This window comes from Trachypithecus francoisi, unplaced genomic scaffold, assembly GCF_009764315.1.
Source record: "Trachypithecus francoisi isolate TF-2019V2 unplaced genomic scaffold, Tfra_2.0 Lachesis_group13, whole genome shotgun sequence".
Taxonomy (NCBI): Eukaryota; Metazoa; Chordata; class Mammalia; order Primates; family Cercopithecidae; genus Trachypithecus; species Trachypithecus francoisi.
This window is the reverse complement of record NW_022681458.1, coordinates 55,070,877-55,215,055: the sequence shown is the minus strand read 5'-3', so window position 1 is coordinate 55,215,055 and position 144,179 is coordinate 55,070,877. Positions and strand designations below refer to the sequence as shown.

General features: G+C 36.7%; 1 protein-coding gene across 3 annotated transcripts; it reads left to right on the top strand.

Annotated features, from left to right (window-relative positions):
* Positions 1–38,369: 38,369 nt before the first annotated feature.
* Positions 38,370–135,039, top strand: ITGAV (integrin subunit alpha V). Of its 3 annotated transcripts, none has more exons than XM_033230930.1 (30): positions 38,370–39,872; positions 51,397–51,527; positions 71,522–71,613; positions 76,353–76,467; positions 81,981–82,039; positions 84,834–84,879; positions 87,928–88,053; positions 88,913–88,957; positions 90,406–90,449; positions 90,538–90,594; positions 92,976–93,028; positions 93,768–93,970; positions 99,100–99,291; positions 102,050–102,095; positions 104,229–104,336; positions 106,933–106,991; positions 108,518–108,672; positions 111,292–111,429; positions 118,266–118,333; positions 118,995–119,142; positions 119,617–119,709; positions 121,176–121,255; positions 121,626–121,706; positions 122,147–122,252; positions 123,213–123,371; positions 124,136–124,249; positions 129,744–129,857; positions 129,960–130,067; positions 130,975–131,097; positions 131,368–135,039. In XM_033230930.1, exons 1-30 carry the CDS (start codon positions 39,688–39,690, stop codon positions 131,461–131,463), a joined length of 3,144 nt encoding a protein of 1,047 aa, XP_033086821.1. In that variant the 5' UTR covers positions 38,370–39,687; the 3' UTR covers positions 131,464–135,039. The 3 variants fall into 3 exon arrangements, with proteins under 3 accessions (XP_033086821.1, XP_033086820.1, XP_033086822.1); XM_033230929.1 differs by having other exon boundaries at positions 81,978–82,039; XM_033230931.1 differs by lacking the exons at positions 38,370–39,872; positions 51,397–51,527; positions 81,981–82,039 and having other exon boundaries at positions 71,523–71,613.
* Positions 135,040–144,179: the final 9,140 nt, after the last annotated feature.

Here is a 144,179-nt window from a genome sequence, read left to right as displayed (position 1 = left end):
ACAGATCCACTGACCACACAGCCCAGTTCCTTTTCCCAAACCCATCAATCAAATAAGTTGCCCCTCTTCCAGAAGAGAAGTGAGTGACAGGGAAGAGAGACCTGAGGTATTGATCCAGCTGAATTATCTCCATATAGAAACATGAGGATTGGCCTTGATGAAGATGGTGAAAGCTGAAAGAAGAGCCTATCTTCAGCTAACAGCTGGCCAGATTTATGGAACAAGGAATAGATAAGAAGGGATTTAATCTAGAGATATACATTAATGTAATAATGATGAGAGTGATGGTGCAACATAATTTTACAGTGAGTTAGGGCATCTTTCTAAGCCTTTTCATTGTATTAACTCAATTATCACCCCTATAATGACGGAGCATGTACTATATTATTATATCTTCACTTTACAGCAAAATAAACTTCGATAAAGAGTTAAAATTTATCCAAGTTCACACAGCTAGTAAGTGTGAATTCAAAAACAGTCTTCCCCTGGAGACACTGTAAGCTGAAAAATATTAATGATTCTTTTCAAATGTCTGTGCTGTGTAAACCTCCCCAGCCCACACACCACTTACCTGCCCCCAGCAATTTCAATAACTCAAGGTTTCTCTTTGTCATAAATAGGTTATTATTGCTTTGAAAGTTTTCAAATGAAGAATGTCTGTTATTGTGTGGTCAAACCTTAGACAGTTGCATCATTAATGAAAACCCCAGATTGCTTTCCAGAATCTAGATAGCCTTCTGAAAGTAACAAATAGTATCCTCCGGTTCTATTTTCATTGACTGTTTTCCATCATAAAATGTGTATTTATTTTATGTGATAAAATTATCTTGTCTACAGATGGCCTCTCTCATTCACCAACCCATGTAGTATTGGTTTTATTTTCTAAAAAGTTCAATTTACTACTAAGACACTTTGCTTAGCTAAGAAAACATGGTAGAGACTGTGTGGAATGAAGGTATTAACACAGGAATTTAGAAAATCCCTTGATGATTACATTCAGGCCTGGAAGACTGAAATGATTGTCTCTTAGGACACACTGAATCAGCACTAATCAAAAGCGATGTGTTATGAAAAGAAATAGGTACATGAGATAGTTATCGAGGGTGGTTGCTAAGTACGTTAGCTTCCACCAGTACAAAGCTCCAGAAATCCACCCTCACGCATGTCTAACACCAGATAATAAATGCCCCCAGCACTGGTGCACGTCGAGGGTATGTGATTACATGCACTTTAGAAATCCCAGAGTACCCTGACTAGGGTAGGGTAGAGTAGGGGAAGCAGGATAAGGTGGGGAGAGAAACACACACAGACATTTTTATAGTGCCACAGTCATTCAGTTGCATTTTGATAGCTACTTTAATGAAAAGTTTAAATTATCTTTGGAATTTGGATAAAATCTGGGTAGAATCCAGTATGCCTTGCTACACTTTAAGAGCCTCTCCTCAGCTACAGCCAGGGCCTTGGACACCGCATAAGAAGTCAGGAATTTCACTTAGCTGCTCAGGGAATGTCTCTTTGTCTGTCCCCAACCCTTCATCCCTGGTTCCATTCACTTTATTTTGGCAAACGCAGTGTCATTATTATTCACGAGTATTTACTGAACAAGTGACCTACATAAAATAATTATAGTTTCTACCTTCATTAAAGCTGCAGTATTAAAAAAAAGGATAATACATTTTTCTTTATAGCACTTATATAGTACTTAGTGCACAGTAATTGTTATATAGATATTAGTAACAATAATAATAATAATGTTTCCTATTTTACTTGCCCAGAATTAACCTCTTTGCTTATTTCTCTTAAACTCATGCCTTGGCTGAACTCTGGTTTTTGCCCCTTGGCACTTTCTTGTATCCCCCATGTTTTTCAGATAGCTGGCCAATTTTTATCATTCTGTCTTTCTGTGTTCTCTCTCCCTGTCACACACACACACACACACACACACACACACACCCCTGTCTTTAGGATCAGAGGTCAGGTTCAGTGCCTCAGATTTAAATAGATACTTCTCAATATTTAAATTGGTGAGTTCACAAGATGAATAAAAGACTTAAATGTAACCCCTAACACTGTAGAAACCCTAGAAGACAACCTAGGCAATACCATTTTGGACGTAGGTCCTGGCACAGATTTCATGACAAAGACACCGAAAGCAATTAAAACAAGAGCAAAACTTGACAAATGGAATCTAATTAAACTTAAAAGCTTCTGCGCAGCAAAAGAAACTACCAATAGAGTAAGCAGACAATCTACAGAGTGGGAGAAAATGTGTGCAAACTATGCATCTGACAGTCTAATATCAAGCATCTATAAGAAACTTAAAATTTACAGGCAAAAAATAAACAACCCCATTAAAAAGTGGGCAAAGGCCATAAACAGACATTTCTCAAAAGAAGACATACATGCAACCAACAAGCATATGAAAAAAAGAAGCTCAACCTCACTGATCACTAGAGAAATGCAAATCAAAACCACAATGAGGTACCATCTCACAACAGGGGAAAGGCTTTTATTTAAAAGTTAAAAAATAACAGATCCTGGCAAAGTTTTGGAGAAAAGGGAACACTTATACACTGCCAGTGGGAGTATAAATTAGTTCAATCATTGTGGAAGACTGTGGCGATTCCTCAAATACCTAAAGACAGAAATGCCCTTTGACCCAGCAATCCCATTACTAGGTATACACGCAAAGGTACACAAAGATACATGCATGTGAATGTTCATTGCAACACTATGCACAATAGCCAAGACATAGAACCAACCTAAATGCCCACCAATGAGAGATTGGATAAGGAAAATGTGGTACATATACACCATGGAATCCTATGCAGCCACAAAAAAGAATGAGATCATGTCTTTTGCAGGAACATAGATGGAACTGGAGGCCATTATCCTCAGCAAAATAATGGAGGAACAGAAACCTAAATACTGCATGTTGTCACTTACAAGTGGGAACTAAATGATTAGAACACATGGACACAAGGAGGGAAACAGCAGACACTGCTGGGGGTTGCTCCTTGAAAGAAGGAGAGTATCAGAAAAAAAAAATAACTATCGGGTACTGGGCTTAGTACCTGGGTGACAATCTGTACAGCAAACCCCATAACACAAGTTTACCTATAACAAACCTACATGTACACCCCTGAACTTAAAAGTTTAAATTTAGTGGAATTTTGTTTTTGTAACACAGATTAATTTCATAAAGATTAGGTAGTGATCTATCACCACAGAATGTTTTAGGTTTGTAGAATTATGCTATTGATTAGAACTATTCATTTTTGCATAATTTTTAAAGGTAGATAAATCATCACTAGCATAATTGATAGAATTTTTTCCCTTACATATGATTTTATTCCTATGTTCAAAGATTTTATTTACAAGCTAATATAAAACATTTAAACTTAAAAAATAAAAACTGGAAGTAAAAAACATTTTCCTGTTCTGGAAACATTGTCTGTGTTCAAAAGTATAATACCATAGGCCTATCTGTTAAAAACACACTGGTAAACAGTCAAACTTAATTACTTGAAATTTTGTTTCCATGTAAAATGTAAGTGTTGAATGAGCAATTGCTCTGTTGAGGGATTATATACATGTTTCCAGTCAGCAGGATGTTGTTCAAACTATATTTCTAAAGAATATGAGTTATGATGATTTCACACTTGCCAAAAAGAATTATAATTCCTGTTTGAAAGCTACTGGAAGCTCAAATGTTTCTGACTGTGTCAGATCTGACTGGAAACAGAGCCCCTAAGTGAATGAATCATTGAACAAAATCACTTATTCATACTGACATTTCATGAGGAACCCAGCTAGACCCTTGCCTTACAGCAGATTGCAGTATAATGAGCAGCTAGGACAAATGCATATGTAAAGATGAACGCTAAAAATCAGCCTGGGTTATATACCAAATAAATAGCACAGCCCAGTACTGCTGAGATATCTAAACTGGAATGTGGAACAATTACTAGCACCCTTTTACCCATAAGGTAATTTCACACCTAATGGCAAAGCAAGGATATGTTTTCTCAAGATTCCCACTATGTAATGTAGCAGCATTTCAGTGATGCCTGCAACACATGGCAAGATAAAATAATGAGAAGTGCAGTAAACTTATCCAATATCTGTACAACTTATGCTTGGGAATTAACTCCCTATACACTCTCAGTCTATGCAGATAATTTCCTAAGCAGCTAATTCCACTTCTAGCTCTGAAGCATGTTATGTGATACAGATGTGGCCAGAGTATCATTTTATATGGTGCTCATTACTAACTCACAAGCAGGTCCATCATAGTAATGAGACTGTCACACTGTGTTAGAGACATCAAGGTAGCAGACTCCTTTCCTGCTGTACTCGAACCAGAAAGGTTATGAAGGTGAGGCTTTTGCAGCTCTCTCATCACCACAAGGTGTCTTAGAATGAAGCCTTAGCATATCTCACACAGATCGTAATATGGAGATTAAACTTGAGTCAAGAGATAGAAGCCAAGCCCTTCCTGCTTCTGCATTTTTCAGTTGTGTAAGCCAAGAAATTTCTTTCTTAAGGTTGTTTGTATTTGAGGGGTTTTTGTTTTTGTGATTTGTTTTTGTCTCACATAACTTGTAAGTGTGATAAATTTTATCTTAGGCAAACAGAGGCCAACTCAGGAGCTCAGCATTAAGGAATTTCCCTTTCTCTCCAATCATTGAGTCAATGCTCTCTCTTCTCAAGAACCCATGAGTCAGGTGCCTGCAGCCTCACTGGCAAAAAAGATCAGTGTGCCTGCCTTAATGGAACTTACACTGTTAAAGTATATATTATACAAAGAAGTGTTAATTTACAATTGAGATAAGTGTTTCAAAAGAGAGACGGATGGTCCTATCTACAAGGACCTGAGACAGGAGAAATAGCCCAGTGAGGGAGGCCAGGGCAGCTTTCCTTTAAGGGTAGACCTGAAGGAGTGTAGACATTTCCTAGATGAGGAGGGGCCCTGTGAGAGAAGAGGATACAGCAAAGTTGAGATTCTAGAGGACAGTGTGGCTGTGACACAGGCATCGAGGTTTGTAGGATCATGTAGGACCTCAAAAACTATGTTTAGGATTTCAACATTTTAAGAATGAAATGGAATTAATTTGATTTCTGTTTTAAAGAAATAGGTCTCATTTATGTCCCTGTTTCTGATCTTACTGTAACACCTCCGAAGCAAAGCATATGTTTCTTTCAACAAAGATTATCCAGTTCTTCATTCTATAATATATTGGATATAATATATATATCATATAATATTCTATAATATGATATATTCTACATCTGACAATATATTGATATAATATATATTATATTATGTGTGTGTGTGTGTGTGTGTGTGTGTGTGTGTGTGTGTGTATCTCCTGCAAGATAATTTAACAGAAAGAAAGAAAGAAAAGGGTGGGGGAGAGGGAGGGAGACAGAAAGAGAGGAAGGAAGGAGGGAGGGAGGCAGTGGGAGAGAGGGAAGGAGGGAGAAAGGGAGGGAAGAAGGAATGGAGGAAGGGAGGGAGGGAGGGAGGGAGGATGGAAGGAAGGAAGGAAGGAAGGGGAAAAGAAAGAAGGAAGGAGAAAAGATATATGTTTCGAGAAGAGTTGTTTACATCTTCAGTCCCCACATTTGTCTCCATCCAGACACTTCCCTACATTATTTCCTTTCTCATTCTCAACTTCTCAACTCCTTCATGTCCTCTACCTTGAACACCCATACTCCCCCACAACCAACCCACACATACTGCCTAAGTCTTCCCTTCCTTACCCTGTTGTGCTCTGAGTCATTCCTCAACTCTAGGTCCCAATGGAAACATATATATCTTTGTCTTACTCCTCAGGCCTTATTTGATTTTATAATCATTATAGTTATGATCACACTGTATAGATGTGACAAAAACTGCCAGCTGCCTAGCTAATGTCCACTGGTTCCTTCTTTCTAAGTATTATAATCCTGATTTTATTTGATTTATTAAGGTGAATCCTCTCAAACCCTTCTGCCACCTTCTCAACTAAGATTGTGGAACATTCTATTTCTTTTTTGTTATTTCTACAATGTTCACAGCATCTTCATCAGGAGTAGATTCCATCTCAAGAAACCATTTTCTTTCCTCATTCATAAGAAGCAACTCCTCATCCATTCAAGTTTTATCATGAGCTTGCAGTATTTCAGTCATATCTTTATGCCTCACTTCAAATTTCTTCTATTTTTACCACATCTGCAGTTACTTCCTCTACTGAAGTCTTGAACCCCTCAAAGTCATACATGAAGGCTGGAATCAACTTCTTCCAAAATGCTGTTAATGTTGATATCTTGCTCTCCTCCCATGAATCATGAAGGTTGTTAATGGCATCTAGAATGGTGACTCCTTTCCAGAAGGTTTTCAATTTACTTTACCCAGATCCATTAGAGGAATCACTACTTACGGCAGCTATAGCCTTACAAAATGTATTTCTTAAATAATAAGACTTGAAAGTAAAAATTACTCCTTGATCCATGGATTACAGAATGTATATTGTATCAACAGGCATAAAAATAACATTCATCTTCTTGTACATCTCCATCAGAGCCCTTGGGTGACTGCCTTGTCAATGAGCAGTAATCTTTTGAAAGATACCTTCCTTTCTGAGCAGTATGTGTTAACAGTAGGCTTTAAATATTCGGTAAACCATGCTGTAAACAGATGTGCTGTCATCCAGGCTTTGTCCTTCCATTTATAGAGCACAGGCAGAGTAGATTTAACATAATTTTTAAGGGCCCTGGGATTTTTGAAATGGTAAATGAGCATTAGCTTCAACTTGAAGTCACTACACAATCACACCTACAAGACAGTCAGTCAGTTCTTTGAATCCAGTAATTAATTTCTTCTTTTTAGATAATAGCTATAATAATAATAAGTCCTAGATATCATCTTCTTCCAATATAAGACTGTTTCTTCTGTATGGAAAATCTGTTGTTTAGTGTGGCCACCTTCCTCAATGATCTTAGCCAGATCTTCTGGAGAACTTGCCGCAGCTTCTACATCAGCACTTGCTGTTTCACCTTGCACTTTATGTTATGGAGATGGCTTCTTTCCTTAAACCTCATGAAGCAGCCTGTGCTAGCTTCAAATTTTCTTCTGCAGTTTCCTCACTTCTCTCAGCCTTCATATAATTGAAGAGAGTTAGTACCTTCTTCTGTATTAGACTTGGCTTAAGGAAATATTATGGCTGTTTGGTCTTCCATCCAGACGACAAAAACTTTCTCAATATCAGCAATAAGGCTGTTTCACTTTATCATTTATGTGTTCACTGGAGTGGCACTTCTTATTTTTTCCGATAACGTTTCCTTTGCATTTACAACTTGGCTAACTATTCAGCAAAAGTCCTAGTTTTCGACCTATCTCAGCTTTTGATATGCCTCCCTCACTAAGTTTAATCATGTCTACCTTTTGATTTAAAGTGAAAGACATGGGAATCTACCTGTCACTTGAACACTTAAAGGCCACTGTAGGGTTATTAATTGGCCTGATTTCAATATTGTTGTGTCTCAGGAAATAGGGAGGCCCTAGTGGAGGGAGAGAGGTGGGGGAATGGCCAGTTGGTGGAGTAGTCAGAACACACACAGTGTTATATGGTCAGGGTTCTTAGTCCCTCTAAACATTTATGATAGTACCATCAAAGATCACTTATATGGGCAGGGTTCTTAGTGCCTCTAAACAATTACGATAGTAGCATCAAAGATCACTGATCACAGATCATCATAACTGATATAATAACAATGGAAATGTTTGAAATACTGCAAGAATATTGTGAAATGAACACATGCTGTTGGAAAAGTAGCACTGATAGACTTGCTTGATGCAGGGTTGCCACAAACCTTCAATTTGTAAAAAATGCAATATACGTGAAGTACAATAAATGAAGCCCAGTAAGATGAGATATGCCTACACAATATCAGATATTCTCCCTAAGAATTTGTGTGGTATGTTTTATTTACTTGGATAAATTTTGCTTGGGTGTCTTAGGTACCTGAAGTTTCTGGACTTCCAGGTATCTAACTCTAGGCTTCATCCTTTGCAGGGAGCTTTCACTGTTGCCATATTTTGGAAGTCCACATCCCACTTTTCCTACTTGTTCAAAACTACTTCTCAGGGGCTATCTCCATTTCACACTCTACTTTGCCTTGTTTCCAGATGAAATTCCTGAAGTATTTGAGCAGCGTGTCCTATTAGGCCATCATTTATATTCCATACTTTGAAAGCTTCTTCCCCTACTCACTAAGTATGACTCAACTTTGATTCTGGGCTTTGGATAACTGGCCTTCAGTAGACAAGTTTATAATATCCAAATTCAGCTTCTGATATCTGTTCCTTTATTCTGGAAACTAAAAACTGGCCCTAATTAATAATGAATCTTGCTAGCTTTTTACTAACTCTCCTCCATCTCTTAGTGATTAGTTTTGCTTATTCTCAATTTGTCACCTTTACAAGGTGAGGCATATGGGTAGATCTTAACCCTCCAGGTCTCTCCAGTTTGCTAAGAGCCAACCATGACAAGCAGAATTGCTGTTACATCTAGTAGAGAGATCATTGCCAAGTTAATTTGGTGAGTGGGAGCAGACTCAACAAATTGTTGATCTAATAAAATATTAACAGCTGTGTCAGAGATTAGTTCCAAGAGAACCCTAACAATACCAGTGATAGCATCCACACAATGAAGGCTGACATTTATTATGCAGTTAATGATGTACTTGACATGTCCCTAAGCATTTAAATCTGTATCTTATTTAACCTTACCACCAAAACTATGTGTGGTACATGCCATCATATTCTGTATTTCATATATGCAGAGATAAGAAAATGGTTCTGGGGGCGTGGTGGCCTAAACTAATAAAGAACCCTTCCTACCATTACTTAGAACTGTTAAACAAAATAAAATAAATTATACTGTAAATACCAAGGTGAGCTTGCAAAAAATAATGGAAAACTTCCAGGTACTAAGAAGAAATAGGCATTAACATTTAGGGATTTGGACTTTAAAACTCAAAAGAAACAAGAGACAAGTTAAAGATTTGAAAGTGAGACCTCTCTATAAACCAAGTCTCACAAAGGCCCTCACTATCAGTGAAAGGAGAACTAGAAAAAGTCTGTGTAGGGAGAAGGGAGTAAGGAAACATCTCTGCCTGGACAATTGGGTTGTGGAGCAGTGATGATGAGGGATGCCTGGTAGAAACAAATGAAAGAGCATTCTGAAGAGCACTTCTATAAATAAGGCAACAGGAAGTTCTTATAAGAGAAGCAAAACCCTGATGAATTCTAAGACACACAAGGAAATGATGTGTCTTAAGCCAGAGCCAGCAGATACTGTAACTGGGGGAAATTAGTACATCCAAGAACGTAGAAAACAGAATAATATGAAATAAGTTATGAAATAAATATTTTGAAAATAAGTAAACACATGAAAGAAGGAAGAGAAACATATGGAACATAATCACAATGAAAAAAGAGCAGGTGGATTTTAAAAAGGACCAGATAGAATAACTGAAAAGGAAAACTATAGTCACTGAAAGGTTGAGTAACTTGCTTGAAGTCATTCAACCAGAAGGTCACACAACTAGAGCTCAAAACTCAGCTTCATCAGTCACATGCTGTATATTCTGAATATCAAGACACACAATCTTCCTATTGATCAAAATCTAGCCTGGGGGTAGTGGCTCACGCCTGTAATCCCAGCACTTTGGGAGGCTGAGGTGGGAGACTGCTTGAGCCCAGGATTTCAAGACCAGTCTAGGCAACATGGTTCTCATCTCTACAAAACTTTTAAAAAACTAACCAGGCTTGGTGGCACATATCTGTGGTCCCAGCTACTCCAGAGGCTGAGGTGGGAGGAATGCTTGAGCCAGGAGGTTGAAGCTGCAGTGAGCTGTATTTGTACCACTGCATTCCAGCCTGGGCAACAGAGTGAGACTCGGTCTCAAAAAATAAAAATAAATAAATAAGTAATAAAATAAAACCTGAACTAATGAATTCCATAGGAAAACGTCACCCTTTTGATGTGGTGAAGTCTCTTTGGAGTGAGCATATTACTAAAAATCACATGTTGAGGTAAAATAAAACAAAATCCTTACTTTTCTATGGGAAATTAACAAGTTATAACCAAAAAAGTGTTGAAATTGGTAAAGTCAACAGAAAGTTTTTTTGCAAATTATTAATTGAACAGATCCATCAGTGGCTGTGACAATGAATGGCACACGTCTTGCTTTTCAATTGAACTTCTGATCTATTTGTCATTTGTTGTGTATGGTTATTTGCATGACTGGAGTAGGAGTCTGGGTTGGAGATGGATCATTGAGACATGCAGGTGATGTTTAAGAAGAGAACTGCAGGTATTTACTACTTTAAAAAATGGGGATCCTGGGCTGGGCGTGATGGCTCACACCTGTAATCCTAGCACTTTGGGAGGCCAAGGCAGGCAGATCACCTGAGGTCAGGAGCTCGAGACCAGCCTGACCAACATGGTGAAACCTCGTCTCTACTAAAAATACAAAATTAGCTGGGCGTGGTGGCGCATGCCTGTAATCCCAGCTACTCGGGAGGCTGAGGCAGGAGAATCACTTGAACCCGGGAGGTGGAGGTTGCAGTGAGCTGAGATCACGCCACTGCACTCCAGCCTGGGCAACAAGAGCAAAACTCGATCTCAAAAATAAATAAATAATAAATAAATAAATAAATAAATAAATAAATAAAATGGGGATCCTGCTCCAGTTAGCTCTTTTCTTTTCCTCCCTAAGTATTCTACTAATTTTGACAAACAAGCTATTTACACATGATTATTGCAAACTGAACAATGATGGAGAATGAGAAAGCATTTGGTCAGGTTTATTGCTGTATAGTATTGTCAATAACCACATCACAGAAACACCATTACTTTGGGCCAAATTCATGTCATGGAGCTAGATTTTTAATTTCAAATTTATTTTGAGGTTTGCTGTATTAGACATTTAATAAGTTTATCATTTTCAAATAATATAGTTTCCAGTGCAAGGACCTACAAAGGCTGCTATTAATGACAAATTTGTTGTTTTGCCCTTCTCACAGATGAGCATCATTTCACAGGTACTTATCTCTTCGTCCACAGAATCTCCATGTATTTAATGCCTCATGTTGTTCTTTCCACACTTTTCTTTATGTCCCCTTATGGGTCTTCCATAATGTATTCAAAATGTTACTGAACACAGAAGAATAAAATATGGGAATTACATGATTGATGCCAGGCAGTAAGATGTGATCAAATAAGTGTGGTGTATCTCTAAGTGTTTCCTGACTACAGGGCCGATTGTGTCTCCTCTCCTCCAAATATGATACAGCATTCAAAGAGGTCATTATTAAAACTGAATTATCTCAGTGCTGTGTATGGAAACTTAGATTTTGAAAAAAGATAGCTGAATTGTGACATGTGCAGACTAAAGAGCCCTAGGGCCTTGAATAAACATCAGTTGTAGCCAGGCAATAGTTACCACAGCCCTTGGGCGAGATCCAGTACTGTGCTGGCTTCAGGTATGACCCAGCACACACATAGCAGTGATGGCTACAGGAATGATTGTGTTACCCCTCCCCCGGCTCCAGGAAGTTCAGCCCAGAGAGACTGTTCTTTTAGGGGAAAGTAAGGGAAGTGAACAAGGGTCTCTGCCTAGTAATTAAAAGATTTCTCATGGATTTTACCCAAGACCACTAAGGCAGTATTTTTGCAAGCTAACAAGAGTCACGGTGTTACTAGCTTTGGAGTGTGCCCTAATGCACATATGGCTGCAGTGACTAAAGACTTACATTACAAATTCAATTCCCTGTGAATACTTCAAAATCCTTCACAAGAAAGACAGGAGCAAATAAGCTCAGCCTGCGAAGATTAGAATAAATACCTAACTCTTCAATGCTCACACACTGAGGAACATCCACCAGCATCGAGACCATACAGGAAAACATGACCTCACCAAACAAACTAAACAAGGCAGCAGTGACAAATCCCAGAGAAACAGAAATATGTGACCTTTCACACAGAGAATTCAAAATAGGTGTTTTGAGGAAGCTGAGTGAAACTCAAGATAACACAGAGAAGGAATTCAGAGTTCTAGCAGATAAATTTAACCAAGAGATTGGAATAACTTTAAAAAATGAAGCAGAAATTCTGAAGCTGAAAAATTCAGTTGACAAGAATGCATCAACTGTTGAGGTCAGTCTTTCAACGGTGGAATTGATCAAGTGAAAGAGAGAATTAGTGAGCTTGAAGACAGGCTATTTGAAAATACAATTAGAGTCCTGGCTAACACAGTGAAACCCCTCTCTACTAAAAATACAAAAAAAAAATTAGCTGGGCATGGTGGCGGGCGCCTGTAGTCCCAGCTACTTGGGAGACTGACGCAGGAGAATGGCATGAACCTGGGAGGTGGAGCTTGCAGTGAGCCGAGATTGCGCCACTGCACTCCAGCCTGGGTGACAAAGTGAGACTCTGTCTCAAAAAAAAAAAAAAAAAGAAAATACGGTCAGAGGAGACAATAGAATAAAGAATAAAAAAGAATGAAGCAAGCAGGCCTAGAGGATCAAGAAAATAGCCTCTAAAGGGCAAATCTAAAAGATATTAGCCTTAAAGAGGAGGTAGAGAGAAATTGGAGTAGAAAGTTTATTAAAATAAATAAGAGGGAACATTCTGAACCTAGAGAAAGATATCAATATTCAAGTACCTGAAGGTTGTAGAACATGAAGCAGATTTAACTCACATAGGACTATCTCAAGAAAATTAATAATTATACTCTCAAAGGTCAAGGATAAAGAAAGGATTTTAGGCAGAGTGAGGTGGCTCATGCCAGTAATCCAGCATTTTGGGAGGCCAAAGGGGGTGGATCACCTGAGGTCAGGAGTTTGAGACCAGCCTGGTCAACATGGTGAAACCCCATCTCTACTAAAAATACAAAAAATTAGCTGGGTATGGTGGCAGGTGCCTGTAATCCCAGCCACTTGAGAGACTGAGGCAGGAAAATCACTTGAACCAGGGAGGCAGAGGTTGCAGTGAACCAAGATCACACCACTGCACTCCAGCCTGAGCAACAAGAGTGAAACCTCATCTCAAAAAAAAAAAAAAAAAAAAAAAAAACCAACCAAACAAACAAACAAAAAAACAAGGATTTTAAAAGCAGCAAGAGAAAAGAATAAAATAACATACCGAAAGCCTCCAATACTTGTGGCGGCACACTTCTCAGTGAAAACCTTACAGGCCAGGAGAGAGTGGCATGATATATTAAAAGTGCTGAAGGAGGCTGGGCGCGGTGGCTCAAGCCTGTAATCCCAGCACTTTGGGAGGCCGAGACGGGTGGATCACGAGGTCAGGAGATCGAGACCATCCTGGTCTACACGGTAAAACCCCGTCTCTACTAAAAAATACAAAAAACTAGCCGGGCGAGATGGCGGGCGCCTGTAGTCCCAGCTACTCGGGAGGCTGAGGCAGGAGAATGGCATAAACCCGGGAGGCGGAGCTTGCAGTGAGCCGAGATGGCGCCACTGCACTCCAGCCTGGGCGACAGAGCTAGACTCCGTCTCAAAAAAAAAAGAAAAAAAAAAGTGCTGAAGGAAAAAAAAAAAAAACTTTTATTCTAGATTATTATATCCAGCAAAAATATGCTTCAGACATAAAGGAGAAATAAAGACTTTCACAAACAAACAAAAGCTGAGGGATTTTCTCAACACGAGACCTATCCTACAAGAAAAGCTAAAGAGAGTTCTTCAGTCTGAAAGAAAAAGATATTAGCAACCAGTAAGAAATCATCTGAAGATACAACACTCACTGGTAACAGTAAGCCTACAGACAAATACAGAATATATAACAGGCCGGGCGCGGTGGCTCAAGCCTGTAATCCCAGCACTTTGGGAGGCCGAGACGGGCGGATCACAAGGTCAGGAGATCGAGACCATCCTGGCTAACATGGTGAAACCCCGTCTCTACTAAAAATACAAAAGATTAGCTGGGCGAGGTGGCGGGCGCCTGTAGTCCCAGCTACTCGGGAGGCTGAGGCAGGAGAATGGCGTGAACCCGGGAGGCGGAGCTTGCAGTGAGCCGAGATTGCGCCACTGCACTCCAGCCTGGGCGACAGAGCGAGACTCCGCCTCAAAAAAAAAAAAAAAAGAAAAAGAAAACAGAATATGTAACAGTGTAATTGTGATGTGTAAACTGCTCATATCTTGAGTAGGAAGACTCAAATATCAACCTATAAAATATAATAACTACAAAAACAGTTAAATACACAGATAACATAATGAGATGTAAAGAGAAACAACAAAAAGTTTAAAAATGGGAGAACAAAGGTAAAGTGTTTTCTCTTTGCTTGTTGTTTTGTTTGTTTATGTAATCAAGGTTAAGTTGTCAACAGTTAAAATAATGGGTTATAAGACATTTGCAAGCCTCATGATAACCTCAAATCAAAAAACATACAACAAATACCAAACAAGAAATTAAAACATACCAACAGAGAAACTCACCTTCAACAAAAGGAAGATGGGAAAGAACAAAAGACGGAAGAAGAGAAGACCACAAAACAACCAGAATAACAAATAACAAAATGGCAACAGTAAGGTCTTACTTATCAATAACACATTTAATATACACGGACTACACTCTCCAGTCACAAGATATAGAGCGGCTGAATGGATGAAAAAACAAAACTCAATGATCTGTTGACAAAAGAAACACACTCCACCTATAAACACATAATAGATTGAAAATAAAGGGAAGGAAACAGATATTCCATGCAAATGGAAACCAGAATAGCGCAGGAGTCACTGAATTTATATAAGACAAAATAGATTTCATGACAAAGACCATAAAAAGAGACAAGGTATTATAATAATGATAAAGGGGTTGATTCAGTGAGAGGATATAACATTTGTAAATATATATGCACCCAACACTGGAGCACCCAGATATATAAAGCAAATATTATTAGAGCTTAAGAGAGAGAGATGACACCCATACAATAATAGCTGAAGACCTCAACATCTCACTTTAACATTGGACAGATCATCCAGACAGAAAATCAACAAAGAATCATTGGACTTAATCTGCACTGTATACCAAATGGACCTAATAGATATTTACAGAACATTTCATCCAACGGCTGAAGAATACACATTTTTCTCCTGAACATATGGATCATCCTCAAGGATAGACCATACTTTAAGTCACAAAACAAGTCTTAAAAAATTTAAAAAAGTGAAATTACATCAAATATTTTATATCACAATGAAATAAAACTAGAAGTCCACAACAATATTTGGTAAACTATACAAACACATGGAAATTAAACAATATGCTTCCAAATGATCAGTGGGTCAGTGAAGAAATTAAGAAGGAAATTTAAAAATTTCTTGAAGGCTGTGCAACATACTGAGGCCTCATCTCTACTAAAATAAAATAAATTAGGTGGGCATGCTGGTTTTTTCCTGCAGTCCCAGCTACTCGGGAGGCTGGGGAGGGAGGATTACTTGAGCTCAGGAGAGTGAGACCACAGTGAACCATAATCTTGCCACTTACTGCATTCCAGCATGGGCAAGATCCTGTCTCAATTTTTTTTTTTCCTTGAAAAAATGATAATGGTAACAGAGCATACAAAAACCTATGGGATACAGTGAAAGCAGTACTAAGAGGAAAGTTTATAGCTATGAGCACCCACATCAAAAAAGTAGAAAAATGCCAGATAAACAACCTCATTATACATCTTTAACAATGAAAAATGCAAGAGCAAACCAAACCCTAAAAGTAGTAGAAAAATAATAATAAAGATCAGAGCAGAAATAAATGAAATTGAAATGAAGAAAACAATAGAAAATACCAATGAAGTGAACAGTTGGTTTTTTGAAAAGATAAACAAAGTTGGCAAACCTTTAGCCAGACTAAGAAAAAGAGAGAGAAGACCCAAATACATAAATTCAGAGAAGAAAAAGAAGATATTACAACTAATACTGCAGAAATTCAAAGAATCATTAGAAGCTACTATGAACAACTATATGCCAATGAAATGGAAAACCTAAAAGAAATGGATAAATTTCTAGACACACACAACCTACCAATATTGAACCATGAAGAAATCTAAAACCTGAACAAAACGATAACAAGTAATGAGATTGAAGCTGTAATAAAAGTTTCCTAGCAAAGAAAAGTCCAGGATTCAGTGGCTTCACTGCTGAATTTTATCAAACATTTAAAGAAGAACTAATACTGATACTACTCAAACTATCCTGAAATATAGAGGAGGAGGGAATATTTCCAAATTCATTTATGAGGTCAATGTTACCATGATACCAAAACCAAACACACAACCAAAAAAGGAAACCTGCAAGCTAATATCTTTATGAACATTAATGAAAAATCCTCAGAAAATACTAGCAAACTGAATTCAACAACACATTAAAAAAGATGGTTGATCATGACCAAATGGGATTTATTCCAGGGATCCAAGGATGGTTCAACATATACAAATCAATCAATGTGATACATCATATCAACAAAATGAAGGGCAAAAATCACATGATCATTTCAATTGATGCTGAAAAAGCATTTGATAAAATTCAACTTCTCTTCATGATAAAAATCCTCAAAAAACTGGTTATAGAAGAAGATACTTCAACACAAAAAAAGCTGTATATGACAGACCCACAACTAATATTATACTAATTGGGGAAAAAATTAAAAGCTTTTCCTCTAAAATCTGGTACAAGAAAAGAGTGCTTACTGTCATCATTGTTATTCAAAACTGGAAGTCCTAACTAGAACAATCAGACAAGAGAAAGATATAAAGGACATCCAAATTGGAAAGCAAGAAGTCAAATTATCGTTGTTTGTAGATGATATGATCTTAACATTTGGAAAAACCTAAAGACTCCACCGAAAACTATTAGAATTGATAAACAAATTTAGGAAAGTTTCAGGGCACAAAATCAACATACCAAAATCAGTAGCATCTCTATATATCAACAGAAAATATTCTGAAGAACAAATCAAGAAAATAATCTCATTTGCAATAGCTACAAATAAAATAGAATACCTAAGAATAAACTTAACCAAAGAAGTTAAAGATTTCTACAATAAAAACTATAAAACATTGACATAAGAAATTGAAGAGGACCCATAAAAATTGGAAAGATATTCCATATTCATGAATTGGAAGAATCAATGTTATGAAAATGTCCATACTACCTAAAGCAATCTACAGATTTAGTGCAATCCCTATCAAAATACCAATGATAGTCTTCATAAAAATAGAAAAAATCATTCTAAAATTTATATGGAACCACAAAAGACCCAGACTAGCCAAAGCCATCCTGAGGAAAAAAAAAAAAACTGGAGGAATCACATTACCTGGCTTCAAATTATATTACATAGCAACCCAAACAGCATAAGACTGACGTAGTAGCAGACATACAGACCAATAGAACAGGACAGAGAAAAAAAAAGAACCCGGAAATAAGTCCATTCATCTACACTGATCTCATTTTCAACAAAGGTACCAAGAACATACATTGGGGAAAGGACAGTCTCTTCAGTAAATGGTGCTGGAAAAACTGTATATCCTTATATAGAATAATTAAATAGACCCCTATTTCTCACCATATAAAAATCAAATCCAAATGGATTAACGATTTAAATCTTTTTTTTTTTTTTGAGAGGGAATCTCACTCTGTTGCCCAGGGTGGAGTGCAGTGGCCCGATCTCGACTCACTGAAACTTCCACCTCTGGGTTCAAGTGATTCTCCTGTCTCAGCCTCCTGAGTAGCTGAATCACAGGTGCCCGCCACCATGCTTGGCTAATTTTTGTTGTATTTTTAGTAGAGATGGTGTTTCACCATATTGGCCAGGCTGGTTTCAAACACCTGACCACAAATGATCCACTTGCCTTGGCCTCCCAAAGTGCTGGGATTACAGGTATGAGACACCACGCCCGGCCTAAAGACTTAAATCTAAGACCTCAAACTATAAAACCACCAAAAGAAAACACTGGGGAAAGTCTCCAGGACATAGGTCTGGGCAAAGATTTTTTGAGTAATACTCCCAAAATATAGGCAACTAAAGCACAATTGGGCAAGTGGGATCACATCAAGTTGAAAAGCTTCTGCACAGCAAAGGACAGAATAAAGTGAAGAGAAAACACACACAATGGGAAAAAATATTTGCAAACTTCTCATCGTTCCAGGAATTAATAACCAGAATATATAAGGAGCTCAAACAACTCTGTAGGGAAAAAAATCTAATAACTCCGTTAAAAATAGACAAAACATCTAAATAGACATTTCTCAAAAGAAGACATACAAATGGCAAACAGGTATGTAAAAAGGTGCTCAATATCTTTAATCATCAGAGAAATGAAAAGCAAAACTACAATGAGATATCATTTCACCACAGTTAAAATGGCTTTTATCCAAAAGACAGGCAATAATGAAGGCCGATGAGGATGTGGAGAAAAAGAACCCTTGTACACTGCTGGTAAGGGTGAAAATTAACACAGCCACTATGGAGAACAGTTTGGAGGTTCCTCAGAAAACTAAAAATAAAATACCATATGATCCAGCAATTTCACTACTACCTATATACACAGAAGAAAGCAAATATATTGAAGAGATATCTGCACTCCCATGTTTATTGAAGCACTATTCACAATAGCCAAGATTTGGAAGCAACCTAAGTTATCCATCAATAGATAAGCAGATAAAGAAAATGAGGCACATACACAATGGAGTACTATTCAGCCATAATAAAGAATAAGATCCTGTCATTTGCAACAACATGAATAGAACTGGAGTACATTATGTTAAGTGAACTAATCCAGGTGCAGAAAGACAAATTTTGCATGTTTCCATTGATTTGTGGGAGCTAAAAATTAAAACAATTGAACTCATGGAGATAGATTGATGGTTACCAGAGGCTGAGAAGGATAGCGTGTATGGTGGGGGTAGTGGGGATGGTTAATGGGTACAAAAATATAGTTAGAATTAATAAGGTCTAGTATTTGATAGCACAAAAGGGTCACTAAAGTCCACAATAATTTATTGTACATTTTTAAATAACTAAAGGAGAGTATAATTGGAATGATTATAATACAAGGAAATGATAGATGATTGAGGGGATAAATACCCTATTTGTCCTGATGTGATTATTACATATTGTATGCCTGTATCAAAATATCTCACATATCACATAAGTATATACATCTACTATGTACTAATGAAAATTGAAAATTAAAAAGAAATTTAAATAAATGTGAGAAAAAAATTACATGAATGTCTTCTTTTGAGAAGTGTCTGTTCATGTTGTTTACCCACTTTTTAATGGCTTTTTTTTCTTGAAAATTTGATTAAGTTACTTGTAGATTCTGGATATTAGAACTTTGTCAGATGGATAGATTGCAAAAATTTTCTCCCACTCTGTAGGTTGCCTGTTCATTCTGATGATAGTTTCTGTTGCTGTGTAGAAGCTCTTTAGTTTAATTAGATCCTACTTGTCAATTTTTGCTTTTGTTGCAATTGCTTTGGGTGATTTCATCATGAAATCTTTGCCCATTCCTATGTCCTGAATGGCATTGCCTAGATTTTCTTCTAAGGTTTTTAGAAACAAAGCTTGACATCACTGATGATTGGAGAAATGCAAATCAAAACCAAGTGAGATACTATCCCATGCCATCAGAATGGTAATTATTAAAAAGTCAGGAAATAACAGATACTGGCAAGGTTGTGGAGAAAAGGGAACACTTATACACTGCTGGTGGGAGTTTAAATTAGTTCAACCATAGTGGAAGATGGTGTGGTGATTCCTCAGAGATCTAGAACCAGAAATACTATTTGACTCAGCAGTCCCATTACGGGGTATATAACTAAAGGAATAGAAATCATTCTATTACAAAGATACATGCATGTGTATGCTCATTGCAGCACTATTCACAATTGCAATGACATGAAATCAACCCAAATGCCCATCAATGATAGACTGGATAAAGAAAATATGGTACATGTCCACCACGGAATACTATGCAGCCATAAAAAGGAACAAGATCATGTCCTTTGCAGGAACATGGATGGAGCTGGAAGTCATTATCCTCAGCAAACTAACTCAGGAACAGAAAACCAAACACCACATGTTCTTGCTTATACGTGGGAAATAAGCAATGATAACATACGGACCCAAGGAAGGGAACAACAAACACTGTGGCCTCTTGGGGGGTGGGGTGGGAGAGCATTAGGAAAAATAGCTAATGGATGCTGGGCTTAATACCTAGGTGATGGATTGATAGGTGCAGCAAGCCACCATGGCACACGTTTACCTATGTAACAATCCTGCACGTCCTGCACAGGTACCCCCAAACTTAAAAATTAAAATTAAAAAAAAAGAAAATAACCACAAAACTAGGATTTTAAATGATCTTATACAGCAAATGAAACCTGTGGTCTCGTGTTTTCTGCTTTTGTGTTTTCACGGTCTAATTTAGTTTTTCTTTTTGTGAAGCCCAGATCCAGGAAAATTTAAGAACGCTAACTAAAAGTGGGCCATCTATTTATCCAGGCTGTGCTCAGCAACAGCACTGAGCTGATCATTTACTCAAGCAGCTCTGGAAAAGGGTCTCTGCAGATATAGTCACTCAACAAGAGAAAGCAGTTTGGTCATCCTTTCAGGCCATAATTATATTCTAGTTCAGTGAGCAGTGGTAATTAATTGTACTTTGTGCTCAATGTTAAAGCAAACAAACAAACACAATGGGGAAGTGCAGTGTTGGGTAAATGCCACAGGCATCCTTGGAATTTAAGCTAGTTTCTTTGAATGGTGTAAAGGAAGTTAATGTCTCACCTTCTCCCAGAATAAAAGCAGGTTTTAATAGGCAGCAGACCTATAACAGCACTTTCACCCCGCCCCCAAGGGAGACTTTAAATTTGATAGCTTTTGATAACAAAACAGAAGCTTTACAAAATAAAGCATTAGCATTGTTTATATTCTCTCAAAACCTATAGAAAGCTTGGAAATAGGTACAGATTTTTTGTTTGTTTGTTTTTTTAACTCTAAGTGAGAAGATTGTCAAAAGAGATTTAACCCACACAGTTCCATACTGATGTGGCTAGGAAAAAATGTACAAACCATTGAGGATACATTGAGTGTGGAATCATAGACCAAACGGCTAGAATAAACTATTTAATTTGTTTTTTTGTGTTTTTTTTTGTTGTTGTTGTTTTTTGAGACAGGGTCTGACTTTGTCACCCAGGCTGGAGTGCAGTGGCACAGTTACAGCTCACTACAGGCATGACCTTCTGGGCTCAAGCAATCCTCTCACTTCAGCCTCCGGAGTAACTGGGACTACAGGCCTGTACCACCATGGCTGGCTAATTTTTGTATTTTCTGTAGAGAAGGGTTTTCGCTATGTTTCCCCAGGCTAGTCTTGAACTCCTGGGCTGAAGCAAACAGCCGGTCTTAGCCTTCCAGAGAGCTGGGATTACAGGCATGAGTCACTGAGCCTGGCCAGAAACTAATTTATCTTTATTTCTTGATGGAGAAACTGAATTCAAGGAATGTATGCGAACCTGCCTAGGGTTAGTCAGTGGCAGAGTTAGGATCCGACCTTTCCCTGTGAAATTGTGTCAACAGCTCTTTCTACAACATAATAATGCCTCACAGGAGTGAATGAGGAGTAATTGTTTTATACTCTAGAAGCCCTAGAACAGAATTCAATGGCAGCTAATATAAAGGTCTAATTGCATATAAAAATTTACAATGTTGAATAAACATTAGTTTAGTTATTGTTCTGTCACCATATTGTACAATGTTCCCAGTTTTAAGAAACTGCGTATAATGGGCACGCGCCTGTAGTCCCAGCTGCTACTCCGGAGGCTGAGATGGGAGAATCACTTGAGCCTGGAAGGTTGAGGCTGCAGTGAGCAGTGATTGTGTCACTGCACTCCAGCCTGGGCAACAAAGCAAGACTCTGTCTCAAAATAAAATAAAATGAAATGAATTGAAATGAAATAAAATAAAATAAAATGGAAACTGTGTATGAGCCTCCCATGATGGCAGGAAAGGTAAACTACCATTATTTAGAACAAAAACATTTTTAGGCAGCTGACTTTGTGTGAAGGTTAACTTTTCCTCCTCATTTTGGGAGGCTCATGTTGCATAAGAGATGCATTCCACTTTGCCCTAGCTCATCTCCAAGCCAAAAATTTTCCAAAAGGGCACACTAAGGAAAGGACCCATAGTTAAATGTTTGCAAAACAATTTGCCACCCACCCTCTTCTGAGTCACCTCTTCAAGCTGGCAACCTTTCAACCTGCTGAGGTTGCCACCCAGTATCAGGGGCATGTGTGGACTCCTTAAGGTTTTTTCCCAAGGCATGGTAGCAGCTGCTGGGGTTGGTGAGGGGGACAGGTCAAGTAAAAGACCTGGTCACAGATTCTAGATTGTTTGGACACTAAAGTAGAAGACTGGCCAACCGCAGTGGCTCATGCCTGTAATCCCAGCACTCTGGGAGGCCAAAGCAAGTGGATCACTTGAGGCCAGGAGTTGGAGATCAGCCTGGCCAACATGGTAAAACCCCATCTCCACAAAAATACAAAAAGTATCCAGGCATGGTGGTGTGCGTGCACACACACACACACCCCAAACAATGTAGAAACTTAAAAAAAAAAAAAAAAGTACAGGACTGAGCGGAGAAGAGATAGAGGGAGCAGGCTAGGCACACATGAGGAAAGAGAATATATGATGAATGAAGTGGACAAAGAAAAACCAAGATAAATAAAAAATAAAAGAAAGAGAAAGAGTCCATGGGACAGCACTCCAGCATAAAGTACAAGGTACCCTAAAGGCATTTCTCAGTCTAAACAAGACTACAAAAAGAAGATTGTGATTTAGGGAAGATGGTAAAAAATGGATTACACCAAAGTGAAAACAATTAGAGGAAAAATGAGGAAGGTGTTTGGTTAAGAAACTAGGCTTCTGTAGACATTTCTTTTTATATTTTGTGTAAGTATGTGTTATGTATATGTTATGTTCATATCAGTAGCGTTGAAAGCATACTTTTATGTTATCGACATGTCTGTATGTGAAAAACAACAAGACTTAAAGATTTGATTTTCTTCCGTAAGTCACATTCCTTGACTCTAGTCAAGCCTCCCAGAGTAACAGACAATAAAAACTAGTCTTTTCCAAGCCAGTCTAACTCTGAGGTGGTGGCTGTTAGGTTTCTATTAGAAACATTAAGAAAAATAAATTATTTTAGAATCATGGAAAAAGTACTTTCCAACAATCTTGGTGTCACAGATATAAAATTTCTGAATTTGGAAAATATTTAGTGAGAGATATTTATTATAACAGTTGAAATAATAAAAATCTATTGCTTTCTTGCCACTGAGCTTAAGCAAAGAAAAAAAATCTATTGCTTTTCTCAATTGCTTGGAAAGCATAACTGAAAGTGGACACACTGAAAAGACTGCAGTGGGGATCCTTCAATTTCAGCCTCTGGAGATTATAGTTACTTACCCCATAAATATATATATCTACTATGTATCCATGAAAGTTAAAAATAAAAAAAAAACAAAAATTACAGTTACTATGTAACAACTAGAGTTTTTTTTTTTTTTTTTTTTAAGTGATTGCCTCCCACTAAGGATATAAAAATAAATATTAACCAGTGTTGCAGTGAACTGGTTGGCCAAAGATAGCAGGTCTTAACATTGGTTGTGCATAGGAAACAACTGAGGTGCTTAAAAAAAAAAAAAATAGGCCGGGCGCCGTGGCTCAAGCCTGTAATCCCAGCACTTTGGGAGGCCGAGACGGGTGGATCACGAGGTCAGGAGATCGAGACCATCCTGGTCTACACGGTGAAACCCCGTCTCTACTAAAAAATACAAAAAACTAGCCGGGCGAGGTGGCGGGCGCCTGTAGTCCCAGCTACTCGGGAGGCTGAGGCAGGAGAATGGTGTGAACCCGGGAGGCAGAGCTTGCAGTGAGCCGAGATCGCGCCACTGCACTCCAGCCCGGGCGACAGAGCGAGACTCCATCTCAAAAAAAAAAAAAAAAAAAAAAAAAAATACTGACACCTGGCTCCCACTCCCAGAGATATGGATTTTAATAGGTGAGATGAAGCCTGGGCATCAGGAGTTTTAAAAGCTTCCCAGATTTTTCTAATATACAGCAAAATTTGAGAAACACTAAAAACCTTGCTACTGACCAGTATGGTCCATGAACCAGCAACATTGCTATTACTTGAGAGCTTTTTACAGATGCAGAATGTCAGGCCTCACCTTAGAATCTGGATGTTTCCAAGGTTCTCATGTGGTTTGGTTTATATGTACATGAACGTCTGAGAAGCACTGCTCTAAGGAATTCTTGTCACTGATCATTTTTTCTTTCTCAGATGTTAGACAGTAATTCCATAGTTAATAAAAGATGAAAGAAAAAGAACTCAACTTTCATTCTCTAAAACTCAGGAGAAAAAGACTTTCATCTGTGACATTCTGTAGCATGATAAAAGGTGATTGCTGTGAGTTGAGATCCATATATGTAGCGTTGCCAGATAAAATATAGGATAGTCAATTAAATGTGAATTTTGGATAAGTGATTTTCTTTTTATTTTTAGTGAAAGTATGTTCCAAATATTGCACAGGGCATATGTATACTAAAAAACTATTCATTGTTGATTTGAAATACAAATTTAACTGGACATCCTGTATTTTCATCTGCTAAATTTGGCAACCCTACATATATTCCCAGGAGCCTCTCTTTGCTCTCTAGGCTCTCTTAGTTAAAAAAAAAAAAAAAAGGAAATGATACCATAAATGGCCAAGTGACTGCCCCCTAAGCTGTCTAGACTGATTGCCTGTAATGTTGTTTCTCATCCAGCCCAGACACAGGACTCTGACTTAGGGAAGCCAGGCTGGTGACTCATCTAAGTGGGAAATTTACTTGCTGACTCAGGAGGACATAGTTCTTGGCAAACTTTTGCCTTAGTATAAACCAAAAGGGGAAAAAATATATAAGCAAATGTTAAATACAGGAGAATGAATTCAAACACTTTAACTGGAGGCAGCAGGCAAATTAATGGCATATTTTCTTTCAGTTGATTAAATGAGATTTTCGTGGTTTCCTCTTTTACCAGAGCTTATCCTAAAAAGTGATTTTTGAAAACAGCAAAAGGTTTCATTTAAATGTGAAAATGGTAGAGAGAATAAAGATGGACTGAAGTCAGTTAGGTACACAGCATAAAATTCATTTCTCACTTTAGGAGAAAGACTGAGATAGCTGACTTGCCCATGGTTGCACTCAGGGTTTGGTATTTTTCTTAAGAATTAACTGCTAGTTAAGTCCTCTCAGAGGCCACTTTCCAAGAATACGTTTTAAATCAATTTTCTCAATATTCCATGTAACTTGTGTATACACTAGCAAATTCTTGGAGCAGAGATGTAGGTGTGGCTTGGGTGGAAGCCCTCCCTTTGCAAGCCTGGTAGAAGAGGAAACTAAATTTACTTAACCAGTTCTGATTTTTTTCATATTTGAAAAGGTTTTGATGGGAAAAAAAACCTGAATAAAATAATTGTGGATATGTGCGATTCTGTTGTATTAATAATTTTTTTCTTAAATAAGTCCACAGTTGTTTTTCAGTAGGTCCAAAATGGAAGTTAGATACCAACTCTTTTTTTTTTTTTTTCTTTTGAGCTTCTGAATCTTTTCAACTGAGGTTGGACCCTTATATTTAATGACTATTAGCTATGATATTAACAATCCTGGTTTTAGGACTAGAAAGCAAAACAACCTGTTTCTAGCAAATACAGATAGAAATGATCATTTCAAAGCAAAGCCCATAAAAAGCATACCATAGAAGTTTCATAAACACAACAATCCCTGCAGGCATGATGGAGAAGGGACTAAGTATTAAAAACTATGGTGTACAGGAAAAATAAATACAGTCACAAAATGCTTTGTGACTGAATCTATCAAGAGATGAAATCTGTTTTTTCTCTGCTTTGAACTTGGTCTGGCCATCTCACTTGCTGTGACCCAACAAAATGTGGCAGAAATGATGTTGTACAAGCAAGCCTAGGCCTCAGGAAAGCTTGCAGCTTCCACCTTTGCTGTCTTGGAGCATTGCCCTGAGGAGCTTCGGCTGACTGGAGGATGAGAGGTCACAAGAAGAACTGAGATGCTCTGCTGCTAACAGCCAGCAGCATTGCCAAACACATGTATGAGGCCATTTTGGACCTTCCAGTCTAGCCATGCTTTTACCAGAATGATGCTGCTTGAGTGAGCCCAGGAGATGCCAAAAGAGAAACTACTAGTGAACCTACACAGAATCATGAGAAATAAGAAATCATTGCCTAAAGCTACCGGGATTGTCAGGGGGAGAAGTTGCTATGTAGCAATAGGTAACTAAAAAGATGGAATGCTCAAATTTCACTAAGTTTAGTTTCACTAAAACTCCCCAAAAGAAGTTCTAAAGAAAAAAAAAAAACCTCAGGTCTTGTCATCTCCACCCCAGAAATCCTGATTTAGCTAGGCCTAGCATCCCACTTTTAGTACAAAGACCCCAGATGGCAGTGGTCCTCAGACTGCCTTTTGAGATACACCCCCTAGCAAGATTTTCTTCAGCACAGACGAGGCTTGAGGTAGGTGGCCACATAGCTGTGTATTGCTCCTGCAAATGATGCCACTGGAGCAAGTGCACATTTGTATCATCGTCATCATACGCAGTATCCCAGGTACCAACAGAGCATTTTTGTTTATATATATCTAATTATAAAATGGAAATTGAAAAGATTATTTCTATTCTTCCTCACGTATCTAATATGGATTATTGGAGAGGCGGTTGAATGGGGGAGCAAAATAGCACAGTCCCCTGCGGAAATGGGCTTGGTGGAGACTTTGACTGATATGGGTTAAAGTCTTGATATGGGCTACACAGCAAAAATGCAGCTGAGTTGAGGCAGAAGTGGGATAAAAAGTGTGCGGATGTTTTTGAGCATTATGAAAGGAAGGGAGAGGAGAACAGGGAAGGTAGATGCTCAGGGAGGTTTATTTGAGTGGAGAACCATATAAATTGTAGGTGAATATGCTGAAACCACTATAGAAAGATGAAAATGAATCTGCCTGAGGGAAATGACTGAGTCTTTTATTTATTTGTATGCTCTCATCATAGCTACAGCATAATAGGTGTATCATAAAACAAAGGTGGTGTGAAGTGTTGAAAGCTGTAGTTTTCAGGTGTACTCAATGGTGGTCCTCTGGCAGTGTCTGGGTCCTGCTTTTTCTTAGTCTTATATATGTGAATTCAGTTGGTGTGCCATTTGAAGGGTTCCGCTGCTAAGAAACATTTGAAAACCAATGAGTTAAAGCATGAAGGAAATGCTATTTAATTGAAGAGAAAGATTGATTATTAGACAAGTGATATTGACGTTTCTGAGATGGCTGCTTTTCAGTGGCAGGTGAAAGATTCAAACTTAATCTTCCTGGGGTTCTCTTTTACTCTCAGGAGGTGAGGAGAACCCAAGAAAACTCTCAATAGTAGCCACTTCCCAAGGACATTTAGGGAGATCAACCTGCATTTCTTTTGCTACAGTGAAAGTGAAAGAACTTGTGGTGAAAACACACATTTCTAGTATAGTAACAGAACTTCTACTCAGAATTTTTTTAAAAGCTATTTGTGAAATTTTAGCTCCTGAAATAAAGAGTAAGATGAAATCATAGATACGTACAGATAGTTGGCATAGTAGATCCCTTCTGACTCTTCTGAGCCTGAACTCACCAAAGAAATATTTTGAACTCTGATACTCACTAAATAAGGATTGTTTTCCCTTTCTCTTGGGAAAAATGTGAAATCAACTGTTATTTGTAGGTAAATCACACAAATATATGTATGTTTTTGTCTAGAATAGAAATTATATATATTGTAGTAAGGGAAAATATATAACATTTCATAATCACTGTGAGAATCCTTTTTGTTTATAAATTATGCCTACATGTAATTTAATGTATCCGTATTCCTCAGGATTGACTAGGTGGTATTATAGTATCAAATTAACACAGAGATCTTGGCATCTTAATGCAATAAAAGCTGCATTTCACTCTACTGCATGTGAGACACATTTAGTAAAAATATGTAATGGAAACATCAGGCATTTAATTTCATTCCATACACCCAGGCAGCATGAGTATAAAATAATACAAATGATGCTTTCTAGCAAATGAAATTTCTCTAAAAATAATGGTAAGTTTTGGTGTCAAGGCTAAAATAAATTGTCTCCAAACACAGTACCAACCAAGGTGTAGCAAGGTTAACAGTTTTCAAATCATCCCAACCACGGAAGTAGGGTTAACTGAGGAAATGGCTTGTTAACTGACATAGTTCCCACAATATCTAAAGATAAATGTATAATTTATAATACAAAAAGTTTTAAGCCAACATTGCATTTTAACCACAAAAATATTATGCCAATGATTACATAATTTTCATACTTGGTTTAAAACTAACAAAAACAGATTTAATTAACAGTAAGAAGGGCTAGGGTAATATTTTTCAAGTTTCATAATCAGGATAACTGATTAATATTGAAACAAAAAATTCGGGGCACATGTGGGAATTATTTTCCTCTTACATAAGTACCAAGAGTTATATGTGGAAAACTCCTTGAGGACAAGACATGTTACTTACGAGTCTGCAGTAGCCAAATGTTGTATTTGTATGCCTGGTTACATCTCTATCTTTGTGGAACTGCCCTTCCTCCATCTTAAGTAATAACAACATTCATCGACCACAGTGCTGTGCCACATTCTTCCCACAGGAGTTATCACCTGACCTGTACCCAACCATAACATCTCACTCTCTGAATACAGTGATTGGTTCAGGGGTGAGCAGTTATTATAAACACAGTCAATATAAATCATTGCCTTGAGTTGAGATACTTACTCGAGAAGAGGGAAGCTTTATCATCTATGGATTGCTAAACTAGGATGTATAACTATTTTCCCTGGTCAACTGTACAGCCTGATGCAGTTGGAGAGGGTAAGGCCAACATAAAGAAGAAAGCAGAGCTGGAAAAAGTGTTGTGTTTGAAGTCAGAACCAACGCTGCACTTCTGGGTTATGTGAATCAATCTAGTCTCTTTTTCACTTTAGCTAATATGAATTGGGATATTGTCACTTGTAATTGAAAGAGTCCTGACAAATACTTCATTTCATTCCTTTTTTTTTTTTTTAAAGAGAGAGGGTCTCACTCTGTTGCCCAGGCTGGAGTGCAGTGACATGATCATAGCTCACTGCATCTTCAAACTCTTGGGCTCCTGCTTAAGTCTCCCGAGTAGCTAGGATTACAGGCATGGGGCACCACTCCTGACTAACATTTTTTTATTTTTTGTAGAGACTGAGTCTCGTTGTGTTGCCCAGGCTGGTCTTCAGCTCCTGGCCTCTAGCAGTCCACCTGCCTCAGCCTCTTTATTCTTGAAAGTGCTGTAGGATATACCACAATATGCCATAGCATTTTGTATGTAGCACTGAGACAGTAAAGGTTTTATACTTCAATAAGCATTGGTAAATCTATCTTCTGGCATCCTCAAAAGGTATTGTTGGTGATCACGGCTTAATTTTGTCAAAATAATTATCATTGTCTACTTGCTTCTCTAACTCAATTCCAAGAGGAAAAAATTTTCTCTCTCTTTTTTTTTTGGTTAAAAGTTCTGCTTCCTATATGTAACACTGGATTTCCAAAGTATTGGCTGAATTCTTAACTAATGTACCCATGTGAAATACCATTTAAAAATACATATATACATCAAGCTATGTTCACTTTTTTACCTATGCATTTTTCATTTTTATATGATTTATTTTTCAAATGTTTGTTATGCCATTTTTGGTAGTCAAGAAAGATTTCCTATTGGATATAATATGTAAGTAATTATAAGATTCTCAGACATGTTTATAAAATCTTATTTAACTCATATTGTTTGTGTTGATAATATAATAGAAAGATAAATGCCTTTCAAGAGACCTGTATTCTAGTCCCAGTAACACCTTTTATTGATTTTATGACAATGGCCAAGTCCTCTCTGAGGCATCTTTTTCTCGTAACAATATATACTTATATAGCATATATAGTCATATGAAAAAGAAAATTGTATTTCAAACCCAGGAACGAGATCCTTTTTAGAGTAAGAACATTTTAAACTTAGTTTTTCATTCAAAATTTTGAGACTTGCAATGTATATCCCAAACATGGTCTGAAAAAAACAGGGCAAAACAAAGAGAAGTCTTAGTTGCTCAGTATGCAATCTGAGAAAGATTTAGACATGACCTCGGCCCAGAAGGAAGACACAGGGGCCTAGGAATGAGGACAAAGGAAAAAAAAAGAAAGTCTGGTTGCAAGGAGTGCACACAATGCAATGGCAGGCCAGGAGGCTGAGAAGGAGACACAGTCAACGCGATGTTCCCATGGTAGGAATGGCTGAGGGCTGTAAATATGTCTACTATTCAACTGTAAGTGGTTAGCTGGTCTCCACTGCATTACTCTCAAATACTACCCTCTACCATCACTGTCAGACTTTCTACAGAATTCTGCTACATGCAACCACCATGCATTCAGATTCCTTTGTGGAATAAATGTAAAAGGGGCGATATTCCATTTTTCAGTTTGGATGAAGTATGTGCAAGGTTGAGTAAATAAACCAGATGCAGAAGGTGAGGTACCAGTGAGATTGGGACCTTAATGTTGGCTTAAGCCCCTTTGAGAATTCTTGGAACACTGGCAAGAATCCTGGCAACAGTGGGAATTATGTACAGCCCACACGCAATCTCACATGTGCAAGTAATATCACATTATTTACATTAAAATCAATCTGATCTGACTCAGTGTCCTTATTATTCCTGCATGACCCCATATATTTTTGTGGGTTTGCTCCTTCCAAGCAGAGAAATATCTGCTGAATCTGGAAGTCCCTGCATTTAGGGTTTGGTGTCCATAGCCTGGTACCTTGCTATCACATTTGATAATGAGACATGTGTCCCAAAGGAGAAGAGATATTGAAGGCAGTGAAAGGGAAAAGCAAGGTCAAAGTGTTGATGCCAGAGCAGCTTTTTTTTTTTTTCCCACTGCACTTGACACACTAATTCTATGATGATTAAATTAATGAATAAAGGAATTCCTAATATTAAAGACAGAAAAATTTGGTTCAGAGTAGAGTAGTAATGGAGAAAAAGTTTTCCCATTTATTTTTGCAGCTATGGCAATATAAAGTTAGAAGAGACTTTAGAATCTATCAAATCTGATTCTTTAACCTCTGCATCAATACCATCTATAACTATGCTACCCAGTTTGGGAGCCATTAGATACATGTGGCAATGAAAATATTTTTTAAATTGAAATTTAATTTTTCAATCATACTAGTCAATTTTAAGAGCTCAAGAACCACATATGGGTAATGCAAGTATTCAGACAATATAGATATGGAATATTTTCATCATTTCAGAAAGTTATAGTAGACAACACATATTTATTATATCCTTATCAAATGATCATCCAGCCTTAGTTTTCATACATCTTAACAAATGTTCTTTCCTATTGCATTTCAGGCCAGCCATATTGTTAGGTTGTCCTTGAAGTTTCTTCCATATATTTATCCTAGATATTTTAGACGTATGAACAAGAGTTATTCTGCATAGAGAGTACTTGACTAAAGTATGGTTTAGAAATTTTGTTAATAATAAAGGTAGTCCAAACTGAAATAGTTAGAACAACTAGACAGAATAAGAAAGTTTCTTAAGGACTCTCTTATAACTAAAGAATAGAATTAATTCATGTAGCCATCTCCATACCAGTAATTTAGTCAAAACTCAGAAGAAAAGAAATCCAATTGTAGAACTCTTTATGCTTCACAAAATGCTGAAATGCATAAAAGCTTTAATTTTTTTTGTTTCTATGTGCTAAATCTAATGCTATTATGCAATTAAGAGTTCTGTATCTAACATCTTAGTGAACATCATCGTTTTCTATTAAATCCAAATATATCCATAAAGACTGAAAGGTGAAAATCTTTAACTAGTTTTCGAGTTTTTAGAGGAAGTAAGGGTGGAGATTTTAGAAAACCTCCCAGAAGGAACAAAATTAGTGATGGCACCAGACCATCTGAAAATTAGAGTATTGCTCACAATGACTTAATTCATACTTGTTTTATTAATGTCAACAATTAGAGGAGCTTCCATGGGGCATATAAACTTTTAAAGACCCTAAACAGTGAACTGACGCATCTTTCTGTACATAATAATAACCTTGTATCATCAAAAAAACTACCTGACAATGTTTCTCTTTTAGCTACTCTTCTCTTTTAGAGTGGTCAGTATATTTAGAATAATTTTTGTCCAAATAGGTTAAGAATAAAAATTTGTGGCACTCAAAATTTAAATCTCTGTTTGAGGAATTAAGGTGAGTATATCAGTTAAGATTAGGTTAGTCAAGGTATAACTGAAAATCCAAGTCATAACAGCTTAACAAAGATAAAGGTATATTTTTCCATTGCATAATACAGGTTTACAGTTCAAAACCAGTATGATGGGTCCATGGTTACCAGAAACACAAACTTTCTGTTCCATAATTCTTAGGTCATGACCTATATTACCAAGTATGGCTTCATGTCCACAATGTGGCTGCTGCAGCTCCGACTATCACATCCATGTCTTAGGCAGCAGCTACACAGAAATTGAAGCACAAGAAAGGTTTCTCGTGATAGTTAAGATAGCCCCCCAAAAGAAATTTCCTATAAGCTCCACCTGACAACTTCTACTGGCATATCTTGTTCATCTGTACGAAGCTGGAAATGGTTTCTTTTTTTCTAGCTAGACCACTGTTGCCACCACACAGTAGAGGGGTTTTATTACCAAACAAGAAGCAAACAATGAATATTGGATAGCTAGCTAGCAGTCTCTGTCTGAATAAGTGAATTATCCTTTCTTTGTGCTAAACTTACATTGTTGCACAGGCCATACTGTATATACTTACTTACATTGAAAACAGAATTGTGTAGCAATAGAGAGCATAGGATGTAATTAGGATGATCCTATGTTCCTGTTTGCCCTGGAGAGTTCCAGTGTATAGCTGTTGTATCAATATAGTTATTATTAGTGTTTCTATTAGTCTCAAAAGCACCTCAGTTCAACAATAAATTGCATGGTCACCTTAGCTATTATAAACTGGCTAGATCATCTCTAATACTTCCTAGTTCTGTGACCTTAGCAAATTACTTTTATAAACTCATTGTATTAGTTATCTATTGCTGAATAACAAATTTTACACCCCAATTATATTGGCTCAAAACAACAAACATTATCTCAGTTTCCATGGGTCAGTAATTAAAGAGCTACTTAGATGGATGGTCCTGGCTCAGGGTCTCACTTGAGATTTAGAGGCTGGCAGGAGTTGCTATCATCTAAGGGCCTAACTGGGAAGCAGGATCCAGTCTGAAAATTATTTGTTCACATTGCGGTTGGGAGGAGGCCTCAGGTCCTCACCATGTGGGTTTCTCCATAAGGCAGCTTGTGTGTCCTCACAACATGGCAGCTGGCTTCCCCTCCAAGAGAGAACAAAAGGAAGCTTCAGTGCCTTTTATGCCCTAGTCAACAAAATCCCACAGTCACTTCCTCTTTATTCTCTTCACTAAAAGCAGTTCACTAAGTCCAGCTCACACTCCAGGGGGGACTATAGGCACATGGCAATATGTCTGGGTAATTTTTTTATTTTTTGGGGAGATGGGGATTTGTCATATTGACCAGGCTGGTCTCAAACTCCTTGGCTCAAGCGATCTGCACACCTTGGCCTCCCAAAGGGCTGGATTACAGGTGTGAGCTAACGCATCTGGTCATGACTTCTATTTTGGTGCTTTGAATCTCAGTTGTATATATCTTCTATTATAGATTATACCAACTCTGAAAGGTAAGTATGAAAAAGGAGGCTTATGGAAATAGGACCACAAGGAAGGTGCTCAATAAATGTATAACTCCAGGAGGAAATATGACTTGATATTTACAATGTAAGTTTGACTCTAGTAGAAACAGTAAGTTTTAATATATATTTATGACATATATATGTATATGTATACATATATTATAGAGAGATAGCAAGAGAGAGACAGAGTATTGCTCTGTTGCCCAGACTAGAGTGCAGTGGTGTGATCGCAGTTCACTACAACCTCAAGCTTTTGTGCTCAAGCGATCCTCCTGCCTCAGCCTCCCAAGTTGGCAGAAATCTGGTCTCGTTATGTTGCCCTGGTTGGTCTCAAACGTCTGGCCTCATGCCATCCTCTTGTCATGGCTTCCTAGAGTGTTGTGATTACAGGCATGATCTTCCTTGCTTGGCCAATGTATGTTTTCTTAATCTACTCATTAACTTTCTCTTCATACTTGAGATTATATAGTAATGTCATTGAGTTCTTGCTATGCTGCCCAGGCTGGTCTCAATCTCCTGGGCTCAGGTGATCCTCCCACTTAAACCTTGCAAAGAACTGGAAATATGTTAGTTATTATTAAGTCTCCGGACAACGGAATTAATTCCTAAGATCCTGTAAGCTCCGAGAATACAAAGACAATAAGGTATGGTTCCCAATGAGTCTTCCTAGGAGACATGGGTTCTTGATATGCTGCCCAGGTTGGTCCCAATCTCCTGGGCTCAGGTGATTCTCCCACTTCAGCCTTGCAAAACAGTGAGGATATGTTAGTTATTAAGTTCCTGGACAATGGAATTAATTCCTAAGGTCTGTAAGCTCCAAGGATACAAAGACAATCTGGTGTGGTTCCTAAGAGAAGTCTTTCTAGGGGACAGGATGATGCCTAATACAAGCAATGAAAGAAGAGTAGGAAGCAGCCACTTTGAGGACATTTTGTATGTTTGTATATAACAGAAGGATGGGAGCCTGTGGAAAATGGTTGCAGGGAGAACTAATGTTGCCCAGGAAGATGGAGCCCTTTGAGCAAAGATGGCACTCTGGAGAAATGTTAAGTAATTTAATATGGCTAAAGGCTCCTTTGTGAGGTGGGAGGTGGTAAGAAGTGAGAGTTGACAGCATGACAATGCATAAGATCACCTTGAGGAGAAATGCAGTGACTCAAGAACTGAGACTTGGGGAATCCTAGCATTGAAGGGGTAGTTTAGGAAACATGGCCCAGAGAGGTGACATGTTTACTGCCTGCCTTCTCTTCTTTCCCATTCACCCGAAGAGCAGAAGTGCTGTCCAGAATCTTTTCTGATAGAGATCAGATAGGAAAGGGCAGCTTTGGGAGTGGAGGTGGTTATGGGGGTGAAAAGAGAACAAGTCAATCTCCCTAATAAACAGCCAAGAGAGGAGAGACAGGAGTGAGTTAGACAAAAATAGCAACAAAAATTCTACGGCAGGGTTTAGTGGGTTAAAGCCTCCAGAGAAATGGAGAGTAGACGAAGCAGATTTCTGAAGTTCCCATGGGTTATGATCTGAATCTCCTTTGAGGTTCTTTTAGAGAGATAAAATTTGAAATTCCTCTTAAATTATGGACTAAGTTCCTTTGTTTACAGAGACAGAGCTGCGTGAAGCCCTCGTTTGATTACGGTTATTGAAGGACCTGTTGGATAGGCACTAGGGGAACTAAGAGAGTGTAATAATAGTCATAAAAATTTACAGCAGGAGAATTGCTTGAACCCAGGAGGCCGAGGTTGCAGTGAGCTGAGATGGCACTACTGCACTCCAGTCTGATGACAGAGTGAGACTCCGTCTCAAAAAACAAACAAACAAAAAAAATTTACTATTGCTACCATGCTAAACTATTAGTCGTAAAAGTATCAATGGCAACAATAACTGTTCAATTCTAAGAGATAGACATAGTATTATTTCCCTTTCCCTTTCACAGATAAGAAAACTGAGGCACAGACTGGTTGGATTGATTTGCCCAGGGTCACACAACTGGTAGTTGGCAAAGCCAGGAATGGAACCCAGGCGCTTTATTTTACAGAAACCACTGGAATCAATATTTTTACTAAAGTATAGGGTAGTAGAGGATAAAGTTCAAAGTACAAATTATTTTTACTCTCTAATATTTTATTTTCTAAGAAAAGGATTATATTCAATGAATACTTAATGTATACACAGAAGTTCTCCTTTTAAGTTGGAAAACTGTTATAATGTAGTTTAAAGAGTAGTGTCATGGGGTGGGGGAGGTGCATCACCATTCTTTCATAGACTAAAACATTCTTTTCTCTCTCCCATGCACATAGCACCAGGTGGAATGTGGATTTTGAATCAGCATTAGCTGAATTGACATGTTCTATAATACAATTTGCAAGGCACTGTGTGAGTGGCTGCTCACGTATGGTAACACAAAGACATGCCTGCATTTATAACCCCAAGTTTCTAAAGCCACTGGGTTAGTCTGCTTCATAGTTTCCTAATTGAAATGTATGTTTCCTTTTTTTTGTTGTTAGACAAAGTCTCGCTCTGTCACCCAGGCTGGAGTGCAGTGGCCCACATTACCACAATATCTCAGCTCACTGCAGCCTCCACCTCCTGGGTTCAAGCAATTCTCCTGCCTCAGTCTCCTGAGTAGTTGAGATTACAGGTGCACACCAGCCCACCTGGTTTTTTTTTTTTTTGAGACAGAGTCTCATTCTGTCATCCAGGCTAAAGTGCAGTGGTGCAATCTTGGCTCACTGTAACCTCCACTCCCCAGGTTCAAGTGACTCTCCTGCCTCAGCCTCCTGAGTAGCTGCCATTACAGGTGGCTGCCACTGTACCCAGCTAATTTTTGTATTTTTAGTAGAGATAGGGTTTCACCATCTTGGCCAGGCTGGTCTTGAACCCCTGACCTCGTGATCCACCCACTTCCGCCTCCCAAAGTGCTGGGATTACAGGTGTGAGTGAGCCACCATGCCTGGCTAATTTTTGTATTTTTAGTAGAGATGGGGTTTCACTGTGTTGGCCAGGCTGGTCTTGAACTCCTGACCTCAGGTGATCCACCTCCCTCGGCCTCCCAAAATGCTGGGATTACAGGCATGAGCTATAGTCCATGGCCTGTTTGCTTTTTTAAAAAAGACAAATCCTTGATTTGCAAGACTGCTCATTCAAAATAAACTCATAAAGAATGGCTCAAGAATAAGTGCTTTCAGTAATTTGTAGACCTATTGGGGGTGTGTTGTTCTCTCAAGTTTTGGTGGGTGTACATGTGTTGTCATTTCGTTGACTTCTTCCTTTCCCTGGTCCTCTCACATTTCTTCACTCCACCTTGGTCTGTTGGACCCCTGTCCTAGAATCAGAAGTTGAGGAGCGGGAGACTAACTGGATCTAGCCAGTGTTTAAACTCTTCTGTTTTCCTCACCTGGATGGATTTCCAGGTAGACTGGTTCTCATGTTTTTAAGACATAAAAGACCCTTTGGGTTTATGCATACATATCCGTAGCCTCTTTGGTGTATTAGGAAAGAAGGCAAGAAATAAGCTCGCCTTACACATATTTGCATTTATGTGTAAGGATTTGTGTCGGATTTCCTCTCTCAGTCAGCAATTTAGGCAGATGCTAGAGTATGCCTTGTAAAACATGCCAAAGGTTTTGCTGTATATCTTTTAGTCAAATTAAAAAATGGAAATATTTAATACAATTTTTTTTTTGAGACGGAATCTCACTCTGTGGCCTAGGCTGGAGTGCAGTGGCACCATCTCAGCTCACTGCAACCTCCACCTCCTGGGTTCAAGCAATTCTCCTGCCTCAGTCTCCTGAGTAGCTGGGACTGCAGGCACATGCTGCCACCCTCAGCTAATTTTTTGTATTTTAGTAGAGATGGGGTTTCACCGTGTTGCCCAGGCTGGTCTCGAACTCCTGAGCTCAGGCAATTCGCCTGCCTCAGCCTTCCAAAGTGTTAGGCATGAGCCACCACGCCTGGCTGTTTTTTTTTTTTTTTTTTTTTTTAACACAGGTCTTGTTCTGTCACTCAGGCTGGAGTACAGTGGCAGGCTCATGACTCATTGTAACCTGGAACTCCTGGGCCTAAGCGATCTATCTACCTGCCTTACCCCCCGCATAGCTAGGACTACAGGCATGCACCACACTCCCAGCTAATTTTTAAATTTTTGTAGAAATGAGGTCTCCCTATGTTCCCCTGGAACTCCTGGTCTCAAACAATCCTCCTGCCTCAGTTTCCCAAAGTGCTGAGATTACCGCATGAGCACCTGGACCTGGTCCAATAAATATTATAAATTCAAATTAGGCATTTCACTTCCATTTATATACATATCCTTTTGCAGGATTACTTGATAGTTAATGTATATTGTGATTGAGTTTTAATAGTTACTTTGGGAAAACAGAAATTACTGTTCCAGTACTTACTTGTAAGTAGTTAAAGTCTACACAATGCACTTAAACTTTATCTTGTTCAACAGATTCTGTAGCACATGAAACACTTGAAATATGTAAGAGTCACTTCTCTGGGCACTTTGCTGATTTCGTCTGCTATTTATTCACTGATTCGACACTTTATTGATCCATTACTATCTGCTTGGCAAGGTGCTAGAAAATAGGAATACTAAGAAAAAGGTTAAGGCTCCTATCCTCAAGGCCCTCTCTCAGTACAGTTTGGTCAAGGCTTGATGGAACACAGCAGTGGCAAACAAGCACGAGGGGCCTTATTTCACCGGTGTGCAGTCCTTTTCCAGCTCTGAAATTATGTGTATCCAAACATCCTAAATCAACAAATCAGTTTTTCTAAATCATACAACGGCAGCTAACAAACTGGGAATAAGGCTTCGATTATTCTGACTTGATTTAAAACGATCACTGCCAATTCTTTGCCCTGACAATCCTTTCTTTGACTACTAAGTTAAGCTTTACACACCTCACTTGCAAGAGGCTATGCTGGCTTTCTGGAAATCTGTAATTAAGTTCGGTGTTTGTGGGATGGAGTGTAATTAACGACCATTAATTACAGAGTTTCGTTCGTGAGAGCCTGCCAGACTAAGTAGCAGAAACACGAGAAGCTGATAAAAAGCTTTCCTCGTTTTTAAACAAAAGTCACACGGGACAAGGGAACGTGGGCTGCCCTTGCTTCTCCCGTGGACGCGGGTGGATTGGGACGCTGGACCGTGTCTCCCCGCCCCCGCCCCTACGCCTCCTCCAGTGCTCAGCCTGAGGCCTTCGTCCAGGAGCGCTGCCGCTGACCCAGGCTCAGGAGCTGGGGACCCCGACACAGACTCCCGGGTCTCGGGACAGGCGGCGACTGCACTCACGGAAGTGCGCTAAGCTCTCCCCTGTGGAAGGGCGCCTCTCCTCCCCCACTTCCTCCTCCAGCTTCGCAGCACAGCCTCTCGGGCCGGCTCCTCCTCCTCCCAGGTCTCCTCCCAGTGCCGCCGCGGCTCTCAGGCCCGAGGTGCGGCGCTCACCCCGGCAGTCCCCAGCCTCAGAAGCGGCGGAGCCCGAGGGAAGCCAGGGGCCGTCTGCGCTGCTGTCCCCGCCCCGCGCGCTCTGCGCCCCTCGTCCCTGGCGGTCGCTCCGAAGCTCAGCCCTCCTGCCTGCCCCGGAGCTGTCCCGGGCTAGCCGAGAGCGGCCAGCAAGTTTGGGCGCGCGCAGGCGGCGGGCCGCTGGCACTGGGCGCCTCGGTGGGGCGGGGGGAGGTGGCCACCGCTCCCGGCTCGGCGTCCCGCGCGCACTTCGACGATGGCTTCTCCGCCGCGGCGACGGCTGCGCCTCGGTCCCCGCGGCCTCCCGCTTCTTCTCTCGGGACTCCTGCTACCTCTGTGCCGCGCCTTCAATCTAGACGTGGACAGTCCTGCCGAGTACTCTGGCCCCGAGGGAAGTTACTTCGGCTTCGCGGTGGATTTCTTCGTGCCCAGCGCGTCTTCGTAAGTGGCTGCACTTGGAACCGGAGCCGGCCCCCTCCCCCACCGCGCGCACCCACCCAGCCCGTTTCTCCACTGGGATTGATTTCCGAGAGATCCCGGCGTCTGTCTGTCTCACCCATCCTGCCCCTCAGAGTGGTTTATGTCCTGGGTGGAGGAAATATTTGGGGAAATGAACTCCCCTTGGTACCCATCATCCAGTTACATCCCGCTCCTCACCTCTTAAAATTGGTTAGGGGCAGCGGGAGAGTTTTGAAGCAGACCTGTGCTTAAAAATCGGGATAAGTGGGAAATCAACAAAGGCTGGTCTTGCCGGACTCCCCACCTCCTGTGCCAACGTCGAGGATTTGGTCAATATCATCCCCGAACTTCTTTTTATCTTGTACCAGTTAGGCTTCTTGGTAGCCTTTTTCTGCTTTACAGGCTTAACGCCCGTCCTTTTCAGTCTCCCTAAACAAGCCCTCCCCCACTCTTTCCGCCTCTGTCTGATTCTGTTTCTCCTCACTCCTTTTGCAGACATTCTGATAACTTAAAATGACCATACTGTCCTATTGAATTCATTGTGTCTTATCTCTGGGACTGTCAGACATTTGCACATTTGAGGTTGAACAGATGAATTGAATGTGTCATCTGTTCTTTTTATAGTGATTCACTATTTAGGTCATTGTTCAGAAGGAACAAGGGTGTTTGCTGAGTTTTCACTCACTGCAGGTCATTTGAATATTGCAGTATTTCATAATTCAGTTATGTTTTCAAGTTGCCAGCGTTCCACGTTGAAAGGGCCGTCAGGATTTGTAACAGTTATTGTCATTATCGTGTTAGAAATCGTCTCCGACTTTACTGAATGCTGACATCATTCTCACCACCCCACCCCCATGGTAGCGTTAGGAGTACTGTTTTAATGAGTGTTCACTGTTTTTTTTTTTCTTTTTTCTTTTTTAATGATGTTTAAATCTTGTTTTCAAGAGAGAAACTGTTCTTAGGGTGCCTTCTAAACGCTTAGACATTGTAACAACATATTTTTGTTAGCATATTTTCTGTATAAGATGTCCCTTCGGGGTGAAGTGGAGGATAATTTTGACAGTTAGTACGTGGATAGGACCATCTTCCACTACATACATGCCTAATTTGAGGGTGGTCTTAACGTTTTTCTATGACTGGTTTAGAATATTCAGCAGAATTTAGTCTTAGTGTTTTTCTGAATGTTACTGAGTATCATTCATTTTGGTAACAACCTTCGCAGCAATACAGATTGGATGCAGTTAGTGGAAACTTTGTTAGCGGAGACATTATTTTATGTAGCAAGCTTAGTTTTATTTGTTGTTAGCAGTTACAGTGCTTTCTGTGAGACCTGGTGCACAGATTTTCCAACATGATAAAAATCATTATTTAGGCAACATTTACCAATTTCACATTCCATTTAGTCATTTTAGTCAGCGTTATCTTTTTATTTATTATTTTTAACCACAGAGGTGAATACCAAACATTATCTTTAAACATTTTTGTTTTCAGATACTTTCAAGTGTATGCCTTTATGAGACGGAACATTTTAGTTGCTCCCAAGGGTTCAATTTTAGATTTAATTTGTACAGAAATTCTAATGATTTTGAAAATATATGTCTTCGGTCAAAAATTCACATTTAAATACTTAATACAAAAATTAACCAGACGTGGTGGTGCACACCTGGAATCCCAGCTCTGTGGGAGGCTGAGATGAGAGGATTGCTTGGAAAGTGGAGGTTGCAGTGAATGGAGATTGTGCCACTACACTCCGGCCTCGGCGGCAGAGAGAGACTGTCTGAGAAACAAAAACAAAATAAAAAACAAAAACAAAACAACAACGAAAAACTTTAAAGTTAATGGCAGTGTTTTACAAATGTTACTGTTAATTCTTCAGCAATGCTCTAAGTTTAGTATAAGATAAATGAGAGGCTGATAAACTTCAAGTGTTGTTTTTTTTTCCTTTGGAAAATGCAGTAATGTTGAACTATTCATGATATTTACTACTGCTGATGACAAGCCAGGGTGACTAATCTTTGGCCGCTCATTATAATCAATGACTATGTTATGACCTCACAGGTTTACATGACTTCACTCATAGACCTTTAATGATAAGGAGAAATTGAACTTGGGTTTGGTTTCATATAATATTTTGAAATATTCATCAGCAACTTTGTTACTGATAGACTAGAGAGGCTTTAGGTATAGGTAACTTAAAAAATGGAAACCAACCTTGAGTTTTTTTTTTCTTTCTTTTTAAATGAAATGTGTATGAACAGAGGTTTTTACTCCCTGAGCTTTTCAGATTTAACAAAAATTCATGTAAAATTATGCTGAATTTTCTTTTTTTTTTTTTTTGAGACGGAGTCTCGCTCTGTCACCCAGGCTGGAGTGCAGTGGCCGGATCTCAGCTCACTGCAAGCTCCGCCTCCCGGGTTTAAGCCATTCTCCTGCCTCAGCCTCCCAAGTAGCTGGGACTACAGGCGCCCGCCAACTCGCCCGGCTAGTTTTTTTTTTGTATATTTTAGTAGAGACGGGGTTTCGCCGTGTTAGCCAGGATGGTCTCGATCTCCTGACCTCGCGATCCACCCGTCTCGGCCTCCCAAAGTGCTGGGATTACAGGCTTGAGCCACCGTGCCCGGCCTTATGCTGAATTTTCTAAAAGGGCATTTTAAATTTAGCAAGCGTTGGAATCCAAGGTACATGGGATGCCATTTCCAATATTACCAGTTGCATTTATTGTTATTTGGTATTACCATCAACTTTTAAAAGAAGAAAAGCCACATAATGAAAAAGTATTTGTCAATTCAAGAGTGCCTTTCTTCTGAGGGGAGAAGGATTCATGAGGAACAGTGGTTATGACGTCCACTCCTGTTGCTTTTTCCAGTTTTGGTGTCCACATACCTTGGGGAAGCTGTAGAATTATTTTCTGCCTAATTTTTCTCTTGATAGAAAATTATTATTGGATTATCTGCATAGTTTTGTTGTGAAAATTAATGAGTATTTATTAAAGGGAAGGACAGATAAAGTACTAAGCAAAATGTTAAGGCGGCCCCTCAAAAAGTCACTCCAGAAATGAGTCATGTTTGAAATAAAAATTCCCAAAAATAGTGATTTTCAAAATTATGAAAAATAAAGCATGTGCATTCTGTTTTTTTTCCCCTGTAAGCATTTATGCTGTATTGTAAAACTAAAATTTAAAGACTATATGCAGGCCAATAATTAAAGTCATACTTTTCTTGTGGTGACTAATTGGAAAAATTAAAAATTACATCCTAGGTTTAATCATAATGATGACATCTTATTTTGGTAAACGTATTTTATAATTTGCTAAGCACTTATATCTCATTTCATTCTGTAGCCCACACCACCAGCGGGGAAGTAAGGGGAAGCAGATATACTCATTCTTACAGATCAGGAGGAAACGGAGGCAGAAGAGTTTTCAGTCTAGTTATTTGAGTAGGTTGGTGTGAGTAGAGGGTAAGAAAGGGAGGGATCTGAAGACAGGGTGTAAAATTCAAATCCCACTTTTTAAAATTCAGATATTGAATTTTTAAAGAAAATAACTGAACAATTTTAAAATTCTTTAAATATATGTCATACAGTTCTCATTTTATGTATTTCTTTATTTTAAAATAATGCTATGATGAATAACACTGGATTCTTGCCTTTTCCCCCATTAAACACTAATGGAGCCTTATCTTACAGTTGACAATGTGTAGATGTGTGTGTCTTACAAGCAGAAGGTCCTTCAATGGTTCTCAGTCCTGACTTCATGTTTTCAATATCTGAAAGCCTTTTAAGTAAAACTCCTGCCCTGGCTGTATCTTAAATCTAAAAGTAGATCTCTGACTTGATATTCCAGTGGCCTGGCCTATAAATCATTTCTCATTGACTAGCCTGTCTTAACTCAATTTAACTAAAAAGGAACTCTTCACCAAGAGATGTCAGTTGCACCTCTGTTTCTATTAATGGTGGCATCATTTTCTCTGTAACCTTGGAAATAATTTCATATTCCTCCCTCTCATGTTCTATTTCTGTGTCTCTCCTACTTCACCACCTTAATATCAGTCAGTGATTAGTCAGCAGGCAGAAGCTCCTAGAAATTCTTCCTTCTACTCCTTATTTCAGTATAGTTATGACAAGTGTAGTCCATGGCACTCAGGTCCTCCCCAATCCCTCTGCCCATCATTTGGCTCTTAAACCTGCAGAACATCTTATCTGTTTCTATTTGTTTTATCTTTCTGTAACATCCTTTTTCATCCTGATATTCCGTTGCAAAAATTTTCATAATAAAGCTTCCGTTGCCAGCAAGAAAGTCCAAACTGCTTAACATGGATTAAGGTCACTTGCAATCTGTCCCAACCTGTGTGTATTATTAAAACTTCATGTACCATTTCTACTCTTACCATTTTAACTGTTTTCACAACACTTTACAAAATGATGCCAGCTCATTTTTTATAAACTTCAGAGTAGCTCTGACTAGATTGGTTGATTTTTCTCATCATAAATAATATAAATGTATATTAGGGGACACAAAATTAGACTATAATTTTATTCTTTAGGAAGCAATTCCTGTATTGATTACTTCTGATTAAGGACATAACAATGTTTTATAGAGCATAAGACAAGGGAAAATATATGGAAATTGTAGTTACTGCTTCTGTTTTACATCATGTGGTTGTTAACTGGCATTTTTGTTTTTCTTTTGATTCAAAAAAGCATTTTTTAAAAAATGAAAAGTAAATCTGAAACTGGAATTGTAGCTTTGAAATAACGTACAGTACTATTTCATACACATTTATTTCTATATACATGTATGATAGTTTTTCAGAAGTTCCTTTTGGTGAAGACTCATTGATCAACTCAGAGTCAGCTAAATATATTAAACATGCTTTATCTTAGGTCAGTGCTGAAAGCAGACAAACAAGTTAGTTTATTTGGAGGGTTTGAAAAATGGACTTGTCATTGTTTGGCAGGTTGCCCCTCCTTGGTTGTCAAGGTCACATTCCCTGAATCAACTGCCCTTCAAGTACACTTTGGATAGGGAGTGCATCCAAAGGCATCCTCCTGATTGGTTCCTCTGAGCCTCTTGTCTGTCTCCCGCTCATTTCCTCCTCTGATACCTCTCCCTCCCTATCTCTCTCTCTTTTCTCTTTTTCTGTCTTTTGTCCTTCCTTTCTTTTTCTTTTCCTCTATCTCTTTTCCTCCTTTCCATCCATCTTTCTGTCCCCTCTCCCAAACTCAATCCTTTATATTTTAGCACTTCTTGGCGTGGATGTAAACCTTAATTTTGAAGTCCCAGAGAGTTATTTAATGGCAATGTTTCCAGTCATTAAAAACAATGTAGAGGATGAGGATTCTGATGATGTTCTTGGACACACTTTTTGGAGGGAAATGGAGTCTATCAGGAGAGAGTTGCAGGCATAGGAAATTAAGTCACTCAGCTTCAGATTTACACTGCTCATCAGTGAAAACTCTTGTCAACCTTGCCTCACCCTGTGTATTCTCCCCACCTCTCCACTATTGATAAGAAATGTTTAAGCCAATTTTTCTACCTTTCTTTCTCTTTTTCTTCTTCCTTTGAGTTAATCACTGGACCATTAATGGCCCTTTGAAAAAATTGAGGAAAGAAAAGCCCTTTTAAAGACAGAATTTAAGTTTTACATTTTCTACTCTTTTAGGGAATAACTTATTAATGGCATCAATTGTTTTCAGGACCAAGGTGATAATTAAATACCATCCTCTTGTATTTTCCTGGTATTTCAGATTTTCTAAGTTTGCATTTATTATCACCCTCAGAAAATTTCTTTTTAAAGTAATTATAGTGGGCATTGTCTCCATTCAGTAAAAAAGGGAACAGAGATTCAAAGTTACTCCTTCAGTTGATTTGCAGTGTCTGTAAATTTTAATTCCAAACTGTTTCCATTAGATAGTGTTGCTTAGATCACAAACTTTTTTTTTTTCCTGGTCTGTCAGTTTTCTTACCCTAATTAAGCTGTTGTACACATTCATTAGTCATTCTTAGATGAAATTCAAGTAACAATTATTTTTATAGAGTATTTTATTAACTTTGTTTTTTGTAGTGTGTGTTCCTTTTTTTTTTTTGAGATGGAGTCTCGCTCTGTTGCCAGGCTGGAGTGCAGTGGCACGATCTTGGCTTGCTGCAACCTCTGCCTCCCGGATTTAAGCAATTTCTGGCTAATTTTTGTATTTTTGGTAGAGATGGAGTTTCACCATGTTGGCCAGGCTGGTTTTGAACTCCTGACCTCAAGTGATCCGCCTGACGGGGCCTCCCAAAGTACTAGGATTACAGGTGTGAGCTGCCGCGCTTGGCCTGTGTTGCTTTTTATTCCTTAGTTTTTTTATATAGCATCTTTTATCACCTTGTATCCAGTTTTCTATGCAAATATTTGTTTTTCACTATGCAACTTCCTCGTAAGACTTTAACATATGTCTAAGATAATTTTGCTTTCTCCGTCTCTTCATTGTTCTCTTTAAAACACTTAAATATCTTAATGATAAGTTTCATATCGAGATGGCATTTTGTATGAAAAACTTCATTCCTCTGCTTTTTTCCCTCACAAATTTGGCATGTAAATATTGACACATTCCTTTTATATTATTCTGCCATTTCTGTGGCATTTCACCAATGTGCAAGTCTGCACATGAAGGTATGCTTAGGAAAACTTAATGAACATCCATATTTGTACACCTGAGTACCATCATTTCATGCCTAAAATGTGCAAATAGCCTGATGAAAAGCAACAGGCTTGTTCCTGGTCTTATCCAAGGAACTCAAGCTGTGTGCTGCCAATAGAGTGCTGTTTTCATTCAGAGAACTCTCCTACTGGGCTCTTTTTCTCTGTCTTTGTTGAAGGCCTTCTCCTAATAACTTTCTAGCTCTCTCTGTCTTACAGTGCCAACTAAAGAAAGTATCTGAAACCCAAAATTAAGTAGAGATGTTACATAAGGAAATTGTTTTAAGAGTAATTTAAATAATTGGATGTTTAATAGAGGATGCTTTCTGCATTTTTGAGAAGTTCAGACATAGTGGAAATGACTTATTTATATATGGCTACTTTAAGATTGAGACATAGCTATTGAATTGACTTTGCTACACCACTGTCTATTTAAACTTTTCTTGAGTTCTTATGTGGCAGGCTTAAAAGATGAATTAGAGTACCCTGCATTCAAATAAGCAATTTATCATAAGATAGGCAGAATAGTTTTGACCAAAAAATTATAAAAGATATTGTAAGACAGGGATCCCCAGCCCTCGGGCCATGGACGAGTACTGGCCCACAGCCTCTTAGGGACCATGCTGCACAGCAGGAAGCAAGCAGCAGGAAAGTGAGCATTACCACCTGAGCTCTGCCTCCTGTCAGATCAGCGGTGGCATTAGATTCTCATAGGAGAAACACTATTGTGTGAACCCTGTTGTGAAGTGTGCATGCAAGGGATCTAGGTTACATGCTTCTTATGAGAATCTAATGCCTGATGATCTGAGTTGGACAGTTTTATCCTGAAAGCATCCCCCTCTATGTCTGGGGAAGAAAAGGTTGGGAACCACTGCTGTAAGGTACTATTTGAAGACAATCCAGAAGTGATTTTTGCTTGTAGGTTTCCAGGCAAAGCCTGAGAACCAATTTTCCTATCCTGACCTAGAACCTGGTATTATCCACAACACTTGAGAACGTGTACATACCTGTGCTTATATTACTCTCTTTAGGACTACTGTGGCAATGACCCAAGCAAGCACTATTCAACCCTGAAAAGCAAACTTACCTGAACTGTTCTTTTGCTCTAGTATGCACTCAAAATGAAAAGGGGTAGTCGTGTGATTTTGGGGTCAAATTTTAGACCTGTTAAAAAATTGTGTATGTAATAAATTTACATATTATAGTTTACACACACACACACACACACACAAAGTTTCACTGTGTTAACCAGCTCTGCTCTAGATAAAGAACCAATGGGGTTTTGATGACGAGCTGCTCTCTTAGTTATGGGAGGTGGGGACTCTCTTACTTGTAGCCTTTTTTTTTTTTTTTTTTTTTTGAGACAGTTTTCCTCTGTTGCCCAGGCTGCTGGACTGCAGTAGTGCCACCTTGGCTCACTGCAACCTCCACCTCCTGGGTTCAAGCAATTCCTGCCTCAGCCTCCTTAGTAGCTGGGATTACAGGCTCATGCCACCACGCCTGGCTAATTTTTTTAAATTTTTAGTAGAGATGGGGTTTTGCCATGTTGGTCTCGAACTCCTGACCTCAAGTGATCCGCCTGCCTCAGCCGCCCAAAGTGTTGGGATTACAGGCGTGAGCCACTGTGCCCAACCTCTTTTTTTCTTATAAAAGATTTTTGCTGAATGAAAACTAAGTTCATTTTCTACCCAGAATCATTTTGCTGTGATAGGAGAGAGCCAACATTCGTCTTTTACTGATGCCAAATATGACTGCATGAAGCTCTATTAAACAGGGCGTGGTTTGGTTGGGAGTTACATCTTTATTTTGAATTTGTGGATTTTTAAGATAAGTGTCAGAAAATGGGATTATTCGTAACCCTGCAATTCGTACAGCCAGCTTTTGTCTAGTGTAGATGAGATTTGTCAGCTACTACCCAGAATAAGACATTGATTTTAAGAGTTCAAATGAATGTGTTCCATATTTAAGATGTGCATTTCTTCTAATTTCACAAAAAGGTGAAAAGCAATTGTAAATGTTTCCTTTGCCAGGATAATTTAAGTGACTTAGTATTTAATGAAATAAAATTGTTATGGTGATAGCATTTTAGGACTGTTTTTGTCTACCTGTATCCTGTTTTACCTGACAGAATTCCCCCATCTGTGTTCTGATATAGCATACTGTCTCTCAGACAGGGCTTCAGACTACAATTGGATAACTCACAGATATCTCAAACAAACATATTGATAATAGAATTCATGGTTTTTCTGTAAATACTTATTTTATCTTATTTCTTGAGACAGGGACTCGCTGTTTCACCCAGGCTGTTTGCTTACTTTCTAGCACTTGTAATCACAGCTCACTGCAGCCTCAATGTCGGGGACTCAAGCCATCCTCCTGTCTCAGCACCCAGCTCCACCCCCAAAGTTGGGACCACAGGCACATGCCACCACACCCAGTGAATTATTTTATTCTTTGTAGAGATGAGGATCTTACTGTGTTGCCTAGGCTAGTCTTGAACTCCTGTAAGTACTTAATCTGCCTTCTGCTTCTTTGCTCTCTAGGCTTTTCTCCCATCAATGCACTCAAGAAAGAAACCTAGGTGGCATTCTTAAATGTCTTTTCTCTCATATTCAGGCCTCCAGCTATTGCTGTTCTACTCCAGATGTTTTTTTCCATCTGTCATCTATCTCTCCACCCACCCTCCTACTGCAGATCATGCTTACCTGCTCCCTGAGTTGTGGTCAGCCCTTTGCTTTCCTTGTTCCATTTTTTTCTCCCTCTCCCTTAATGCTTTCCCCATAAGGCATAAAATTTAGTTTTCTTTAGTAGATGATTTCATTCTTCTCCTTAAAAAACTTGGTGTCTTCAAATGAACCTTGGGATTAAACAAAGTTTAACCATGGCCAAAAGGCCCTGTTTGACTTAGCTATTGCCAGGTTCCATGACCTTATCTTGTGCCACTCCTGGCTTGCCCTCTCCTTCAGCTATACCTTTCTTCATAGCGCCTGAAAGTTCTTTCTTGCCCGGGTCTTTCTCCTTCTGCGTTGCGTATTCCCTCCATCTTTTCATTCTACTTCCCTCATCCCCACTCCCCACGCCCCTCCATCCTCAATACACAAATGCTCCTAGGCACCCTCCTTCTGATCCTGTGCATCTTAATGTTGTGGTGAGTTCCTTAGAAATAACTTCTCAGTCTACTTTATCTAAAAGAGGACTTTCTTCCCCATTCTTTAAAGACAATTTCCTTAGAGAGACTTCCCTTTACCTAGAGGAAATCTTTCCCTTCTCATCCTTGGAGATAACTGCTCTGTCTAAAGAAGATCCCCCCTCCCTATTGCCAAAAATCTCTCTCAGCTAATTTTTTGCTTACGTGGTAGGACTTGTAATAGTGATTTGTTTGTTGGCAGTTTCTTGCCTTTGCCTCTAAGAGAATTTAAGCTAAATTCCTCCATTAAGAGCAGGAACCAGCTGCGCACAGTGGCTCACGCCTGTAATCCCAGCACTTTGGGAGGCCAAGGCAGGCGGAGGTCAGGAGTTCAAGACCAGCCTGACCACAATATGGTGAAACCCTGTCTCTACTAAAAATATAAAAATTAGGCAGGCGTGGTGGTGGGTGCCTGTAATCCCAGCTACTCAGGAGACTGAGGCAGGAGAATCACTTGAACCAGGGAGGCAGAGGATACAGTGAGCCAAGATCATGCCATTGCATTCTAGCGTGGGTCACAAGAGCAAGACTGTCTCAAACAAACAAACAAACAAAAAAATTAAAAGAAAAAAAAAAAACCAGGAACCAAGGTAGTTTTATTCATCTGGTATCTCTAGTGCTAGGGACCTTGCTTTATGTAGAAGAAACACTCAGTGCATGTCTTTTATGAAGGAATAGAAAATAACAAAAGAAAAGATCTCTTTAGAATTAAAAATTTCACTCCTAATTATTGTGTCTTTGGTTTATTTTACCTTAATGAAAAAGAAATTGAATAGTGGTCCTAATCTTTGACCAAGAATTGATTTGATTAATCTTATGATAAGAAATTGTTTTTATTAGTTAGCTATTACAAAAATTAAGCCTAGTCCATGAAGTGAGACCCCCACCCCTACAAAAAATTTTTTAAAAAATTAGCTGAGCATGGTGGCATATGCCTGTAGTTCTACCTACTCAGGAGGCTGAGGCAGGAGGATTGCTTGAACCAGGAGTTGGAGGTTGGAGTTGAGCTGAGTTATGATTGTGCCATTGCACTCCAGCCTAGGTGACAGAGCAAGACCTTGTCTCTTGAAAAAGAAAAAGTAGAATAAAATAAAAATATACAGCAATATTTTTAATTCAAGATAATTTTTTCTAAATGGAAAAATAATATTTATAACTATACTTTGGAATAATTTATTTAGAATGTATTTATATTTTTTGCTCAACATTCAGGATATAGAAAATGCATAGCAATTCTCACACGCGTGCGCGTGCACACACACACACACACACAAGCACACACCAGAACACCAAAACAAAACTTTCCTGCCTGTAGGGAGCATGCATTTTTAACAGCTTTACTGAGATATTTGACATACAATAAACTGTACATATTTAAAGTGTATGATTGACCTGCAAAAATTCCTAAATGAATGTAACCCTGAACTTGCCTTATAAAGTTATCAGGAAAATAAACGATATCAAATTATGTATGCATGCAAGAGAGTACCAAATGAATAATGGAGATTATGCTCTCAGTGAATAGTAAATGGTTTTAAAAAATATTTGTTGATAAGAGAATGGTTGCTCCTCATAAATCAGAAGATATTGCTTACGCTTTATTTCATTTAAACTTTTGTCTACCCCTTTTGTATTTTAGCCGGATGTTTCTTCTCGTGGGAGCTCCCAAAGCAAACACGACCCAGCCTGGGATTGTGGAAGGAGGGCAAGTCCTCAAATGTGACTGGTCTTCTACCCGCCGGTGCCAGCCAATTGAATTTGATGCAACAGGTAAATATTGATGCACAATTTTCTTTTCATTGATTTCATTTGATTGTTTTTTAGCAATTGGTTTAAATGTAGCCATTTAATACAATAATATATATATGCACCTCAGACCCACAGGGAAAATTATGGAAAGACAAACGATTTATTACATGATTTTTTCCTACAATTTTTTTGATAGATGAAAGTATTAAAATTACGTTGTATTTCCTTTGGTTCAGATGTCTTCTGCCATAAACTGATAGTGTCAACCCACAGAAATTTGGGATGAATCTATTAAGATTTTTTTTTACTTTTTCTGAGAATCAGGAGCTCATAGGCACAGAAAGACTTTTTTGCTGCTTCTCTGTCAACCAAAGTGAAGCATGATTCACTGATTATTGTAGAAGACCAAATATCAGATCATGAATATATCCAAGCCTTGGGCTGTGCTATACAAAGCAGTTGAGGAGGCCAGGCGTGGTGGCTCATGCCTGTAATCCCAGCACTTTGGGAGGCTGAGGCGGGGGGATCACAAGGTCAGGAGTTCCAGACCAGCCTCAGGAACATGTTGAAACCTTGTCTCTACTAAAAATACAAAAATTAGCTGAGTGTGGTGCACGTCTGTAATCCCAGCTACTCAGGAGGCTGAGGTAAGACAATCTCTTGAACCTGGGAGGTGGAAGTTGCGATGAGCTGAGATCACGCCACTGCACTCTAGCCTGGATGACAGAGGGAGACTCCATCTCAAGAAAAAAAAAAAAAAAGCAGTTGAGGAATCTTTTGCATTCAAGTAGACTTAGGTGATGTAAACAACACTTACCAAGACTTTGTTGGGAAAATTATATATTATGGTTCTGATAACAGGAGAATTTTATCTTAGGGACAAATTTCAGTGTCAGGATTGTGGTAGCAAGGAGAAAAATAGCATGCAAAAGATGAGAAATAAGTTTTACATTTTTACCAGTGAAATAAAATATGCAGAATTCTGTACACATTTATATTGGTATATTTATTTATATTTGTGAAATCTTAGATAATCGTTAAGGAAATAGTGTGACATACTTCTAGTATAATAGTCTTACGAAATTTTTTGTTGATTCTGATTTGCTGGCTTTGACAGAGTGCTTTAAGATAAACCTACACAAAAGTAATCCTTTTTTCCATATTGTTATTTCCTGCCAGTACTAAAATTTATTGATGCTGGGAAATATGTCAGTGAAACAGGAATCATGATGTGGACTGTTCCATTTGACATTGTGATCAGTGCCAAAATGATTGTTAGTCATTAAGCCAGCTGTTAATGGGAACCAGATCACATGCACATGTTTTTAGGGGTTTTTTTTCCATTTGAAATTATCTACATTAAACCCTGTTGTATTTTTCCATATATGGCTAATACTTGGAAAACTCCAAGAGTTTGTAAAAAGGCTCAATTTTACCATAAATGGAGAAATACCTGTGACTCAGAATATGATGGTTTTAGGGCATTTATTGTCTAACAAAATATGAGAACTAATAAAACGAAACCACAGTTTAGATTTTGATAGGTCGAACTGTTCAGATGTTTCTATACTTAACACCATAGGTTTTTGTGTATTGCAGGATAATTTATTGCTTCAGATAATTTTTTGTTTATTGAAAATAATATATGCACATGGTAAAACAAATTTTAAACAGTCTTAAAGCGTGTACAATGAAACATACAACTCACATCAGTCTTCTCAGAGACAATCACTTTTTTGTTTTTTGTTTTTGAGATAGGGTCTCGCTCTGTCACTTGGGCTGGAGTGCAGTGGTGTGATCATGGCTCATTGCAGCCTCCGCCTCCCAGGCTCAAGTAATCTTCCCACCTCAGCCCCACAAGGAGTTGGGACTACAGAGGTGTGCCACCAGCCCGGCTAGTTTTTATGTATTGTTTTTTTAAAGAGATGGGGTTTTGCCATATTGCCCAGGCTAGTCTCAAAACATCTGGGCTCAAGCAGTCTGCACCCCTCAGCCTCCTGAAGTGCTGAGACCTCAGGTGTGGCCTACTGTGCTCAGCCTGAGGCAATCACTCTTAACAATTTCATTTATCCTTCTAGAATTTTCTTATTTCTATATATGTATGCATCTTTGAAGGAAAGGCAGCTCAAAAATCTAATGCCTCCCCACACTGTTCTAACAGTAAAAATCTCTTGTAGATCTTTCCTTATCGATATATGAATTTACCTCATATTTTGTAAATCACTGATACTATTCTCTTGTATATGTGTACCTTATTTGCTTAAATTATATGTTCTACTAGTGGATACTTCGATTATTTCCAGTCTTTTATTATGAACACTGCTGTAGTGAAAATGTTATACACATGTATTTGTACAAATATGTGAATATATCTGTATGATAAAGGAGATCTTTGGATATATATATTTAAAGTTTTGTTAGGTATTATAAACTTTCCCTCACAGAAGTTTACACCCCTCCAGTTATGTTTTGAAACCCATGGCAACCTCATTTATTACCGTATTTTTGAATCTTTGTCAGTTTTGTAGGAGGAAATAGTATCTGTTATGGTAATTTACATTTCTTTAATTAATAGTAAGACTGAGTTTCTTCATATTTGTTGGTAAGCCTTCAGTATCCCTTTTCTTGTGAGCTACTTTTAGTATATTTGTACGTATTTTCTATTCATTTGTGATTTCAATAAATGAGTCTCAGTTTATAGCACTCTATCCTTTCAGTGTTTAGTCCAGAATCTGGAGCCATGTTTGACATTGCATCTTTCAGTAGGTCAAAATGTAACTGTTTCTTATCAGTCCACTGCTAATATCCTGGTCCAAGCCACTATTGTCTCCCATCTGGACTATTGTCCTAGATTTTTTAATTAAGGCACTGTCAGCAACGAGATGGCACATTTAAATTGGGGTAATTTGACTATTTACAGAGGACTGTGCAGGTACCTGGGGATTGATTGTATATCAGCACTAGTTAAAATGTGGCCTCTAGGCCTGAAGGCAGTGGTTCCCAGAATCTGAAAACAGAATACTAGGTGTAGAGAGCCACGTGACAGGAGCTGTGGCTTTTTTCAGAGGGCAGGAGCCAGCCCCAAATGACCAGAGGATTAAAACAATGAGCTCACTCTGCTTCCTCCCTTTGATTCTCTGTGCTGTTCTGTGCCTCATAAACAGTAGACACTTTCCCACCTCACCCTTACCTGGGCTGTGTTTCCTGCCGGGACATTCTTTCCCTAAACGTTCACTGAGTATCTGCTTCAACATCATTTTGAGAATGGCTCAAATATGATCTTCTCAGTGATGCCCTGACCATCTTACTTAAAATTGCATCTCCCCCTTCTCACCTTGTACTTCCATCCTCTTCTCTATGTTTTCCAGTAGTGCTTACATTGTTATATGTTATTTATTTGTTTTTAGTGAATGTCTCTTTCCTTCAATTAGAATGTAAGTTCCATGAGGACAGTTTTTTATCTTTGTTCATTGCTGAAACTCCAGGGCCTAGAACATTGTCTGGTGCCCGGCACAAGTTAGTGCCCAATAAATTGAAGAGATGAATGTACGATAAGAAGTTTTTGTATTTGGAAATACATAAAGTCCTTTAGTTGTCATAGATGTACATATATATATATATATATAATATATTTATATGTATAATACATATATTCTTATGTATATGTATATCTTTTGTCCCTGTTTATGATATTTCTGTAATCCTTTTGTATAACTTCTGAGACCTCCCCAGTGGAAAAGAAATTAAGACCTTAATTTTTTTACGTTAGTATTTTTATTCAAATGGTGTTTATTTGAATGTAAGAGGACAACATAGATTTAAATAACCCAGTCAAGAAAATGTATATCTAAAACAGCCACATTAAACTATATTGTATTGAGTTTCAAGGAAGAAATGCTTATAGCTTATAGCATCTTGCTAAACTTTCTTTATGTCTCTCTCCCAAGGAACTCTTTATCCCATCCTAGACCAAACATATAAGCATCTCTACAATACAAATGTCTTTTCTCTTTTTTATTATCTCAAGGGAGACAGAGGCTGAGCAGATATGTGGGGTTTCTGAAGGCAACCTCCCTGGGGATCAAACTCTGGTTCTGCCAGTTACCAGCTGTTGATGTTATACAGGTTACTATTAGGTTACCCTCTTCCCCCTAGTGCAGTATTCTCATCAACCTGCTCCATAGGTGTGGATTACACTGAATGAGTTAATTTACATATAGGTGAAGACTTTTAAAGTGCTTAGGACAGGGATTGGCATACTGAAATGGCTCAGTAAATATGAGCTGTTTCAAGTCACTATTCCTCCCTTTTACCTTCTTAGAGACCCTCCCTATTCCTTCATTTTCTCTGTATCCCTGCTGCATTCTCCCTTTTCCTTTCTTCCCCAATTTTGAAGTATGTTTAAAGTTTTTTTACCTGAAAAACTAATCAAAAACTGTTTTCCCTTGAAGATGTATCTTTTCTTAGTCATATCTTTCTCTTTTCTTTCCTTTACATCCATGATGTTTGAATACATATTGTGTCTTCATCACTTGCCATGCTTCAACCCAATAGAATCACTGTTGGGTTGTGGCACCGACCCAACCCAGCAGTGATTCTATCTGCGATTGTTAGCAGCAGCCTATTTGCTGGCTTCAGTGGATGGTTATGGTCCCTCATCTCTTCGGGCTGCTCTTTTACAATCACCCCATTGGCCATTCCCTCCTTAAAGTTTCTGCTCTTTGTCTGCTTGACGTGATCACATCCTTTTATCCCTCCTAAACTTCTTGATACTATTGTGGGCTTTCCTCTTTGACCCTTTTTCATCTCTCCATTATTTGTTATACCTATGGTGTCATGAAAAGGAATAGGCCTTTTGGTTAAACAGACATGGGCTCAACTCTAGCCTCTGTCATTTTTTTCTAACATTACCTTGGGAAAATTACCTGCCATTCTCCTTTGTATAATACATTCCAGGGGTGATCATGAAAAGTATAAATTGGTTAGTTTATTTACTTTCTTGTGTTTCTGAGCCCAGAACAGATTTTAATGCTTAAAAGTGCCCTGTCCTCATGTTTTTAATATTTGGGAAATAATTTACTTTATGAAATAGTCTCAAGAAAATTAGCTGTAATTATATGATGTGGGAGACATTACAACACTTTGTCATTATTCACATTTTTTTAAACTTCTGGGAAGAACTTTGGTATGCCCATGTGACTTTTTCTGGCCCATAAAGCATGAGCAGAATTGTGTCATTTCTGGGTGGCAGGGTTTAAGAGCTGAGGCATTATTCTGCCCCTTCCCAGGTGGCGTAGTGAGTAGTGATAGTTTAAATGGTAGAACTTCTGTCAACTTGAGGCCTGTAGTAAGGAAGACATAAAGCTTAGACTCTTACTCATATGTGTGTGTACAAAAAAAAACTATTGTTATTTTTAACTACTTGAAATTTGGGGGATGCTTGTTACCATAGCATCATGGAAACTAAACTGAATAACACATATAGGGATATTAAAATGGAATATTATCAATAATCAGCTGCTGGAAAATGGTTATTAAAACCACTTTCTATTCTGCATGCCAGTTTGGTCTTCCTTTAAGTTTCTAGTCTGACTTACTGAGTATCTGAGTGACTAAATGACTAGGTATCATTGCTTATGCTAAAAATGGCCCCAGATGTTAAGTTGCATTTGGATTGGGAGAAAGTATAAATAGACTAAGTACCTGATAGGGATATCATAGCTTTGGGGTTCCTTGAGTATAGTGACTTAAAACTGGCATGTGTTTTGTGGCCACTCTGGAAGCTATAGCTATAGAGTTGTTGCAAAAGATGTCATTTCTGTGGGGGCAAGAGGCTTTGAAGCCCGAATGACTCCTGTGTCTACTAGGTTTTGTTTCTTCAAATCTGAGCCGTCACCTGGCGGGGCAAAGAGAAGTACTCTGGACAGCTGGGTGGACAGCTGTATAGGAAAGTTCATGTAAGGATTCTCAGAGGTATGTCTGGTTCTGTCCTGCTGGAAAGCTGTGATTCTGTCTTATATCCTTGTAGATAGACTGGTGCTGCATATGGCCTTTGGTAGTTTTCTGAGTCTGAAAAATTTGAGACTTAAGAAGCCCCAGATGATTGTTGCATCAACATTTGAAGTTTGTGACTGTATGAAATATTCTAGGCTAGTTGCTGCATAGTCTGTTTCTCCTTTTAAAAAACAGAATAGTAATTATATTCCTTCCTACGAAAAAGAACAAACCTCAGCTAGCTCTAGAATCACAATAAACAATTTTATAGTAAAGTGCTTGGAGATACTCTAAATGCTTGGCATTAAGTAATATTTTGTAAAATGGTCCTTTCCTCTCCCATTTGCCTTTTAGGTCAGGTTCTGCCATACCGGTAGTCTCAGTGCACTGAGTACAGTTTTCTTTCTTTATTAAGCTGAATTTTTTGTTGATGTTTTTTTTCTTACTGATGTTATAGTATGTTTGTTTCCCTGAGTAGACTATAAGCTATCTAAAGGCAGGGAACACATTTATTTCCACTCACCATTTATTCCATTTCTCTATGGTGGGTTGCCTGTGTGTATGTTGCATGCAAGTTTTGGACTCTTCATGAAAAGTAATAGAAATAGACTCTAGCTAAATTTAACAGAACAAGAATTTATTGGAAGGATGTTGATAACTTCACAGTTATCTGAAAAAATAGGCAGGAACCAAGAGAAGCTAACAAAAGAACAACTGGTGGATTTTATTGTTGCTGGAACTGCTGTTGCTGAATGTGGAATAGCACCATGAGAATAATTTCTTAACCATTATGCCACTTTGCGTCATTTGCTAGAGTTTTAAAACTTTTATAGTAGTGTCTGTTTGGGTGAGTCCAAGTCTCATATCTGTGAAAGACCTGGAAAGCCTATCTTATCTTGCACAACTAAGAAGATTAAGAGGATTATGACCTGTAGAGGGAACTAAAAAGTATGGGATTAAGAGGGTACCTTTTTCTCCTTTTGACTGGAAAACAGGGTAATAGGAAAGAAACATCCTTTGCAAATAACCCTGTTTATCTGTTGGGCTAATTAGTAATTCATGAACTAATTTTACTTTGTGTTTACCTGTGAGGTTCCTGGGTATTAGATAGTATATAATTATTAAAAGGTCATTTAACTGTTACTTGTCACATGCATTAAGACATGCACTAGTAGCTAATTAAGAAAATCTGGATTTTGCTTTTAAGGTATCATAACACAACTTTTTTAGCTTTTAAAGAAGACAAATGGACACTTTTGATGTGCTTTCTTTTCTATCCCGTAGCATGATTTTGGTGGTTTGAGTTGGGGATAAGAGAGAGGCTTTCAAAAATATATTTGAGAGACTAGTCTAAAACTTATTTTACTGTAATTCTGAACAGCAGATGCAAATAGATTCATACCAAAATAAAGGAGGCGTAACTGGAAAGTATCTAACTTTGCCTGGGGACTTTGAAGAAGGCTTCCTAGATTAGTTGGTGACATTTGAGCTAGCTAATGAAAAATGAGATGAAATTCCTTAGATGTCGAAGAGGGTTACAGCTTGAGAAAACAGTATGTGTATGCTTAGTAAAAGAAGTTAGTGACTGAAAATCAAGTAATTCCATGTGTCCTACATATATGTATATGTATGTGGGCATAAGGGTTATACGTGTGTGGTGGTGGGGTTATGGTGTTGAGGGCATGATGAGGAATAAAACTGGAAATAGCTGAGGAAAGATATAAATGAGTTTTTAAAAAGATACTCTAAAGGTCTAGCCAAATAAATTTACCTTTAAATCTTAAGGCATATAGAGTATTATATTAGAGACAGAAGGATCTAGAGCTCCATAGGGACATCTTGAATTTCTGGTTCCTTGTAGATTTCACATGAACACTGCAGATGAACTAATACGTTCAGTACCTATTTTATTAATTTTCCTAGTCACTTTTTTGGTAAAATGATAGAAGTTACATGAAATAATGAATATTATCAAATACATATATTCAAAATATTATAGACATGACTTTAAAAAATGTGGAGTTTCATGATACGAAGTTTAATTTATTAGAAGGTGCAATCCAGGATGGAAAAGTTACTTGCTGCTTTGATTTTTGAATAATGTTTATGCCTTAGTGAGCCTTCAGGAGTGAAAGGAAACCTTAGTCCAAAATTTAGATTTGCAAAATTTATTTCCAAAATGTGCTACCCTGTTAGTTTTCTTTCAAGATCTTGACTCTGGCTTGTCACCTTTATTTTTCTTTTTCCCCTGTATTTGCTTGATAGAATATATAAACAAAGCCACAACTAAGATGTTTTAAATTTTTTCTTATTTTATATGTTTATGCAATGATTGAAATATTACAACTTGCTTTTGAAATAGCAGTTGCCCTCTTGGATTTTTAAGCCTTTTCATCCAGTGACTCTTCATAACTTATAGATTTTTAAATAGGGTCTTCATAATGACAGAATAGGTTTTTCCCCTAAATTGAAAGAATAATGTGAACTTTGATATGTTATAGAATTAGTGAAAATGAAACAGTTATTTGGGGGTATGATTTCTTTGTTTTAGTCTAAGATGATTGATACGTGGAAAACTCACAAGTGGATGTGGAAAAGTAGAACTGAAGAAAAGATTAATTGCATGATTTAGTTTAGGGATTAATGATCTATGTATTTTCAGTAGTAAAGTTATTCCAAACTATAATAGATTGCTATGCAAAACAATATTGAGACTATTCACATAGCAAGCCGAGACTGTTCATGTAGTCTGTTTTCTGTTTTGCCTTCATGGCTACATTAGTTTCCTGTTGCTATTGTCATAAGTTACCAAAGATAACAAATTTGTTATCTTTAATTCTGGAGGTCAGATGTCCAGAATGGATTCATTGGGCTAAATCAAGGTGAGAAACTGTTTCCTCTCCATTTCCAGCTGGTAGAACCATTGGTATTCTTTGTCTTGTGGTTCCTTGCCTTATCTTCCAAGCCAGCAATAGCTACTGGGGTCGTTCTCATGCTGTATTACTTGAACATTGACCCTACTGCCCCCCCCACCAACCCTTGTGATTTTAATGGGTCCACCTAGATAATCCAGACTTACCTCTTATTTCAAGGTCCTTAATTTGATCACTTCTGCAAAGTCCTTTTTGCCTTGTAAGTTCATATATTTATGTGTCAGTTTCTGGGAATTAGAAGTTGAATATCTCAGGGATATTATTCTGCCTACCACGGTGCCCTTTTGTGTATTTTCTTTTTTAATTATTTGTTATTTTTTTCTTTAAAAAGGAGAGATGGGATCTTGCTATGTTAGACCAGCCTGGTCTCAAACTCCTGGCCTCAAGCGATCCTCCCATCTCAGCCTCCCAAAGTGCTAGGATTACAGCTGTAAGCCACAATTGATATTGGTTATACTGCAAGCTATGCTAAGACAAGAACCATGCTTATATAAGTAGGCATTGCTGTCTCTCTTGTTCTTTTTCCCTTGGCAGCTTTGGTTATAAAGAATGCAAACTAAATTTAGAAGATGTAGGCTCAGATTCAGACTCTGATGTTTATTAACTGTGACCCTGGGCAAGCACCATCCACAATTTCCCCATTTGTCAAATAAGCATAATACCTACCTCTCAGGGTTGCCATGTAGATCAAATGAGATAATATTAGTCCAACATGGTGGCCTGGTGGCTCATGCCTGTAATCCCAGCACTTCGGGAGGCAGAGGCAGGAGGATTGCTTGAGTTCAGGAGCTTGAGACCAGCCTGGGCAACATAATGAGACCCCATATCTGATTTTTTTTTTTTTTTAAAAACAATGTCTATGAAGGTATAAGGTTGGTGCAAAAGTAATTGTGATTCTTGTCATTACTTTCAATACTTTGTAAACAAGAAAGCATTATACAGGTGAAGAAAGGATTGTTTATGTTGTGCCCATACTAGAACTGTAGGGAACTAAATAAGTATGGAAAAGGAAAGAAATAAAGATAATTGTGGATATTCTTAAATTGATTATAGCTTGGTTTGCATTTTAACTTCTGTTATTGTGACATTTGAGAAAATCCTCTTCTTATAACATGTTTTCCTTTTCTAGGGAAGCAGATGTTACTGATAGACTGATCCTTGGCCATGTTTCTTAGTAATGTGTGTTTGTGTGTGTGTGTGTGTGTGTTTTTCTCCCAAAAAGATAGACTGCTAATGTGCATTGAGAAAAGAAACCATGTTTCACCACCGTACGAAAGTCTTTTTGCTTAGAAATGCAGGCTTACCTACCTATTTGTTAAGTATGTTTTTTTTGTTGTTGTTGTTTTTTATTTGTTTGCTTTTTTAAAGGAGAAGCTCCTACCTTTATATTCCAAATACAGTGAATGGATGTCAGCTACCACTAACCATTTCTGTCATACCGAAGGGCATAGGTCAGATTACTATTTTTCCTGCCCGAAACAGCTTGCTGTAATGCTTGACATTTGTTCCTAGAAGGGCCTGGCTGTAGGTTGAGAGTAAATCTTGGCTATGTCAGTTCTATGGTCAAGAAAAATGCTGTGGAATATTTTCTGGGTATAACTAGATTTTGTATTTAATAGAGAATATAAAACATTTTGCTGTTTTCTAGCTTGTGCAGTACAGTTTCCATCTCGTTGCAATTAAAACACTCAGGCAGACCCTAAACTAACCTCCTTTAAGTTTTACTTCCTCCTATTGGTGAATTTTCTGTCTTCCAGAGTTGTGTCTAGGTATTTCTACAGTTGCAGCTGTCCTGTACACTAAAAAGTTAAAAAGAAAAGTAGTTTCCCTTCCCTTGTTAATACAAAACAAATTTATACTAAGGAATTTTTAAAAATAAAAATGTTTCTCCTGATAAAATCTGTTACCCCGTTACAGAATTACACAGAGACCTGGTAAGCACTTTAGAAATCTTGTAGTCGAATTCATTTATTACTAATTGACTGTCAGTCATACAGTTGGTCAGTATTTTACTGTTTTCAGTGTTTTACTGAAACCAAACTCACAAGCTCTTTTAAAGTCTCTTCCTTTCCCTGCTCACTTTGACCTGACTCAAACCATTCTTTAGGACTTAACATAGGATTGGCTTTCTTTTTTTTTTTTTTTTTTAATTCCCAGTAAAGAGTTTTTGTCTTAAAATGTTAGATGCTTTCAGGATCATTTCCTTCTCATGACTAGAAGGAAACAAACCAGCATTGATAAAGCAGTGAGTGTTTTCAAAAGGCCTGTATTCTTTGTGCTGCACTCCAGCAGGACCATCGGAATTGCTCATGGAAGAAGAGGGAGATTTTGATTCTTTATTGGCTGTGGTAGTAATAACTAACTAACTCAATGAATATCAATCCCAGTGAAATGAGCTTCATTCCTGTTTTCTTCTGGTTCTGCTTTTCTGACTCTTTTTGTTTATGTTTGGGAAACAGCTGTATCTTATTTTATGTAAAAGATGTTTCTGGATGGTTTTATATAAATTAGTAACACTTTGGCATATCCATGGATTATGGCTGCAGAACTTGTTTTTGTATATATAAATGATTTATTTTTCAAACACTTTGGATTTGGGGACCTTGGTCTCTTGGCTATTTTAAGTCAGTACGGGTAAGCTTCAAGAGACATTTGAAGACACTTTGGAAGTTTATAAAGCAAATTGTCCTTTCATTATTAGTACTGTTCTAATATCTTACCACTACCTATTGTCTGTCAGAGTTTCTTAAATAAATTAACAAACTGTATTTCCTTACTAAATCAATGAAATCATTAACCACCATTTTAGTCTTCAGTAGTTATCTAGAATTTTTATTTTTTAATTAGTTATTTTATGCAATATTCTACTCTAATAGTTTGATTCTATAACATAGAATAGAGGTCCCTAGGAAGGTTAATGCTTAAAAAAAGAAGGAAGAGGTTCCTAGGAACGTTAATGCTTAAAGAAAGGACAGCTTGTGTAATTAAAATTTTTTCTTGAATTTTATGAACTAAAATTCCTTTACATGTGTGAGATGAAAATGTAAACATAAAGTTAATTAAGAGGGGATGTGGGAGCTTCAAACTAAGCTTTTGTATATGAGGATTGAAGGATACTTATCCACACTACTTTTTAAAAACCTTTGAAACATTTTATAAATAATGCACATCCATTGATGAAAATATGAGAAAACCAGACCTACTTAAATCTCACCACTCAGGAAGCCAGTGGCCATAGGATATACTTTTGTGTGTATATTTGTGCATATGCCTTATGGCCTGTGTATATTCTGTGTGTGTGTCCGTGTATAAATACGCAAAATATATAAAGTTATTATTTACTCTGTCTCCTATTCTGTTGGACATTCTGTTGTTGTTGTTGTTGTTGTTGTTGTTTTTGAGACGGAGTCTTGCTCTGTCGCCCAGGCTGAAGTGCAGTGGCCGGATCTCAGCTCACTGCAAGCTCCGCCTCCTGGGTTCACACCATTCTCCTGCCTCAGCCTCCCGAGTAGCTGGGACTACAGGTGCCCGCCACCTCGCCCGGCTAATTTTTTGTATTTTTAGTAGAGACGGGGTTTCACCGTGTTAGCCAGGATGGTCTGGATCTCCTGACCTCGTGATCCGCCCATCTCGGCCTCCCAAAGTGCTGGGATTACAGGCCTGAGCCACCGCGCCCGGCCCGACATTCTGTTGTTTTATAACAAAACTTTGACATGCTTATTAGTCTTAGTTTGTATTACAAAATATTTTTTAGTTAATTTTTAAAAAATAAATGTAGAAGTCATAGCAATGTGTGTTTCAGGATTTCTGATACATCTTTGCCAAATAGGACAATACTGACACAAGCAATATTTGAACCAAATTTGATACTATCTTCCTTTGCCTGACAGGTGAAGCATATGTCTTATTTTAATATTCATTTCTGTTATTTCTGGTAAGCTTGAGTCTTTTTTCATAGGCTTATTAGCTCGTTCTGGGTTTTTAAATTTTGTTTTCTATTACCCATTTTCATTCTTGATCTATTATATTATTCATTTTTATTCTTGGTCTATTACTCTTCTGACACATCTATTTTTAATTAATTTTGAAAAAGTCATTTCATATGTATATATACACACACACACACATATACATACACACACACACACACACATTTCTGTTCAATGCTGCAGGTACTTTTTCTCCTGACAAATTTGTCATTTTTAAAAACAGCTTTATTGAGATATAATTTACCATAACATTGACCTGTTTTAAGTGTATAATTCAATGAATTTTTACTATATTTATAGAGTTTTATAGCTGTTACTACAGCCTAATTCCACAGCATCTCCATTACCTTAAAAAGAAATGTGTCCAACTTCAGTTTGTCCCCATTTGTACCTCCTGCCCTAAGCAGCTATTAATTTACTTTCTGTGTCTACATATTTTGGTTTTGAATATTTTATATAAACAGAATTATGTGATACATAGTCATTCATATTATGGCATGTATCAGTGCTACATTTCGTTTTTATTGCCTAACAGTATTCAACTGAATGAATAAACATTTTGTTTATACCAGTAGATGCACATTTGAGTGTTTTCTGCTTCTTGGCTATTATGAATAATGCTACTCTGAACATTCATGTGCAAATCTTTGTGTGGACATATGTTTTCCTTTCTCTTGGATAGATGTCTAGGAGCGGAATTGCTGCGTCATATGGTAATCTACATTTACCTTTTTTAAAAACTGTCAAACTATTTTCAAAAGTGGCTGTACCATTTTACATTTCTATTAGAAAAGTATGAGGGTTTCAGTATCTCCATATCTGTATGGACACTCATATTCTGTCTTTTTTATATTATAATAACCATCCTAATGAGTGTGAAGGCATATTTTGTTGTGGTTTTTATTTGCATTTACCTGATGATGATGAATGTTGAACATCTTTTCTTGTGTTTACTGGCTGTTATTTCTTCTTTGGAGAAACATCTATTCAAATTCTTTGCTTATTTTTAATTTAGTTGTTTGTCTTACTGAGTTGTAGAAGTTTTTTTTTTTTTTCATATTATTTAGGATACAATTTTTTTTATCCAGTATTTGATAAGCAAGTAATTTCGCCAATTTTGAGGGTTGTCTTTTTACTTTTTAAGTGGTGTTTTTGAAGCACAAAATTTTTAAATTTTAATTGGCTAATATATCTACTGTGTTATGACTATGCTGTTGGTTTTCTAAACCATTGCCTAACCCGAGTTCATGAAGATTTATTTCCTTGTTTTATTTTAAGAGTTACATAGTTTTAGCTCTTACATTTAAAAATACCTGTGATCTGTGTTGAGTTAATTTTCTGGTATGGTTTGAAGTATGGTTCCAAATTAATCTTTTTGTATATGGGTATCTAGTTGTCCCAGCACCATTTGTTGAAAAGACTATTTCTTTGCCACTGAATTTGCTTGGCATTGGCATCTTTGTCAAAAATCAGTTGACTGTGAATGTAAAGGTGCCTTTGATGTACTATTTATGTACTACTAAAAATACTAAAAGTGTCACCATTATAAATACGTCACCATTAACTATTGTACACATTCATATTTTAGACATGCTAGTATCTGAATATTTGCAGCTCTGAATCAATGGAATATGTTATTTCAAAATAGCATTGGGTTACAGATAAATGCATGATAACAGTAGTTGTCTGACCTCCAAATCATTTTCTCTCAAATTTATCTTATGGTATTTATGGCTCTCTGAAAATATTTTATATAATTATGTATTACTTTTCTCCTTCAAAAGCAAAGACTTATCTGTCTCATTTAATGCTATATTACTAGCATATAGACATAGGAGGTACCCATTTGTTTGTGATTTATTTATTTAAATGGATAATCAAAGAGATTTCTTCCACTAACCTGTCCATTTTTACATAATAAATAAGCATGCTTTATTGGGAGATTTTTTTCCTAGCAAATTTGTTACAGGAAGTACAACTAAGCAAGTGATGTTTGAAGTAAAAAGCTGCTTAAGAAAGTCTGTAAATTGTCTATGAATGCAGGGTGGTATTGTTTTAATAGGCTTTTTTTCTTTTTACTTTTTTTATTCATTTGTTTTAGCAAAAAGTAAGTTAAGGACCTGAATTATTTCATTATTCATACAAGTCATAGTAATGAATAGGAGCCAAGTGACTAAAACCACATTTAGCTTCAAAATGGAAGTTGACTCTCTTGCTTTTCTGATGCTTTAGCATTCTTGTTCACTTTGGCCTTTTCACAAAAAGGTGACATAATCTTGTTCCAAGGGATGCTCTTTTGGTATGAAAAGAAGAAACAAAACATTTTGCTTAGGGTAAGAAGGTAATTGTATCTTAAAAATAAGCACTGCCCATAATTGTCCAGCAAGTTGAATGCCGAATGTGTTGACAGTGCCTTTGGAAACACCAGGGAAAAAAGTTGGCTGCTAATAAGGAGTAGAGTTGAAAACTACGGCAATCTGCTTTTCTCATTTGCTTCTGTCCTCAAGCATGCAGTCATGGGAGTTTGATAAAATGCAAATGACAAGTTTGAAAACCTGGCAAAACAGACATGAAATTTTCAAGTCTCTAGTGATTTACTTGCTTATTGATTTCAAGTTTCTCTAGCAAAATTTTCCTCTGTATTTTTGAAAGTGGTAGTACAGAGCTGTATGTTAATTTACATAATACAGAGCAATTTCTTCTCAACTTTATTAGAGAGATTTAAAGATTATTAAATAAATGATATTTAAGATTTAAGTTGTTTAAATACTTTTATTTATTTAGATAATTAAATAAAATTATTTTATTGTGTGAGATACTCTTTTTTCTTTTTTCTTTATCTGGGTGAACAGAGCTAATCTTCCAATGGCTTTTGTGATTATGGACAGAAATCTTGGTATTCTTGGCTGTTGCCTGCAAAAGCATTTCTTCCAGCCCTTGAGTTTCTGTGGTTGTCTGTGTGCTGTTTCCTTTTCAAGTGTGTCAGCATAGTCCAGGCCATCTGAGGAGGTTCAATATCATTCTAAATGCTGGCTTCAGGGCTGTGATTCAGAATATTTACTTCACTCATGTGCCTCAGGATAGCTGCCAGGCCATGAATGACCTTCTTGTCAGTTTATCTGGAGAGCAGGCTTTCTTTTGCTTTCTCTTCACCCACTCTGTTTGTACTTCCTCTGGGTGAAACTTCTATGTAATGTTGAATCAAGGATTTTAAGACTTGGTCTCCAGAAGAACAATTTTGATTAGTAAAGAAAAACTTCCTAATGAGCAAACTTCTTAGAAAGATGGTAACATGAGCTTGTAACTCTGTTGCAGCTGAAGGCATTGAAAGCAGTGGATGATGTTTTTCTTTTTGAAGACCATTGACTAAGTTTTGGGTGCCAATGTATGCCAGTGCATTATATCCAGTTATACTGGACTACTTTGGTTTCCAAAAAGATATGTCAAATTCGTACTGATTTTGCATGAATTTTCTAGCTTAAGCTAACCCTGATGTCCTCAAAGACAGATATCCATAGCTGTTATGGCAAGGGATGTTTTTGATACTTTTTTAAAGAAATAGGAAACAGAACATGGTAGCTCTGCAGGCCTATGCTGCTTGACAGTGCCCAGCAGCATCTTGTGCCACCATATACAAGTTTAAAGAGATGTAACATTTGTTAAGAAAAACAGTCATGGAGGTAAATTTTCAAAGTTGTAGGGAGAGATTGGATAACCTTTAATAAAGAATAAATTTCAATTTTCAGGAATATAATAATTGAGAAAAAAATACTTAGCATAGAAGGCAACTCAGAAATCCCATAAAGCCCATTCTTAGCATGGCATAAACGCTCTTGACAAAAGTGGGAATGTAAATTAATACAGCTACTATGGAGTACAGTACGGAGGTTCTTCTAAAACTACAAATGAAACTACCATATGATCTGGCAATCCCACTACTAGGTATTTATCCAAAGGAAAGGAAATCAGTATGTCAAAGAGACATCTGTGTCCCATGTTTTTTGGAACACTGTACATAATCAGCAAGATATGGAATCAGTTCAGGTGTCTAACAACAGATGAATAGATAAAACATGATGTGTACATATATATGTGTGTGTATGCATTATTTTATATATATATATATAATGTATATATATTCCTGTCTGTGTTCAGGAATATGTATATACAGTGGAAAAATGGTGTGTGTGTGTGTGTGTGTGTGTGTGTGTGTGTGTTCAGCCATAAAAAGAATGAAGTCCTGTCATTTATGGCAACATGGATGGAACTGGAGGGTACTATGTTAAGTGAAATAAGCCAGGAACAGAAAATTAAACACTATGTGTTTTCACTCATAGGTGGAAGCTAAGAAAAAGTTGATGTCATAGAAGTAAAATGTAGAAGATACTAGAGGGTGGGAAAGGTAGAGAGAATGGCGGCAAAATTACAGCTGGATAGGAGGAGTAAGTTCTAGTGTTTTCTACCACTGTAGGATTATTTTAGTTAAAAATAAATGTATTATCTAATTCCGAATAGGTAGAAGGAAGGAATCGAATGTTCCCAACACAAAAAAGTACTAAATGTTCAAGGTGATGAACATGCTGATTACACTGACCTGATAAGTATAGATTATATGTATTGAAACATCACTATGTACCCCTTGAATATGTAAAATTATTATATATCAATTAAGAAAAAAAGGCTCTTGGCCAGGCAAGGTGGCTCATACCTGTAATTCCAGCAATTTGGTAGACTGAGGTGGGCAGATCACCTGAGGTCACGAGTTCAAGACGAGCCTGGCTGACATGGTGAAACCCTGTCTCTACTGAAAGTACAAAAAATTAGCTGGGCATGGTGGCATGCGCCTGTAATCCCAGCTACTCGGCAGGCAGAGGCAGGAGAATCGCTTGTACCTAGGAGGCGGAGGTTGCAGTGAGCTGAGATCGTGCCACTATACTCCAGCGTGGACGACAGAGCAAGACTCTGTCTCAAAAAAAAGAAAAAGAAGAAAAGGCTCTTGATAACCACTCCCTTCCTGATCATTCTCTGTAGTTACAGTGAACAACTCACAATTCTCTTAAAAAATTCAAGATTATCCACTCTTCTGTGAATAGAGAAACACATCTGAATTTTCAGTTAGGATTTGAATCCAGAGTGGAGGGAATAAAGTTTCTAGGCAAGAGGACCTCAGACCCAAATGCCTGCAGGTGGGAATAAGCATGACTTGTTTCAGAGACTAGGGATGAGGGATAAGAGTATTCTTTCACATAAAAATAAGTGTATCAGCCAGGCATGGTGGCTCACACCTGTAATCTCAGCACTTTGGGAGGCTGAGGCAGGTTGACCTTGAGCTCAGGTGGTCAAGACTAGCCTGGACAACATGATGAAACCCTGTTTCTACAGAAAGAACAAAAATTAGCCAGGCATGGCGGCGTGCATCTGTAGACCCAGCTTCTCTGGAGGCTGAAGTGGGAGGATCGCTTGAGTGTAGGAGGTTGAGGCTACAGTGAGCTGTGATCACACTACTGCCCTCCAAAAATAGAAATATTCCTAAATTTGAAATTGAGGGATATGTAGGGGATTGATTAAATAAAGTATTCTGTGGCTATTTAATAGGATACTACACAACAATGAAAATGATATTATAGGTCTGCCTTTATAAGTGGCTTATTAAGCGTTATAATGATGTTTAATGTTATCTTCAATATTGACTTAATATCTGTTTTACATATAAAAACATGCATATATTCATGAAACAAGTCTTTAGGATAGATAGTAATGTGTTAACAGAGGTCATTTCTTTATAATGGGGTTGTGGTATTTAGATTTATCTTTATATGTGGTTTATATATGGTTTTGTTTTATGTTTTGGTTTGTTTTGTAATGAATAAGACTTTTATAGTTAAAGTAAATACAATAAAGTGTTAAAAAGGTGAGAAGGTACCATTAGTCTTGTACATATATTTTGTACTTATTGATTACTATGTCTTAAATATTATTTTGAAAATTTTCAAACCTGTAAAAATTTGAATTTCAGTAATACAATGAACAATGAACAATACACTGTTCACCTAGCTTCACCTATTGTTGCAGACATTGTTACACTTAACCCCTAAATACTTCAGCATGTATCGCGTATAAACTAGGACATTTTCTTACGTAACTACAATATAGTCATCACATATTAGAAACGAATCATTATTATGAATAATGTAATATTAATAGTAACAATGTAATTATTGCTGAACATTATTACTGTTATCTAGTTCACAATTCACATTTCCACATTTATCCCAATAAAGTCCTTGTAACTTTGAAAAAACTTATTTGGACATAAAATTCAACCAGGGTTCACATCTTACATTTGGTTGCCATGCCTTAGTGGTCTCTTTTAATCTAGAAGTGTTTCCTACTCATTTTGTCTTCCACGATATTGACATTTTTGAGTACTATCCCAGGTGTGCTGTAGGCAAATATACTTGTATTGGTAAGAATATAGTGATGTTTGGTCTATCCCAATGCATCATTTTGTTTTTGACACTGGAGTTTTAGTGTACAGAAATAATTTTCTCAATAGTGAGGACTGAAGTAATAAAAATAAGTGTTTGATTGGAGTGTGCCATATTGAACTCTTTTTTCTACCAACCAAATCAGGTTTCCTGGATTCTAATTCTTACATTGTTATGTCACAGGCACAGGTCTCAGTCTTGTCTTTTATAGCATTTTACACAAAAGTGTTTCATACCATTTAATTTTCATAAATATCTTTATGCCCTACAGAAAGAACTTCTGGGAATAGATGATCACACGTATTTGTTTAATAATTAATTATCTAACTGTTGAGCAACTGGAAAACTATTTACAATTGCTTTTTCAATCGTGTATTATGATAATTAATGGGACTAATAATAACACTGAGGCCCTTCTGGGTTATCATGTATTCTATGTTTCTGATTAGTTGAAAGTCTCTAGTGTATATAAAGTATATATGAGAAAAATAAACAGTGGAGTATTTGATTAATCAAAGGTGTACTATTTCTCAACCTGGCTGGATAAAAATAAACTGTTATGTTAAGAACAGTATATTTTGGGTCTTACTACTCACAATATTCTTTTTTAGGCAATAGAGATTATGCCAAGGACGATCCATTGGAATTTAAGTCCCATCAGTGGTTTGGAGCATCTGTGAGGTCGAAACAAGATAAAATTTTGGTAAGTCTTCTGGATATTTATTCACAGGTGAGTTTAGTCAGTTTATGTAGAGACACAGGAGGTTTTTTTTTTTTTTTTAAATTATACTTTAAGTTCTAGGGTACATGTGCATAACGTGCAGGTTTGTTACATATGTATACTTGTGCCATGTTGGTGTGCTGCACCCATCAACTCGTCAGCACCCATCAAGTCGTCATTTATATCATGTATAACTCCCCAATGCAATTCCTCCCCCCTCCCCCCTCCCCGTGATAGGCCCCAGTGTGTGATGTTACCCTTCCCGAGTCCAAGTTTCCTCATTGTTCAGTTCCCACCTATGAGTGAGAACATGCGGTGTTTGGTTTTCTCTTCTTGTGATAGTTTGCTAAGAATGATGGTTTCCAGCTGCATCCATGTCCCTACAAAGGACGCAAACTCATCCTTTTTTATGGCTGCATAGTATTCCATGGTGTATATGTGCCACATTTTCTTAATCCAGTCTGTCACAGATGGACATTTGGGTTGATTCCAAGTCTTTGCTATTGTGAATAGTGCCACAATAAACATACGTGTGCATGTGTCTTTGTAGTAGAATAATTTATAATCCTTTGGGTATATACCCAGTAGTGGGATGGCTGGGTCATATGGTACATCTAGTTCTAGATCCTTGAGGAATCGCCATACTGTTTTCCATAATGGTTGAACTAGTTTACAATCCCACCAACAGTGTAAAAGTGTTCCTATTTCTCCACATCCTCTCCAACACCTGTTGTTTCCTGATTTTTTAATGATTGCCATTCTAACTGGTGTGAGATGGTATCTCATTGTGGTTTTGATTTGCATTTCTCTGATGGCGAGTGATGATGAGCATTTTTTCATGTGTCTGTGGCTGTATGAATGTCTTCTTTTGAGAAATGTCTGTTCATATCCTTTGCCCACTTTTTGATGGGGTGTTTGTTTTTTTCTTGTATATTTGTTTGAGTTCTTTGTAGATTCTGGATATTAGCCCTTTGTCAGATGAGTAGGTTGCAAAGATTTTCTCCCATTCTGTAGGTTGCCTGTTCACTCTGATGGTAGTTTCTTTTGCTGTGCAGAAGCTCTTTAGTTTAATGAGATCCCATTTGTCAATTTTGGCTTTTGCTGCCGTTGCTTTTGGTGTTTTAGACATGAAGTCCTTGCCCATGCCTATGTCCTGAATGGTACTACCTAGATTTTCTTCTAGGGTTTTTATGGTATTAGGTCTAACATTTAAGTCTCTAATCCATCTTGAATTAATCTTCGTATAAGGAGTAAGGAAAAGATCCAGTTTCAGGTTTCTACTTATGGCTAGCCAATTTTCCCAGCACCATTTATTAAATAGGGAATCCTTTCCCCATTTCTTGTTTCTCTCAGGTTTGTCAAAGATCAGATGGCTGTAGATGTGTGGTATTATTTCCGAGGACTCTATTCTGTTCCATTGGTCTATATCTCTGTTTTGGTACCAGTACCATGCTGTTTTGGTTACTGTAGCCTTGTAGTATAGTTTGAAGTCAGGTAGCGTGACGCCTCCAGCTTTGTCCTTTTGACTTAGGATTGTCTTGGCAATGCGGGCTCTTTTTTGGTTCCATATGAACTTTAAAGCAGTTTTTTCCAATTCTGTGAAGAAACTCATTGGTAGCTTGATGGGGATGGCATTGAATCTATAAATAACCTTCGGCAGTATGGCCAGGAGGTTTTATATTTTCAAGCTGATAGTAAAATTCAGTATGCTCAAGGGTGCAAGATATAACAACATAAGACAGCTCTGATCAAAGGCCACTCTGTCCAAAGAGGCCATCTCTCTTGCCCTTCTTGAACAGGCTTTCACTTCTTTTCACCCTCATTCCTACTTTGTTTTACCTGCCCCACTTGATAGTTCCTATCAGTTTATTTCCACCCAGCCAAGTATAGGAATACTGTGGCTTTGGTTAACAAATGCTTTACTACTTCCTCTCTTTCTCTCTCCTTTTTTTTTTTTCCCCCGAGATGGAGTCTTGCTCTGTCACCCAATGCAGTGGTGCTATCTCGGCTCACTGCAACCTCCGCCTCCTAGGGTCAAGCAATTCTCCTGCTGCAGCCTCCCAAGTAGCTGGGATTACAGGCATCTGCCACCATACCTGACTAATTTTTGTATTTTTAGTAGAGACAAGGTTTTGCCATGTTGACCAGGCTGGTCTCTAACTCTTGACCTCAGGTGATCCGCCCACCTCGGCCTCCCAAAGTGCTGGGATTATAGGCCTGAGCCACCGAGCCCGGCCACTTCTCTTTGAAAATGCAACATGATGTTGAAGTGGGATACAGAACAAAGTAAAAAAAAGTAACAACCTTCCTTCGCCTCATCTCCCCCTATGCTGCTGTCCATTCCTCTGCTCCTCTTCTCAGACACTTTCTGAAATGTTTTCTATGGTAGCCATCCTAGTTCTTTACTTCACATTCCCTTTCCTATGTCACCATTGACTTTCAGGTCACTGAAATTCACTAGCATTTATATATATGTACATACATACATACCATTATGTTTTGTTTTCTCTGCTGGTATTTATTTTTATCTTTCTTGCACTCTCAGCATTATTCAGAATAGTCAACATCCCTTTTTTTTTTTTAACCAAATTTTTCTTCTCTTGGTTTCTGTGAACTGTATTTTCCTGGTTTTTCTCCTATCTTACTGGCTGCTCTTTTGTAGTCTCCTTTAATGGCTCCTCTTCCATTCAATTTCCAAATATTGGGGTGTCCTTGATCTCTATGTAGCTTCCTTTGCTTCTTCTAACTACAACTTTTACCTAGAGGTTCCTAGTCTCTCCTATAGCTGTAAGTATAATCCCCAAATCTATATCTCTAGCTTTTAATTCTCCCTGGACCCTTTAAGTCATATTTCCAGACTACCTATTTGGCTTCCAAATGAACGTGGCCAAAATAGGACTCTTGTTTCCTTCCATGAAAGAAGATAAACAAATAAAAAGCTGTTTTATATATATATATATATATATATTATATATATATATATATATATATATATATTTCCCAGTTTATTAGGAGGCCTGATTTTCCGCCCTATTCACTAGTGAGCACTCACAATCTGTCTCAAAAATATATCTCACATTTATCAGTAGATCTACATGTCCGCTATTTCTACCCTGCAACAAGCCACCATCATTACCCCCTTGGACCAATGCAATGGCTCTTCTCATCCTGCTGCTGCTTCTCTTACCCTAACCGCAAGAAGGACCAGAGTGAACCAGAGCATTTTACCTTGATTAAAACAGTCAAGTGGCTTTCTATCACTCTCTGAATAAGTATGATAAGCTCATACTGTCTTAAAACCGTCTCCAAAAACAAGTCACTGGCTATGTCTTTGGCCTCCTCTCACTCCATCTTACATACTAAAGCCAGGCTTGTCTTTATTTCTTCCGCATTCCAAATCATTTCAGTTAGTGCCTTAGTGTTTGTGTTCCCTCTGCTTGTATTAGTTGTCTTTATGATTTCTACTTGGCTAGCCCTTTGTCATTCAGATTTCAGCTTTAATTTAATTTCCTCAGAGACCGCTCTTCCTATTTTAATTATTTACATAGTATTTTTTATTGCCTTTGTTTTTTCATCTAATTATGCTGCATAGGATTTACTTAGGAGGTGAATTTTCAGCAGACTTTAAAGGATGTGCCACATTTCAGCAATTGGAGGTGAAGGATTGGGTTAAGAGTAGAGATATTCTAGGCAGAAAGAGGTGCAAAGCAAGAGTAAGCAAAAGGAGCAGGCTACCCACTCTGGAACATCAAGTACGTGTAGAGAAGTAGCTGCTATGACCTACTTTCACTGTTTTCAGGGTACATATAGAATAAGTCAGTACTGGTGTTCTGCAGTGCTTATGTTAGCACTTTGCTTCAAAAAGTGTTATAGAAAACCAATTAAACCTTTTTCACTAAATGAATTGTTACATATTTGGTAGATTACTATGCTGTTAAAGCATTCATTACTCTGCTACTCTACGTGATATTTCAATCTAGAATGCTGAAAAGAAGAAGGTCAGTTTTATTGGAAAGTAAGTAAATACTGCACATTCTTTTGCTCTCAATAAATTATTTGCTGTATAATTAAGGGGATATATTCCATATGCATGAGTGTTACTTAGTTCAAAACCTAATTTGGTCTCTACCTTTAGCATAGCATATTGCATCAAGAAATATACTACCTGAAATAACAATTTTTCTAACTATTTTGAAAAAAAATTTGGACCACAAATATGGCCTTCGGAATAATGTGAGACAAAGACTTCTTTTAAAATCTTTATTTACCACTATGGTAAGGAATTTAAGGTATAGGATAGGTTTGATTAATTTCTATGAATGCTTTGCAAGTTGGCCAGGTGTGGTGGGTGTGTTAGCTTACAACTAGCATGTTGGGAGGCTGAGGCAGGAGGATTGCTTGAGTTCAGTTAGAGACCAGCCTGGGAAACATAGTGAGATCGCGTTTCTACAAAAAATTTTAGAAAATTAGCCAGGCATGGTGGCATTCACATGTGGTCCCATGCCACATGCTACTTAAGAGGGTAAGGCCAATTACTTGAGCTCAGGGGTTCAAGGCTGCAGTAAGCCATGATCACATCACTGCACTCCAGCCTGGGCAACAGACTGAGACCCCATCTCAAAAAAAGAGAAAGTGGTGTTATATTCTGAAGTAGTATAGAGCATCTGAAACACTAAATTTTTAGAAAATCTTTATGTCATGGACTAAACCTTTGATTTTAGGCCTGTGCCCCATTGTACCATTGGAGGACTGAGTTGAAACAGGAGCGAGAGCCTGTTGGAACATGCTTTCTTCAAGATGGAACAAAGACTGTTGAGTATGCTCCATGCAGATCACGTATGTACAGGATATTGTACCAGCCTTTAAGAAGAGGGGTGGGAAGCCTAGTTTGTTAAAAATATGTGCGTGTGTGTGTGTGTGATTAAAACATATAGACATATTATGAGAACAAAATGAAAACAATCCTACTAAGGTAAAGAGATTACAAATGTGAAGTAAACAGGTTTACTTTTTCTAAGAACTCATTTTCATCTTCCTTCATTCGTATATGATTTTAAGAACCTGTATTTTTGATGACTAATAGTCAAAAGATGCTCAGTTGAGCTTCTCTAACAGAGATGTGGACCCTACAACCAAAGGTTCTGATTCAGTAGCTCTAGGTCAGGCCTGGGTACCTGAATTTTTAACAGACTCTGCAAGGCAATTCTGATACCAAAGTTTGAGAACTCCTGCTTTATACTAATAATGATGTCGAAAATGAAAAATATTATGTCTTAAAGAGCCAAAGTTTATATAGGAAGATGAACATTGAACTCAGGAGTCTTGACTCTGAATTTTCCTGCTCTTAATCAGAGTTTCTTTGTTAACCTGCTACCAAGCCCACCCCTTTTTGGTGATCCAGAGGATTTTATGCTCTTTGCTAATATTACTTGAAATTTCAAAAGGAATTAATATGACTAAAGATGACTTGAAGCAATTATAATTTTGATTATGCTTTTCCAAAATCTGTACATCCTCTTCTCTTTGGAGATTCCAATCCTTTTGTGCCCCGCTACTCTTTGCTGAATTAGCTACTACTTTAGATCTTCCTTATACCAGAAGCATAAAAATAGATTACTGAAATGTGGTATAGTGTTTATGCCTAGAGCCCTTAGTCCATTATTTTTTGTGTTCCACTGGTCACCACATAGTTTATTAGAGAAAATTAGTAACAAATGCACAACATGTAAGACTCTTACTCCTATATTTGTTTTGTCCATGTTAGGTGACATGTGACACTAGGTCAAAGGGACCGTTCTGTCTTCCAAATTCTAAGTAGTTAAACCTACGGGAAACTGCAGATTATTTCAATAAACACTTATTTTCTTGCCCAACACTTTGATTCTACCTATTATAAGTGGGAAGCGAACATTAAAAGAGTGATACCTACCCAAATCTATATTGTTTGTTAGGAAAGAGAAAAAATTAGGTTAGAAAGCATACACTGCACAGGATGAGGGAAATTGAGGCTTTATCCTCAGGGCTTGGATGCCATCTGTACTGCCATCTTTATGTTGGTATTTTGGTTATGGTACTGTCATCTTTGGTAGTAGGTAGAGAATCTGAAGATTAAATTTGTATTTTTAATTTCTTTATTGCAAAAATGTTCCTATTTGAGAAGATAATTTAATAGCTATGAAGAATGAGTTAACCCTTGTATGCCAGGTTTGTTACTTATTACTTATATGATGTACACACACACACAATATACCCTTATTTTCATTTGATGCATGTGGGAACTGAGAATCACATAGTTGAGGCAATTTTATTTCCACATCTCATGGGGTTAAGAGTGGGGATATTCTGGGCAGAAAGAGGTGCAAAGAAGCAGGAGTAAGCAAAAGGAGCAAGCCACCCACTCTGGAGCATCAAGTACGTGTAGAGAAGTAGCTGCTATGACTGATTTTCACTATTTTCAGGGTACATATACAATAGGTCAGTGTTGAAGTTCTGAATGGTCAAATGAGGATTTAAACCTAAGTTTGTCTATTCCAAAAGAACCTTTCCTCTACATTATTCACAATAGAAAATGTTTTCCATTTCAGTTGCTTCTGTATTAAGCACAGCTTTTCTATAAAGAATACCTCCTGCTTTCATGACCTAGGTTTGAATAATTCCTGATATATAAGAATACATGGAAATCTCCTGAAAACATGCATTCTAATGATGATTCCCTTGTTCACAGAATGCTCTTATTTGGTTTAGGCACAGAAAGTATAAAGTCATTTAAAGCTATATTTTCTTTTTCTTTTTTTTTTTTTTTTTTTTTGAGACGGAGTCTCGCTCTTTCACCCAGGCTGGAGTGCAGTGGCCAGATCTCAGCTCACTGCAAGCTCCGCCTCCTGGGTTTATGCCATTCTCTCGCCTCAGCCTCCCGAGTAGCTGGGACTACAGGCGCCCGCCACCTCGCCCGGCTAATTTTTTGTATTTTTTTTAGTAGAGACGGGGTTTCACCGTGTTAGCCAGGATGGTCTGGATCTCCTGACCTCGTGATCCGCCCGTCTCGGCCTCCCAAAGTGCTGGGATTACAGGCTTGAGCCACCGCGCCCGGCCAAAGCTATATTTTCTAAAGTATCCAAATCAGGTCAATGAACTGTGGCTTGTGGGCCTCTTTTTGTGAATGAAGTTTTATTGGAATACAGCCACACCCATTTGTTGATGTGTTCTGTAATGATCTAGTAGAGTTCTGAGAGTTGAGTTGCTACACTATGAGCCTAAAATATTTACTGTTCGACTTTTTACAGGAAAAGTTTGCGGAACCCTGATCTAAATAATAAAATCTGAAATCTTAGGGAAAGCTTAAAGAACAATCTCAAAAAACAAAAAAGCAAAGTGCATGCCTTTGTTTCTAATAGGCCTGGCGCTTTCAGTAACCCTTGATTATTGTACATGCTTTTTGATTCAACCTTTGAAATATTAAACCACCTATAATAGGCCTAAATTGTGAAGGGCATCTTGTTTGGAGAAGACTTAGGAGTGGAAGTCTGAGAACCTGGGTTATATTCTGATTTTCTGCTGACAATCCACCTATAGCCCACTCTGGGCCTTTGTTTCATCATTGGTAAAACACCAATTCACACAAAAAATTTCAGAGATATAAATTTAGTTTTTTTATCTGTTTCATACTTCAGTAAATTATGCAAACCAATAATTGGTTTTATGAGGTGGTGTCAGTTTTGTGGGACTACATTGCTAACTTCTTAGTAACTTTGCTTGTCTTGGTGGCAGATTGTGGGTTGTTTTGTTTATTTGTTTGTTTGCTTTTGGGTTTTTTCTTTTTGTTTGTTTGTTTTGGTGGTTTGGTTAGTTGGTTTGTTCTGTTTTTAACCTGACTTATATGGACATCCTGGATAAGGAATTTCACTGTCTGTCACTAACTTACCTTATTACTGATTACATTTGCTTTCAGCTTTTTCATAACTGCATGATAAAACCTCAACTCTTAGGAAAAGCATAAAAAACAACCTCAAAAAACAAAAAAACCAAGTTACTTAGGGAAATTAAGTAACTCGACCATGGCCAACCAGCTAGTAAATGAGAGTATAGACCTGACCCCACGCGTGTCTACACCCCTACACTGCACTGTCTGAAATCAACAATGTACTTATCATTTCCTGAGCAATGACAAAGGACATTATGCAGTAGACCAGATGTTCTTCTGTTCTAAATTGCCTAGCCACGAATCATATGATGCGAATACCCTTTCAACTCCATGCTCAGACTGAATCTTCTGTTCCTTCTGTCTGCTTTCTGATGCTAATATTATTTGAACATAGATTTTTCTCAGTAATGATTTCTAATTGGCTTTTCCTTTCCCTTTGTCATTACTCAGGGAATGATAAAGATATTACTGATTTAAGACAGTGCAGTGTAGTATTATAGGCACCTCCGGGTTCAAGTCCCACTCTCTTATTTACTAGCTGGTTGGCTATGGTCAAGTTACCTAATTTCCCTAAGCATCAGTTCCATTATCTGTACAAATTATTGAGTAATAATAGTATCTCTCATAGGATTGGTATAAAGACTTAAAAAAGATGATGTCATGTAAAATGCTTTAGCATAATACCCGACTCAGAGTAAAGGCTTAATAAACCCTAGCTGATCTTACTGTCAGAATCAATAATATTACTATTTGTAATGTCATTACCAGACCTAACAAGTGGGAGAAGTGTTAACCATCCGCAGGAATAAGTACCAGAGCCTGCACCAAAATAGTTTATATTCAACATAAAGTCTTTAAATTGGCAAAAGCACCCAGTTTAATATATACCTGTTAAGAAAATTTTAAGGGACAGTCATGCTTTTTAACTGGATATTCTGGGAAACCAAATAAAGCAGATAATTGTACAGTATGATAATCAAAAAAAGGATGTCTTTATAAATAGCTTGAAATAGTTCCCCCAGATGCAACTCGAATAAAGGAAATAAATAGCTGACTTGCTCTAACTTGAGGTTAGAGCAGAATTCCTTAGTCTGATTCACTGGACGCTGGAAACCCCAGCCCCACATTTTCCCACTCCCTCCTGGTTAGAAAAATTTACGTTGGTTTAGCATTATACTCTTGAGGCTATTTTCTTTAAAAAAAAAAAAAAAAAAAAACTTAAAAAAAATTTAGATATTAAAGATGTAATCTTTGGGCAGTTTCCAGGCTTTAAAAATGGGTTCAAAATTTCTGATGGGATTATTTGGCAGAAGTCCTTAGAAGTTTGTCCTTATGACTGAAAACAGATATTTTTGGTTCCTGTATTTGGGTGGCAAATAAAGTAACAGTACAACTTTTTAATGTTATTTGTAACATTGGCCACAGTAAGTCTTTGATAACTGAAGTACAGTGTTTTCCATTGTTCTCTGTTATCCTCAAAGTAAATTAAGGGGGAAGTGTTCAGATTCATCCTTACATGTGTTCTAGGTACTGTATTGCTCATGATTAAAATTAATTTAAATTAATTGTCTGATTGCTCAGAATTAGTCCCTTTCTGTGAGAACTACTAAAAAGGGAACAACTACACAAGAGCAAAACTATTGAGCCTACTATGGTTGGAAAATACCTGAAAGTGTCATGAAAAGATGGTTACTTTAATTAGATCTCCACACTAAACGTGTGAGGAGAGCTTTATATTTTACTTTTTGAAGAGCATTAAGTTCTGGTCTCTCCATTTCCTGAAATTCTGAGCTATGTTATTCATCTTTGTTGTTGGCTATAAAATGTATGTATAGGAATGTATGTATCTCTTTGCTGCTATTAATAATAACAAAGGTCTTAGGGTAATAGGAATAAAGGAATTTCAGATCAGAACTTTTAACTTGCAGATCACAACTTGTTAGTGTTTTATGGAATCAGTGGAGTAGGTCACAACCGCAATAGTTTTTCTAAAAAAATAGAATGAAATAAAATAGAAAATGTTAGAGTGTATTCTATACAATAATACAAATATTGTTTTGTAAGATTTTAAGTTGTCTCTGTATGTTTTATACACACAATGTGTGTTGGGTTGTGATATAAATTATAATCTTTTTGTGGATTGTGGATTAAAAAAGGGTTTGAAATTTATCATTTTAGTTGGTTTCTTTGTTCTCTGGTTACTGGTTCAGGTATTTAATCTTTGTTTCCATATCTGAGTAAATGGTGCTGACAAACATGCATACTAACTCTCTTGGAATGTGGTAATAACTAAGTGCCCGAGTGAATGACCACTCTCAGAAAATAGTACATTATCTTATGATTCTAGTGATACCAGGTTTTCTCATGTTTTGTTTTGTGTTCTTTGTTTTTGGGTTTGTGTATATTTCCAATCTTTTTATTTTAGAAGATATTGATGCTGATGGACAGGGATTTTGTCAAGGAGGATTCAGCATTGATTTTACTAAAGTAAGTTCTCATTTAAGACTGAAAGAGATTCAGACCTACCTTACTGACTGAACTGTGGTTAAAAATAAACTGGTCACTCAGCTCCTTTACAGCTGTTACCTCTTTAATGAAAACAGTTAATAAAAAGATCCATTCATTTTGACATTCTTTGTCTTATATTATTCCCTCCCTAGTAAACATTGCTTATTTGAAATAGGGAGACATCCCCCATCACTCTGGGAATGGAGGAAAGTAGACAATCTCCTCAGTAAATGATAGGTAACTATTATGACTTAATATTAACATTTCCAGTTATATGAATTTATAGCATATTAAAGTTCTACATTTTTAATTAAAATTGTTTTTCTTACAAAAGCTGTCAATGAGAGCTTTATTACAAAATTAGAGTTACATAAAAGCTGGGAAACATGCATGTTTGCCATCTATTATGTGCCTATAGGCACTAAGTGAAGCTGACTTCACTTATGTAATGTGTAATAATTATAAGAAATCTCATAGGCAGGGCTCTATGTATTTTTAACTAAATTAATATTCTCTTCAGAATTGATATTTTTAATCTATTTTCTGAAAATAAGAATTCCATTTAAATGTTCAAAGGTAAATTTTCTGAAGTACTTTTCTTTATTTACTTTTCTTTTGTGTGTTTATTTATTTTGGTGGTGGGGGAGTATGCACATTTTGAATATCAAATTGAGAGTATTCTTTCTAGAGAAATCTAAAAAATATGTTGATTGATTGTGTGTAGCCCTTCCTTAGAAAGCTTATATGTAGACTTTCTTAGAAATGTGAGCAAAGAGGAGTGCCTTAAATGTATGAAAACAACTGAAATTGAAATAATATGATGCATAAGAACTAATAAAGCATTTTTCTTATTTTAAAAATTTGTAGGCTGGGTGCGGTGGCTCATGCCAGTAGTCCCAGCACTTTGGGAGGCTGAGGTATGAGGATCGCTTGAGCCCAGGAGACCAGCCTGAGCAACATAGTGGGACACCATCTCTACAAAGAATTAAAAATTAGCCAGGCATGATGACATGTGCTTGTGGTCCCAGCTATTTGGGAGGCTAAGGCATGAGGATTGCTTGAACTGCAGTGAGTGAGGCTGCATTGAGCCATGTTCATGCCACTGCATTCCAGCCTGAGCAACAGAGCAAGACCCCGTCTCAATTTTTAAAAACAAATTATATTTTATCCATATTTGTATTTTATTATTTTTTTTCTAGACTAGGTACTGATAATTATAGTTAACTCTCCTTACTAGGTAATTTGTTTTTAATACTCTAAATTTCATACTGTATTACTCAAAATTCAGAATGTAAGTAAGCCAGAGATAAAGTATATTAATAAATATTAGGTTTAAACTTGTATGATGGCCGGGCGCAGTGGCTCAAGCCTGTAATCCCATCACTTTGGGAGGCCGAGACGGGCGGATCACGAGGTCAGGAGATCCAGACCATCCTGGCTAACACGGTGAAACCCCGTCTCTACTAAAAAAAATACAAAAAACTAGCCGGGCGAGGTGGTGGGCGCCTGTAGTCCCAGCTACTCGGGAGGCTGAGGCAGGAGAATGGCGTAAACCCGGGAGGCGGAGCTTGCAGTGAGCTGAGATCCAGCCACTGCGCTCCAGCCTGGGCGACAGAGCGAGACTCCGTCTCAAAAAAAAAAAAAAAAAAAAAACTTGTATGATACATTTCCAAATAGGTATTATATATTTTTAAAATATATAATGTCCATCTTTTCTGTATTTATGCCTATACAACCATAACCCCAAAAGTACTCTCATACTGTGAAAGTCATTGCTAAATTAGATGTTCACTTTCTTAAACACATTTCTGAGAAAAGGGTGTCTTTTTAGGGCAGATGACTTAAAAGTGTCTTTTACATAGCCAAGGCAAAAGATTGTCTGTTGAAAGCTTGGAAGGGCTATATGTACATTTGGAGGGGAAAAAAATGTATCTTACCTCCAGCAAGAAGAGATTTCTAAAATATTGTGCTCAAACACAATATACCTAGAATTAGACACTTTTAGTTAGTTAAATGTAAGAAATGCTAGGCAAGCATAATTTGTATACGTATAATACACCCTGAAAATTTTATTCTCCACTTCACTCCTGTTTAGATCTGAGACACTAAAAGTATTTCCTTTAGCAGAAAATTCTTCAGTGATTATAGAAAGAAAATTTTCTGTATATAGTCACAAATTTAATATACAAAATTAAGAAGTGACTTTAAAAAATTGTAACCTGATAATACTTTGCATTAGTACCTCATTTCAAATATGTGAAGCAGCCAAGATCCACAAGAAGTTGTACATTTTCATATATTAAATGAATACATTATAACTTTTCTTTTAAATTTTGTTTTAGAAAAGATACAGTGAAAACCACTGAAACTGAGTTAGATGAATTTGAGATTTATGATTTTGTTTGCCTTAATATAGATTAGATAGATAGATAGGTAGGTAGGTAGGTAGGTAGGTAGGTAGATAGATAGATAGATAGATAGACAGACAGACAGACAGACAGATACATATAAGACTCAGTGTTTTAATAGACTGAGCTGGGAAGATTGCTTAAAGCCAGGAGTTTGAGAACAGCCTGGGTGAGGGAAGACCTTGTCTGTACGAAAAAAAAAAAAAAAGGCATCTTAATTAACCTGGTAATGATATAAAGATACATTACTGTATTGTTCAGTCATATATACAAATATATATATATCTTATGTTTTTCATTGATTTCTATTTTGAGAGATACTTGTTCTTTAAATATATACGTTTTTGTTGTGTGATTTCATCTAGGCTGACAGAGTACTTCTTGGTGGTCCTGGTAGCTTTTATTGGCAAGGTAGGTTAATATTTTTTAAATTACAATTATTGACTATGTGTCACTGATTCACCTGGCTTATTGTATGCCTATGACATTTTACAAATCATTTTAAAGAAAGAAATGGAAATACAATTAAAGTATATAAACACTCCATTTTACACAGTGTTTTTTAAAAGAAGATAGCATATATAATATATATTAAATGTGTATATATTCCTAGAAGAAAATAAACTAAATATTTTAAAAGTAAATATATACTTTTATGTTCAATATATTTTAAAAGTAAATATATAAAGTAATTTTAAGTAATTTATTTTTATTGTGTGTGATATATACTTCTTCATGTCTATACTCTAGGGGCCATGATACAATCGTTAGGCAGTGTGCAAAACCAATCTGTATAGGCCAACTGTGGCATTCTAAAAGTTGCAGGTTTTGAAAGTATTTTGAAGTTGCTCCTTAGGATATTTAAATGATTATTTTCTTATTACTGATACTGAGAATGATCTCTAGGTGTTTGGGGACTTCTTAAAAATTGAAGATCTTTTGCTGGGTGCACTGGTTCATGCCTGTAATGCCAGCACTTTGGGAAGCTGATGCGGGAGGCTCGCTTGAAGCCAGGAGTTCACAACCAGCCTGGGCAGCAAAGTGAGACCCTGTCTCTGCCAAAAAAATAAAAAATAAAAAAATAAAGCCAGGTGTGGTGGCCCACGCCTGTAATCCCCGCACTTTGGGAGACCAAGGTAGGCGATCACCTGAGGTCAGGAGTTAGAGACCAACCTGGCCAACATGGTGAAACCCCGTCTCTACTAAAAATACACACATTAGCTGGGCATGGTGGTGTGGGCCTGTAATCCCAGCTACTCAGAAGGCTGAGGCAAGAGAATCACTTGAACCCAGGAGGAGGAAGTTATAGTGAGCCAAGATCATACCACTGTACTCCAGTCTGGGCAACAGAGAGACACTGTCTCAAAAAATATATATAAAATAAAATAAAATTAGAGGATCTTATTAGGTTTTTAAAAAATATTAAACTGGCATTGATATAAAGATACATTATTATATTATTCTTCAGTCATTCTGGGAGGCCTAATTAAATTACCATTCGAACATATGTACAACAGATTATTGCTGACAGTTTGAAAATAGATAACTAAATATTTGCTTTCTTTGTGTATCATTAGAGATATACAATTATTTATCTCATTAATATATTGACGTATTTAGTTTCTGCTAAAAAGTACTATTTATAAGTTGAACTATTTTGTATTAGCATTCTGATATTCAAGCATTGTCAGTGTTTGGAAGAATTAGAAATCCTTTGACTATATTGATTTGAAAGTTTCAAATTTTACTCTTGTATTCTACACTATGCTTTCCTGAATTGCTTCTTTGTAGAAAAACTCATGCTTGCTTTTGCCTTGTGGAGAGGGAAGCTAAAGAAGGAGATTTGCTGGAGGATGACAGGATGGAAGGAGAATAAGAAGGAATGAAAAATAGGAATAAGTGAAATGTTGAAAGAGAGGGCAAAGGAGGGAATAAAAAAAGACAAAATTCAGGCATCACAGACAGGGATCAGAATGGGATCCCTGTCTCTTTCTAAAACATAGCAAAACTGAAAAATTGGAATTTCTATGGATTATATATCTATTGGGAAATAAAATGATTTAGAAAAATTATAATTGAGTTTTACTGTTTTACAACAAAAATAGCAGTTCTAAAGTACATGTGAGAAAATAGGGGATATTAATACTTTCTAGTTAGATATAGAAATACAGATTTATTTTTCTTCTTTATTGCTGACTATGTCATTCAGTGGAGGAGAAGGAAGTATCTGATGAGGATGCCTGGGAACCAAAACTGTCAAGGAAGCTAAATTTTGTGATTCTCAGTTAGGACTACTTGTTAACTTTGTCTTTTTAAGAGATATAGCTGTGAACATGTATGAACTTTTTTTTAATGCCATGGGTATTGCATAAATAAGAGTGATATTAATAAATAGGCATGTGCAATAATTAGGATACAGTAATAAATTAGGACAGAGAGGTACTATTAATATATTTATTAAAATTTTATTACAAGTTTTATGTAATATATAGCTAGCAGACTCAGTGAATTGGCAGATAGTATTTTGTTTTAATAACATTAAAATCAGCAGATGTCACCCTGGATAAGTACGTTAGAATGAATTTTTCCACATATCTCAGAATTGTAGTTGTTAGAATGGATAAAAGAATGTTTTATTCAGAAGAAATAGTGAATTTTCCTCTGTTCTTCGATTCAGGAAATGTTTATTGAATTTCGTATGTTCTTGGTACTGCTTAAGCCCAGATGATAAAGTAGTGATCAAGACAGAGAAAGTGTTTCTGTCCTGTAGATTCAATCTCTGTGACTGAACAGATGGGAACAGGACTGAAAATGTTAGCTGTTACACATTTCTTTCTAAAACAGCGGGAATGATAAGAGATTATTGTATCCATATTGTGGAGACAACATGTAATAAACCAGCTATCCTTTCTTGGCATGGAGGACAAGCTGATTTTTGTGTAGTCATCTAGATTTCTTGTCTGCTTAAAACAAGGTTGTAAACGAAGGTGAACTCATCCATTCAGGTTGTTTCCTAAAGATGTTTAAATTACTAGTTAAAAAGATATCAATTGAACCAGTCATTCTGATTATAAAGGTAACAGTATTGTTTCAGTGAATTTTTCATGTTTTAATGGATTAGTTGGGTGATAGCCTTTGATTTCATTATATTCATTTCAATATATATATTCCATATATATAACATTGCTTTCTAGTGGTTTAAGACAAATCCTGTTTTCTTAAATTTTTATTAACAGAGACTGATTTTAAGTACTGGCTTAAACAGAAATAATTTTAAGTTAAGAATATCCATTTTCAAATTGAGTATGATCAAGGAGAATTATGTAAGGCTAATAATTAGAAGTACTAATATCTAATATTGTTTTCTTTCATGCAGGTATATTATCTGCATCATAAAATCATAAAGATCCCATTTGAAGGTTATTTATTTTATATATATATACACATACTTCTTTTTAGGTCAGCTTATTTCGGATCAAGTGGCAGAAATCGTATCTAAATATGACCCCAATGTTTACAGCATCAAGTATAATAACCAATTAGCAACTCGGACTGCACAAGCTATTTTTGATGACAGTTATTTGGGTAGGTAAAACCAAAATTTGCTCATTTTTGGAATTGTGGTGTATTTGCTTTTATCTGCTTATGGTCTTTTAAGCAGAAAAATATTTTATGTGAAATAGATTAGGATTTTTAAAAACATACAGAATATACAATTTTAAATTGTTAATGAGTACTTTGGTTATGTTACATTTCAGTAATTGAAATTGAAGAGAGCGATTATTTGTGCAGTGATAATAGTAATAGCTAGCTTTTAAGATATGTTTACTGTGTTCTGGGCATTCCTCAAGGTGACTTGATTTGTATTCGCTCATTTAATCCTCACAAGTCAAGCATATTGTATTATTCTCATTTTGTAGATGAAAACACCAAGGCACTGAGATGCAAAATAACTTGCCCAAAGTCACTTGCTTGTAACTTGCTGTTCAGAGATTCAAATGGAGGCATTCTAACTCCTGAAGTTTTATTCATGATGTTAAATAAAAGTTTTGGTCTTTAGGACTTATTAACATGTGTTCTCTCTTTAAATTTCTTTCTGATATATTAAAACAAGTCATATATGACAGAAATAGTACTTGCTAAGAGAATTTATTTGTTGCTTCTTTTTGATGAATTGTAAATTTGCCGTTTTTAACAGACTCCTTTGTAAGGTTAATAAGACAATTGTAGTTTTATAATAAAAATAGCCTATTTGAGTATTTAACTCAGTTGTTTCATTTAAAATTCATGTATCATATACATATGAATCTGTTATGACTAGGGGACAAAATACTACATAATTAAAGGAGTTTCTTGAAAATATTTTCAAGGAATGCTTACTCAGCAAACCTGCTGAAGATAACTTACTTGTCCTGACGCTTCTCCCCTTTGGTTTCCTGTTTAGGTTACTCTGTGGCTGTTGGAGATTTCAATGGTGATGGCATAGATGGTATGAAGTTCTCGAACTATATCTAATCTTTAAAAAAATTAGATTAAACATTTGAAACACATGGCATTGAAATTTTTAAACAGTTTGAGTGGCTGGGTGCTGTGGCTCAAGCCTGTAATCTCAGCACTTTGGGAGGCCAAGGCGAGTGGATCCCTTGAGCCCTGGAGTTCGAGAATAGTCTGGACAACATGGCAAAATCCAGCCTCTAGAAAAAATGCAAAAATTAGCTGGGCACGGTGATGCACACCAGTGTCCAGATACTCAGGTGGGAGGATCGCCAGAGCCCAGGGAGGTTGAAGCTGCCATGAGCTGTGATTGTGCCTGCCACTGCACTCCAGCCTGGATGACAGAGCCGAGACCCTGTCTAAAAAAAAACAGAAAATTTTAAGCAGTTTGAGCGCTGGATACTGTGGCTCAAGCCTGTAATCTCAGCACTTTGGGAGGCCAAGGCGAGTGAATCCCTTGAGCCCTGGAGTTCGAGAACAGTCGGGACAACATGGCAAAATCCAGCCTGTAGAAAAAATATAAAAATTAGCTGGGTGCAGTGATGCACACCAGCGTCCAGATACTCAGGAGGCTGAGGTGGGAGGATCGCCAGAGCCCAAGGAGGTTGAAGCTGCCATGAACTGTGATTGCACCTGCCACTGCACTCCAGCCTGGGTGACAGAGCCGAGACTCTGTCTCAAAAAAAAGAAAAACAGAAAATGTTAAGCAATTTTAAACCATTGTTATGGAATATAACAGAAGAAATGAGAGAGATATTAGCACACTGGCGAGAGTCCAGGCTAGGTCTGTGCTAAACTTCCTCTAGTGGCTGCTGAAATTGAGACGGCTACACTTGGCTTCAGTGCCTTTCCTTTCTGCTTCTTTTTAGCCCCCAACACTGTTAGTGATTTCTTTAGCGTTTTCCTCCTTGCGTTCAGCAAATTCATTCCTCTGGGAGAGGCTTAGTTTCTTCTTTCGTTAGGCATCGTTTGTTACCTTCTGGGCCATCTCTGTACCATTATTATCCCATCCTCTCATTGTCCATCCATCTTCCTTCAGAGCTCCATTTAGGAATCACAGTCTTTACCAGATTTTGATCACATTTCTGTGCCACAGCCACATCTACCCCACTTCAGTTTGCTCTGTATTATTTTTCATTACTGTACATTTAGTTTTTCTTTATTCTTAGGTTACTTTATCTTGTCTATTCTTGTTTAACAGTATTACAAATGACTTGAAGGCTTATTTGTGTATGTTTGAGAGCCCTCAAGAATTTATATTTGGTAAATTTTGATTTTATAGTTTAAATATGCTGGGCTATTTATTACAGATACCAATTTTTCTAAATCGATTGTTTGTTTTGAACTGAAGTAGTAAAACTTAAAGCTTGCTGACATAGTCACTTCTTGTCTGCAACTTCCAGTGTTGTCCTAAAAAATGAATAATTTGTTTTTTTGTTTCAGACTTTGTTTCAGGAGTTCCAAGAGCAGCAAGGACTTTGGGAATGGTAGGACAGTTAGAAGGTATTTTTTAAAAAATCTCTAAATTATCTTCTGTTTTACTAGATTTCATATACTTCTGTTTTTCCTTCACAGGTTTATATTTATGATGGGAAGAACATGTCCTCCATATACAATTTTACTGGCGATCAGGTATGCTTCCAGAATATGATTGCCCTCTACCACTATAAAGGCAGTATGTACTCATTGGAGTAAATTTGTGAAATATAAAAGTATAAAAGTGAACTATAATCTCATCAAATAGATAATTCTTCCAACTCTTATCATTTTGGTCACACTATTATAATTTCTCTTTTGTGTGTGTGTGTATAAACAAAAATTGGTTTACTCTGTATTTTTCATTTTGTCTTGCCTTTTTCACTCAATATTTTATTATCAGAGTTTCTTAATGTCTTAAAACTTTGCTGGCAGTATCAGAATGATTTAATGATTCCATAACATTCAATATTCTACATATAAGATGGGCTTTAAATATTTCATCTTTGCTTTAGCCAAAGTAATTTGGATATTTTGGCTTGTTTTTGTCTGCCTTTTTGTTTTCTTGGAAAATACAAAATCACATACACACAAAACCACAAAGACTTTCTTTTTCTTTACTGGTAACATTAAATTCTTTTTTAAGGATGATCTATGCCTTATAATTTTATTAGATGCAACAGAAAGCATGGCACAGGTGTGTACTATAGATATTACAAGTGAACTTCATTTGTACTACATGAAATAAGATATTTCTTAGCTAAAAAATGCTAGTGCTTTTTAAGTATTAGACATTCTCTGCGAGTTCAGGCATTTTATAATATTCTCTGTTGTATGTCTCAGATAATTATACCATAAGTTGGTAATGATGAAGAAAAATTTAAATAGTAGGTAGAGGAAAATCTTTCTCGAAGTTTGCAGATCTGGGATTCAAGCCTTTTTGTTCAGTTGAGATTGTTGGGCTTTGGGATAGGATTGATAGGATGACTGACTAGACTCATGGTCCCCAGAAACCTCTTCCCATTTCTGTGGCAGTCAGGATTGATGCACAACCTGGGGAGCCCTGCAGTTGACAGGCAGTTAGGGTTGCTGCAGGGGTGTTCCCTTTGTTCCGTTGTGACTTCTCCAGCTCAAGCAGCTTCTCCTGTCTGGTGACCATGTATGAGTCTGGATCCTACTGCATGCAGTCAGTGATACTTGCTTTATTCTTCTTCCACTATTGGGAAGTGGGGGTGACTAGAGAGGAGTGGGAAACTTGGCTTTTATATGGGTACAAACCTGGGTTTTCCATGCTCAGTCTGTTATTGCATTGGATAAGGTATTTGCTGCTGAAAATTTGGTTCCTTATTTATGAAAATAGGGATGCTGGCAACTTCCTCATGGGACAGTTGTGAGAATCAAAAGAAAACATTTGAATCATAGTGCCCAGGACAAGATGTGCCTCAGTAAATGCCATCCTTTCTTTACACTTCCAAGCCAAGCACTGTAGGCCACTAAGGCCCATGAGTATTATTCTGTTACATTCTAGTCAGCACATCAACCTTGTGCCCCAAACACAGTATATTTTATATCACCAGCTCTGATCTTGTCATTTAAAACAGAACACACCTTTCATTTTCCCAATTACACTGTATCAACCCAAAATAGATAATGTAGGAATCTCCCTTATCATTCTCTCTTGATATCTGAGCCAATCAAATTTGAGAAGCATTGCTAACTTTCCTTGTTTGGTTTGTTGACTCATTTTTCACCTTACTTTGTATTTAATCTGTTATCTCTTTTAGTTTTGTTTTGCACTTTGAGCTCTCTTGGAGCTTTCCTTTTTCACATTTATTTACAGCTAAGCTGCTCACCCTGTGAAAGCCAGTGGTGTCCTGTGGTAGGGAAAAGGACATTTCTGCTCCCTGTGCATTATAAGCTCATAATAAACCCAAACACATTTGTACTGTGTGTGATTCAAAAGCAAAACCATGTGGCAAGTAATCGATAGAGGTATGACACAAAAATGAGCTCCTTTCAATATCTTTCCAAATAGTAATTTTTAAACAGTAGTAGTAGTTTCACATAGGGGAGCCAATTATTATCTATTATGAATAATTATTTATTATCCTCATGACATAGGCATCCGTATAAAACTTGTTGGTTTCAATCACAACATTTGTCTGTGACTATATATTTTTGTTAGTGTGCTTGTGTCTGGTATGTTTTGGGAAATGGAGAGAAAGGGAGATAATAGGGTAGGCCTAGGAAGGAGAATTGATAGTCGTTAGACTTAAATGGCATATGTCAACAACACTGGAATGATTTACATGTAATATATTGTGTCCTAGGAATATATTCTGTTTAGGAAAACAACAAGCCTCATTACCTGATTGTCATTGTGTTGGTAAAATAAACAAAAGACAAGACATTTAGATTGAAGCACTATATGCGGAGAAAAAAAATAGCCCTTTCTATTTGGTACATATATTACGAATGTTAATTGTCTAAACTAATTGAATGAAATATAAACATTTCATTTTCATCTTTTCATCCAGATGGCTGCATATTTCGGGTTTTCTGTAGCTGCCACTGACATTAATGGAGATGAGTAAGTTTAAAAAAATGTTTCCAGAAAGTTATCTTCTCATGTTTATGAATATTTTACTCAAACTAAACATTTTTTTCTGCTGTTTTTGTATTCCTTTTCTGCTAATCCTTCTGTTTAAGGAAACAATTTGAAGCAACCTTAATCATGAATTCTAGAAAACCTCTATGTTTGTGGCCGGGCGTGGTGGCTCAAGCCTCTAATCCCAGCCCTTTGGGAGGCCAGGGTGGGCGGATCACAAGGTCAGGAGACCGAGACCATCCTGGCTAACACAGTGAAACCCCGTCTCTACTAGGAATACAAAAAATTAGCCGGGCGTGGTGGCGGGCGCCTGTAGTCCCAGCTACTCTGGAGGCTGAGGCAGGAGAATGGCATGAACCCCAGAGGCGGAGCTTGCAGTGAGCCGAGATCGCGCCACTGCCCTCCAGCCTGGGAGATAGAGTGAGACTCTGTCTCAAAAATAAAATAAAATAGAAAAAAAAAAAGAAAACCTCTATGTATGTTCTGTTTCTTTCAGTAGCTTTTATAATGTGAACAAATAATTGTATGAATTACTCATAGTTTCTTAAAAGAATTAAAGGAAGGTTTCAATTTGAAATGGGTGCTCTGGTAATCACTTTGTGTTTCACTGTGGGTGTGAGAGATGCAGAAAGAGGAAAAGTGAGTTGTAATAAGAAAGAAAATGCGTACTAAGATATGAAATTTGATGTTGTAACCAGATGAGAAGATGCTGTTCTTTTAGTTATGCAGATGTGTTTATTGGAGCACCTCTCTTCATGGATCGTGGCTCTGATGGCAAACTCCAGGAGGTGGGGCAGGTCTCAGTGTCTCTACAGAGAGCTTCAGGAGACTTCCAGACAACAAAGCTGAATGGGTTTGAGGTCTTTGCACGGTTTGGCAGTGCCATAGCTCCTTTGGGAGATCTGGACCAGGATGGTTTCAATGGTAAGATCGAAGTTTAGTAGCTGCAGGTCTCTGATTATCTGTGTCCACCTGGAAAAGTCCTGTAACTCCATCTGTAGGAGTCTACACAAGCAAATCTCCTTCCTGGAAAGGTGGATTGTGTGTCAGTGAGTAACACACTAAATTTAAAGACAGATTGCTATTTTTCTTTAAAAATCAGAGCAAAGATTTCAAAAATTGACTCTCATGAGTTATTATTCACTCAGCCTCAAATTAGAAGGTCAGAATGATTACCTTCTGAAATGAACCTTCATTCCCCTGGCACCTCCTGCTAGCTGGTGGCTTTATGTGTTTCTGCATCCTGCTTAGTAGCAGTGCCCTCTTCTGTTCATTTGGCTACAAGTGTTTAAAAAAAAATGCTTCTAGGCACATTGTCAAGGCAATGCTGACTAATGCATACCTCAAAGATATGATTTCCCATTAATAATTTTAAAGCCATAACTTTGTTGTAGCTGTCCAAAATGTTCTGAGGGATGTTATATCTCCCTTCATGGTGGCATATTAAAAGTATAAGCCTATTCTTTTATAATAGTACCATTTTAATAGTTGTTGATATCTTTAAAAAGGAAAGTTAGCTTTTACTTTAGAATTCTTTTCAGAAACATGAAATATTGGTTACAAATTACCAAGAATTTTTTTTAAAAATCTATTAAAAACCTTTCTAGAGATCACAGAATGGATAGTTGAACTAGTTTGTGTAATCAACAGTATAGTAAGCATATGCCCCCTTAAAACTTAAAGGAAAGGTATACATTAAGAAGAAAACTTTAAAAATACAGATGACTTGTTGTATGTCTCAAATAGTAGTGGAAAGGTAAATGTTGTTTGCCCTCAAGATTTCACACCTGTCTTGTGGGTAAGTGATGTCATTTACTAGAAGTGTCATCTGGAAGATTAACCCTAGATGTTTGTTTCTTTTTTTTATTTTTTATTATTATTATTATTTTTTTATTTTTGAGGCAGCGTCCCACTGTCACCCAGGCTAGAATGCAGTGGTGCAATCATGGCTCACTGCAGCTTCGACCTCCCAGGGTCAAGAGATCCTCCCACTTCGGCCTCCTGAGTAGCTGGGACTACAGGCTCCTACCACAATGCCCTGCTATTTTTTTTGATTTTTAGTCGAGCTGAGGTCTTACCATATTACCCAGGTTGGTCTCTAACTCCTGAGTTCAAGTGATCCTCCTGCCTCAGCAGCACGAAGTGCTGGAATTACAGATGTGAGCCACTGTGCCTGGCCAACCATAGAAGTTTCAGTGGTACGGAACATCTACTCAGAGGTACATTTGCTACCTAAAATAGAGGCTTGAAGATTTTTTACCGCCAAGAGAACTTAGCATAAATCAAATGGAGCTATGGTATGAAGTTCATAATAAAATGTGAAAAGAACACTATAGAACAGATCAAATCATTACTTAATCATAACGAAAACTACATAGGAAACACAGGGCTAAGTTTGACGTTCCACCATGAATAAAGTTAATGAATTCTTTGCTATGTAGCTGAGCCTCTGTCTCCCAGTTTTTCTGGGAAGCCTGGTCATGTTTGCTGTCACCTTGTCTTGATGTTATTCCAGTTACTTTAAAGAAAGTTTTTCTCATTATTATGATCTAGCCAAAATCTCTTCCAGCTTTCTAAGTTTTTGTTATAATGTATTGTCTGTCAGTACAACAAATATAGACAACAGCTTAAAAAATGTGAAGTTTTACAATGATTTTACAAAGGGGTAAAATACAGATAGATACCATAGAGGATGATTTTGAAGACCCAAGGTTTTTCCTTGGGTCTTACTGTATCAAATAGTAGAATGATAATGTCTTTAGTGAAAAATTATCTGAGCTGTATTTATGTATAGTATTTAATACATATGTGTAAATATAGTTACATTATGCATATATATGTTCTGTTAGTTATAAGTTAGATCTTCAAGCCTAAAAATAAAACTTTCTCTCTTGAAAACAAAAAAATAAGTTAGATCTTTTGTTGTTGTTCATACATGAAGACATTAAGTGTCATTGCTCCTGTATTCCTATATTCCTCTCTTTCCACCTACCCACACCCTAGGCATCAACAAGAGGGATATTGAAAACAAAACAGGCCGGGCGCGGTGGCTCAAGCCTGTAATCCCAGCACTTTGGGAGGCCAAGACGGGCGGATCACGAGGTCAGGAGATCGAGACCATCCTGGCTAACACGGTGAAACTCCGTCTCTACTAAAAATACAAAAACTAGCCGGGTGAGGTGGCGGGCGCCTGTAGTCCCAGCTACTGGGGAGGCTGAGGCAGGAGAATGGCGTGAACCCGGGAGGTGGAGCTTGCAGTGAGCTGAGATCCGGCCACTGCACTCCAGTCCGGGCGACAGAGCGAGACTCCGCCTCAAAAAAAAAAAAAAAAAAGAAAACAAAACAATAAAGTTATGTTCCAAAATTTTATATAGCCCAAAGGTAATTATGTGCAGTTTTTATCAGTAGTCTTCCAGGAAAAGCAGAGGAAATAAAGAAAAACAGGAAAGAGCAACTAAAATGATCAAAGGAAGAAATTGATTGTATGAAGGTGTAGGATCTTCCAGACTCGACAGATGATAGCGAAGAGAGAAGATGATTAACATGTATAAAATAATGAAGGGTTTAGAAAGTTACAGACAATTTTTATTAAACAATCACTCAACATTGGAACTATCTTTTGTTGGAAAATTATATTTTAACGAATACTTTATATTTTTATTATTTATTGAGACAGGGTCTTCCTCTGTCACCCAAGCTGGAGTGCAGTGGTACGATCACAGCTCACTGCAGACTCGACCTCCCAGGCTCAAGCAGTTCTCCTACCTTACCCTCCGAAGTAGCTGGGACTACCAGTGTGCGCCTCCATGCATGGCTAATTTTTGTATTTTTTGTAGAGATGGGGCTTTGCCATGTTGCCAAAGCTGGTCTCAAACTCCTGGGCTTAAGCAGTCTGGGTGCCTCGGCCTCCAGAGGTGATAGGATTAAAGCATGAGCTACCATGGCCAGCCTGTTTTAATAAATACTTTATTAATGCAAATGTCGGTATAGAAGTTATGCTTATCTTTGTTTTTTTTTTGTTTATTTGTTTTGTTTTTTTAGACAGAGTCTCGCTCTGTCGGTAGGCTGGAATGCAGTGGCACCATCTCGGCTCACTGCAACCTCCACCTCCCGGGTTCAAGCAATTCCCTTGCCTAAGCCTCCTGAGTAGCTGGGACTACCGACACCAACCACCACGCTTGGCTAATTTTTGTATTTTTAGTAGAGATGGAGTCTCACCATGTTGGCCAGGATGGTCTTGATCTCTTGACCTCGTGACCCACCTGCCTTGGCCTCCCAAAGTGCTGGGATTATAGGCGTGAGCCACTGCACCCGGCCAACTTACCTTTTAAGGCTTAAAAAAGGATAAAAAAGTTTTACATAACTGAGGTACTCATTTTTAAGGATAACAAATTCTTAGTTGGTATTTACTGCAAGCCAGGCACTCTTCTAGGTGGTAGAAATGAGCATAAATCAGAGTCTACTCATGTCTTTAAGAAACTCAGCAACTCAGCATCCAATGGGGAGAGCATATATGTGTTTAAAAAAAAAGCACCTCAATGTGATCATCAGTGTTTGAGATCCCAGGCTTAATGGTCTCATATAAAGGACGAGTTATCAAGGTATTGCCGATGTTTCAGGGGAGCCATGAGACAATGAGGCATGGCTTAGTAAGGACCTATGAGACAGCTCATGTACATTCAGGAAATTGAGGCAATCTGTTATGGCTGGTACTTAGAGTCTGTGGTAGGCAAGATACGACATGTCCTTGGTCTCATGAAGCTTATGTTCTATAGCTTACTTATTTTGTGTGGTCATTGAATAAGTAAACAATGGGGAAATCCAGACAGTGATAAAGATGGTGGATTTTTTTTAGAAGGCAAGGTAATATAATAAGAGTTTTGGGATAGAGAGGGTGATAGAGAAAGTAGGGGATTGAGAGGGGTGGCGCACTGCTGCATAGGGTAGCTAGGGAATAGCTTGCTGACAGAATGACATCTGATCTAATGTCAATGACATTGATCTATCATTTGGACAAATAGAAGGAATAGAGTTGTAAAAGCTCTGGAGCAAAAGCTGTTAAGGCAGAGAGAACAGCAAATATAAGTCCATAGTTGGCAACTGGCTTCGTGTGTTTAAGAAACAGAAAAAAAGGCCAGAATTGCTGGGAAGAGTAAATAAGGGTAAAAAACTGGATGGTGTTGGGGTGGGGATGGGGAGAAGAATGAGATTTGCATACTAAATAATGGAAATACCAGGTAGGGTTTAGAACTTACTCTAAATGCTTTGGGAACTAATTGAAGGATTTTAAGAAGGGGATGGGTGTGACATGATATGGTGAATGTTTGGCCCTTTAGAAGAGAAAGTTATAGAGGCAAGGGTAGAAGTGGGAGGCCTCTTAAAAGGCTGTTTAAAAGCAAAATACGGCAATGACTTGTCTAGGGTGGCAGCAGCAGCAGAGAGAAGTGGGCAGATTGGTAATGTATTTTAGAGGTAGAAAAGATCATTTGGTGTTTGGGGTTTTTTAAAGATTTAAAATGTTACTCATTTATCTTCTTTCAGTGTAAGTTGAGCAAGATCAAGATGAAGTCACAACTTTCAAATTTCTGAGCAGATTGGCTTCTGTTCAGAAAAAACAATACCATCCGTAAATAAATTAACTAGAATTTTGAGAGTGAAAATAAACTTTAGATGAATCTTTTGATGTATCCTTCTCCCATCCCCTACCTCCTAGTTTTAACAAGGAAGCATTTGTGGTACAGAAAGTTTAAGTGATTTGTTTAAGGTCAGAGCCCTAAATTAATGTCTTTTCTGTACAGTTTTGCTTGAGTTTCCTTGAATTAGATTATTGCTTGTGGATAGAGAGTACCCTACTGAACTTTGAATTAATATTTATCATGATAAATGGGTTCTATAAATATTAAGATCTGTACAAATAATTACAAGTACTGAAACATTTTTTCTCTTCATCCTTGCCCTCTTCCCCCCTTCTCTCGTTCCTTCCTCATTCTTCCCTTTCTTTTCCTCCTGCTTACTTCTGTCATGCTCCTTCCCCCTCCTCTTTTTCCCCACAGATATTGCAATTGCTGCTCCATATGGGGGTGAAGATAAAAAAGGAATTGTTTATATCTTCAATGGAAGATCAACTGGCTTGAACGCAGTCCCATCTCAAATCCTTGAAGGGCAGTGGGCTGCTCGAAGCATGCCACCAAGCTTTGGCTATTCAATGAAAGGAGCCACAGATATAGACAAAAATGGATATCCAGGTGCTTTCTTATCAACACATAGAGCCCTTAGATTTTTCAGTCCTAATAGCAAGTAGTATTAGTTACTGTTCTTGATTTATATTATAAATTATTGCAATTCAGTATTTCATGTGTTGATCAAACCTCTAAAATACTCAAGGCATCATTCCCATCACCTAAGAGGATATGAAGAAAAGTCAGCTCTCTTTCCTGGGAGTGTATACAGTACACTCTGAGTTTCTCCTGTAGTCTTTAATGAAATGTCAAAGAAGAGTATTATGGAAGCTATAAGCAAAAGCTAAATGCTCATTCTAAGCTGTTTTAATGTTACCTATCTTTTTAATTTTTTTAATTATGTAGAATTTATGTACTTGACTAATAGTTATGATTTTTTTTTTTTGAAGACAAGGTATGGCTCTGTTGCCCAGGCTGGAGTATAGTGGCACAATCTTGGCTCATTGCAGCCTCCACCTTCTGGGCTGAAGCCATCCTCCCACCTCAGCCTCCTGAGTATCTGGGACTACAGGCACACACCAGCATGCCTGGCTACTTTTTGTATGGTTTGTAAAGAGTGGTTTTTGCCATGTTGCCCAGGCTGGTCTCAAACTCATGAGCTCAAGCAATCCACCTGCCGTGGCCTCCCAAAGTGCTGGGAATTAATACATGAGTTAATTTAAGCTCATTTTTATAGCTCATTATTATACCATTTCTGAATGTAAAAAGAGACTGAGAAAGGCAGTTTGCCCAAGTTGCCCCCTGCATGGGTCCAATAGAGCAAGCAAGACTTTTTTCTGGTTCTTATACACTTTGCAGCATTATAAATGTATCTAGGATCAAAATAGATCTTTTCTTTAAATGAAATATAGTGTAGAAAATTTAGATGACCTTTGTGTTGAAACACTTAATATGAGCTCAATATACAAGTATGTCAGTCTGTTTCCAGAAATAAGACATGAAGTTGATTCTCATAAATTAATATTATTTTAGAGTTTTTTTGTTATAAATGCAATATATTTATTATAGAACTTTTAGAAAATACATCAAAGCATATCTTCTCAATTTTTTTCCTATGCAGTCACACACATTTTTTTAAAAAGGAAATCATGTTTTTATATGCTGTTTATAATGTGTTTTATTCAACATTTCAGAAACATTTCTTTATTATTCTTCTAAAACATGAATTTTGTTTCCCTTTGTAACAAATAGCTGTATCGTATCTTATTTGCCTTATTTTGTGGCATTTTTATCTTTCTTTATAATTCTTTTGCATATCTCTGATTATGTCATTAGGACAAAATTCAAGAATCACTGTGTCAAGTGTGTGCACTTCTTTTCTTAAGGTTGTTAATACACATGGTCAAGTTACCATCCCACTCCCTCCACAGGAAGGTTTTTGTTAACTTTTTAAAGCACTCACCAGCAGTCAGTGAGTCATTGTTTTCCTACACTTGTGCCTCTTTTAAAATAATTTTTAACTGTATAACAGGTGGACTGGGTATTTTAACTAACAGTTTGTGATTCTAGAAAATAAGGCATGCATTTTATTCTTTTTTTTTTTTTTTTTTTTTTTTTTTTTTTTGAGACGAAGTCTCGCTCTGTCACCCAGGCTGGAGTGCAGTGGTGTGATCTCTGCTCACTGCAAACTTCACCGCCCGGGTTCAAGCGATTCTTCTGCCTCAGCCTCCTGAGTAGCTGGGATTACAGGCAGGCGCCACCACACCTGGCTAATTTTTGTATTTTTAGTAGTGATGGAGTTTCACCTTGTTGATCAGGCTGGTCTTGGGCAGGCTGGTCTCAAACTCCTGACCTCGTGATCCGCCTGCCTCAGCCTCCCAAAGTGCTGGGATTACAGACGTGAGCCACCATGCCCAGCCATGAGGTTGGTTCTTCACTATACACAAATAAAAATGATTATTTTTACTAATAAGCTAATGTATAGTTAAGAATCAACCTCATGTTGTTATTTGTGTATATACATATTTACTTCTGTGAATTTCCTTTTTGTGTCTTTTTTTCTTCTTTGCTACTGGGATGGTATTTTGTTTTTCTTTATTCATTCATTTTTTTTTTTAATTTTCACAGTAACTTAAATGTTGCGAATATTAACTCCTTAACGCTTGTATGTATTTTCTAGTTTGTCACATTTGCATTTTGAGCATAAAGTTTTAAACTTTTATGTAATCAAATCTCTCTGTTTTTATGTTTTTTTTTCATGTGCTTTTCTGTTTAGAAAAGACTTCCTCAAATTTAGCTTGGGTATACTGTGAGCTAGAGCTCTCATTTGTCTTTTTCTGAACTGTGAACCAGTTGAACCAGTGGCGTATGAAAACTAATGCGTTTCATTCTTGCTGATTTGAGTGCTATCTGCTATCATATTTTATATTTATATGTATATACACATATATTATATATAGGAAATAGAAAAAAAATTTTATAATAAGATTGTAAAATCCACAGGCGTCTATAAAGCTTTTTCCTTTGGCAGTATGTATGTTTGGCAGGTGTATGCTTATCATTGCTACTTTTTACTAAATATTCGTTTAAAAGATTTATCTCCACCTAGATGAAAGTCTGCTTTATAATAAACATTTTCCACTGATGGTAGTTTGTTTACAGTGTTCATATATTTTAGCCTTTTATATAATATCTTACAACCTCTTAATGAATAGTTTTGAGACTATGTTCAAGCTTTTTTATGTTCATTGAAAATTTTATAGAATGGTATATACATTTTAAAAACTATTATCATTATTAACATGTTTTTCCACTCTTTCTTAAGACTTAATTGTAGGAGCTTTTGGTGTAGATCGAGCTATCTTATACAGGTGAGCATTTTCTGTATCCTGTAATATAGGAATATTCTGAATTATTTGAATGTTTTTTAACTGTCAGTATTTGAATTTTAGTTTAATTTTCTTGAAATAATGATAAAATTTGTTCTTTCTATTCATGATTTGCTGCAGGCAAATAGTATTATTTTTATTGATACATAATAATTGCACATATTTATGGGGTACATGTGATATTTTGATACATTCATACAATGTAATGATCAAATCAGAGTAATTAGGATATCCATCATCTCAAACATTTATCATTTATTTGTGTTGGGAACACTCAGAATCCTCTCTTCTAGCCTCTCTTGTAGCTATTTTGATTTTTTCTTTTCTTTGGAGACAGGAGTTTCGTTGCAATGGGACCATCTCGGCTCCCTGGAACCTCTGCCCCCTGGGTTCAAGCAATTCTCATGCCTTGACCTCCCAAGTAGCTGGGGTTACAGGCACATGCCACCACACCGGCTAATTTTTGTATTTTTAGTAGAGACAGAGTTTTGCCATGTTGGCCAAACTGGTCCTGAACTCCTAGCGTGAAGTGATCCACCCATCTCAGCCTCCCAAAGTGCTGTGATTACTGTCATGAGCCAGTATGCCCAGCCAGCTATTTTGAAATGTACAATAAATTATTGTTAACTATAGTCAATCTGTGGTGCTATTGAACACTAGAATGTCTGTCTGTTTTTTTTTTTTTTTTGCCCAGTCTGGAGTACAGTGGTGCAATCTTGGCTCATTGCAACCTTTGCCTCCCAGGTCCTAGTGATTCTCGTGCCTCAGCTTCCCAAGTAGCTGGGACTACAGGCATGTGCCACAACACCTGGCTAATTTTATGTATTTTTGGTAGAGACAGGGTCTTGCCATGGTGCCTGGGCTGGTCTTGAGCTCCTAGCCTCAAGTGATCCACCCGCCTCAGCCTCCCAAAGTGCTGGGATTACAGGTGTGAGCCACTATGCCCGCCCCTTCTTTGTCTTTTAAATTATGTTCAAAGGTATTCTCCTGTAGTTTTAATCTCTCTAAAAATTGTCTGGGTTTACATTTTCCTATAAGAAGCAGGAAATTAACCTCATGCTTATGTCTTGGTATTCTCTGACCACAAGATTAGTATCTAATGAAACCCGAAATGAATATTTTTATTAGAGCAATATGTATGAACTTATATATTTCTATTTCCCAATTTCTTATATATCCCCAGTTATTCTCTGTATTTTATCAGTTCCTCATGACTTAGACTATCAGTTGGCATCCCAGGTAGTTAAGATGTTTACGTATCTATGATCTGAGTTTATACATGGCAGGAACACTAACATTAGTGCTGGGTAGTTTGTGATGGGTCAATTTAATTGTATACTATACAATAACTCTATACTATAGTAATTGTAACTATACAATACTTAACAGATTTCAGAGATTTATCATTTTGAGACAGGCACATTGATTGACTTGAGCCAGCTGTATCTTTGTATAGGATTTCAACCTGTGTATCTGAACTCAGGAAAACTGAATTTATTTTAATTTATTGTTTTTAGTTTTTTAAATTGCTGTTAATTATATAATGTATGTGGTAAAAATGCAAACAGTACAAGAAGGGTATATAGAAAAAGTTTTCCCTCACACCAGCTAATAATTTATTTGTTTCGTCTATTAGAAATATTCTATGCATTAAAAAATCATATTATGTATGTATGTATATCAGTAGACATCCTTTGTACATTTTGGGGTTTTTTTTTTTTTTCTCTCTCACTAAAACTATATGTTGGTTATGTCTTAGAGGTCATTGCACTCATTTTCTCCATGGTAGTGCAGTGAATTTGGTAGATATCTCACAACTTATTTAGCCATTCTGCTTTAGTGACTGAATTCATATAGGTCAGCCATTGTCCCACTTTGCCTGGAACTGAGCGATTTCTCAGGATGCAGGAGTTTCTGTGCTAAAGTTAGGACAGTTCTGGGCAACTGAGACATTTGATCACCTACAGTTATGTTGTTCCTGTTCCTTTTACTATTACAGACAATACTTTTAGTAGACATTGTACTATATATGTAGTGAATATGAACCAAAAATATTTCGATCAACCTAACTTTTTAAATAACTTTTTTCTTCATCTTCTTTTTTTCCCCCACTAGGGCCAGACCAGTTATCACTGTAAATGCTGGTCTTGAAGTGTACCCTAGCATTTTAAATCAAGACAATAAAACCTGCTCACTGCCTGGAACAGCTCTCAAAGTTTCCTGGTAAGGGTATTTGTTTAATAATAGTTATTACTGTGATTATTGTTCAGGCATTGTAAGAACAATTGAAAAGTGAAGGTGGTAGGGCTGAAATATTGCTAAAACAGTTTCTGTGGTATACTGTTTTTTCTATTCTTTTTTATTTGAAGCAAGGTCTGCCTCTGTTGCCCAGACCGGAGTGCAGTGGCACAACAACAGCTCACTGTAGCCTCGACCTCCCAGGCTTAAGTGATCCTTCCACCTTGGCCTCTCTAGTAGCTGGTACTACAGGTGTGTGGCACCATACCCGGCTAATGTTTTGAATTGTTTGTAGAGATGGGGTCTCCCTATATTGGTCAGATTGGTCTTGAAGACTGCTGTGCTCAAGCAGTCATCCTGCCTCCGTCTCCTAAAGTGCTAGGATTACAGGCGTGAGCCATTGCACCTGGCCTTATACTCTATTTTCATGTTATAAATTGGATTATAGAAATAGTGCTCCAAAAAAGAGCTGTAAAGATACTCTGTAAATGAGTATGAAATTAATTTTTAAAGAATTATGCATGGTCAATGAGTATTTTCAAAAAGAAAGAAAAGCTAATAAGATCTCAGTTCATTTATATGTAATTCCAAACAGGCCCATGAACACTTAAATTTTTAAAAGATATCTTGTTTTTCAGATTTAATATCTGTGAACAGTAGCTGTTTGAAAAAAATTATTTTGCTCTAATATATTTTCTGCTTATTCTTTTACTAATTTCCAAAGAAAAATATAATATTTTTTCATAAGTTAAATGTCTGAATTCTTCTCTACTCCATTCTTTCTCTCATCTTTGTCATTTGTATGCTACTTCAGTAATTTTTGCTCTATTTTCATTATAGATATTTTTTAAGTTGTCTCATGCTTTACTTCACAGTACTTAAAAGCAAAATGTAGAAACGAGTATCTTTCTCATACATATCAATATAAATATAAAACTAATGAAAAATCTTGACCCATGTACTACCAAAATCACCATGAGTAGTCACTCATGAGTTCCCACTTTGGGAAACACTATTCATGTTCCTTACTTACACAGAAAAGTTGCAGAGAACTTATGATCAAGGAGAAAATGATTGGTACTTAGAAAAATTTTACTTCAAAAGAGTCAATTAAAGATATTTTTCCTGAATTTGTTTTTGAATATTTTTGGATTATTGTTATAGTTATTACAGTTTTGAAATTTCATTTCTTTAATTGGATTACATTAAAAATTCAGTAATATTTGCTCTTCATTTTTATTGATTGGCAGTGAAGTTGTTTTCAAGATTTTGCTGTAAGTTTTACTGCTTTTCTACCCTGCATACCTCTGTGAAGTTGCCAATAATCTGCTTCTAATTATGTTAGTAATTCAAAGGCTTCAAACGTACTAACTAGAGCAGTAACATCATATGATTTTTGAGTATGGCACATAGTAAGAAATACATTTTGCATTATAAACATAAAAGTAATTAAATCAAGCATTTCAGATAATCATACTTACCTTCGATACCTAAATCAGTTTTATTTATTAAAAAAATTTTCTTGCCGGGTGCGGTGGCTCAAGCCTGTAATCCCAGCACTTTGGGAGGCCGAGATAGGCAGATCATGAGGTCAGGAGATGGAGAGCATCCTGGCTAACATGGTGAAACCCCATCTCTACTAAAAATACAAAAAATTAGCCAGACGCAGTGGCGGGCACCTATAGTCCCAGCTACACGGGAGACTGAGGCAGGAGAATGGCATGAACCTAGGAGGCAGAGCTTGCAGTGAGTCAAGATCACACCACTGCACTCCAGCCTGGGCAACAGAGCGAGACTCCGTCTCAAAAAAAACAAAAAATTTTTTTTCTTAAGATGCTGAACACAACCCATTCAACTGATTTTAAAACCTGCTAATAACTTGTGAAGAACACTGCTGTAAAGGAGATTGCTAATTAAAGAAAGCTTTGGTGGGTCCTTCTATCAATGGGACAGTTTTTAAAATCTAAACTGTCGGCTAGGCACTGTGGCTCACGCCTGTAATCCCAGCACTTTGGGAGACCCAGGCAGGCGAATCACCTGAGGTCGGGAGTTTGAGACCAGCCTGGCCAACGTGGTGAAACCCCATCTCTACTAAAAATACAAAAATTAGCCAGGTGTGGTGGTACATGCCTGTAATCCTAGCTACTCGGGAGGCTAAGGCAGGAGAATTGCTTGAACTCAGGAGGCAGGGGTTGCAGTGAACTGAGATCATGCCACTGCACTCCAGCCTGGGCAACAGAGTGAGACTCTTATCTCAAAATAAATAAATAAATAAATAAAAATCTGAACTGTCATTTCCCTCCTTTAGATTTATCAACAGGTTCTATAAGCTTGAGAGGAGGTTAGGATATTCTTTCTCTTTTTCTCATCAAGGTACCATGAAAGGAAGTGTGCTTAAATTACTGAAGGATGAGTTAGGTTAGTGTATAGAGTTTCATGTTTTTAGAATAATATTAAGACATAAAGATGTAAGGCTTCACAATACAAACTATGTATTAGAAATATTAGATGTGGATGACAATAAAAAATATGTCTAAACTGGATTATAGGATTTATGTATGTTTTTTTTTTTTTTCCACAGCTTTAATGTTAGGTTCTGCTTAAAGGCAGATGGCAAAGGAGTACTTCCCAGAAAACTTAGTAAGTGTTTTATGAAAAGTCATATTATTTTAATGATACTGCATACACAGCACTTAACAAATATTTTAGGATATTCAAATAGTTACTCGAATTGTTATTATAATTTTTTATTTGAATGTTTATGTTTAAAGACATTTAAGATTTCAACATAATTATTATATTCTTTGTTAACTCTTAAGCTAATTCAAAACTAATACACTTATTTGTGGACATTATGAGCTAAGTAGCCCACAAAATGGTAAACATGACCTTTGGAAGGTTAAGCAGTTACAAATGTGAGATAATGAACTCTGGGGAGGCATGAATGTTATTGTTTGTAAGCAGATGATCTGCTGAGAAGTCTGTGTTTTATGTCTTGGGGCAGCCCCCAGCAATCTCAGGAGTAGAGGTGGTTTAGAAATAGTGAGAAGGAGGAGAAAAAGTTTTGGTCATGCGGTTTAATTCACACAGCAAACTCTACTCTTCTTTTCCTAAAATGCTTGATGTGGTCCTGAGAGCAAGATAGTAGTGTTAAATAATTATTGCAAAGGTTTGTCAGTATGTTAATGGCAAGTGGTAAAGAATAATAATAAAGCAGAGAAGAAACTGAAACCGCTGGGTGTGTGTTTGTGTGTAAGTTTACACAGGGCAGCCAAGCAAGGTCTCCTTAGGAGACAACTTTTCAGTAGAGACCTGAAGGAAATGAGGGAGCTATGGGTTATGTGAAGGAGTGTTTGACACAGAGGAACTAGCAGTTTCAGCAGGCCTGAAGCAGGAAATGTGCTCAGTGGTTGAGAAACAGCATGGAGGACAATGTGGCCAAGTAGAGCAGAACATGAAGCAAAATAACCCTGGGTGTTCACCCAAATTTGAAATGGTCAACTTTTAGAGAAACTAGCAACGTGACTTCTAGTTTTAAAGATTTGCACTCTCTTAAGAAACTACTTAAAGAACTGAATCTTACAAGGCGGTAATCCTAATTGCTACATACTTGTTTTACAATGATTCTTGATGTATTTAACTCTGTTTGATCACTTGCTTCCTGAAGGCATATTCATCTGACAATTTGATACGGTAGCTTCACTGGAAGCAGGAGTTTCAAGTGGGGCAAACTGTTCATTCATCATAGTGTTTAATATGATGGTATGAGTACATATGAGCAAATACTTCTTAATCAAAATCAGCAAGACTCTTGCTACTTGAATTTATGGTGGAAGTCTCAATTCACATGTTTCATCCTCTGGATTTCCTCCTCTCAGCTTAAATTAAACGACAGCATTTCTCCTGTCTGATAATTGGCTTACTACTATCATTTTTTGGGGAATTACTTATGACATTACTTTAGGGAAAGTTTGGTTAATTATTTAATTATTATTAAATTTTTTTCAGAATTAATATGTTGTAGTCTCATTACAATGTAATGACATTTTAAATTAATTAGAAACAATTTACTTCTTAAGGAATAAAGATCTCTGTTAAAACTATATGGTAGAATAGATAGGTGTCCATAAAGAATATGTTGGTTATAAATCCTTTGGTTTACGTAGATTTCCAGGTGGAACTTCTTTTGGATAAACTCAAGCAAAAGGGAGCAATTCGGCGAGCACTGTTTTTCTACAGCAGGTCCCCAAGTCACTCCAAGAATATGACTATTTCAAGAGGGGGACTGATGCAGTGTGAGGAATTGATAGCGTATCTGCGGGTAAGAGATAACTTTTCTGCTACCTTGTTTTTCCTTTTCAGTCATTAGTTTTTCTTTTTTATCTAAATGATTTTCACTTTCTGTAAATTAGTGTTAGATCAAAAGGAAAAACAGAAAAATACACAAAGGAAATTTAGCTTTGTAAAGTGTCAAACCTGAATGATGGACTTCTACTTCTGGCAGACTGGATATTCCAAATGGCCTTTCCACAACAATACTACTGAACAAATTATGATAAACATATTTGTTAAATGCAACTGGACTTTCAAGACAGTTAAAGAAATCATCATGGTCCAAAAAATAATCAGTCAACTAAAAAACTCCAGTTGCAAAAATCTGAATTGTGGATTATAAGCAAATATATAAGCCAGAGTTGCTGGCAAAGGATGAAGCCTAAGGAGAGGGCAGGTGGTAATTGCAGACACCAGCACAGGAATTCCGACATATGTATAAGGCTGAGTGTTCTTACGACAGAGGTGTGTCCTGATTCCAGCAAGAGCCAAATGTAAAACCTTGCTGAAGGGGAGCTATCCAGTATGGGCCCCAGGATTTCCACAGGTTAAGTTTGATCAAATATGAATTCATTAAACACATACACACACAAAGAAACCACTAGAAGAAGCATCAGATTTTAGACCCGCAAAGGCCAGTTACAGAGTACAAATTTGTATAAAATGTTTAAAGAAATAAAGGGGCTGGGCACAGTGGCTCAAGCCTATAATCCTGGCACTTTGGGAGGCCAAAGCAGGATGATCCCTTGAGGCCAAGAGTTTGAGACCAGCCTGGGTGAGACTTTATTTTATTTAAAGGAAAAAACAAAACAAGACGAAAACATCAGTAAATATTTAGACAACAACATAATTAATGAACTTGATTTAACAGATTTATATAGAATCTATACCTAACAATTAACGAATATAAAAACTGACCATGCATAGGCCATAAAGGAAGTCTAAACAAATTTGAAAAAGTAATTTTATAGAATACGTGCCATTACAGTGCAGTGGTTAGAAATCCATAACAAAAAGATCAACTGGGAATTGGGGAGTGTGATTTTTAAATAACTTATGGGTGAAAAACAAGATCATAATGGAAATTTACTTGCAACTGTATTACAATGAAAATATGACATATCAAAATGTATACGCTATCACAACAGTAGAATATAAAGATAAATGTATAGCCTTAAATGCTATTTAATTTAAATGAAAGTTAAGAAAAAATGAAGGTAAGAAGAAAATACCATAAAAATAAGAATTGAAGTGGGGCATTACAGATAAGGGAGGAATTAACAGAATATTATGAATAACCTTGGGCCAATACATAGGAAAACTTTTAGACAAAACCTGGAAATTCTTAGTGAAACAATACAACTGTCATAAGAAGAAACAGAAAACCTGAATTATCCTCTAAACACTTAACAAATAGAATTGGCAGTTAATCTTTACAAAACGACAAAGCCCAGATGGTTTTATAGGCAATATCTACCAAACATTCAAGAACAAGATTTCTCAATTTTAAATAGCTCTTTGAAAGAATAAAAAACAAAATATTTCAAAGTCAATCTGTGAAACTAGTGTAATTGGTTCCTGGACTGGTCAAAAATAGTACCAGAAGGGAGAATTTCATTCTAGTCTTACAATAGATGTAAGATTACTAAGCCATTATAAGCAAATAACTCTTAGCAGTTTGTAAAAAAAGATACATAAACCAAGTTGGGCTTATCATTTATCCTAGAGTGGGTTAATATTAAGTCTAAAAATGTAATTTGCCACATGAATAGATTAAAGAAGAAACGTGACTGTCTTAAGTACAAAAAAGATTTGAGATTAAATTTTAAAAACTTCGTGATTTAAGAAGTAAGACAAATATCCCAAGTTATGGCTATGAAGGAATAGAATCTTACATTTAAACAAAGTCCGCGAATACCTATTAATTGGTCAAGATGTGAATTAAGAATTCTTATACATTGCTGATGGCAGTGTGAATTGTTTTGAAGACTTTGAAAAATGATGTGGTACTATAGAGCTGACAAATATACTTGTCACTATGTGTAAGAATAATCATAGCAATTTCTGTAATAGCAAAAACAAAACCCATAAACAATAAAAATAGCCTTCGACAGAATGGATAAATGAATTGTGGTATATTTACATGATGAAATAGTACTGAACAGTACAAAATTAACGTAGGCTACATGCAATAGAATGGATGGATCTTAGTGAGAGTGTAGGACAGAAAGCAAGTCACAGAAGACTACATGTGATCCTATTGAGAAGGAGTGCAGAGGAAGGAAGAGAAAGAAGTATTTGGGTAGCTTAAGCAGTATCAATAATGTTCTTCTTATTATGTTGGGTGTGTGTGAGTGCTCATGTTAACATGTCTCGTACTTTCGTGTGAATCAAATAGTACATTGTAAAACAAAAATTGACTAAACGTTCTTACTTGATAAGGATAATCTTTTGGATATTCTATTTCTACATAAGTATAATTTTCCAGAGAATTTTGTTAGAATTGAAGGCTCAGGTGAATACAGCTGGCTTTGTATTGTGCACTTACGGATTTCTCCAGATAATTTAGGTTGATGTTATCGTTAATTCAAAGCTTTTCCATTTCTAGGATGAATCTGAATTTAGAGACAAACTCACTCCAATTACCATTTTTATGGAATATTGGTTGGATTATAGAACAGCTGCTGATACAACAGGCTTGCAACCCATTCTTAACCAGTTCACGCCTGCTAACATTAGTCGACAGGTACTGTACTCAATTTACCACTAATGTGATATTTTGTGATTTTTCTTTACAATTCATGTTATTAAATATTAGAGGAAATTTCCTTTATTATGTTGATAGATGTTTAGTCAAAGTCAGAAGGTTAGGAATCTGAATTTTCTGTTTTTTTTTTTTTTCCTTTTTATTTTTTTGGGAATCTGAATTTTCAAGTCAGAGATATTTAAAGCCACTTAACATAGATATACAGAGAAAGACAGGATCACATTTCATATATGTGAAATAGGAAAATAATTCAAGGAGAACAGCAATGTGCCAGTTTGTTTACATATTTTAGTATTTCGCTAAAGATGTTTGGTGTCTATGTTATCTTTGATATTTTAATTTTAAAAAGTGCATATATAGTAAATAAATAATTCTTTTCAGAAAACCAAAGAAAGCAACAAAATTTGATAGGTGGTATTCTATTTTTAGAAAATCTTATGTATAATGTATTTAAATATTGTTAATTCTAATTACTATTTCTCCTTTTTAAATTACATGTTCATGTTTTTACATTAATATTTCTTCTTTCATAGAACTCTTTGCCCTAAATTTAGGTTGTCATTTTTTTTTTTGTCTTTCTAAGATCCCATAAGCTCTTTTTTTTTTGGTTTGTTTTCTGTTTTTATAATTTGAGATTACTATATGTCATGGTAGCAAAAGGCAAATTAAAATATTTTTAAAAGTCTTTTCTAATTTTTATATTTTAACAATTTCATATTTCGTTCTGTACATTAATAATCATGGTATATGTGCCATTTTCTAGTATTCATTAACATAGAACTTATAACCATACTTCTGTGTTTATATTCTTTGCATTTTTTATTTTTATTGAATGTACAATATTACGTTGATTAATAGTTTAATAATGACCACCTGAGCCTCTTAATGTCTGTCATTCAGTATTATACTTTCTTTAAAAGTTCATTATTACTTGTCCCTTTATATAATGTGCTTTCATATATGAGTTATGCTTATTTTCTGTTTATAGTTTTATAATTTTTTAGAAATCTTTTATTATCATTGTTATCACTGCTTCTGATTAGTTTTCCAAACTCCCCATCCAATCTCTTTAATGCCAACACCGTGTTAAAACCGGCTAATCAAGTAGGCTAACTTTTGGAACCTCTTGGAGGGCAAAAATAACTGCAGTAATATTTGGCTTCCTTTTTTTCCTACCTATTCTCATTCTTCATTGTTTGAAAAAAAATTTTTTTTGGTCTTCTCTGTGTCCTACATTTGTTCCATCAGTGACATATTAATTTTTAGGTATGTTTCTTTCTACATGCTTAGCTTTGTTATTCACTCTTGTTTTTATGTTAATTAATTACTCCACCATTTTTATCATTTTCTTTTCTCTCAAATGGATCCTTCATTTCGCTGGTTACATTACAAACTTCTCTGCACTCTCTTTTTGCTGTCAGATAGAAATATAAAGTTTTAATTGTAATTTTAAATTTGTAATTTTTAATTTGCTGGTTAGCAACTTATTTTATTTTATTTTATTTTTTTATTTTTTTGGCATTTATTCAGCATTTATTACAGTTAAATTTCTATATTATGTGAACCCAAAACATTATTGTGTGCCTCGAAAACTTACTGCTTTACTTTTATTTTTTATTTTTTTATTTTTTTTATTTTTATTTTTTATTATACTTTAAGTTCTAGGGTACATGTGCATAACGTGCAGGTTTGTTACATATGTATACTTATGCCATGTTGGTGTGCTGCACCCATCAACTCGTCAGCACCCATCAATTCATCATTTATATCATGTATAACTCCCCAATGCAATCCCTCCCTCCTCCCCCCTCCCCATGATAGGCCCCAGTGTGTGATGTTCCCCTTCCCCAGTCCAAGTGATCTCATTGTTCAGTTCCCACCTATGAGTGAGAACATGCGGTGTTTGGTTTTCTGTTCTTGTGATAGTTTGCTAAGAATGATGGTTTCCAGCTGCATCCATGTCCCTACAAAGGACGCAAACTCATCCTTTTTGATGGCTGCATAGTATTCCATGGTGTATATATGCCACATTTTCTTAATCCAGTCTGTCACAGATGGACATTTGGGTTGATTCCAAGTCTTTGCTATTGTGAATAGTGCCACAATAAACATACGTGTGCATGTGTCTTTGTAGTAGAGTAATTTATAATCCTTTGGGTATATACCCAGTAGTGGGATGGCTGGGTCATATGGTACATCTAGTTCTAGATCCTTGAGGAATCGCCATACTGTTTTCCATAATGGTTGAACTAGTTTACAATCCCACCAACAGTGTAAAAGTGTTCCTATTTCTCCACATCCTCTCCAACACCTGTTGTTTCCTGACTTCTTAATGATTGCCATTCTGACTGGTGTGAGATGGTATCTCATTGTGGTTTTGGTTTGCATTTCTCTGATGGCGAGTGATGATGAGCATTTTTTCATATGTCTGTTGGCTGTATGGATGTCTTCTTTTGAGAAATGTCTGTTCATATCCTTTGCCCACTTTTTGATGGGGTTGTTTGTTTTTTTCTTGTATATGTGTTTGAGTTCTTTGTAGATTCTGGATATTAGCCCTTTGTCAGATGAGTAGGTTGCAAAGATTTTCTCCCATTCTGTAGGTTGCCTGTTCACTCTGATGGTAGTTTCTTTTGCTGTGCAGAAGCTCTTTAGTTTAATGAGATCCCATTTGTCAATTTTGGCTTTTGCTGCCGTTGCTTTTGGTGTTTTAGACGTGAAGTCCTTGCCCATGCCTATGTCCTGAATGGTACTACCTAGATTTTCTTCTAGGATTTTTATGGTATTAGGTCTAACATTTAAGTCTCTAATCCATCTTGAATTAATCTTCGTATAAGGGGTAAGGAAAGGATCCAGTTTCAGCTTTCTACTTATGGCTAGCCAATTTTCCCAGCACCATTTATTAAATAGGGAATCCTTTCCCCATTTCTTGTTTCTCTCAGGTTTATCAAAGATCAGATGGCTGTAGATGTGTGGTGTTATTTCTGAGGACTCTGTTCTGTTCCATTGGTCTATATCTCTGTTGTGGTACCAGTACCATGCTGTTTTGGTTACTGTAGCCTTGTAGTATAGTTTGAAGTCAGGTAGCGTGACGCCTCCAGCTTTGTCCTTTTGACTTAGGATTGTCTTTGAAAACTGGCACAAGACAGGGATGCCCTCTCTCACCACTCCTATTCAACATAGTGTTGGAAGTTCTGGCTAGGGCAATCAGGCAAGAGAAAGAAATCAAGGGTATCCAGTTAGGAAAAGAAGAAGTCAAATTGTCCCTGTTTGCAGATGACATGATTGTATATTTAGAAAACCCCATCGTCTCAGCCCAAAATCTCCTTAAGCTGATAAGCAACTTCAGCAAAGTCTCAGGATACAAAATTAATGTGCAAAAATCACAAGCATTCTTATACACCAGTAACAGACAAGCAGAGAGCCAAATAAGGAATGAACTTCCATTCACAATTGCTTCAAAGAGAATAAAATACCTAGGAATCCAGCTTACAAGGGATGTAAAGGACCTCTTCAAGGAGAACTACAAACCACTGCTCAGTGAAATAAAAGAGGACACAAACAAATGGAAGAACATACCATGCTCATGGATAGGAAGAATCAATATCATGAAAATGGCCATACTGCCCAAGGTTATTTATAGATTCAATGCCATCCCCATCAAGCTACCAATGACTTTCTTCACAGAATTGGAAAAAACTGCTTTAAAGTTCATATGGAACCAAAAAAGCAACTTTTTTTAAAAGGTAGAAAATGTATAGTTGAAGTTTATTTTAAAAATATATCTGTATTAGTTTACTAGGGTTGTCATGACAAAGTACCACAGAATGGGTGGCTTAAACAACAGAAATTTATTCTCTCCTAATTTTGGAGCCTAGAAGTCTGAGATCAAGAGTCCGCAGGGCTAATTTCTTCTGAGGCCTCTCTTCTTGGCTTGTAGATGGTCACCAGTCACCTTCTTGTGTCTTCACATGGTCTTCTTTTCATGTGTGTGTCTGTGTCCTAATCTCTTTTTAAGCATCAGTCATTGGATTAGGGCCCACCCTAAAGACATTTTAACTTAATAATCTCTTAAAAGACTATATCACCAAATACAGTTCCATTCTGAGATACTGGGGATTAACGCTTCAACATATATATTTTGGGGGGACACAGTTCAGCACTTAACAATATTTAAAATATTGTCATTTTTACATGGAATTGCTTAAAAATTATCAGTGGAATATTTTGCATTCTATTTCTTACTGTCTTCAAAATCCAGAGTGTGTTACACACTTTTAACACATCTAAATTCAAATACTTAGGTTTTATTAGAATTTTTTTTTGTATTTAGAAGTCATATAATTAACAGTTGAAAAAGTAGATTCAAATAGTCAAGTTGTTCTAAACATACTAAAAGTTTTGCAGTAAGAGAATTAAGCATCAGCTTTTAACATTAAATTAATTAAAATTAAATAAAATTTAAAAATCAATTGCTCAGTGACATCAAGCCCATTTCAAGTGCTCAGAAGCCACATGAGGCTTGCAAGTGGCTACTATATTGGACAGTGCAGTTCTAGTGTTTCCCTTTCTGCTCCCTAAACCTTTGGTGTTAGAGATTTAGTGTTTTCTGCAGAAAGAGTTGGATTTTTTTCTCTCATTTTTTTGATTCAAATACACATTAAGTCCTTTTTTTTTTTTTTGAGACGGAGTCTTGCTCTGCTGCCAGGCTAGAGTACAGTGGCGCAATTTTGGCTCACTGCAACTTCCGCCTCCCGTGTTCAGGCGATTCCCCTGCCTCAGCCTCCTGAGTAGCTGGGACTACAGGCACCCACCACCACACCCAGCTAATTTTTTGTATTTTAGTAGAGACGGGATTACACCATGTTGACCAGGACAGTCTTGATCTTCTGACCTCATGATCCACTTGGCTTGGCCTCCCAAAGTGCTGAGATTACAGGCATGAGCCACCGTGCCCGGCCTCAAATGCATATTAATTTCTTACTTTGTGCAAGATATAATATATATAACTGTAGAGATTTGGTTGTCTGAGCATGGAAGACATTGCTTTTCCATTTCTGAAACTATCTTTCCTGACAGCATATTTTAATACTATGGCTGCTTCAATGCCAGCTAAGTCCTTTTCTTCCCCTATAGAGTGATGTTAGCCAAGTGTCTCTATATTACAGTTTCATTAATATTTTATACATATGTCTCATTGCAAACTTAAGATACTCATCTAACATTCTAACTGGGAATGTTATACATATCTTATCACTAGTTAATTTGTTATCTGCAAAGTCCACACTTTCTTCCTGATATAATCTAATCAAGCCTTCATTTATATTTGGCGTGATGTAAAGAATCACCATATAGTTCTTCTAATGGTCCTCTTTGAAAAAGGCTTATAGCAACTGCATATATCTAGGTAAGTGAATTAATTCACATATATTTTTGTGTTTCCTTCAAATTAAAACGACAGTTAAGAATCTCTATCCAATATACAGCCACTTGCAAGCCTCATGTGGCTTCTGAGCACTTGAAATGGGCTTGGTGTCACTGAGCAACTGATTTTTAAATTTTATTTAATTTTAATTAATTTAATGTTAAAAGCTGATGCTTAATTCTCTTACTGCAAAACTTTTAGTATGTTTAGAACAACTTGACTATTTGAATCTACTTTTTCAACTGTTAATTATATGAATTCTAAATACAAAAAAATTTCTAATAAAACTTAAGTATTTGAATTCAGATGTGCTGAAAGTATATAATACATTCTGGATTTTGAAGACAGTAAGAAATAGAATGCAAAATATTCCCCTGATAATTTTTAAGCGATTATATGTAAAAACGACAATATTTTAAATATTGCTAAGGGCTGAACTGTGTTCCCCCAAAATGTGTATGTTGAAGCCTTAATTCCAGACATTCCTTGTTACTTGGAAGTGTACAATCATCATCAATCATCATCCCTGTTTTGAGGGACTCCGTTTTTCTTTTCCTTTAAATCCTTTTCTCTCTTCTTTTTGTCTGCTTCTGTGCTTGAAGCAAAAATGGCCTCATCTTTATTTTCCATTCTTCTCTTAATTTTTATGTTTCTTCTTTCACATCCTACCCAGCTCCTCTGCTTTTTTCCCAGGGTTTCTCTCTTTTGGGTTTTTCCATTTTGCTGTAGCTGGAACATTCTTCTGACAAGATCTAGAAGGGAAAAAAGTTCAGGTCTTTGCTTTTTTCACCTACCCTGATTGGCTAGCTATAATGCTTCAAGCTCCTTTTCCTTCATCTTTTTCCAAATGACCGTGCAATGCTGGACTCATTTTATCTAGTTTCTTTTGCCCCTTGGTCTCTCTGCCTGTCTGCTAAATACGTACAGCTCCTTATTCTTTTATCCTCTGCAGCCCTATTTCCATGATATTGGTGGAGGCACAGTCCATAATGAGAAACTCTAGAAGGTAGTCTGTTTTGCCCGACATCTCACAACTTAGCTAGCAGCAGAGTAAAAATGAAGTATCATTTCTTGACTATTACTTTCTCTTTTACACCAGTCCTCATTCAAAGATGGTAACAGCTTAATTTGAGATAGAACTGAAAGGTTCCAAGGAACTGTATTATATCCTATGAATCTTTTTCTTCTTTCTCATTCTTGACTGGCTACACTGGCCTGTTTAAAAATAAGTGGCCATGGTCTCTTTTGCGTTAAGGTATACAAACAAGCTGATGAGTACATGAAAATATATACATGTGCACATACATGTATAACCACATAGATATTGATAAACAATGCTTATGCCACCTGCATTGGTATTTTTCATGTAGAAAAACAAAATGTTTTTTTCTAGGCTCACATTCTGCTTGACTGTGGTGAAGACAATGTCTGTAAACCCAAACTGGAAGTTTTTGTAGATAGGTAAGTTTTGCTTGAAATGGTAAATAATGTAGTAAGAAATTTAAATGGAAGGGTACATATTTCTATTCCAAGGACTAACATATTTTAACGAGAATTAGTTATACTGGAGGGTAATGCGTGAGTTTCTATAATACTAAAACTATCAATATTGAGCTTCTAAAGAAAATAGCTACTGTGTTTTCACTAGTTGCCTAGGTTGACAGAGTTATTACCATTCAACTTTGGGTAATATCACAAAGTAATATTGTATCATGTTAAAGATACATTTCATTGTAAATATACTTTGAACTCAAGGAATATCCTTACGATGTTGTATGGTATATGAATTATAAAGAATATTGTGAGAATTATGACACATGATTAATTTAGCTTTTAGAAAAATATTGGGGAATTACAAAGTACATATAATTCACTTCAGTAATAGATATGAATGATAGTGATATATTAGTGGCATCAATGTTTATTTTTACTGAGAGAACATTGGATTTGCACCCAGTGTGCTATTTTCTGTTGTCTATCAAGCTGTGAAGTAGTCTTAAAATATCTTGAGACACTGTTGAACATGTTGGTGCTGTGTACTTAACTCTTGTTTCTTTGAACAGTCATACTTTCTCCATCTAGTCTTTTTTTCTCAGTCTGGATTTGTATTGTTAACTTGTAGTGATCAAAAGAAGATCTATATTGGGGATGACAACCCTCTGACATTGATTGTTAAGGCTCAGAACCAAGGAGAAGGTGCCTATGAAGCTGAGCTCATCGTTTCCATTCCACTGCAGGCTGATTTCATCGGGGTTGTCCGAAACAGTGAAGTAAGCAGACTGCCTCTTTAAAAATCGAAATGCACTCACAGATCTTATTAACATTAATGAGCTGCTCCCCTATTTAGTGAAGCACAAGCTTAGCTATTGTACCTAAGGCTAAATTGCTAGACAATGGAGTGCCTATCTTACATAATTCCTTTTAAGCCTAATACTTTGCATAATGCATTGATATGACATTTTTAGAACTGCAAGCTAAGTGCCTGGAAACGAGGTTAGATAGATAAAGTGTCTAAGCCTGTCCATCAAATTATTTGTCAGAGGCTTTATGGTTATGTATGGTAGCCCTCTAGGGATCTTTTAGAAACACTTCTGCATTTCCATGTAGCAATTGTACCCAATTCTGGCTTTTTCCTTACCTCCTGGTTTGCTCAACTAGATTTATTTGCTTAGTACAAGAAACTGAAAGATCCAACTGCATGATATTTTATTTCCCTTCATATCCTTTTTCTTTGTCTATCAAAGGCCTTAGCAAGACTTTCCTGTGCATTTAAGACAGAAAACCAAACTCGCCAGGTGGTATGTGACCTTGGAAACCCAATGAAGGCTGGAACTCAAGTAAGACAATTTAATTAGACAGATTTTTTCTCCCCGGCAAATAGAAAAGCATCTTGTTCTCTGGGCTCATAGTAATTTTTAAAAATAAGTGCTTCAAAACAATGTCCTTAAATTGGTTTTGATATAACAGTTAAATGATTAGCAGAGTTTTGCATAGTTTTGACTAAGATACAAAACAATTGGTTGTGCTCTTACACGGTTTGCAATCAGCTGCTCTGTACGCCTCCTTCACTTCAGTAAATGGATGAGAACATGGTTTAAACTAAGGACTGAAATAATAATTTTGCACTTTTCACTGATGCCTTAATGGATCCTGAAAAGCTACTCTGGCAACTACTAAGACTGTCAATCCTAGGTGAGCTAGATTCCATCACAGGCCCCACACAGAGGATCAAAGCAAAGATTAGTTGAATCAGGCTCCCCTTCAGATGGTAGAGCAGGGTGCCCAGGAGCTTGAAAAGCAGCAGCCAATGGCTCACTTTCCGAATCCTCTAAAAAGTAAACAAAATATACCTTGTAGAATTCCTAGTAGCAAGGACAAAATGGCAGTATATGCTGTGTCTTTTTCAATAGAATTTAATTAATGACATATTGATATGGGTACTTTGAAGATATGTAGTAATATAGTTCTAAGTATTCCATGTTTCTTTAGTATGTCTTCTATTACAAGTCATTATTATTTCTAGATGTAACGTATCTTAGGGAAGAGAACTTGAACAAATTACCCTAAGTTCGATTTTTCACATGTATTACATGTTTTATTAACAATGAGCATGCCTTTTATTTTCTCATATTCTCATTCTCTCTAGCTTTCTGGTTATTATATAGTTTCTGCTTATTCCAAGTAGCCAACTCCAGACTTTGTGGGGTGGGAGGCAGTATCCAGGAAGTACTGTTTCTATGTGTCATTGATCCCCAAGAAGACTTTTTTGTACCTGGTGGTTCAGTTGTTTTATTTAAAATCTACCAATTTTCTGCCTGCAGGAGTTAGGATATTTGGTGTTGGGAGTGTTATGAGAGGTGTATGGAGAAATTCTGGTTGTGGCCCTACTCATGCCTTCTTTAGCCAGGTTCTCTTACTCTGGTAAATCATCCATTTCTTCTTTTCTGGGCTATGAACACAGCACATACTTTGGTTGTTAGCTTCCTGTTATCAAATCATTGCACCCAGTTGCTAGACTTTCACTGAATCAACAAACATTTACTTTTGCATTTTTTAGAAAGATCGTATTATAAGGAGGTATAATTATGATTAATAATTGTTAAATAGGCTGTCTTATGGATTGGCCTAGGTATATTAAGTAAAACAGATTTAATAGAAAATAAGATTTAATTATCTTTGTTCAGTTTTATTGTAAGCTCAGAAAAACCCCATTTTAGAACATTATTTTTTATTTAGACATTAGATTTGAAATTTTGCTAATTAGACATTGACTAACATTACTATCTTTTCCTCTCTCCTTCAGCTCTTAGCTGGTCTTCGTTTCAGTGTGCACCAGCAGTCAGAGATGGATACTTCTGTGAAATTTGACTTACAAATCCAAAGGTATGAAAACAACTTATATTCACTTATGATTATCAAATAAATATTATTTGTTGTAAATATACTATGTAATATACTTTAAATATAGAATAGCACAGATTAAATTTTATTGCTTGATTATAGCATTTTAAAATCAATATTTATGTTATAAGAATAACTTTATTGTCAGGTTTGAGTTTGTAAAACGAAATTTAAAATCCAGAAATAAAACGTTCATCTTCTTGGAATTAAATGTTAATGAAAATAACTAAGTTGAAGTATAAGCTTTACACTTGTTTCTTTTGTTAATTTTTAGTTTCACTGGATTTGCCTCTGTATGTTTTTGGTGGTTATGCATAATTCCGTTTTAAGTATTTTTTTTTTTCTTTTTCAGCTCAAATCTATTTGACAAAGTAAGCCCAGTTGTATCTCACAAAGTTGACCTTGCTGTTTTAGCTGCAGTTGAGATAAGAGGGTCAGTATGAATACTTAGTTGAGTATCTCATTCTCACGATTGCTTTTTAAAGATAACTATCAGGCCTTAGTCTCTTCTGGACAGTAGACACTACATATTTAGTGGTGGTTTTACTAGGGCATTAGCTCCTGTAGAAATAAAATCCTAGGTATGTTCCAAATCCCCAATACTGGGTGATCCTCAAAAGGAACAAAACATGGCAACAACATGCACAAAATAAGTTTATTGAACTTTTACACAAATTATCAATTTACCTGTTACATGTACATTTCATAAGAGCAGTTTTTGTGCATGTGTGTGTTCATTAGTTTTCTCTTGAAGTATTTTTAAAAATTAGATCTAATTTTATTCACTTGAGTAATGAATACAGGGCACTTTTGAAAATGGACTGACTATGTCATTTTGATATTCATGGTGGGTTTTCTTTGGTCATTGTTTAGAGTCTCGAGTCCTGATCATATCTTTCTTCCGATTCCAAACTGGGAGCACAAGGAGAACCCCGAGACTGAAGAAGACGTTGGGCCGGTTGTTCAGCACATCTATGAGGTTTGCAGTTGTTGGATTTTACCCAAACCTAGTGAATGAGCCAACGAAGAGAGGAACAACTAAGCTACTTTAAAAAAAAAAAAATTCTATATAATTTTTATATAAACTCTGCATTGGTTAATTATGTGTCAGAGATTTGTTTGAATATTTTCCTTTTTCATAAATTCATTTTTATTTTACAAATGGCTTTGTTTAAATAAAGCAGTTTATATAATTTGTTGTTTAAAATCAATTTGTTCTACTTGAATAAAAGAAATAAGTCACTGGTACTTTCTCATGGGCATTTTGTAGTTCTGGCTAAAAATGAAAATACCTATGGCAAATAATCAAAACTGTATTTCTATAGGAATAAAATTTTCTTTGTCATCCTTAATTAATAACTTTTTAATATTTCACCTTTTGTTTATACATATACATATATATATATATATATATATTTTTTTTTTTTTTTTTTTTTTTTTTGAGGCAGTGTCTTGCTCTGTTGCCCAGGCTAGAGTGCAGTGGCCTGATATCAGCTCACTGCAAGCTCTGCCTCCTGGGTTCAAGCAATTCTCCTGCCTCAGCTTCCCGAGTTGCTGGGATTACACGTGTGCGCCACCATGCCTGGCTAATTTTTGTATTTTTAGTGGAGACAGGGTTTCACCATGTTGGCCAGGCTGGGCATGAACTCCTGACCTCAAGGGATCTGCCCACCTCAGCCTCCCAAAGTGCTGGGATTACAGGTGTGAGCCACTGTGCCCAACCTTGTTTATATTTTTATCCTGACACATTTTACTCTGTTAGAGACAAATGTTGAGTTTGATAATTTTTGCATAAAAATAGCCACATTGTAATTAGAGGTTAACTGTGGAAACTGTGCTGTTGTTCAAAACCTATTGCTAACATGATTTCTAAAGTTGATGTAGGGGATGGAATAGATTTTTGCCCAAGGTGTAGATACATTTTCTTTTTTCTCCTTAGCTGAGAAACAATGGTCCGAGTTCATTCAGCAAGGCAATGCTCCATCTTCAGTGGCCTTACAAATATAACAATAACACTCTGTTGTATATCCTTCATTATGATATTGATGGACCAATGAACTGCACTTCAGATATGGAGATCAACCCTTTGAGAATTAAGGTAATGTGCTTAATAGCAGCTCTTCATTATAATGATATTTCATTGCCTTCTTTCTAAACCTATAAAAGAAATTCATAAAATAAAACAACGATTTTAATATAAAACCCACTCTGCAAAAAATTGTTTAGTTCGTAAGCAGTACACTCAGGATAAGTTCATTTGTATAACAGGTAAGAATTAATTCTGTAACGTCCTAGTGAACTGTATCTTCATGGTGTGCCTACTGAGCCTCATGAGATGTTCTTCAGGGACTCAGTTTGACCTTGGCTCCATCACATTGTTGTTTGTTCAGGGCGTAATATCACATCAAGGGTGTTTTGTTGTTAAAATTGCTACTTTGGGATAAGCTTTACCGTTTTACTCATGATTCTCTTGACTTTTGGATATAGTCATCTCCATCATAGATTTTTACTAGAAACAATTATACAGTATGGTCTAAGGAAAGGTAAAGAAACAAAATAAAAAATATACCCATGATTGACATCACAAATGTACTGTGGAATTTCAGGCCATTTCTGTGTGTTCCTCGAGGTAAGCAAGGGCTGAAAATAATGGTTAGGGAGAGCTAACATTTTTGGTATATATTAAAGACTAATCTTTATTTTCTGTCCTTACTGCTCACCATATACAGAGTGGTAAATCTTCTATCATACTAAATTTTCATTCACTATTTTTTAATCATGTCTAAGAGTACATATCAAAATGCTGATATAAAATGTTTTTCATTGTCATTTACCACCATTTTGTTAATGTGATTGCATTAGATTTCATCTTTGCAAACAACTGAAAAGAATGACACAGTTGCTGGGCAAGGTGAGCGGGACCATCTCATCACTAAGCGGGATCTTGCCCTCAGTGAAGGAGATATTCACACTTTGGTAAGTGCCATTTCAAGTACGTGCACTATAGACATTTAAAAATATGTGACTATAGAACTGACGCCAAAGAACATTTCAAAAATAACAACAGCTGTGCTTGAACAACTACATTTATTTTTATACCATGCATTCCTCTTACTTTCCTTTTTCCTAGTCAGATTAATGCCATATTTTCTTCAAATGATCTATTTTTGTAGATAGCTAATAGAACTAGTTTATGTCCCAACTTAATTTTCCTACTCTAGTTCTTTAACTGTCCTCTTTCTTGGCCTCCTCCTAATCTCTGAGGCTTTAGTATGATACTAAAAAATCCAGAAGGTCCCAACAAAAATACATTGGAATAATAATTAGCATTTGATTAACCTTTGTTGAGTTAGCCTATATAATGGCTATAATGTTTTTAAAGGCGATTGCTTTTTCTTTTTCTTTTAATCAACAAATCTCCAAATCTCTAGTAGAGAACCTGGTATAGTGTTTTTTGTTTGTTTGTTTGTTTGTTTGTTTTTTGAGACAGAGCCTCACTTTATCACCCAAGCTAGAGTACAATGACACAAACACAGCTCACTGAGGCCTTGACCTCCCAGGCTCAAGCAATCCTTCCCTCTCAGTCCCCCAAATAGCTGGGACTACAGCCGCTCACCACCATGCCCGGCTAATTTTTGTATTTTTTGTTGAGATGAGGTTTCACCATATTGCCCAGGCTGGTCTCGAATTCCTGAGCTCAAGCGATCTACCCACCTCAGCCTTCTAAAGTGCTGGGATGACAGGCATGAACCACCAGGCCCAGGACTGTTTTATGTTTAATAGTGATCACTAGTTACTTTTACAACACCAAATTCTGTGGTTCTTGTTAGTTCTCATCCAGTTCAACTGCCTAGTGACTTTGGTTCACTTGATCACTTCCTTCTGTTGACTCTCATGGCTGTAAATACCATCTGGTATAGATGCCTTTGATTTATATTTCCAGTGTGATCTTCTGCAGTGAACTTCAGATTCCAATATCCAACTGCTTACTAGAAACTGCTTTTAAATATCTAATAGGAATCTCAAACTTAATTCTCAATATATACCCTTGGGTTTTCCCAAGTCTGCTCTTTCCATAAAGTTCTTAGTTAATTTTAGTAAATATCAACTTCATTCTGTCTAACACCTGGACCTCATGCTTGACTCCTCTCTTTATCTCAAATCTCACGTCTTGTATTTCAACAAATTGTATCAATATTTACCTTCAAAATGCCTAGAATCTGGCCCCTTCTCACTAGTTTCATCACTAACACAACCTAACCCAGGCTACTTTCCCTTCTCAATTGGACTATTGCCAAACCCCTGGTTGGCCTCTGTATTTCTGCCTTTCTCCCCACTATACTTTGTATGTCATAGAAGCCACAGTGATCATTTTAAATACAGGTCAGGTTGTGTCACTCCAGTGCCTTCCCGTCTAACTCAATGAGAAAGCAAGAGGCTACAATGACCTTCAAGCCCAACATTAACAGGCACTTCCTGCCTCTCTGCTTGCATCTCCTCTCCTTACTATTCTGTTTCTCAAATTTTCCACCTTGCTCTTCATTGAGCAGATAGCCCAAAGCATGTTTATTCCTCAGTGCTTTGAAATTGCTCTTTCATCTGCCTGGAATTCTTTGTTCAGATATCCTTGTAGCTTATTTTCCCATATTGTTCTCATGTCCTTAAAAGTAAAATTATGTCAGAGGAATTCCCTGACCAACCCATGGGAAATAGAAACTACCTTCTACCTCCCAACTCCACTTTTGATCTTGCACTTTCTGTCATCCTTCAGAATCTGCTTTTTAGTTGAGACAAAGCTTACATAAAATTAACCGTTTTAATGATTTTAAAGTGTATAATTTGGTGTTTTTTAGTATAATTACAACATTGAACCACCATTACCACTACAATTGTAAACATTTTTGTCACCCCAAAAAGAAATGCTGTACCCATTAAGCAGTTTATCCATTCTCCCCTGTCATCAGCCCCTGGTGACCACTAACCTGCATTCCTACTGATTTGCCTATTCTGGACATTTCATAAATGTAGTATCATACAACATGTGGCCTTTTGTGTCTAGCCTTCTTTCACATAGTATGTTTTCAAGATCTACGTTGTGGCATGCCTTAGTACTTCATTTTTATCCCTGAATAATACTCCATTGTGTGGACATACCACCTTTTGTTTATCCATTCATCAGTTGATCAACATTTCAATTATTTCTACTTTTTGTCTATTTTGAATAGTGTTGCTATGAATATTCGTGCATAAATTTCCATGCAAACATGTTTTTCAGTTTTATTGAGAATAAACATAAGAGTACAATTGCTAGGTCATATGGAAACTCTATGCTTAACTTTTTGAGGAACTGCCAAACTATTTTCCAAAGTTGCTGCAGCATTTTACAATCCCAGCCAGCAATATATGAGGGTCCTATTTTCTCCACATCTTTGTCAACACTTATTATTTTCTGTTTTTGTTTGTTTTAAAATTTTTATAATCAGGATATCCTGGTTGGTGTGAAGAGGTAACTCATTGTGGTTTTGATATGCATTTCCCTATTGACTGATGATATTCAGCATCTTTTCAGTTGTATATCTGTTTTAGACAAATACCTAAATTTTTTGCCCATTTTTACATTGAGTTGTTTGACTTTTATTGTTGAGTTGCAAAGAGTTCTTTATATATTCTGGATACTACTTTCATTAGATTTATGATTGCACAGGTTTTGTTTCATTCTGTGTGAATTGTCTTTTTAATTTCTTAAAGGTGTCCTTTAATGCACAAAAATTTTTAAATCTGAAGTTCAATTTATCTATGTCTTCTTTTGTTGCTTGTATTTTTGTTGCCATATTTTTGAAACCATTGCCCAATACAGGCCATGAAGATTTATACCTAGGCTTTTTTGGGTTTATAAGTTTTACACTTACAGCTCTTACATTTACATCCCTGATTCATTTTGAGTTAATTTTTGTGTATGGTGTGAGGTAGGGGTCCAGATTATTCTTTTGTGTGTGGCTATCCATTTGTCTCAGCATCATTTGTGGAAGAAATTATTCTTTCCCCTTAAATGGTCTCGGCAGTGTTGTTGGAGATGAATTTATTGTAGATATATGGGTTTATTTCTAGATGTTCAATTCTATTCAGTTGACCTATATGTATATCCTTAATACAAGTATTGTTTTGATTACTGTAGCTCTGGAGTTCAGGTTTTGAAATAGGGAAATATGAATACATTTTCTTCCTTTTAAGATTATTTTGGTTATTTAGAGTCTCTTGTGATTCCTTATGGATTTTAGGATCAGCTTGTCCATTTCTGCAAACAAGGTAGTTGGAATTTTGGTAGCAATTTTCTTGAACCTGTCTCAATTTGGGGAGTATTGCTATCTTAACATTACATTATTTCAGTTCATGAACATGGTATGTCTTTCTGTTTATTTATTCTACAATTTTTTCAACAATATTTTGTCATTTTTAGTGTACTTGTCTTGCACATCCTTGGTTACATGATTTCTGTGTATTCTTTTCAATGCTCTTTTATTTTATTATTATTTATTATTATTTTTGAAAAGGAGTTTTTGCTCTTGTTGTCCAGGCTGGAGTCCAATGGCATGATCTCGACTCACTGCAACCTCCACCTCCCAGGCTCAAGCAGTTCTTCTGCCTCAGCCTACTGAGTAGCTGGGATTACAGGTGCTCACCACCAGGCCTGGCTAATTTTTTGTATTTTTTTAGTAGAGATGGGTTTCACCATGTTGGTCAGTCTGGTCTCAAACTCCTGACCTCAGGTGATCCACTCATCTTGGCGTCCCAGAGTTCTGGAATTACAGGTATGAGCCACCACGTCCACCTTATTTTTATTTTTATTTTTTAAAGACAGGGTCTTATTCTGTCACCTATGCTGGAGGACAGTGGCTTAGTTATAGCTTACTGCAACCTCGAACTCTTGGGCTCAAGCAATCCTCCTGCCTCAGCCTCCTGAGTAGCTAGGACTATAAGTGCACCCACCACCCCTGGCTAATTTTTAAATTTCATTTTTGTAGAGATAGGATCTCACTATGTTGTTAGGCTGGTCTTGAACTACTGGCCTCAAGTGACCTTCCCACCTTGGTTTCTGAAAGTGTTGGAGTTACAGGTGTGAGCCACTGCTCTTGACCTCAATGCTATTTTAAAGGAAATTGTTTTCTTAATTTCTTTTTTGGATTTCTTATTGATAGTATACTGAAATATGACTCATATTTGCATATTGCTCTTGTGTCCTGTACCTTTTCTGTACTTGTTATTTTAGCTTAAATTGTTTTAATATGGATTATTTAGTGTTTTCTATATGTAAGATCCCGTCATCTACAAAGAGATAGCTTTACTTTATCATTTCTAATCTGGATACCTTTTAATTTTATTTTTATTTTTATTTTTTTGATAAAGAGTCTAGCTCTGTCACCCAGGCTGGAGTGCAGTGGCATGATCTTGGCTTACTGCAACTTCTGCTTCCCAGGTTCAAGTGATTCTCCTGCCTCAGCCTCCCAAGTAGCTGGGATTACAGGTGCCCACCATCACACCTGGCTAATTTTTGTATTTTGAGTAGAGATGGGGTTTCACCATGTTGGCCAGGCTGGTCTCGAACTCCTGACCTGCAGCGATATGCCTTCCTCGGCCTCTCAAAGTGCTTGGATTATAGGAGTGAGCCACCATACCTGGCCTTAATTTTTCTTAATTGCACTGGCTAGAACCTTCTGTACAATATTGAGTAGAAATGACTTGATTTCTATTGTCTTATTTGTGACCTTAGGGAGAAAGAAGTATGAAGTATGATGTTAGCTGTGGGCTTTTTATCAATGCCCTTTATCAGGTCAAGGAAACTCTTTTCTATTCCTGATCATCAACAAATGGTATCACTACTGGGCGGCATTGTCGTGGGGTGCGTACATGTGATATGTCTAATACAGTGTATAGAAGCATATAGAAGGTGGTGAATATTTATTTCTTTTGGCTGCCAACCTTGAAGTTACTGATTAAAACATTAAATGTGTCAGAGGCCATCAGCATGTGATTTGATTTTTGTAGGCCCTCCATGGAACACCCATTAAAAATTCTGTTTTCTTTTCCACGGGGATGTTGAGATCTGGTGTTTATATCTCACAAATACCATCATGTTCCGAGTTTGCCTAAAGAATGTTGAGTTCTAGTCATAGAATGAATCTTTTAATATTATGGATCTTATCCTTCTATAATAAATCACATTAAAACCAACCCTTTCATTTACAAGGAACTACATGTGTGGCAAAAGAAGAAAAAGGAAAAGAAACATACCAACCCCTTCACAATAAAAAGCATTCATAGACTCAACTATTAGCCTGTTTATTTACAAGACAAAAGAATCTGGATAATCTCTTTGACTATCACACAAAAAGAAAAAGAAATGGCGAATTTTCAAATGTTGAAGAGATGATAGAATGACCTTTTCTTATAAGTAAAGAATTTGTTTTGGCAGGGTTGTGGAGTCGCTCAGTGCTTGAAGATTGTCTGCCAAGTTGGAAGATTAGACAGAGGAAAGAGTGCAATCTTGTACGTAAAGTCGTTACTGTGGACTGAGACCTTTATGAATGTAAGTAGACTGGTGCAGCATTTAGCAAACATACCCAGTGTTTTCAAAGAAACATAAAAGGCCTGATATCTGGAAAATCATCTAATTGTTATTTCCAAACAGAAAGAAAATCAGAATCATTCCTATTCTCTGAAGTCATCTGCTTCATTTAATGTCATAGAGTTTCCTTATAAAAATCTTCCAATTGAGGATATCACCAACTCCACATTGGTAAGTCATTGGTTTAGGTGAATAGAATAAATATACTCAATTCAAATGCTGTACATGTTTTTATTTGGTTTAAAAAAAAAAATGACAGCTTAACTCTTGATAATTTAAACTGAAGTTATATGATAGCATTATAACCTAGTTTAATATTATCATTTTACTCCCCTACCTCGGAGTGATTAAAGCTAGACCTTTTAGTTTAGCATCTTGTCCAGTGTAAGAGATTTCTTAGTATATACTACATTATATTGGGGAAATTTTAGGAATTTTCCTTTACAAAGTTAGAAAGTTGGAAATTAACTGCAACAAGTGAGGCATTTTGAAGATATTTAAGGAGTAAAAATGGGATCAGCTTATGATAAACTGGATTGGATTATCTAAAAATCATTTCAAGCTGGGTGTGGTGCCTCACACCTGTAATCCCAGCACTTTGGGAGGCTGAGACTGGTGGATCATTTGAGGCCAGGAGTTCAAGACCAGCCTGGCCAACATGGCGAAACCCCTTCTCTACGAAAAATACAGAAAAATTAGCTGGGTATGGTGGCGCACGCCTGTAATTCCAGCTACTGGGGAGGCTGAAGCATGAGAATCACTTGAACTCGGAAGGTGGAGGTTGCAGTGAGCCGAGTTCATGCCCCTGCTTTCCAGCTTGGGCTACATGCAGGGCAAGACTGTCTAAGAAAAAAAAAAAAAGATTGCATTTCAGATGCAATCAGAAGTCAACCTGTCATTGGGAGTTTCATGTGTGTATGTGCTTGCTCTTGATACCAAATGTGAAACCGCTAAATTATCATATGCAGGAAAAGAATATACTGTGAATTCCATTAAAATAAAATATAATATTTTCTCAGATATTTGTTGATTAAGTCAATGCACTGTTTTTAAAACTAAAATCTTTGTTCCTCTATAGGTTACCACTAATGTCACCTGGGGCATTCAGCCAGCACCCATGCCTGTGCCTGTGTGGGTGATCATTTTAGCAGTTCTTGCAGGATTGTTGCTACTGGCTGTTTTGGTATTTGTAATGTACAGGGTGAGTAACAAACTTAGAAAGAGACAAAGGAGGAGAGAGGGAAAACAGAAGAAAAGGAAAAGGACAGAAGGAAAAGAAGAATGAAAAGTAAGGGAAGGAAGAAAGGGACCTGTAATGATGATGCTTGATGAGCATTACTTATTATTTGAGGAAAGATAAATTCTGTGAAATACAATTTAAATTTTCTTAGTGGTAATATAGTCACTCAGAAAATACTTTTCATATTCTACACTGATGTGACAGTAATAACGGTTTTTCTTCAACTGACAGATGGGCTTTTTTAAACGGGTCCGGCCACCTCAAGAGGAACAAGAAAGGGAACAACTTCAACCTCATGAAAATGGTGAAGGAAACTCAGAAACTTAACTGCAGTTTTTAAGTTATGCTACATCTTGACCCACTAGAATTAGCAACTTATTATAGATTTAAACTTTCTTCATGAGGAGTAAAAATCCAAGGCTTTACTGCTGATAGTGCTAATTGGCATTCACCACGAAATGAGAATTATATTTGTCAACTTTCTCCTGATAAAGAAGTTCAGACATACATTTAATAACATAGAGTGACTTGTGTTTTTAGGTATTTAAATAATAAAATGTCAAGGGATAGTTTTTATTCAATGTATATAAGACAGATAGTGCCTGATTTACTACTTTATATAAAATAGTACCTCCTTCAGTTACTATTTCTGATTTAATGTATTAAATTTCATTTGTTGTTGTTGTTGTTGTTGTTGTTTTAAAGCAGTCTAATTTGGACCTCAGCAATCATGTCTTTTGTATAGGTACTTAATGTTAATACATATTACACTACAGTTTACTTTTCAGGATACTAAAGACTTTATAACTGCATGAACTTAGATTTTTTTAATCACTTATATCGTGGAACTTTATAAACACATACATGATACCATCAAAATTCTTGCTTTTAATAACAAAGGTACAATATTTTGTTTTAATATGAAAATTGGGTAGATCCTATAACACTTTTGTTTATATTAAATCCACAATATTTTATTACATTTTAACTTGTATAAATTTTATGTCAAATCCTTCAAGCCAACCTATACTAAAAACTAGTTCCATAATCACAAATGCCTCTTTTGTGTAATTGTTTAATTTCAACTGAATATCATAATACTTAAAGCCATATGGAGTTGGAAATTATTTTCAAAGCATATTTATTTCATTGTTTTAGTCTGGCTATTTACAGTGTATAAAAAAGCATTTTTATTAAAATACTGTGTAGTTCTTTGAGATAGATGCTTATGCTTATAGTAAGTAGTGCATTCTTAGAGTAGAGCAGAGTTTTTAGTTAGTATTAATTTATTTTCCCCCATTCATGTATTTTTCCTTATATTTCCAAAACTGTTACTGAGAATGGGTCAATATCAACGAGGAATCCTTATAGTTGACAGGAACCTGGACCCCTTACCCCAACTTTATGAGTAATGCTTGGAATAAAAACTCTTAAGGTGACTCACTGATTTACTTCTAGCAATAGCATAATGTTATAGGAATATTAACCCTGTTTAAGCAAGGTAATATGTAAAATCAGTCTTAGCTATCAGAATAACTTCTAAAAGATATTTTTATAAGCAGTTCAAGTTATTGAAAACCTTTTAAAGCTTTCTGAAGTTTGTTAGTATGAATTACTTTTCTAGGATTTTTAATAAAAGCCACATAGGTAGAAAGTTGTAGTTTTATATGGCTCTGTAGAGTGGTGAACCTTCTAGAGGAATATATGATTTATTCACAGTTTCTGAAGGCCTGGGGATGATGATCAGTCATACCTATTTTTGTGTAATTACTTCATGTTGTGCATTAGAAGTGGAGAGTTTAATAGCTCTTTAACTGCTGTCCTCATTAGGTAATGATAAATATTTCCCTCAAATAATTGACTATTTTGCTGTGTTTTAAAAATAATTGAAATTTATCTTGCCATATCTCATAATTTCCTGCAGAAGTGACTGAGCTAATCTTAAGAAAATATTCATAAAATAGGAGCACATTTAGTTGAGGTATACAAGGTAGGACTATAGACAAGACTCTCTATTTAGCTTTAGTGAATTTCAAAAGTAATGGGTCTTGGAGTATAGATTTTTGTTAGTAGCTTGAAAAAGCTTAATTATATGCAGTAAATATTTTTATTACCAATAAATTTAAATTTTTTTAAGAAAAATATTTTTATCCTAGGGCCAAGTGTTGCCTGCCACCAATCAGTAAGTTAATCTATAACAAATTTTACCTTAACAGTTTTACCACCTAGTAACAGTCATTTCTGAAAATATGTTGACTAGAAAGTCACTCTTTGACAAAAGTGTTAGGATTTGCATTTGTGCCATCTATCTTGAAAATAATCTTGTATTGGAGATTGAAAGATGCTGTAATTTGGAAATTAACATGATTTCTTAAATTACCTTTATGAAATATAGTTTTGTATAATAGCATAGATTTTCCTTCAAAAAATGAACATTTATATATCTACAAAAATATGGAGAAGTGTAATTTGAAAGCCTACTTTCTGAAGAAAATGTTGGGATTCTTTTTATCATGATTAAATATCAAAAACTTGCCCCATGAAAACTTTAAATTTCTAAAACACTTGAAATACTACTGTATTTGTGATTTATTGAGAATAAAAATCTATTTTGAAGTATAAAATTCTTACGATCTGATTCAGTTTTAAGAAAGCATATAAATGAACTAGAAGATATTGAAAACATTTGACATTGTTAAGAAATATACTGATTTTGATTTTTATATAGGTATTTATTTCAAAATTGATATTTTGAGAAAAATACATGAGAGTCATTTTTTCTCTTTCTTTCTCTTTTCCCTTAACGATTATCACTGTAATTCTGAATCTGAAAGGTAAAACAATTAGTCAAAATATTATTGCCATCATTCTACCTGTGTTATGAAACTACTTACTCATAGTTAATTCTCATTAACACTTACATTTCCATAAGGAAAACTCAAGTGTTAGTAAAAGAGGCTTTACTGGCTTAAGAGGGCTGTGAAAGATTTTTGATAGTGAATCATGACCCTAAAGGAGAGATTTGTGTGATAAAAGCATTGTATATAATAGATCAGTGATTTTTGTAAGGCAAACAGAATTCATAAGTTGGTAGAACTTCCTAAGTTGCAAAATGTAATGATGAGCTTGGTGGAGAAGAATGAATCGTTCTTGGAATACCTGTGTGCAGCCACTACCCATCTCAGTATCACCTTGTTTGTATTCTTGGATAGCTAGTATATGTAGTAGTTTGATGACTAGAGAAAAACACCTAAAATTTGAAACATGATTGTAGGATCAAAAAAGGTAGATGAAATTACTTATACTCAGTGTTTTGGAGATTATTCCTTTTAGTTTGTTGGTTGACTGGTTTGAGCAATAGAAATATGCAGCATGCAATATATGCTTATATTTCATTGTAATTTCTGATATATAATGAACTTCTTGGGAGAAGTACTGAATCTTTGATTTTTTTTGTCATTTTTCTCAAGTGCAATATAACAATGTAACCAAATCTAGATAATCTCAAAGTTGTAATTAATTTAGTAAGCCTAATATAAACAAATATTTGTATTATTTTTGTTAGCAGGAAAGAGTGATTAAGTGAGGTTATTTACCCCTAAGTGGTCCATTCTGCATTGTATTTCAGGCTGGAAATGAATTATTCTTTACTAGTTTTGAAACACTTTGAAATATCCTAAGATAACTTGGAAGCTGTGTAGTGTATCAAATTAATTTGCTACCTAATAACATAGAAAGTAAATATGTTTGTGGTCACCCACATTGGGTGAGACAGAAAATGAATCTGTTCTAAAATTTGTAATTTGCTAACTTGATTTGAGTTAGTGAAAACTGGTACAGTATTCTGCTTGATTTCCAACATGTAACTTGTGACTGTACAATAAACATAAGCATATGGTGCCACTTTTGTGTATGGGGTTTATCCTTTCTATGATGTGTTTTTGTTTTTTCATTACATGAGCTAGCAATAATGAGCTAAAAGGATGGCCTCAAGAGAGGTAACTTTCTCTAAAACTTCAAATCTTGAATGTCAATTATTTGAAGAAAAGAAACACAAAAAGAGCAAAATGTACCACATTAAAATCCATCCTTAGAAATAAAAATATGTATCTGCCTGAAATACAAGAATTATTTTATTTCTAAACAAACATTTCTAAATTCATTATGCTAACCTTTATTATTTTTACATTATCAGATTGCTTTTAAAATGCACATTTACATCTTTCTTTTATAATTTTTAATTATAGTGTATATATGCCATTGCATATATGCAATTGCAATATATATATGCAATTCTAGTATGAAAATACCTATTTTCATAAATGAAAAGTACCAAGAAGAAAATTAAGTTTTGAGATGCTTGGGAAATTACACGAAGTACCGTAATACACCACCATAAATTCCTATGGAAATAGAGTATTGCCAGCATCCAGAAGCCCCCTTCTGTCTCTTTCTAATCATATCTCACTCCTGCCCTGCAAAAGTAACCACTGTCCTTACTTCTAACATTATATGCTTAGTTAGATGTGATATTTCCCCTGGACCAGCAAGTCATAACTACCCCTATCCTGACCACCATACTTGATATTTTGGCTGTAATTAAGATGTAAAATGTACAGCACCTACACATGGAAGTATTTTGAGTGTGAGGAGTAGAAAATGGGCAGAGCCTTTCTGTCCTGCCTGACTTACTAGTTGCTCTTAAGGATCAAATGAGAACACAAATGAAATGATTCTATTTTTTTGAGACAGGTTCTTGCCATGTTGTCCAGGCTGGTCTCAAACTCCTGAGCTCAAGTGATCCGCCTGCCTTGGCCTCCCAGAGTTCTGGGATTACAGGCATGAGCCACCACACACTGCTTGAAATCATTTTGAAAACTGTTCACACCACTTGAGTTCAAAGCTCTTCCCAGTCACTTACAAGTTTACCCTCTGTGGGAGTATCTTGGTCCACAGAGGGCAAATTTGTGAGGATTTTGTGAAAATGCAAGAAAAGGGGTTATCAAAGGCATATGTTAAGTGTTTCTCCAGTAAGTCTCGTCCATCATTCACTTGATTGGTCCAAGAAGAAAATTTTGAGCCACGGAATTCTCTTTTCCCAGATTAATTTTAAACATTCTTTGAACCTTATAATGGTGATAAATCATTAATGAGGAAAGCCATTATAGAGAGTTATATTAGTCTGTTTCACACTGCTATAAAGAACTGCCTGAAACTGGGTAATTTATAAAGGAGAGAGGTTTAATTGACTCACAGTTCAGCATGGCTGGGGAGGCCTCAGGAAACATAATCATGGCTAAAGGCAAAGGGGAAACAAGGCACCTTCTTCACAAGGCAGCAAGAAGGAGAATGAATGCAGAAGGAACTACCAAACACTTATAAACCATCAGATCTCGTGAGAACTTACTATTAAGAGAACAGCATGGGGGAAACTGGCCCCAGGATTCAATTACCTCCATCTGGTCTCTTCCTTGACATGTGGGGATTATGGGAATTACAATTTGAGACGAGATTTTGGGTGGGGACACAGCCAAACCATATGAAGAAACATTTTTGAACAGGCCTGAAATATAAAATTCAACCACCAGCAGCCATGTTGGCAAAAAGTGACAGAACTGTATGCATTTTAGAAAGAGAAATTATACCACTTATTTCTAAGAAGTAGCTTTCTTTGTTTTTTTGCTTTGGTGATATGTCTATTTATTATGAATAATTTATATAATAACAGCTAATATTATAGATACTATATTGATACCCATTTTACTGATTTGAAAATCTGCTCAGAGAGTGATTAAGCTCTCACACTAGCATGTGGTAGAGATTTATGCCCCCGGGTTATTCTATCTTAATGTGTTCTACAGTAGTGTCTTTCCTTGCACAAACCACCTAGCCCCTCCATACCTTTTTTATTATACCCCTTATAATAGACATCATGATATCTACCTCGTGATGTAGTGTTATCTTTGGAAATATTAAATATATGCAAAGTACTTACATATATTAGTATATTAACATATTAGAAGACAGAATGATGGCTGGCAATCGTTTCATACTACTGCCAAAAAGAGGTGATAAGGGCTTAAATGAACCAGGCTAGTAACAATTGGGAATAGAAAGGAGACATTTAGGAAAATGTATGATGTAGAATCCATAGGTTTCTGGGTTAGGTGATTGGCTGGACTAAGAATTGAGATAGGAAATAGGAGCAAAGGGGCAGATATTTGGGGAAGAGCAGAGAGTTTAGGAGGGGAAAAGGTATATTACATTTGAGGTACTTACGGCGTATCTAGATGGAAATTTCCAGCAGGTTCTTGTAAACATAAGCCTTGGTATTCAGGAGAAAGATCAAAGCCAGAGAAATAATATAGGTATTAGTAGAAGTTAATGGATGAGATTGGATGAGACGGTTCAGGAGAAAGGTGTAAAGGAGACAGGAAGAAGGCAGTGCACTGAATTTTTACATTTAAAAGGAGATGGGATGGCCAGGAGCCAGGATGATTAGCTATAGAAGTAAAAAGAAAGTCAAGAAAGACTGTGACACAAGACCATAGGGAAACAAAGTAAGATGAATGAAGAAGAGTAGGTTATTGGTGACCTTACAGAGAGCCATTTCAGTGGCATGGTCAAGCACTAAACCCAGATTCCAGTGGGTCAAGCAATGGATAGGCATTAGGCTTGGCTTGGCTTAGGAAGAGAAAGGGCTGTAGTTTGAGGTGAAAGCAAAAGTAGGAAAGTTCATTTTACAGATGGAAAATACTTGAGCAGTTTTATACATTAAGGGACAAAATACATTTTAAATGATGTGATGTAGATAAGGAAAGAAGGAAAGCTTGAGGAAAGCAGATCTAGAACATATTGGGAGAAGGAGGGTCAGAATTAGCATCAAGAGATGAGGTAGAACAATCACAGGGAGTATCTTGGATCAGGAGCAAAATCACAAGTTGAAAACAGTGGCCTGATGTTTTGTTTGGCCTCAAAGTGTTTTAAAAATAAATGAACTAGTTGGCACCATTAATGTATTATGAATACCCCAGAGACAGATATTCTGAATTCTAAGAGCTGCAGTATTCTTGAGGATAGGAGCCTGTGTTCTTGCTTGGATACAACATTGGAACTGAGTAAGGTCTGCACTGAGATGGTCAAGCAATTTTGGGGTTACCATAAATCCTAGAGAGACTTCTGTTTATTTCATGAGACTAAGTTCTCATTACTCATTTGCCTAGCCATTGTAGGAATTTGAGTTTGTAACTCCTGATGAAGAGCCTGCTGAAATCATGAATGGATCAGAATTACCTGCTGAGTTTACCATACCAAACACTCTTTGGCTAGGTTATACCCCAAATACCTTTTGCATTTGTTCAGTCTATTACTTGTACATAAGCTAGATTTAAAAACAAGGCAACCAGCTGGGCACAGTGGCTCATGTCTGTAATCTTGAGATTTGGGGAGGCCAAGGTAGGAGGTTTGCTTGAGGCCAGGAGTTCTAGACCAGTCTGGGCAAGACAGTGAGTACCCCATCTCTACAAAAAAAATTTGTTTTAATTAAAAACTTTCTTGCAAACAAAGCAACTTGATGACAGATACCATAATACTTTGATATGCTTGATTAGAAAAAAAGATTATAAATAATTTTAGTGACCAAGAACAGAACCATAGTCATTTAAAGTTTAATAGGGGTTTCTAATTTCAATAATGGCAGGATAGCTTTGTCAGATAACAATGATAAATTCTGAACAAAATACAGTGGAAAACAATCCTGTGAAGACATTGAAGTTACTGAAAGCAGGCAGAAATTGAAGGGGATTTAACTGTTAAAGAAGGCAGCTACACTTTCCCCTGAAGTTACTCCCTATGGTGCAGATAGAATACAACAGAAAGCTGTCTTTCTTTCCTGGAATGATGAGACTGCCACTATGGCTAGAAATTGAGGAGAAAAATCCACGAAAGGAAGCAGCCACAGGGTGGGAGGTGGGAAATACTTCCCTCAAATCCTTGGCTGAACCCAGCACTGAGTGAGGCTATAAGGGGCCCAGAGGAAAACAACAGAGGGAGAGCTGAAAGAACAGAGCAGTTATTCCAGCTACTACTGTCCACTGCACGAGAAACAAGAGATGGAAGTTCAAGTCTTACTCAGTTACAGGGCTTAGAAAAACCTATCTTTCCATTGAAACCCCATTGGATCTACGCCCTAGGAATAAGTAGTACATCCAAAGATTAATTAATTCACCCTAGGATGAAGGGTAAAGCCAAAACAGGCCCACCCTACCAAACCATAAAACCAAGCTTCCCCAAGTTTATGATACACTTGTAATTTAACTGACTGCTGGTAAAGACTTACTTTCAGGGGAAGATGACACAACTTAGAGACTCTGCAATGTATCGTTCACAATGTTGTGGAGGGGAGGAGGGTGGGGAAGAATGGGAAGAAATGGGAAAACGTGAGAAAATATAACCCAGAGTTTTGAGAAAAATCAGTCAATAGAAACAGACCCACAAACAATTTAGCAGACATGACTTTATTTTTTTGTTATTTTTATATTTAAAAATATTTTATCTTTCAATTTGTTTTTACTTCAATAGCTTTTGGTGTACAAGTGGTTTTTGGTTACATGGATGAATTGTACAGTGGTGAAGTCTGAGATATGAGTGTACACTTCACCCGAGCAGTGTACATCATACCCAATGTGTAGTTTGCTATCCCTCACTCCCTCTCACCCTCCCCACTTCTGAATCTCCAGGGTCCATTCCCTATGCCATTGTGTACCCATAGCTGACATGACTTTAAATAACTATGATGAAAATCCTCAAAAGTCTATAGGAAAATATGAATATTACGGATGAAGAGATGGGCATTTCAAGAAAGATTGGGAAACTAATTAAATACACTTGAATGAATATTTTAGGATTAAAAGTAATATCTCAAATCAGAAATCCATTGGAGGGGGGATCAAAAGTAGAGTGGGGTAGCATAGAATAAAAGATCAATGAATTTAGATCAACAGAATTTATCCAAACTGAAGCACAGAGCGGAAAAAAAAGAAAAAATAATTAATAGCCTCAATGACTCGTGGGACAACCTAACTAGGTGGAAAAACAGCCTCAGAGAAAGAATGGGGCAGACAAATTATTTGAAGTCAAAAATTCCAAATTTGATTAAAAAAATAGCAGCCTACAATTCTGGAAGCTCTGTGAACCCTAAACAGGACAACTTTTAGGCACATCAAGGTCAAACTCCTAAAAGTCATAAGTTAGAAGAAGTTTGACTCCACCCCTTCTTAATGTTAACAATGCCCAGAGACTTCATTATTTGGCCAAGGCAGTTACTAGCAGAATTGGGACTAATGCTTACACATTCAAATTCCTGGTCCAGTATGCTTTCTGCTGTGCAACATTACCTAGGTTACTAAACATAGCTCATAAAATAGAATTGCTGTTATCTAATGAATACCTTGCAATGCCCAAATATCAATTGGTGTAACAACAATATTTTTCCAAGTAATGTTTTATTCACTCTCTAAAGTGTTCTGACTTTCCTAGAAAGTTATTTGCCTATGGTCCTTTTCATACCATTTCCTTGTCAACCCTATTTTCCTGAAGCATGACAAATATATAATCGGTTTTAATAAAAGTAGTATTTAGGTTTTGACTTTGGTCATTACATAGTAATTTACCTTCACATTATTTAAAAATGCCTACTTTGTTTCAAAGTAATTAATCTCAAAGTTATTTTACTTCCTTTCTCAGATATTAGGTGTTAAAATGGAGTCTTTAGGGGTTACTTTTTAGTTAATCCTGTATTCAGAATATTAATTAGTTACCACTAAGTTATTCAAAAAGTGTCAACTGATCTACATTATTATTAGCAGTTTTCAATTTGGAGAATTATGCTCTTCACCAGAGTACTAGAAATCATTTTTGATCTTGTGTATGGTACATGGTAAATTTTTCATAGAAAATTCTGGTGGCTTATACTTTTTTTCATCTTTGAACAATGCAGATAAAGTTGTTTTTGAGATTATAAGTGACATAAACATCTTTAAAATTCAGGGATATTATCACCTCTTCTGGAGACAAATCAGTAATTTTGAATTTTTCGATATACTTTAGTGAGGAAATAAAAAGGAAAAAAATTATTAAATAAGTAAATTTCCTATTTTGTAATACCAATTTTGACTTTCTGACTTGCACCTTGACTATTAAACCAGAACCAACCACTTCACCACCATGTGGTGCTAAATTACTAGCACAAACTGAACCAGAAAGGTCTTCTCTCAATCATTCCACAGGTATTTAATGATTCCAAACAAATAGAGATGACATACTAGTAATTAATTTTACTTTATTTCCAATGGACAGCCCTAGCCTTTCAAGGGAACCCTAAAGCAGCTGCAGTATAGCAGTGATTCAATGACAGAACTGAGAATCTGGTTTATTTACCATACAGAAAAAATCCCATCTTCTCACTTTTAATTCTCCAAATCCAGCTCTTCTCCCTACCAATTCTCTATCCTCTCCTAGTTGCATGCAGTCTTGTCACTGGATAAGCTTCATTACTTTATCATGTATTGAATGATAAATTAGTTTTACATTGCTGACAAATCCTTTTAAGGCACTTTGGGTTTTAAAGTCCAAACTATGTGTAAGGTAACATATTCACAGCTTCTATGAATTACCTCATGTACATCTTTGAGGGGTATTTTTATGTCTACTGAAACGAGGTCAATTGTCCCATAGAACTGATATTTATGGTTTATTTTTAATAAACATAGAAATCGACCCTACCAGTCTTAAAACTTGAAAAATTTACATTTGTGTTATCTGAGTTCCTTTCTCAGGAAAGCACCAGCCGGCCTCCCAGAGAGTATCAAGGAACTGAAACTTAACAGATCATGGCATCTGGACAATGAGATCTCAGACCTCTTACTTGTCATGATTGCCTAACCAACCACTTGCTTCCTGTTGATCAACTTCTCTTCCTTATTCTTCCCTAATCTCCATTTTCCAACACATAGTTCCATTTCTTCCCTGCTATATAACCCTTAATTTTAGTCTAGTTTTTGAGGAACTGCCAAATTGTTTTCCACAGCAGCTGCACCAGTTTACATTTCCACCAGCAATGTGTGAGGGTTCCAATTTCTCCACATCCTTGCCAACACGTTTTCCATTAAAAAAAATTATAGCCATCCTAATGAGTGTAAAGTTGTATCTCATTGTGATTGATTTGCATTTTCCTAATGACTGTTGATGTTCAGCATTTTTTCATATGCTTATTGGCCATTTTTATATCTTCTTTGAAAAGAATGACTATTCAAGTCCTTGGCCCATTTTAAATACTGTTGTGTTGTTTGTTATTTTGTTTTAAGTTGTAAGAGTTCCTTTTATATTCTGTAGGTTGTCTTTTCACTTTCGTGATAGTTTCCTTTGATTCATAAATGTTTTAATTTTGATACAATTCAATATATGTATTTTTCTTTCTTTTGTTGCTTGTCCTTTGGTGTCATATCTAAGAAATTATTGCTGAATCCAACATCACAAAAATGTATCCCTATACTTCTTTTAGGAGTTCTATGTTAGTTCTTATATTTATGTCCTTGATCCAATTTTAGTTAATTTTTGTAAATGATGTGAAGTAAGGCTCTGACTACATTCTGTTGCATGCAGCTATGGAGTCGCCCAACATGAACATTCCCAGCTGAGGTCAAACAAGACGCTCTTCCTTCTTGTTCAGCTCTTAAAGTGGAAATGTGTCCTTTCTGTGGTCTATTTAGCACCATATTTTTCACAGTTGTGTGCTTTTTTCCTGGTGATTTTGTTGTTTAAAAGGGCTCTCCAGTATAATACTGGAGTGCTGTCTAGTGCTCCTAAGTACCAGAAGGCTGTGATGTGCCTTATAGGCAAAATACAAGTGTTAGGTAAGCTTTGTTTAGACATGAGTTACAGTGCTATTGTCTATGAGTTCAATGCTATTGAACCAACAATATATATAATAAACATGGTGTCTTTAAACAGAAACAATAAACAAGGTTATATATTGATCTGTTGACAAAAATCTTGTGATGAGAGATTCACAGGAACATAATTTGGTATTTCCCCTAGGAAGAATGGTTCAGTATTTGCTAATTCAATGTTTATGGTGACTTAATAGAGCATTGACTACCGAGAAAAATGAGAAGTGATTGCGTATAACATGCATTTTGTTTTGTTTTTAATTTTTTTCTTTTTATCTTCAGGTGAACATCATGATCTAGAAATTGTATATATGTATAAGATACATATAAACAAAACAGAACAATCATATACAAGTTTAACAAAAGAAATAACAGTTAACATTTACCGAAGACTTCCTCTGGGCAGAAATTCTAAGTATTTCACATGTTATTTTATTTTGTTAGCTCCTTTAGGTTCTATTATTTCTTCCCCTATCAGTTGAGGAAATTGAGGCCTAGAAACTCATGTAAATTACATCACTTGTGAGTGGTTGATACCAGAGCAGTCTGATGCCATGATTCTCCACCCTTAACCAACAGTTCTGCCTCTTAACATTATTTTATTGATTTATTCAGCCAAGTAATCAATCAAACAAGCAATGTCAGGTATCACGGTAGGAGCTGCTGACACAGCTGTGAGCATAATGGTCCTGGCTCTTGTGGGACTAGTGGTGGGGATACAGACAAGTAAATGCCCATTTTAAATAATAAGATCAAAACAGGAAATACGGGTTGCCATGCAAGCTCATAGCAGCGGCACCTAATCAAACTAAGGGTGTCAGGGAATGAATCCTGGAGGAAGTAATATCTAACCTGAACCCTTCTGGCTCTAGGGGAACTTGCCAGTTAAACAGGTAAAGGAGTAGACTTCTAGGCAGGGAAAATCACATATTTAAGATCTAGGGGCAACTCAAATCTAGTTCAAAGGAACAGAAGAACATCCCGTGTGTGTGTGTGTGTGTGTGTGTGTGTGTGTGTGTGCAGGAAAATTTTTTAAATGAACCTGAACCTAAGTAGTCAGGGGACATATTGCAAAGGGCTTTGTAAATAATATTA

Bases quoted from the DNA above. Each gene is read 5' to 3' on its own strand.
- ITGAV (XM_033230929.1), top strand. From the start codon at position 39,688: ATGGCTTCTCCGCCGCGGCGACGGCTGCGCCTCGGTCCCCGCGGCCTC. The intron at 93,971-99,099 runs GTAAGATCGAAG...TTTTCCCCACAG, and splicing joins GGACCAGGATGGTTTCAATG to ATATTGCAATTGCTGCTCCA. The intron at 111,430-118,265 runs GTACTGTACTCA...GTTTTTTTCTAG, and splicing joins CTGCTAACATTAGTCGACAG to GCTCACATTCTGCTTGACTG.